This window comes from Arachis stenosperma, chromosome 10 (assembly GCF_014773155.1).
Source record: "Arachis stenosperma cultivar V10309 chromosome 10, arast.V10309.gnm1.PFL2, whole genome shotgun sequence".
Classification (NCBI taxonomy): Eukaryota; Viridiplantae; Streptophyta; class Magnoliopsida; order Fabales; family Fabaceae; genus Arachis; species Arachis stenosperma.
In genome coordinates, this window is record NC_080386.1 from 593,110 (window position 1) to 732,841 (window position 139,732).

At 31.9% G+C, this 139,732-nt stretch overlaps 17 protein-coding genes across 26 annotated transcripts; 8 read left to right on the forward strand and 9 right to left on the reverse strand.

The window, feature by feature from the left end:
* The first annotated feature begins 11,653 nt into the window (after positions 1-11,653).
* LOC130955172 (auxin response factor 6-like) lies at positions 11,654-17,942 on the forward strand. Of its 2 annotated transcripts, XM_057881983.1 has the most exons (15): positions 11,654-11,794; positions 11,928-12,645; positions 13,009-13,121; positions 13,366-13,464; positions 13,546-13,602; positions 13,691-13,846; positions 13,934-14,018; positions 14,105-14,195; positions 14,289-14,453; positions 14,537-14,659; positions 14,853-14,928; positions 15,012-15,159; positions 15,235-16,268; positions 16,549-16,739; positions 17,368-17,942. In XM_057881983.1, exons 2-15 carry the CDS (start codon positions 12,603-12,605, stop codon positions 17,561-17,563), a joined length of 2,577 nt encoding a protein of 858 aa, XP_057737966.1. In that variant the 5' UTR covers positions 11,654-11,794; positions 11,928-12,602; the 3' UTR covers positions 17,564-17,942. The 2 variants fall into 2 exon arrangements, with proteins under 2 accessions (XP_057737966.1, XP_057737967.1); XM_057881984.1 differs by having other exon boundaries at positions 11,654-12,645; positions 15,238-16,268; positions 17,368-17,941.
* A 5,042-nt stretch (positions 17,943-22,984) lies between these two features.
* LOC130954670 (60S ribosomal protein L38-like) lies at positions 22,985-23,778 on the forward strand. The gene is made up of 3 exons (XM_057881427.1): positions 22,985-23,083; positions 23,278-23,461; positions 23,552-23,778. Exons 1-3 carry the CDS (start codon positions 23,081-23,083, stop codon positions 23,572-23,574), a joined length of 210 nt encoding a protein of 69 aa, XP_057737410.1. The 5' UTR covers positions 22,985-23,080; the 3' UTR covers positions 23,575-23,778.
* Positions 23,779-24,081: 303 nt separating this feature from the next.
* LOC130954669 (uncharacterized) lies at positions 24,082-26,293 on the reverse strand. The gene is made up of 5 exons (XM_057881426.1): positions 26,107-26,293; positions 25,316-25,843; positions 24,710-25,121; positions 24,519-24,600; positions 24,082-24,412 (listed from the first exon to the last, which is right to left on the reverse strand). Exons 1-5 carry the CDS (start codon positions 26,285-26,287, stop codon positions 24,209-24,211), a joined length of 1,407 nt encoding a protein of 468 aa, XP_057737409.1. The 5' UTR covers positions 26,288-26,293; the 3' UTR covers positions 24,082-24,208.
* A 3,302-nt stretch (positions 26,294-29,595) lies between these two features.
* On the reverse strand, positions 29,596-32,744 carry LOC130954436 (uncharacterized). 2 transcript variants are annotated; one of them, XM_057881173.1, is made up of 4 exons: positions 32,325-32,563; positions 32,034-32,119; positions 31,360-31,425; positions 29,596-30,355 (listed from the first exon to the last, which is right to left on the reverse strand). In XM_057881173.1, exons 2-4 carry the CDS (start codon positions 32,103-32,105, stop codon positions 29,861-29,863), a joined length of 633 nt encoding a protein of 210 aa, XP_057737156.1. In that variant the 5' UTR covers positions 32,106-32,119; positions 32,325-32,563; the 3' UTR covers positions 29,596-29,860. The 2 variants fall into 2 exon arrangements, with proteins under 2 accessions (XP_057737156.1, XP_057737155.1); XM_057881172.1 differs by lacking the exon at positions 32,034-32,119 and having other exon boundaries at positions 32,325-32,744.
* A 1,257-nt stretch (positions 32,745-34,001) lies between these two features.
* On the reverse strand, positions 34,002-37,529 carry LOC130954674 (putative hydrolase C777.06c). 2 transcript variants are annotated; one of them, XR_009076385.1, is made up of 11 exons: positions 37,223-37,529; positions 36,842-36,977; positions 36,543-36,670; positions 36,223-36,370; positions 36,029-36,134; positions 35,776-35,834; positions 35,505-35,540; positions 35,306-35,415; positions 35,051-35,109; positions 34,694-34,834; positions 34,002-34,426 (listed from the first exon to the last, which is right to left on the reverse strand). XR_009076385.1 is itself a non-coding variant. In XM_057881430.1 (10 exons), exons 1-9 carry the CDS (start codon positions 37,417-37,419, stop codon positions 35,052-35,054), a joined length of 978 nt encoding a protein of 325 aa, XP_057737413.1. In that variant the 5' UTR covers positions 37,420-37,529; the 3' UTR covers positions 34,002-34,426; position 35,051. The 2 variants fall into 2 exon arrangements, 1 of the variants encoding a protein (XP_057737413.1); XM_057881430.1 differs by lacking the exon at positions 34,694-34,834.
* Positions 37,530-37,967: 438 nt separating this feature from the next.
* Positions 37,968-40,670, forward strand: LOC130957990 (auxin response factor 5-like). Its single transcript, XM_057884859.1, has 7 exons — positions 37,968-38,247; positions 38,765-38,946; positions 39,093-39,197; positions 39,554-39,652; positions 39,807-39,859; positions 40,114-40,266; positions 40,369-40,670. The coding sequence occupies exons 4-7, from the start codon at positions 39,571-39,573 to the stop codon at positions 40,495-40,497; spliced, it is 417 nt and encodes a 138-aa protein (XP_057740842.1). The 5' UTR covers positions 37,968-38,247; positions 38,765-38,946; positions 39,093-39,197; positions 39,554-39,570; the 3' UTR covers positions 40,498-40,670.
* Positions 40,671-43,019: 2,349 nt separating this feature from the next.
* LOC130955351 (mitochondrial import inner membrane translocase subunit TIM17-2-like) lies at positions 43,020-43,430 on the forward strand. Its single transcript, XM_057882191.1, has one exon. The coding sequence runs from the start codon at positions 43,020-43,022 to the stop codon at positions 43,428-43,430; it is 411 nt and encodes a 136-aa protein (XP_057738174.1).
* A 5,651-nt stretch (positions 43,431-49,081) lies between these two features.
* LOC130955117 (serine carboxypeptidase-like 13) lies at positions 49,082-52,474 on the reverse strand. The gene is made up of 13 exons (XM_057881908.1): positions 52,274-52,474; positions 52,023-52,168; positions 51,602-51,678; positions 51,364-51,486; positions 51,148-51,250; positions 51,009-51,046; positions 50,834-50,932; positions 50,646-50,732; positions 50,401-50,556; positions 50,143-50,214; positions 49,805-50,037; positions 49,433-49,478; positions 49,082-49,349 (listed from the first exon to the last, which is right to left on the reverse strand). Exons 1-13 carry the CDS (start codon positions 52,456-52,458, stop codon positions 49,266-49,268), a joined length of 1,449 nt encoding a protein of 482 aa, XP_057737891.1. The 5' UTR covers positions 52,459-52,474; the 3' UTR covers positions 49,082-49,265.
* A 4,446-nt stretch (positions 52,475-56,920) lies between these two features.
* On the reverse strand, positions 56,921-60,040 carry LOC130955118 (serine carboxypeptidase-like 13). Of its 2 annotated transcripts, none has more exons than XM_057881910.1 (14): positions 59,875-60,040; positions 59,645-59,790; positions 59,463-59,539; positions 59,191-59,313; positions 59,029-59,092; positions 58,781-58,818; positions 58,548-58,646; positions 58,363-58,449; positions 58,117-58,272; positions 57,811-57,882; positions 57,606-57,724; positions 57,408-57,521; positions 57,261-57,306; positions 56,921-57,179 (listed from the first exon to the last, which is right to left on the reverse strand). In XM_057881910.1, the coding sequence occupies exons 1-14, from the start codon at positions 60,033-60,035 to the stop codon at positions 57,096-57,098; spliced, it is 1,386 nt and encodes a 461-aa protein (XP_057737893.1). In that variant the 5' UTR covers positions 60,036-60,040; the 3' UTR covers positions 56,921-57,095. The 2 variants fall into 2 exon arrangements, with proteins under 2 accessions (XP_057737893.1, XP_057737892.1); XM_057881909.1 differs by having other exon boundaries at positions 58,990-59,092.
* A 9,273-nt stretch (positions 60,041-69,313) lies between these two features.
* On the reverse strand, positions 69,314-72,928 carry LOC130955656 (serine carboxypeptidase-like 2). The gene is made up of 14 exons (XM_057882575.1): positions 72,733-72,928; positions 72,457-72,602; positions 72,295-72,371; positions 71,902-72,024; positions 71,709-71,811; positions 71,454-71,491; positions 71,146-71,244; positions 70,971-71,057; positions 70,714-70,869; positions 70,340-70,411; positions 70,154-70,272; positions 69,948-70,061; positions 69,800-69,845; positions 69,314-69,719 (listed from the first exon to the last, which is right to left on the reverse strand). Exons 1-14 carry the CDS (start codon positions 72,903-72,905, stop codon positions 69,636-69,638), a joined length of 1,437 nt encoding a protein of 478 aa, XP_057738558.1. The 5' UTR covers positions 72,906-72,928; the 3' UTR covers positions 69,314-69,635.
* Positions 72,929-75,458: 2,530 nt separating this feature from the next.
* LOC130955651 (serine carboxypeptidase-like 18) lies at positions 75,459-76,819 on the reverse strand. Its single transcript, XM_057882571.1, has 6 exons — positions 76,622-76,819; positions 76,372-76,530; positions 76,183-76,254; positions 76,040-76,090; positions 75,834-75,882; positions 75,459-75,724 (listed from the first exon to the last, which is right to left on the reverse strand). Exons 1-6 carry the CDS (start codon positions 76,733-76,735, stop codon positions 75,702-75,704), a joined length of 468 nt encoding a protein of 155 aa, XP_057738554.1. The 5' UTR covers positions 76,736-76,819; the 3' UTR covers positions 75,459-75,701.
* A 38-nt stretch (positions 76,820-76,857) lies between these two features.
* Positions 76,858-82,851, reverse strand: LOC130955649 (serine carboxypeptidase-like 13). 5 transcript variants are annotated; one of them, XM_057882566.1, is made up of 19 exons: positions 82,646-82,842; positions 82,399-82,544; positions 81,537-81,613; positions 81,291-81,413; positions 81,047-81,149; positions 80,914-80,951; positions 80,642-80,740; positions 80,457-80,543; positions 80,195-80,356; positions 80,034-80,105; positions 79,828-79,946; positions 79,385-79,498; positions 79,220-79,265; positions 79,076-79,134; positions 77,892-78,037; positions 77,568-77,644; positions 77,311-77,417; positions 77,139-77,176; positions 76,858-76,903 (listed from the first exon to the last, which is right to left on the reverse strand). In XM_057882566.1, exons 1-17 carry the CDS (start codon positions 82,816-82,818, stop codon positions 77,340-77,342), a joined length of 1,719 nt encoding a protein of 572 aa, XP_057738549.1. In that variant the 5' UTR covers positions 82,819-82,842; the 3' UTR covers positions 76,858-76,903; positions 77,139-77,176; positions 77,311-77,339. The 5 variants fall into 5 exon arrangements, with proteins under 5 accessions (XP_057738549.1, XP_057738552.1, XP_057738551.1 ...); XM_057882569.1 differs by lacking the exons at positions 76,858-76,903; positions 77,139-77,176; positions 77,311-77,417; positions 77,568-77,644 and having other exon boundaries at positions 77,962-78,037; positions 79,025-79,134; positions 82,646-82,851; XM_057882568.1 differs by lacking the exons at positions 76,858-76,903; positions 77,139-77,176; positions 77,311-77,417; positions 77,568-77,644; positions 77,892-78,037 and having other exon boundaries at positions 78,743-79,134; positions 82,646-82,851.
* Positions 82,852-92,266: 9,415 nt separating this feature from the next.
* On the forward strand, positions 92,267-98,535 carry LOC130955353 (ABC transporter B family member 9-like). Its single transcript, XM_057882193.1, has 12 exons — positions 92,267-92,533; positions 93,476-93,530; positions 93,637-93,812; positions 94,170-94,391; positions 94,477-94,715; positions 94,903-95,428; positions 95,506-95,779; positions 95,918-96,551; positions 96,687-96,915; positions 97,007-97,273; positions 97,357-97,620; positions 97,809-98,535. Exons 1-12 carry the CDS (start codon positions 92,267-92,269, stop codon positions 98,451-98,453), a joined length of 3,798 nt encoding a protein of 1,265 aa, XP_057738176.1. The 3' UTR covers positions 98,454-98,535.
* Positions 98,536-100,395: 1,860 nt separating this feature from the next.
* On the forward strand, positions 100,396-103,547 carry LOC130954725 (uncharacterized). The gene is made up of 9 exons (XM_057881485.1): positions 100,396-100,609; positions 100,979-101,059; positions 101,252-101,301; positions 101,710-101,787; positions 102,314-102,371; positions 102,460-102,509; positions 102,612-102,720; positions 102,802-102,863; positions 102,990-103,547. The coding sequence occupies exons 1-9, from the start codon at positions 100,526-100,528 to the stop codon at positions 103,030-103,032; spliced, it is 615 nt and encodes a 204-aa protein (XP_057737468.1). The 5' UTR covers positions 100,396-100,525; the 3' UTR covers positions 103,033-103,547.
* Positions 103,548-104,645: 1,098 nt separating this feature from the next.
* Positions 104,646-108,419, forward strand: LOC130956293 (serine hydroxymethyltransferase 3, chloroplastic-like). 2 transcript variants are annotated; one of them, XM_057883335.1, is made up of 11 exons: positions 104,646-104,765; positions 105,438-105,661; positions 105,858-106,053; positions 106,165-106,339; positions 106,425-106,542; positions 106,634-106,746; positions 106,857-106,979; positions 107,160-107,264; positions 107,408-107,680; positions 107,842-107,914; positions 108,020-108,419. In XM_057883335.1, the coding sequence occupies exons 2-11, from the start codon at positions 105,445-105,447 to the stop codon at positions 108,292-108,294; spliced, it is 1,668 nt and encodes a 555-aa protein (XP_057739318.1). In that variant the 5' UTR covers positions 104,646-104,765; positions 105,438-105,444; the 3' UTR covers positions 108,295-108,419. The 2 variants fall into 2 exon arrangements, with proteins under 2 accessions (XP_057739318.1, XP_057739319.1); XM_057883336.1 differs by lacking the exon at positions 104,646-104,765 and having other exon boundaries at positions 107,408-107,494; positions 107,573-107,680.
* A 994-nt stretch (positions 108,420-109,413) lies between these two features.
* Positions 109,414-111,145, forward strand: LOC130954174 (eukaryotic translation initiation factor 4E-1). The gene is made up of 5 exons (XM_057880910.1): positions 109,414-109,812; positions 109,982-110,147; positions 110,249-110,374; positions 110,761-110,826; positions 110,915-111,145. The coding sequence occupies exons 1-5, from the start codon at positions 109,526-109,528 to the stop codon at positions 110,963-110,965; spliced, it is 696 nt and encodes a 231-aa protein (XP_057736893.1). The 5' UTR covers positions 109,414-109,525; the 3' UTR covers positions 110,966-111,145.
* Positions 111,146-111,466: 321 nt separating this feature from the next.
* On the reverse strand, positions 111,467-115,806 carry LOC130954173 (transcription factor GTE12). Its single transcript, XM_057880909.1, has 11 exons — positions 115,573-115,806; positions 114,090-114,944; positions 113,814-113,871; positions 113,621-113,743; positions 113,494-113,537; positions 113,333-113,390; positions 113,167-113,250; positions 112,916-113,037; positions 112,742-112,808; positions 112,044-112,165; positions 111,467-111,956 (listed from the first exon to the last, which is right to left on the reverse strand). Exons 2-11 carry the CDS (start codon positions 114,816-114,818, stop codon positions 111,705-111,707), a joined length of 1,659 nt encoding a protein of 552 aa, XP_057736892.1. The 5' UTR covers positions 114,819-114,944; positions 115,573-115,806; the 3' UTR covers positions 111,467-111,704.
* Positions 115,807-139,732: the final 23,926 nt, after the last annotated feature.

The following is a 139,732-nucleotide window of genomic DNA, read 5'->3' on the forward strand; positions in this document are numbered from 1 at the left end:
AAACTCTCATGGACATTCACTAAAGAACCAGAAGATTCTTAAAACTAGTGAATTTTGTTGTGCTGCATGTTCTCAGGAAAAGCTAATTTTAAAGCCATCACCAGTAAAGATTGGATTTGAGTCCCCTGAATTTCTAGAAAGGATTCAAGGTGATATATGTGGATCTATTCATCCACCATGTGGATCTTTTAGATATTTTATGGTCCTCATAGACGCATCTTCGAGATGGTCACATGTGTGCTTATTATCTTCTCGCAACCTGGCATTTACGAGATTACTGGCTCAAATTATTCGATTAAAAGCACAATTTCCAAAAAATCCAATTAAAGCAATTCGTCTTGATAATGCTGGTGAATTTACTTCCCAAGCTTTTGATGCTTATTGTATGGCTAATGGAATAAGTGTTGAACATCCAGTAGCTTATGTTCACACACAAAATGGGTTAGCAGAATCATTTATTAAGCGCCTCCAATTAATCGCTAGACCCTTGCTTATGAGAACAAATCTCCCAACCTCGGTTTGGGGGCATGCTATTTTACATGCCGCAGCACTTATTCGTTTGAGGCCAACAAGTTATCATCAATTCTCTCCTATGCAATTAGCTTTTGGCCAGCAGCCAAATGTTTCCCATTTAAGAATATTTGGGTGTGCAATATATGTTCCCATTGCACCACCTAATCGCACCAAAATGGGACCCCAAAGAAAATTGGGGATATATGTTGGATATGATTCTCCCTCTATAGTGAGGTATCTTGAGATACAAACTGGTGATGTGTTTAAAGCCCGGTTTGCGGATTGTCATTTTGATGAATCAAAATTTCCAACATTAGGGGGAGAAAATAAGCTTCCTGAAAAGGAACTTAATTGGAATGCATCATCGTTGATGCATTTAGATCCTCGATCAGGGCAATGTGAACTAGAAGTTCAAAAGATTATACATTTGCAAAGAATAGCAAATGAATTGCCTGATGCATTTTCCGATACAAAGAGGATAACCAAATCTTATATACCAGCGGAAAATGCCCCAATTCGAATTGATGTCCCAGTATGACAAATAGCCACGGAAGCAAATACACGCCAGAAGCGTGGCAGGCCTGTCGGTTCCAAAGATAAAAATCCTCGAAAGAGAAAAGAGGTAAATACGATTCCTGTTGAAAAAGACATAGTAAAGACACCGGCAGTTGTCCAAAATTCTGATATAACGCCAGAAGACGTTCAGGTACCTGAAAATTGTGAAAATGACGAGATCTCGATAAATTATGTCTTTACAGGAGGGAAATGAAACCGAAATAAGACAATTGTCAATGAAATATTTGCATATAATGTGGCATTAGATATCATGCATGAAAGTAAGGATCTTGAGCCAAGATCAGTTGAAGAATGTCGACAAAGAAATGATTGGCCAAAATGGAAAGCAGCCATGAAGGCTGAATTAGACTCACTTGCAAAACGTGAAGTCTTTGGACCTGTAGTCCGTACACCTGAAGATGTAAAACCTGTTGGATATAAGTGGGTATTTGTGAGAAAACGAAATGAGAAAAATGAAGTCGTGCGCTACAAAGCCCGACTTGTGGCACAAGGTTTTTCACAAAGGCCCGGTATAGATTATGAAGAAACGTATTCCCCTGTAGTGGATGCGATAACTTTGCGTTATTTGGTCAGCTTATCTGCATATCATAAACTGCATATGCATTTAATGGATGTGGTAACAGCCTATTTATACGGCTCATTAGATCGGGATATCTATATGAAAGTCCCTGAAGGATTAAAGATATCTAAACCATCCAATGAATATTCGCAAGGGTTATACTCAGTCAAATTGCAAAGATCTTTATATGGTCTAAAGCAATCTGGACGAATGTGGTATAATCGTCTTACTGAGTATCTGGCCAAAAACGGATTCAAGAATGATGATATCTGCCCATGTGTTTTCATAAAGAAATCTGCATCTGGATTCGTTATAATTGCTGTGTACGTTGATGATTTAAATATCATTGGGACTCCTGAAGAGATTCCAACAATTATAAAAACTCTAAAAGAAGAGTTTGAGATGAAAGATCTTGGAAAGACTAAATTTTGTCTCGGCCTGCAGATCGAGCATATAAAAGACGGGATCTTTATTCATCAAACAACATACACAGAAAAGATCTTGAAAAGATTTTATATGGATAAGTCACATCCATTAAGTACACCAATGATCGTAAGATCTTTGGATGTGAAAAAGGATCAATTCCGTCCTAAAGAAGAAAATGAAGATATCCTTGGTCCTGAAGTACCATATCTTAGTGCCATTGGAGCACTAATGTATCTTGCTAATAATACGCGACCTGACATATCATTCGCGGTGAATTTACTAGCAAGGTATAGTTCCTCTCCAACCAAAAGACATTGGAGTGGAATCAAACAAATTTTTCGATATCTTCATGGAACGGTTGATATGGGATTGTTTTACCCCTATGGATCCAAGTCACAACTAGTTGGCTATGCAGATGCTGGCTACTTGTCTGATCCACATAAAGGGAGATCTCAAACAGGATATCTGTTTACATATGGTGGTACAGCTATATCTTGGAGGTCCACGAAACAGACGATTGCTGCAACATCCTCTAATCATGCTGAAATACTGGCGATTCATGAAGCTAGTCGCGAGTGTTTTTGGCTGAGGAGTCTGATTCAATATATTCTGTCATCATGTGGACTGATTGATCATAAGATAGCTCCAACCGTCCTGTTTGAAGATAATACAGCATGCATTGCTCAACTTAAGGGTGGATACATCAAAGGTGATAGAACAAAGCATATTTCTCCCAAATTCTTCTTCACTCATGATCTTCAAAATCAAGGGACGATTGATGTCCAACAGATCCGCTCAAGCGACAATCTGGCAGATTTATTTACAAAGTCACTCCCAAAATCCTCCTTTGAAAGATTGGCACATGAGATTGGGATGCGCCGATTTCGAGACATTAAATGATGTCGGCAAGAGGGGGAGACTGTACTCTTTTTTCCTTGGTCAGGTTTTTTCCCATTGGGTTTTTCTTGACAAGGTTTTTAATGAGGCAGTCTCCATCACAAAGGATATTGTACTCTTTTTCCTTCACTAAGGTTTTTCCCACAGGGTTTTCCTTTAGTAAGATTTTAACGAGGCAATAATCCTAAATGGACATTCAAGGGGGAGTGTTACGATAAGGATGAATGTCCATCAAGTTAATGTTGGGCTGTGCAATATTAAATATATGCGGTGCTTTGTTTCCCCATGGTAGACTTTATATTAATGAAGTTTGAAAAGGTGAATGTTGGACAACTATAAATAGGGCATGGGTTTGTGATTATACGTACACACAAAAAACAACAGCAATAAAAGAAAGCTAATATACTCTCTTTCTCTCTCTCTTCTTACGAATACTTCTCTCTTTTATGTTGCAATCAAATACCCTTCTTCTTATATTACTATTACAATTCTTTCTCTTCTTTTATTTTATAAGTATTTTAAATTCTATTTTCTATTACTCTTTACATATAATATTAATAGCAATATTAGCCATCTTTATTATATTGAGATAGTATCAAATGCAAATTTCTCTCTCTTTATTTTTAATACTTTTCCTTATCTTTGTATATATATACACAATACAACATATAATATTATTATATATATATAATAATTATTGAGCTAATTATATTAATAATAAAGTCTTCTATTTATACATCTCTATTTTATATCTTTTATTTATTTTACAACATTGTGTTTGTTAATGATAAAAATATTGTGCGTATATATATAGTTTAAGACTTAAAGAATAAAAAACTTGACTATGTAATTTAATTTAGTTATCAATTTGGCAATTAATCTTTTACTTTTTTATTTTAGCAGTCCAATCTTGTGTGTACCAAAATTCTATTTACTTTTTCTTGGTAATTTACACATAATTTCTTCTAATGTCTAAATCATATCAAATACAAACTTTTTTTTTCAAATTATTTATTTATTTTATATTTTGATTATTAAAAAAATAGATATATTAAACACACTTTATTTAATTTAAATACATAATTAAATTTTCAATAAATAAAAAATGACAAAGACAGTTAAATTTAACTAAGACCGTTATGTCGTTTTATGACATGCTTCCAGATTCGGTGTATAAACACTGCTGAAATTCTCTAAACAGTAATTAAACAGATTAATCTTGTCTTATTAAATCACTTTCCCCAATTTAATGCTTAAATTCTGTATTAGATTCCATAAAGATATTCATTTTAATTGATTTGTCTACTCTTAGTTTTCTATTTAATTAAGATTGGTAGGTATTTAACCTACACTCCTTATCGAATATGAGGCTTTTTGACTATTGGAAAGGAAATTATGATGCTTTTAACCCAAGCCATATCTTTCAGCATAAAAGAGATATAGTTTTCTATTGTTTTAAAAAAGGAAAGTAAATATTCCTTGCTACTATATTATTTCATTCAATCTTGAAGATAAAACATATCATCATATATCATATTCTTTATTCTAAGATGGAGCCTGTTGAGAGAATAATAACGATATATAATCACCTGAACCTGAAGAACTAGCTACTAGTCTATTCTAAGCCTTTTAATATTATACTTTTTAATATTTTACGTTAAAAATATAATTATTCACGTATTTTTTTATCATCTTAAATTTTTGAGAGAAGTTATTTCTTGACATAATATTAAAATTTTTATAATCGAAAAGTTTAAAATTCGATTTTTATTGAGCTCAAAAGAACAAAAGTTAACATAAGATCAAACAAATAAAAAAATCCATACAAAATTTATGCAAATTCAAAAGATACATTAAAAATATTACTATTTATGTGTATTCTTTTGTGAGATAAAATTTTTAGAAAGATTGATTTTACCTCACTTTAATTATATATTGACTTATATGAAGCTAATAATAACTTTAATTTAGAAGCTAGCTTTAATTTTCAGTACAATAGATCATGCTTTAGAAGAATTTGTCAAAGAAGGATATTGATTTTTTTTATGGTATCACTTATCTCAAAAGCTTAAATTGATAAAAAGAGATAACATAAATAATTGTATTTTTAACATTTTTCTTCAAGCAAATTTTTTTTGGGTTTGTTTAATTTTTTGCATAAATTTATTTATTTATTTATTATATACTATTTTTTAATTTTGAGATTTACCAATAATCGAATTCTAGATATATCTTTTAAATATAAAATTTTGATATCATATTACAATATCACTTTTTCAAAAAATTTAAACTGATAAGAAAAGACAACATAAATGAATATATCTCTAACATTTTATTCACTTAAGGATGATGGCTTTGAGCACATAGTTAAGTTAGTTTGGCGCTTCGTTTTGGGTTGCATATGTCGTTTGAAGGCGAATGACATAAAAAGCATACATATCTTTTCTTAGCTTGTGTGTGTCTGAAGAAAATAAAAACCCCTTTGCATGTGACCTATGTTGTGTATGTACTTGTGTTTGTGTGAAGAAAAAAAAAATGACATTGATATTTCAACAAATAATGGTTGTATTATATATATATGAGCGGGGTTTCTAGTGAACGTGGAAACTTGTTCCAATTATTGATGATATCATGATGAAGGTGACTCCACAGGCCACAATGCATGATTTTGTTGCCATCTAATAACTCAGTAAATTTTTGTAATACATGTAAATATATATATGATTGCATGCAATGAGTGAAGTTATATTTAAAATTTTATTTTAATTTATGTTATATATATAATAATGGTTATATAAATTTTAAATTTTAATTTTATTTATTAGATTTTAATAATTATAAGAGTGGATAGAAATATAAAGCAGGTTAAAGTTTAACATTTTACTACCCACAAATAAAAATGGGACGAATTCGATACGAATTATTATAAAGCATAACAAGTTAGATACGACAAAAATTTACCCCCTACCCACTTCATTATAAACATCGCTCTAACCGAACAAAAATAAGATTTGTATATGCTAGAAGTTCCCAACACCAGTTCCTATAGTATCTAATAACCTAATTTGCTGGCCAAGCTACTTAATTAATGTGATTTGAAATAAATGATCATTTGTATCCATAAAAGATAAAAACGCTGATATATGTAACTACATTAAATCAAAACTAAATTTATACTTATGCAAGATATTATTTGTGTGACAAAAGTATCCTGTTTTTAGAGAATTGGAGTGACATGTAGAGTATTTTTGTCACACAGAAGACATCTTATATAAATACAAGTTTAATTTCGATCTAATATAAATATATATATATCAATATTTTTATCTTTTATGGATACAAATGATCATTTATTCATGTGATTTATTAGCTTAATTTGCCAATTAAAATAGTTTATAATTTGTATGTTATTTCGATTTATGTAGTAAATCTCTCACTAGAATCCTACAATACTACTGAAATTTACATGTAAATAATTAACTTAGATTCAATTGCTAAAATTAGAAACATCAATAAAATCAAGATATAAATTTTATTTTTTGAAATTAAGAGACATAAAATATTTAATTTTTATTTCAACTAAGACACCTGGCCTAAATAATTAATATTCATCAAAAACCTAGAGGCTAGAATAGCTAGGTTAGGCAAGGCAACACAATAGAATAGACTTATAGAGTAGTACTAATTAATAAATCAAAGAAATATAGCTAACATACATAAATTAGTATGGAACAATATTGTAGGTACCATTTTTATGTGTATTTTATGCATATATTTTTTATTTTATTATTAAAAGTAAATGATAAAAAATAAAATAAAATAAAATAAAATACAAATAAATCATATCAAATATATTAAAATTAATTACTAATATAAATATAAAATATATATTGAAATTAAGTTAAATTATATATATTTTTCATAAAACATTTTGATTGGGGAGGTTGAATAATAAAAAGCGTGGAGTAATGGTGTGTTAGTACAAAATGGAGAAGAAAAAGAATGGTAGTGTGGGGTGCAAAATTTAGAGAGTGAGTGAATGATGTGATGTCCCATCATCAAATCTTTTTGTGGCGGTGGTCCCATTCATTTCCTCAACCAATGGATGGGATTTATCCTCTTACTCTTTCATTCTCCGTACAACCTTCAATGCCAAACTCCATTTACCATTTTACCCCCTACCTATCTAGTAACAACTACCAACTTTGTTAGGTACCTTATTAGCTCTTTTAGACTAATAGTAGTTCATCTTTAGTTATATTATATTTTTTTAATGTAAAGTACTAAAAAATTAAGAGAATTTATTATTTTTAATATATTATTAAATTATTATACTAAAAAAATTAGATTGATTTCTAAAAGTATTGACTGGAAATAACAAATTTATTAGTTCTTAAATTTTTTTCATTTTTTATTTAATAAAATTTATATTTAGATTAAAAAAATTTATTATAGATGAATTAAAAATATAAGTACCCTTTCTTAGTAGGACTTTTGCATAATATTCAAAAAATAATATCAATTTTCCGAATTTTTGTAAAAATAAACTAAATAAAAAAATGGTCAATTAAAAAAATCAAAATTTGTAGCCCTCAATGTTGACTACCAAATACCAATTGCCAAACATAGCTTCATCCTCTCATCACTAAATGGAATTCAGTGAATAATGTGGACATGGACTTACATGCTGTTTAGTCTCTTGTTTCTTCTACTACTTTCTGCTTTCTGTAGCTGAAGTGGGTCATTATTAATAAATTAATATAATTAAAATGCATGAAAAATATGTTAATATTGTAAGTGTGAGAAGTGTATAAAATTAGTCCCACATAAAAAAAACAAAAAAGAGTGAAGAGTTTATAAAATGAGATATCTATTAATTTAATACTTTAAGTTTTTAGGTTGGATGTGGTGTTTTTTCATTTTATGTTTTTTATTCTTTTTAAATTAATATAATTAAAATGCATGAAAGATGATTTATAGAACAAACTTTTTTTTAGACCCAATAATTAGAAAACTATGAATTTTTTGTCAAGAAGCTTAGCTTGGAATCTGGAAACAGCTCAAAGGTAGGCTTAGCTTGTTCATTAATAATGGATGTGGATCTGTCTGTCTTTTTCGTTTAACATTTAAAGCTTACAATGATATCTTCATAGACATGTCACTCTAACCGGAAATATTGCTGGATGCTTTTTAAGACTAAGAAACCAATTAGCTTAACTTAACACATGCCATGATAAATTTGTGGACCTCTTTTTCAAATTATTATTCATCACTTAACATGTATATATGTTGCTAATTATTGGATAGGATAATTGGCACAATTGGTAAAAAATAAACTCAAATTTTATAAAAAGATAAGTTCGGTTTTTGCTGTTGATATGAAACTAATTTAAGGGGTTTAATTTGTAAATATTATCCCATAAATGCATTGTGGTGTCAGAGCTGGAACTAGATTAAATTTTGCGGGAGGGGTCAATAATTAATTTTATAATGAAAAGATATTAAAATAAAACTTTTAAAAGAGATTAAACTAAAAATTATACCTAATTTATTACAAAAAATAAAAAGTTTGTTACACGAGGTTTCCCCTCCTGATTGTGGTGTATGTTTTGAGGTAAAATGTAGGAGTCATATTAGAAATATAGAATACATAAATAAAAATGTTGGGAATTAACTTTTTTTTCAGATAATATTAGTTAATTTATTGAAAAAATATTTTATTTATTATAATTTATAAATTTTTATTTAAATTATAAATTTAAATTTTAAAATTAATTAATATTAGCTAACTAAAATTTATTCTTTATCATTTTTAGTTTATTAACATTAGTCAACTTTATAATTTAGAGTTTATAATTTATCATACAAGATTAAAACTTTATAACGTAATATTTAGAATTTAAAATAAGTAAAATAATTTTTAAAAAGTTGTCTAATTAATTTTGACTAAAAAAATTAATTTCCTAATATTATTCTAAATATATTAGTTATATATATAATAATTGAAATGTAAAATTATATTCAAGGGACAAATCATTATTCACAATTTAAAAAAGAGAGACATAATTAATTAGGGGTATTGCTATTATTAGGAAAGAGTAATGTCTATCTAGGTCTATGATGTCTAATAATTCGGCTGTTAACCCTACCTAGCTACTCTAAGTTGGGTTGTACGAATTTAATTTTGACCTTAGCTTCTTATATTTTGTCTCCTAGTTGTAGTGTTATATTTGGATTAGTGAGATTCAATTCAAATATTGTTCTCTTTGAAAAGGATAATTATAAAATTGTGTGACCTTAACAGTATATTGTAGTCATGACTTAAAGTAAAATAGGTATAATATTAAGTCCTTTCATTTTAAATTAATTGTGTATTTTTTATAATTTTATATTTTTTTCAAACTAATCATTATATATTTTTAGATTTCAATAACTCATTAATTCATTTATATCTAATATGTTCTTTAAACAATTATTATAGAAAGAAAATACTAGCAAAAATTATAATCATATAAAGAAAAAAGGTGTAATAATTAATAATAAGGATATTTTTATTTTTAAAATTTATATCAATAAAATTTAATATTATCTTAATAATTATACATAATTAAAAGAGATAATTAATTTAAAATGGAGGAGTAATAATTCATGAGAATCCAGGTTTATTTGATACTGTACATACATGTAGATACATAATTAAGAACTTTTTTTTAATATTGTATTAAAATTCTTTGTGATGAACTAAATTGTGTGTTAAATATTACTATAACCATTTACAAAACGTCAATAATGTTTTGTGTTTCTTCAAATAAAATAATATTTTTTAACAAAATATCAATGACGTTTTGTGTTTTAATATTTTATTATAAAATATCAGTAATGTTTTGTTTTTTTATAATTAAAAATTTTTTTATTATTGTAAAATGTCAATAACGTTTTGTACTACTACCACAACTATGTAACACTAAAATAATTAAATATTTTTATATTTTATATTAAAATTATTCATATATAAAAATTTTAGTCACATAATTAATAGTTTTTTTTTCTATTTACATAAACACTGCAAGACTTGTCAGTATTGGGTGAACTGGCCCGGATGGTAGGGCTTTGTTATAAATTTGGATTTAACTTTGCATATTATTTGTATAAACTTGAATTAATACTTTTCTACCCCCTCCCCCTCTTTCTCAAAAGAATACCAGTTATTTTATTATAATTAGTTGTATTAAAATATGTAATAATAGAGTGGCAAACCATTTTGCTAATTAATAAGATATAAATTCCATGATTTCAACTGAAAAATGGAAAATAGTTGATTAAGTATTATATATATGAGACGCTGAATAATCTTCTCTATCCTATTATGGATAGATAGTTGAACTCCAAGTTGGATATTGCATTGTCAAAATCAATGCACCTGCACTTAAGTAGATTTTTCAATTGGTCCAATCTTCCCTACTCTTCTTAAATGGCCCTTCCTACCAAAACCTCCCCATCATATTCTCTTTCACTATACAATTCTATGTAGCCGTATCCGTACAGATACATGCATGCATGTAAATACATATCTATGTATTATACTACTCCCCTCACCTTCCCATGCAAAAAAAAAAGCCGATTATTTTAGTAATGATCAACATTTTTAGACATTATTGATTGTGCACTTGTTGAAGAATATAAATAGAAAATTTTAACTTTTTGATGTATTTAATTTATTCCCAATTTAATATTCTTGATAAGTTAAGCATTTTAAGACAGAAATATAAAAATAAAAATATGTAGATATAAATTTACTTAAATACGGAGAAAAGAAGGTATATATTTGAAGGTGAAAATTCAAGTGCAGTCGACTTTACGTGAAATTGATATTTGAGAGCCGTTAGATAATTTGACTGATTTGACTAAATTTTCATCTAATGACTCTTAACTATCAACTTCACGTGAAGTTGACTGTACTGAGTTTTTACCAACAATTTTTTGGTAATTATTTACTCACTTAATAAAAGTTGGTAATTATATATATATATTTATATATATATATATATATATATATAAAAGTATGTATTTACATAATTCTTTGTCCTATCTATATTTTTTGTCACCTGATTTGTATTTTGTTTAACATAACATGTGCATATATTTTAACCATACTCACATAAAAATACAAAAATGTATGTAATTGTAATGGTGGAAACTTAGTTGCAATTGACTTCACCGAAAATGATAACTGAAAACTGTTAGATAATTTAACTGATTTAACTAAATTTTCATCTAATGGTCCTCAGCTATCAACTTCACGTGAAGTTAACTGCACCTGAATTTTACCAATCGTAATAGGTGAAGGAACGAATGAATTTAGTTTACTATATGATTGAGAGAATAAGAATACTAACACTATCGTCCAAAGTTAGAATGTTGAGGGCGATGTAAAATTTTAAATTTCCGAACTGGGCTATCTGAACAAATGATGATAAACTTAGTAGTAAGTAGTAACAACTAAGAAGACATAAGAGGTTAGTTAATAATAATAAACTGTAAAAAGTAGAAAATATACAAGTAAATGAAAAATAGAATAAATAAGAAAAGAAAAAGGAAAACAGTGAAACGTTCTCTCATACTAGAAAAAATCTGACAGCAGTACATAGTGTGTTTCTCCCTCTTAAAATGACACCAAAAAATAATGACGGTTGTGTTCTCACTTCTCATAGTCATTTGCATTGATTGATTGAAGCTGAGAGAGAGAGAGAGAGAGAGAGAAAAGAGGGGAAAGAAATAGTAGTAGGTATAGTAAGTAGCAACAAGCATGGACACAGCAACAAGGTGCAACTAGTACTATTACTATTACAGTATTACTATTACTACTACTGCCACCATCACCATAAACCATAAACCATCATCACAGCCATGCTTTTTTTCTAACTCATTATTTTGTTTTTCTTCTTTGCCATTACAGGAAAATAAAATGAGCCAAACGCTATAAACCTGACCCCTGGATTCTATTTGGTACTCCTGAATATATAATACACAAACACACACTTGTTTATTTTTTTTCGTGCCATCAAAAACCTCCCCACCGCTATTCACTTTCCAAGTTTATCACTTTATCTCTTTCCTTCTTCTGGGTTTTGCTTCTTTTCTTGAGATCTGTTCTCTTCTGAGATCTGTTTGGTTTTGCAAGTTTGTTCTGTTATTCAGCTTCTTGGGGTATGAGGTATTTGGTTGAAGATTGGAACCTGGGGTGGTGGGGGTTGAGGAGGAGTATTAGCGAATGAGGCATAAAGCTATAGTCTTTTGCAGTGATACTGGTTTTGGTTGAAGGGTGGGAATCTTGTAGGAGGTGTGTACAAGGTTCTGTTTCTAAGAGATTTTGAGATTGGTTTTGGTTTTTGTTGTTGAAGGGGAACAAGAGGATAACAAGAATGATATTCTGTAGGGGGAAAGAAGGGACTAAAAGCTTGGTTTTGTGGTGTGGGTGTCATTTTCCCAAGACTTTGTTGCTCAATTGGTCTACTTAATAAGAAGGTGCTTTTATTTGGAATCATTGATTGTGTGTTGGGACACCTCAATTTTATTTTAAGGTTACAACAACTTGTTGAATTCCCTTTCTTTTTCTGCTGAAAGAGAAAATATGAGACTTTCTTCAGCTGGTTTTAGTCCTCCACCACAAGAAGGTATGTTTAACTCTTTGCTTTTTGCAGGTTATTCTTCACCTCATTCATCTCTTCTTGTTTCCTAGTTGCTTTTCGTGTTAAAAAGTTTTGGAATTTTTTTATGGGCGCTTATTGAAGTTTTTAATGTCCACTGTCCAACATATGGTTTTCTTCTTACAAAATGTATTTGAAATTTTTGAGGTGGGGATTAGGAAAATCAAAGCCTTTTTTTTAGCTGCAGTTTTTTCAAGCTTCATTTTCACCAAAAAAATGTGTAGCAGCCACTTCTTCTGGTGCTTGCTCTAGTGTTTCGAGATCTTGGTTTTCTTTACATCAATTTGTTGTTTGAGCAAGTTATGATGAAATTTTGGTGGTGTTTTGCAGGGGAAAAGCGAGTTCTGGACTCAGAACTTTGGCATGCATGTGCTGGTCCCCTTGTTTCTTTACCTGCAGTTGGGAGCCGTGTGGTGTACTTTCCACAAGGTCACAGTGAACAGGTATGTTGAAAATATGATATTAGATTATTATTATTATTATTATTATTATTAAGCATAATAAAGTGATGATCATTTTCTGGGCTTGAAGATTGTTTCTTGTCTCTTGTCTCTCTATCTCTTATTCTTGTTGCCACTGTTAATTTGGAGGATGGGGTTTAATTAACAACACTTAACCCATGATAGAAACCAACCAGTACATGACCTTCATGTAATTTTTTATCTGATTTTGTTCTTTTGATCTCAGGTGGCAGTGTCAACTAATAAGGAAGTGGATGCTCATATCCCCAACTACCCAAGCTTGCCACCCCAACTCATTTGTCAACTCCATAATCTTACTATGCATGTATGGGATTATTCACCTAACTTTTTATATTTGGGTTTGCTAGCTCTCTTGTTTTGATTTGATTAATTATTTTGGATTCAGGCCGATGCTGAGACTGATGAAGTGTATGCACAGATGACCTTACAACCTTTGAATCCTGTATGGTATCTTGTCTTACCTGATAACTGATTATTACAGTTTGTATAGTTTAGTAATATCTTTGTTTTTACTGTGATGATGTTTGCAGCAAGAGCAAAAGGAGGCGTATCTTCCAGCAGAGTTGGGAAGTCCAAGCAAACAGCCAACAAACTACTTCTGCAAAACTTTGACAGCCAGTGACACAAGCACCCATGGAGGATTCTCTGTTCCTCGCCGAGCAGCAGAGAAAGTGTTTCCTCCATTGGTAAACTTACTCCAGAGACATGCTACAAACCTTGCACTTAGCTCATCAAATCTGTTAACTTTGTGATTTTATGATTTTGATGTACAGGATTTCTCTCAACAGCCTCCTGCTCAAGAGTTGATTGCAAGGGATTTGCATGGCAATGAATGGAAATTCAGACATATCTTTCGAGGTGAGTTGTAAAGTGGACATTGATTCAGTGTTGGGGGATGAAGAATTGAAGATGAGATCAGTTTGAAATTCTTTCAATTTATGCAGGCCAGCCTAAAAGGCATCTACTCACAACCGGATGGAGTGTTTTTGTTAGTGCTAAAAGGCTTGTTGCTGGTGATTCTGTGCTCTTTATCTGGCAAGTAATTTAATTCTTTCTGGCTCCTTAATTATGTTTTTGAGCTTTGAGAATATTCATGTTTTTAACTTGAGAGCCTGTTTTCTTTAATAGGAATGACAAGAACCAGTTGCTTCTTGGCATCCGACGCGCGAATCGACCACAAACTGTGATGCCTTCCTCAGTGTTGTCAAGTGATAGCATGCATTTGGGGCTTCTTGCTGCTGCAGCTCATGCAGCTGCAACCAATAGTCGTTTCACTATTTTCTATAATCCACGGTACAAAAGTAGTGCATGCATACTTCTTAAAATCTCTGTAAAAGTTTAATTGCCTGGGATTGACATGATCTTCTTAAATTCAGTGCTAGTCCATCAGAATTCGTCATACCTCTGGCAAAGTATGTTAAGGCTGTGTATCATACTCGAGTTTCAGTTGGTATGCGCTTCAGGATGTTGTTTGAAACTGAGGAGTCCAGTGTGCGACGGTATGTTTCCAAATCTTTTCTTAATGGTCAAAACTTAGGAGCAGTCGACTTCACCTAAAGTTGATAACTGAATTTTCATCTAACGGCTCTCAACTATCAACTTCACGTGAAGTCAACTGCGCCTGAGTTTCCATCTTTCTTAATACCATGTAAAAGCCTGCATTTGTTGAATCATAACTTGTTGTTTTGGCAGATATATGGGCACAATAACTGGCATTAGTGACTTGGATGCTGCTAGATGGCCAAATTCACATTGGCGCTCAGTGAAGGTTTGTAAGGAGCATTATATTATTGTTATTTGATTAGATTTGTAGCATGTTCAAGTGTTATCATTGATTGAGTTGGATTGCAGGTTGGTTGGGATGAATCCACTGCAGGAGAGAGGCAACCTAGAGTGTCTCTTTGGGAGATTGAGCCATTAACAACATTTCCTATGTATCCATCTCCATTTCCTCTACGCCTTAAACGACCTTGGCCTCCAGGACTACCATCATTCCATGGTAAACCTTGCCTCCTCCTATAAACCATTTCATTTCAACATTGCAAAACAATAAGAAATTCTCATTCTGCTCTAGCAGGATTGAAGGACGAAGATTTTGGTATGAGTTCTCCACTGATGTGGCTGCGAGACGCCGACAGGGGTGGTCTTCAGTCTCTAAATTTTCAGGGGATTGGAGTTAGTCCTTGGATGCAGCCGAGGTTTGATCCATCCATGCTGAATATGCAAACAGACATGTATCAAGCTGTGGCCGCGGCCGCACTTCAGGATCCTTCTAAACAGCATCCTTCTTCCTTACTTCAATTTCAGCAGCCACAGAACTTCCCAAACAGGACTGCTGCTTTAATGCATTCACAGATATTGCAGCAATCACCACCTCAGCAAGCTTTCCAAATTGATCAAGAGAATCAGTCACAAACTCCAACACATGTTCAACTGCGTCCACAGCACCAGAACTCATTCAATAACCAGCTTCACCATCACAACAACCAGCAACAGCAACAGCAACCACAGCAGATTTCCAATGCAGTGTCTACAATGTCTCAGTTTGTTTCAAGTTCAGCAACTCAGCCTCTCTCACCACCTGTGCAAGCTATCTCTTCCTTGTGCCAACAGCAAAGCTTTTCAGATTCAAATGGAAACCCTGTCACCACTGCTAATGTTTCTCCTCTGCATAGTATCTTGGGGTCCTTTCCCCAGGACGAAGCATCTCAGCTTTTGAACCTCCCTAGAAGTAGCTCTTGGATTCCTGTTCAAACATCATCAGCAGCATGGCCGTCGAAGCGAGTTGCAGTGGATCCTCTCCTTTCTTCCGGTGCATCTCAGTGCATTCTGCCTCAGGTGGAGCTGCAGAGTAGTATTTCTCAAAATGCAGTTACATTGCCACCCTTTCCTGGGAGGGAGTGCTCAATAGACCAAGAAGGAAGCACTGATCCACACAACCATCTTTTATTTGGTGTTAACATAGAGCCTTCAACACTTCTTGTGCATAGCCATGGTGACTCTCCCACCATTCCATTTCAAACTTCTAACTACATGAGTACAGCAGGTGCCGATTCTTCAGGCTTCCTGCATCCCTCAGAAAATATGCCCAACAAAACCTTCGTGAAGGTTAGTTTTCCTCTGCTTAATCACTTCATCTCCTTTGATAGAAACATGATAGAAACAAGAGAGTAATCTGAAATAATGTATTATTCAAGTTGTAGAAAGGTACAATTAATGTACAAGGGATATATATAGCTGTTAGTAGAATCAAAATAATAAAAGTATAGAATCCTACAATTAATATACAGATATGCTATATAAATACAAATGATACTAATTGATCTAATTTGATTCTAATGATTCTCTTAACATCCTTAATCAATATCTGATTCATTTTTGTTTACAGGTTTATAAGTCAGGGTCCTTCGGAAGATCACTGGATATCACTAAATTCAGCAGCTACCATGAGCTGCGCAGTGAACTAGCTCGCATGTTCGGCCTAGAAGGCGAGCTGGAGGACCCTTTGAGATCAGGCTGGCAGCTTGTATTTGTAGACCGCGAGAACGACGTTCTTCTCCTTGGCGATGGCCCGTGGCCGTAAGTACTAATTAGTAACGAAAATGTTTGGTAATCAAAGAAAATTAGTTAAAAACAGCCATAACTTACCATATTTAACGTTCATTAAGGTAGTGTTTGTTTTGAAGTATTGAGATAGAGATTGGGAGGCTAATACTCAGTATCATGTTTGTTGGTTTAGAGACTGGTACTAAATTTTCTATTTCTGTCCTCAAAATTTCAGTATTTTAGTACCTCCAAAAAGTAGGGACACAGAGGACTAAAATTTTTAGAGATGGAGACTAAAATTTCAATAACATTTTATACTTAAAATACCCTAATTTGAATTAATTAATTCCAATTTTACATTTTGTGCAAATTAAATTAGAATTTCATTCATGTTTCAATTTCTGTCTCTCACTTTGTACCAAATAGAATTCTGAGATTTATTTCAATTTCTGTCTTTTAGTCTCGGGTCTCTCAGTCTCAGTCTTTCCTTCTCTGTCTCTCTACCAAACGCTATCTTAATTGTTGCGACAACTAATAATGCTAAATATGGCAAGTTGTGACTTTTTTTTTGTGTCCTTAGTATTACCGATTTGTAATTACTAATTACCCCATGCTTCTTTCTCTTGTTTATCACACATGCATGATCATGTTTGTTTCACAGGGAATTCGTAAATAGTGTATGGTGCATCAAGATACTATCACCGCAAGAAGTGCAGCAAATGGGAAACTCCGGCCTCGAGCTCTTGAACTCAGTTCCGGTCCAAAGGCTCTCTAACAGTATCTGCGATGACTATGGGAGCCGAGACTCCAGAAGTTTAAGCACCGGGATAACCACGGTGGGATCATTAGACTACTGAATCAAATTAAAGTTACTAGGCATTTCTTCCATATTTTGTAATATTATATATAGTCTCTACTCTTAAGCCTTCTGTTTTTTTGGTTCTTTTGTTTTCATGTTCTTCAGACAATACTGTAACTATATATGGCATATAGTCATTGTGCTAGCTACAATATTACAACACCTAATTCCTCAAAGATACTTCTCTCCCTAAGTTTCATTTTTAGTTACCCTATATTTTATGATTTTAAGTTACATGAGATAATTTTGGATGTTTAAATAAAGTCAACCTTAGAAAAAGGAGGGTGACTTAGTCTCTTATAATTACAAAGCCATGTGAAGTAGTGTCCCTATGATCGTTCCATTAATGTGAAAGTGGCCTTATTTGTCGTCTTCTTTGGTTCTGGCCATGCACCCTTTTTACCTTGTTATTGCTTTTGTTTCATGAGTCGCAAAGTGAAATTAATAAAGCTGTATGTGCATTATTTTGTCCATTTCGAACTTGTTTAATTCGGAAATGTTTGGTAACCAAAGAAAATCAGTCAAAAACAGCCATAATTTGTTTTATTTAACATTTATTAATTGTTGCGATAATTAATGAATGTTAAATAAGATAAGTTCTGTCTGTTTTTTTTTGTGTTTCCCTGGCATTACCCTGTTTAATTATGCTTTCTCCAATTTTGTGTCACCAAGTAGTTGGAATTATTTTAGCCTCAAAATTCCTTGCTTCCAATGCCTAATCTGCCGTTTATTGAATTGGAAGGGAAATTAAATTATTTAGAAATTAAATTAATGGAATTTATTTATTTTATGGATTTAACTGGACACATATTAAAGTTATTAATTAAACATTTTTTTATAGAAAAGATATAAATTAAAGTTCTTCTACTCATAATAACTTTAACACGTGTCTTTATTACATCACGTATTAACCATGATAACCCCCTTTATTATGAGTTAGGTACGTACGTAGATTGAAGTTGATAGCGACGAGAACTTCATTGATTCTCAACGTGAAGTGTTAGATACATTTAATCATAGCTAGTTCCTAGTTTTTTGTTTTCTTCCCCTTGAAAGGTGTTTCACGTTTCAACGAATGCAAGGAGAGCCTAATTTGAGGTTTACTTTTTTAGTTGGCACCATTAGGTACCTTTAGCCAAATTAGGGCACTAGGAACATGTAGGATAAAGCTAATAAGCTTAGAGTTGGGTGTAGGATTGTGTTGTGTAATTGCATTGTCTTCAATAATAGGTATTTTCATATAAACAAAATAATAAATATTTGAGAAAAGGACAAATAAGTCGTTAACCTTTTGATCTTAGATTCTCGAAAATTTGAAAATACATTTAAATCCTTAACCTTTTTAAAATTTGAACTTATTGATCCCTCATGTTCATTTAAGTTCTTGATCTTTTTAAAATCTAGACTTATCGATCCCTCATGTTTACTTGCATTGGATCTGTCAACTCAACAGAAAAAGTTGACCTAGTTGATATAAATACACACGTAAGAGAATTTTTAAAATTAGACAAATTAAGCTCATGGATCGATATGTCCAAATTTTGAAGAGGTCGGGGACTTAAATATATTTTTAAATTTTCAGAAACTTAAATATATTTTTAAATCTTCAAGGACTTAAATGTCTACAGACCAAAAAATCAGGAATCGATTTGTCCTTTTCTCTAAATATTTAAAATGTCGAACACAAATTTTTAAATAAAAAATAAAAAGTAAGTATATATTATTATGATATATAATGTTGATAGAAAAGTTATATCTAAAATGATAAAAGAATAAATATTTACAGAATACACAAATGTACAAATTAAGTAATTTCTGTATTATTGTTTTGATGGCCAATACCATGTTGTGGGAGCTTTTTTCTTGGTATGGAATGGTGACCAGGTAGGGCACTATCTATACCAATAATATAAATACTAATAAAATATAGGGTTGGCAAACCAACAAACCTTACCCCACCTTATTTTACTTGTATTTATAGTTGGGGATGATATATTCATTCTTAGCTTGTCAATCATATGATATTGTTTTACCACCTTATAATATTAATATTAATAAAGTCGTTTTTACTACTCAAATAAACACGATTGTTATTATTTTTGTTTCTTGGGGACTCAGTCAGTCACAGCATGACTAATAAAAGAAGGTTGTAATAATTATAATAACCTTTGTTTGAACAATTATACATGCAAATTTAATTTACGATGAGAAATTTGGCAATGCACTATTGAAAAGACTTGCATTATGACTATGACTTATTTAGCTTTAACCCTATATATGTATGTACGAGTTGTATTATATTAATTCTCACAAAATTATCATTCTTACGTTAATTGTTGGTTTGCCTATAGTCACAATAACTAGTATTTTTATTCGTAGTAACATTACAAAAATATAATTTTTTTTAAATTATGGTCCATTTTATTTTGTCAGTATAGATTATGCATGACACAAAAAATTTATAAAATCAAATTATTTTTATAACAAAACTCATAGGTTGATAAGAGTCTCTGACTAAGAAGACCAAGATATTTATAGATAAAAAATTAAATAATACGATTTTTAGTTATTATTTTTATATAAAAAGTATAATTTTTTATTAATAATTAATTTAAACATTTGTTATCTAAAATTTAAAATAATTTAACGTGTATAATTTTATATTTAATTATATATTACGTCTGTTGCACAAATAAAAATAATTAATTTTTATACTTGTTATTTAAAAATAATATTTTTTTCTCTATGTATATAAAAATATAATTCGATATTAGCATAAAAAAAGTCTGATAGTTATGTTGCATATTTTGATTATCAAATTAGTAATTAGTCATTGATATTGATAATGATATATAAAATAGATAGAGTGGTTGAAGGATTGAGAGAAATAGAGAAAGGAAAAGGGAAGAGGGGAGAACTTTTTAATTTTGGAGGGAAAGATTTGATTTCAATTGCAATGAGGGAGTGACATGTGACACATTTTGATTGTAAAATTGTGAATTTAACCTCTCGATTAGGTGAAAACTCGTCAATATCATTAGAAAACACCTCCGAAAACTCACAAACAACCGGAATTTGCTCAAGACTCTGGTCATCCCCCGAAACACCCGCCCTTAATAGCATGATACCCTGGCACTAATAACCAGAACAGCTCACTGTCATGGAGTTCAAATAGTAGCTATTCACCACAACCGGCCCTTCCGTGTCCTCCGGCATAAAGTACACTGATTTCTCAGAACAGTCGAGCAAAACATAATTCTTAAATAACCAATTCAGTCCCAAAATGAGATCCAGACTAGTCATCGATAAACATATCAAGTCATGAACGAAATCACGTTATTTACTCGAAACGGAACTTGTAGACATCCTAACCTAGTCACCGTAGCTTAATGGGTAGCATTATACACCTTTAAACCCTAATTCATCAGCCTTCTCAAATGCAATGAATGAATGTGTTGCTCCAGAATCAAACAAAGCACTTAAAACTTTACTGGCTATCTCACAGTTACCTCTAATCAATGTCTCTGATCCCTCAACACCTGTTGCAGAAGTGGTATAAACTCTCCCCGACTGCTGTACTCTACCGGTCTCATACTTCTTCTTCTCTGGATAATTCCTGGCCAAGTGCCCAAGCTGTCAACAAACGTAGCATACCCCGTTCCAAAACTGCATGGGATTCCAGGATGGTACTTCCCACACCTCTGACAGCTTAAATCCTCCTGTGGCTGCTTTCTAAACTTCCTTCCTTGATTGGCATTGTTATTCGGTTTCCTAAAACTGCCTTTACCCTGATTAGGTTGCTGAATAAATCTCCCAACGCTTAAAGTTCCTTCCTCTTAGTTCAAAATTCCTTCCTAAAGTTCACTGAAAAGGCATCCTCATGCTTCCCTTTTTCACTGCGACTTTTCTTACACATTCTTCCGCTACTCAGCTCTTATTTACGAGTTCAAAAAAGACTTTGATTTCCATTGGTGCAACGAAACTCAGAATATCGATTCGAAGGCCTCCCTCATACTTGATATATTTCCATTCAACAAAATTTTCAGGAGCTCCTTGACAAATCAGCGGCACATTTTCTCAAACCTATTCGTATATTCCGCGATGGTCATCTGACCTTGTTTCAATTGTAGCAATTCAAGTTTTTTGGCGTTTCTGACCGAACTGGAAAAATACTTCTTGTAGAACTCTATTCGGAACAATTCCCAAAAAAATCATGACATCACCATCTGGCAGCATGATATGTCGTGTTCCCTACCACTAATACTGAGCCTTGCTTTGCAGCTGATAAGTTCCAAATTCAACCCACTGTTCTTCAAAAACCTGCTGAGCCTGCAGTGCCCTTTCCATAGCCTGAATCCAATTATCTGTTTTAGTGGGGTTTGAGGTTCCCCTAAAAGTCGGAGGATGAACTTTTAAAAATGTGGCAAGTGTCATAGGGCCTTCTTTACCATTATTATTCCCATGATTACCATTGTTTATTTGATTACCAAGTGCCTCGGCTGTCGTCTGCATGGCCACAACCATATTTTCCAGGACAATCATGAAGTCTATAGAGTCATTTTCTAACGGTCCAGGATTAGTATTGTCTATTCTATCTCTGCTTCACCTGCGACCGCATTTGCGAGTCGACATCTGGTTCTATACACACTAAATTCAAGATTAATTTTAATAGATTAATTTTCAGTTTCATTAAATAATAGATTGAAGATTAATTTTAATAATGCAGCATGCACGTGCAATGTAAAGTGTTTTATTCACGGTGTATATTAACTGCCAACAGTTTGTACCGAGAGGTTCTAGTTTGAGGAAAGTCTCATTTCAATTTCAATTTAGGACATGCATATGCATTTGAGTTTATCCTAGCTTTATATTAATAGTGAATAAATAGAAGATTGATTAAAGTAATTTTTGTTGGTAAAATTCACGTGCAGCTATATAAAATTAATATTTAAAAATTGTTAAATAATTTAATAATTTTAACTAAATTATCATTTAATAATTATTAACTATTAACTTTATATAAAATAATTGTCCGTAAAATTTTATTTTTTAATTTTTATTGTAAACCAGCAAAACTTATAAAATAAAAAAATATATCTTATAATTTAAGAAATTCAGAACTAATAACTAATGAATAAAAGAATTTAACTTAACACGTGTTCTAAATCTTCAGAGCACATGTTAAATTTATAAATTAAAAAAATTTATTAAAATATAAAAAATTTAAATTTATTTTTAATATATTTATTTTGTATTTATTAATAAAATATTAAAGTGAGCACTAAGCCAATGTAGTTGGTAAACGCAAGTCTACAATATGGGCTTTGACAATTATTAGGGAAGGTTTATGGGCTGGAATTGGTTTGGGCTTTAGGGTCCAATTTCAGAGGGGTTGGATTAGGGTTTACGAGGGGGAAGACCGAAGACATATACATAATACATTGCATTCATTTTCGTTCCCTTTGCGGCTTCTCCTTTTTCTCACTGCACCCATTGCTGCTTTGAAGTTGGAACCATGGTATGCCAATTTCACTTTCTCGAATTATCCCGTTTAATGAATTGTTAGGTTTTCGCAAATTAGCTACTTGTTTAAACACTATTGCATCGTTGATTGGTTATGGTTTATAATCACTAATCATGTGTATATAAAGTTGTGTTCTTGAATGTTAATTTTGCAATGGTGTGTGATTGAGCTTATTTGTGTGTAAAAAGCCGAAGCAAATACATGAGATAAAGGATTTCCTTCTAACAGCAAGAAGGAAGGACGCAAGGTCAGTGAAGATAAAGAGGAGCAGAGATGTTGTTAAGTTCAAGGTCAGGTGCTCCAAGTACCTCTACACTCTTTGTGTCTTTGATCCTGAAAAAGCTGATAAATTGAAGCAATCTCTCCCTCCTGGTAAGAGAGATGATTATAATATCTTGTTAAAATGATATTTTGTTTGATCTGTAACAACTAACTAACTTGTAAAGTTGTTGGCTTTTTCAGGTTTGAGTGTGCAAGACCTATAAAGGTGTTGACCAAGTATGTGTTTGAGAGGCCTTTGATGTTTGTTTTCATTATATTCTGATGAACATTGGGAATTTTGTGAGTTAGTTGGTCTTCCTATTTAGATAGTCGTCCTATATAAGAACGTGGTTGTTTAGTTATTTTCATTTGTTATGAATGCATATTGTTTTCTGTCTAATGGAAGAAATTCATAGCCTTTTTCTTAATTTTTGGTTGGTGTTCTTGTCTCAGTATAGTTACAAGTTACAACTTACAGGTATCACGTTACTATCCTCAAGAGTGCAAAAATTGAAGTTCACTAATTGTTGATTCTCATTCATTTAACGTTGCTCTCTGCCTCTCTTATTTCTGTGATGTCAACTTCTTTAGTTCTCGGTAGACAAACATATGAACCAATAGATACAAAATTCAAGAAATTTAGAGAGCCCAAATATTAAGTAATTCAAAATATTGCATGGCTTGGTGAAAGCAAATGGTTCATTTTGAAAAGAACAATAAATTTTCTGCTTGTAAACTCGAGAAATGGTGCCCTCTATCAATAGTCTAGCCATTCATGAATGTGGCCGAAAAATACATACAGAAACTGAAGCAATTTTGGCGAGTAAGTGTTGTAATTTCATTTTCATCCTCAGAATGTCACAACAAACCACAACAAATGTAATTGGAGGAGGGTATTCTTCCAGATTGGCGTATGTATTCTGCTTTTGCTGCGATTCTTGCTGCTTCTCGATTCTTTCTAGCTTCAGCTGCTGCGAGTTTTTCCTCTGTTCTTTGTCTCAGCATAGCAATCTTTTTCACCGCCTTTGCCCGAGCTTGAGCTTTCATTTGCTCAACTTTGGCCTATAATATGTTAAGAACACATTCAGTGGTAAATTTGCTACACAAATCAATTGAATGTCAATAGTCTTGGATCAAATCTACGATCTGTGCTAAGTAGTTTTAGTACCTCAATTCTTCTCATTTCTGCTTCTAATTTTGCCTTTTGTTGACTTTCCCATGCTTGAATTTTTATGTCCTCGCGCTTGTATCTGCAAATTGAAACATGTTAACATCAAAAGGAAGAGCATGGTTTAATTTATTTAAAAGAAAAATGTTGTTTTTACTTTAGTCCATAGACAATATGAATAATGAAGAAACCTTGCAGTATATCTAGATTTCTCAGCTTGCTCCCATGAAGCTGCGCGTTTTTGGAATTCGATTCTGCTGTGTTCTTCTTTATTCAAGTCCCAAGAAGATGTTTTCTTCTTAACCTTTTCATCATGGCTTGCCCATGCAGCAATGTTCATCTTACCAAGCTGCACACCAAGGGCTTCAATCTCTTTCCTTGTCTTAAGCTTCAGTTCTTCTTCAGACAGCTTTTTTTCGGTGCTTTCAACTGGAGACAGTGGATTCGCGCCCCTCCTAGGAGTTGAAGGCATTGATGGTGCTGGACTAAGTACTGGAGTTATTGAACCAATTGGAGTAGAAGTTCGCGAAGGTCCCTGACTTGTGGTGGGGGTCATTTCTGTTCCCATGTCTCTCATTGCAACAGATCTTATCCCAGGAACAGCTTCATCATAATTTATAAGGATATAGTTAGTTAATGTTCCTAACTAATCATTGAGCATTGTAGAAAAATGAATCCTATTTATATTCTTCTATGATCAATCATATCCTAATTCCATGAAAATAGTCAAGTATGCTGACAAATTTTGATGTAAAACAATTCACATGACATTGGGTGCAATGAGATCTTCTACATACCTGTCTTATCATCTGCTTCCTTTAAACCTTTGGTTTCTGGAAAAGATTCCACTACTGGAACATGAACTCGTGCTGTTTCTGCCACTTTGGCTTTTGGCAGCTTATTATCAAAGTAATCAGAATCTGGTGCAACCTTGATCATACTAGTTGTGAAGCGATTCACTTGGTTCTGTAAAGCATTCTTTTTTGTGTAACCAGCTTGAATATTTTGCCTATTCATTATCCATTTCTCTGCATCATTCCACTTGGATGGAATAGGCCTTAATAGGAACCTTGTTGCAGGATTGTTCACTGGTCTCTCTTTATGGAACTCGAAACTTGATGAGCTAGCACTACTATCGCACTCAAGATTTTCATCGTCTGTTGTTTTCGCTGGGGGAATTATTGTTCCTGACTTACCATTATCACCATTTTGAGAATGCTGCATTTTTATGAGGTCCATGTTACCATAACAAGTCTGGTTATTCTGGTGCACCATTGCATCACTTGACAGCTTTAACGGTGGAACCTCTAAGCTTGAAGATGTAACTGAGAAACATGATTTAATTAGTTCCAAATATGAAAATCCTAATATTCTAGACATATGACTTATCTTTGTCCCAAAAAACTCATAATTCAAAGCATAAAAATGTAAAAGAACTACTATGCTAGGATAAGCATGAAAAACTCAACTTCTACAATCATAAACTAGAAATGTGGACCAACCATGGGGATAAATTCTGCAAAATTGCATATTTGAAATGAAAATGTAATGTTGAGAGAGTAAGAGAGAGAGAAATGCAAATGTAGACCTTCATCAAGAAGGTTGTTAGTCTCTGAGGCAAGTAAGCTGTTCTTCACAAACTCAGCATCATCATGCTTTGAAGGGGAAGTTCTGGTTGAGTTACAGTTGGATCCATCTTTCTTCTTAAGATGATGAGGCCCTGTAAGCTTCATCCTTAGTTTACTAGGAGAAATCATTCCACTCTGCATTTGTGCAAAGCAATGAACCCTCATTAAACACCTATAACTCCAATGAAAAGTTTTCAAAGCACAATCCAACTTCAACAAAGAAAAAATAATGTCCACCTCCACATATTTCAATTCAGAATTACATTTTCCACAGAAGAAAAAACAAGTGTAATGAGATTGAACTAAGCACTATTCTTTCTGCCCCACACAGCCAACAACTAGTTTGAACAATGCATGGCTTCATGTTACTTTTACTGTTAAAAGTAGAAAAAAAAAAAAAAAACCAAAAGCAGAATTTTCAAACCATGTTAACAACTTTACTTGGAGGGAATCAGTGTAACTATTAACAAAGTCTTGTAAGCAAACAGAAGCAATGACTGTTCTGAAATTCACCCTGATAAAACCATACACACACACGTAGACACACACAAATATAGACAATATCACCACAAAAACAAACAAAAAAAAGTTTCAAATTTTATGAACAAAACCAACAAGCTTGAATAATACCCCACAAGATCAACCACTGCATTAAATACAAAAAGTTCAACAGTTGAAGGGAACATTAACATTGGCTTATTGAACATATCACATCAGAGGTAGCAACAAAATAGCATTTACCTGAACTTTGCCAATCCTCTCATACTCCATTGTATATAGTATTCTTTCAATTTCAAGTCTCAGTCCAACTTGCAAAGCTAGTTCAGCAAGAAAAACAAGTGTGTATCAATGCAGCATGTGAGTGAGTGACAACACAAAAATGTAACAGGATAGCAATGTGTGTGTGAATTTTGAGGTTGCTTGCTGTGGATGTTATGTTTTGTATCTGATCCAAGTATGTTCTTCCACCACGTGGGGGCCCACTTAATGTGTTGAGAGATCTGTCATGTGTGTGGGGACACACACTGTTGTTTTGAATGCTCTTCTTGTTGGGTTGTGTGTCCCTATCTATAGTCCCATTCCAACCCAGAGATTCATTAACATGAAATAAAGTTAATATGATTAACTTGTGGATTTAATAGACAGAAAATGCAATTATGTTCAGTTTTTCTCAGCTATTACTTAGAGTCGTTTACATTCTTTAAGTTTCATTAACTGATTATAGTATTGCACATTATTACATGTTATGTTTCTGACTCCTTTAACATCTCATATTCAATGAAGGGAAAGAAACAAAAATGAGATCATTGAGATTTGAAGCAATAGATAAGGAAATGATTTTGGTCAGAGTGTTTGGAACAGTGTCAGTGGGTAATGGCAATGATGAAAAGTTTGATTTTCAATTTCCTCTGCTAGTAACTGCATGAGCAGGTTGGTCATAATCCTTGATCAAACACAAAAACTTGCTACAAAAAGAAGTGGCAATAAATTTGCAAAGAAAAATACTTTATGAACCGAAACTTCAACTTACAATTTGGAGCAGCAACTCTACTAGCATTAATGTTATTATTATAGCATTTTTAAAGTTCCAATCATAGCAATAATTACTCTAGCAGATGAAACTTTTATGCACTTTAATTAAAAAAATATGGTAAGTTGTTATTGTAATTGATAGTTTAATAGTTATCACCAAAGTTCGTTTTAAACAAAAAAAAAAAAGAAAAAATTTGAGACCCTTTTAGTAAAAGTAATTAAAGATTTTCTTCTACCCTATGATGCACGGACACGGAACACGACACGACATAGGACACGCCGATACGCGTATTTTAAAATCTTACATGACACAGGGACATGTATAAATATAAAATATAAAATATTTTTTATATAAATCGTAATAATATTTTGATATTTTATTGATATTAAAATTTTTAATTTTTTTTAATGTTTTATTTGAGTTATATCAAGTATTTAAAATATTTTTTGTTTTAATAAATAATAATATATACTATATCTAAATTTATTTTAAGAATATATATTAAGAATAAGACTGGACACGCTGATACGTGATGGTATTTAGATGTGTCTAGGTGTGTCTGGAGAATAATTTTTTATTTTGTAGATGAGTGTTGTGTCCGAAACGTGTCCGACACGTCCGTGCTTCATAGCTTCTACCATAAACATGTTAAAAAGCCTCTCTTATTTTCTTGGGATAGTTTAAAACAAACCTTTAAACCTGAAAATATACCGAAAAAGTTGCAACTTTAAAAAGAGATTTGTGTGAGTGTAATGACCTTGATGCAAGAAATTGCACAGGACAGAATAAAAGATCTTTTTTTTTTCAAATTAAAACTACATGTTTGACTGGAAGAACTCGCAGCAGCTGTTGCTTTCTGATATTATCACCCTTTGCATGCTTCTCCTTTTTTCAAATCTTTGAAAAAATTGAGTTGTTTTGGTGTGGAATTTTGTTTCCATGTGTTATTTTTTCCCCTACTCCCCTTTGGTCAGGCAATAAGGTTTATTTAGATTTGTTTTTGAAGTCAATGATGGTTTTGTCACGCTTATACGATACCAATTTTTAAAAGTCACATTATTACAATCACATTCAAGAGATGTCACAACTATTCAATACAAATAATGTAAGTAATAAAGTATGTAACCAATGCTTCAAATTTAAATATGGTTGAGATTCTAGTTGGTTAAGCATTGGCGGGTTTAGAAGCTTCAATTACAATTACAATTACAAACTGAAATAATGCTCCATTTTTATATATTATAATATTATTTATTGCCTTTTTGTTTTGGAAATAAATACAAAATATTGGTTAGTTGACTTAGATTCAATATTTCGAATTTCTTTGGGCCCCGTGTATAGTTGTTGGGTTGTATTTTGATTTTTTGGTCATGAAAGACTAACAATGAAAGTAGTACTAGGCTTCGAAAATCCAGATAAGGACAATTGAAGTTGGCAAAGTACAATTCATAACTCATTATAACTTAGAAAAGTACGCAGAAGACAACACACCCCATTAAGGAAGCAACAAACTTCATTGTTGTGTTGCATATATAATTACAATGAATTTCAAGAGAAAATATGAATATTTTCAAAATGAAAAATGAAGTATCCAGTTGTTCTTCTTACAGGTCAAGGTATTTATTTAGGTTTATCTCAAAATTTATGCAAAAAAATTATAAAATTATTATTTTCTTAAAAAAATTATCATCTGAAATGATGTGATAATATAAGATTTTGTAGCATCGCTAATTTACAAGATATATCTATTAAAATTGCAATTGAAGGTCTTAAATCGCTACTTAGGTAGCACTCCGTTCACATGCATAGTTTATTTATACGGTAATGTTAAAGAGACAAAAAAAAAATAGTAAGAACTTGTCTCATTAGCATTCATTAATTGTTGCAGTAATGAATAAATGTTAAATAAAACAAGTTCGGCTAATTTTGGCTAAATTTTTTGTTATCAAACATGTCCGTTATGAAAAATTGAAAATTGAAAATCATAACTAAATGCTTAATAGTATCATTATTAGTCCACAAAAGACTATATAGTAGCTATCTCTAATCTGAAATTTGATTTTGCTAAATCAATGTACAACATTTACAAAACAATAAATGGAAAAGAAAGAAAAAAAAAAAACAAACAAAATAATGTTGGCAGAGGAGGATGGTTCAAATCTTTTACACCACTCTCAATTCTACAGAACCTGCTTTTGCATGTTTTCTTTACCATTCTGAAACATTTGATGGGGTGAAACATAGGAATGTTTAACCAAGTTGTCAGCATCACTAACATACACTACTCTAAAGATATCATACTTCATCTCTAAAGAGAAACGTTCAAGATATGGCATCATCCACTTTCTATGGTCAGAATTGAGAATATATGAGTAACAAAAATGGAGAGACTTCCACACATGCATGCACACCACTCCTGGCCTGCTCTGTGCTTTCAAGCAAAGGCCTGCTGTCGCGCCTTCTATCTTGTCGAATCGAGACCTGAAAATTGCCAGGACAGCATAGCAAAGATCATTGAGGTCACCACTAGTGGTGGCTGCTGAATGGATGGAAATTATGTCCCCATTGGAGAATTTAGCAGTTGAAGATCCATCTCTTGATTCTCCAGCGTATGCTTCAAGAAAGGTGTGTTCAATTAATGTAGTCATGCTTGATATGTTGTTTATCATTGATTTCTGTTAAACAAAAAGATAATTTGAACTTGAGCGAAGAGGAAAATTTTTGGCCTAAATTCTTTGATGAATGTAATATGATAATAGTAAGGGTAGTGTATTCTTTTCCAAACAAGGGTAAAGTACTAAATTAGTCCCCTACGTTTGGGCGTAATCCTATTTTGATCCTTAAGGTTTAAAGTGTTCTATTTGAATTCAAAAAAGTTTCATTTAGCTTCAATTTAGTCCCACCGTGAGGTTAAAGATAAATAATTAACGAAATGTCCTACATGACAGCAGTATAAAAACAAAGTTGATAATTTGGAGAATGGGTACAAGCTCCAGAAGCACAAAATCAACCGTAGATGCATCAATACATGTTTAACATTTTTTTTAGTTTTATAGAAAATATTTCATTTTAATTATAAGAAAATGATAAAATAAATGTATTGATGCATCCACGGTTGATTTTGTGCCTCTAGAGCTTGTACTTACTCTCTAGATTATCGATCTAGAATATTTTGTTAATTATTTATTTTTGACCTCCGGTGGGACTAAATTGAAGCTAAATGAAACTTTTTTGGATTCAAATAGAACACTTTAAACCTTAAGGACCAAAACAGAATTACGTATAAACGTAAGGGACCAATTTAGTACTTTACCCTCCAAATAATAGATAAAGAAAGAAAAGGAGTATTAAGAAGAAATTTGATTTTCCATAGTTATATTTTCAATAATCCCATGTAACTGACATGATAATAGAGCACAATGAATAACAAGGTTGGATATATTAAAACATTTCAGGGTTCTGTTTAGATGTTTATTTTCTAAGAGTTGGTTGTGTTCATTTTAAATGTTCTGTTTTTAGTCCCTTAAAAGGGTTCTCTGATCTTGATAATTAAAACAAAATAAAATCTTTCCATACACCTCTCACCAAGTAAACTCTTCTCATACAAATTCAGATGTTAACTAATTTTAGTTCACATAAAATTCTTATCCGAATTTAATTATTGAGGGGCTAAACTTACAAGGGTTGTGATAAGCTGTTCTTTTTCCTTGTTGGACCTCTTCTGCCATGCACCATACCATATGATCTGATCATAAGCCACAAAATATTCAGCAAAATTCAGCTTATTGCATACAAAAATAAAATAAGAAAGACATGTGAATGCATCAAATGATCAGTGAAATGAACATCAACATATAAGATATTTGCATTAACACTGCACAGAGAAACTTTTATTGTGGGACTGAAGATATGAAACTGATACATTGATAGAAAACAATGACAGCAGTGTTTCTGCTGAACTTAACTAAATTACAAAATCAAATTGGCTCCAATAAAACTCTTATTCTTAGGGATTAGAATAGGATGAACCAAATTTTCAAAAATCAGAGTTATTATTGGAAAGAAGGGAATAACAAATAAGATAAATCATATTGTTTTAGAAACATTTGTGAAACTCAGGTACAGTCAACTTCACGTGAAGTTGATAACTGAGAGTCATTACATAAAAATTTAGTCAAATCATTCAAATCATTAAACGGCTCTCAGCTATCAACTTCACGTGAAGTTGAATGTACTGAGTTTTCACCTTATTAAAAATGAATGAACTAAACAGATTTGAAGGTTTGAAAAGCCATATGTGTGTGTGTGTGTGTGAATTGTTGGCAGATTCAACCATTACAGATGGTAGAGTACCATGGAGCAATGGAACTTGAAGCTGTCATTCACTGAAAAAAACAAAAAACAGCTCCAAAGTAAAATCTTCATGTTGTGTCCAAAACCTACGTGGAAAACAAAACTGATAATAAGAAAAACACTATAACATCATTTTGAGATATATATGGAGCACAATCCAATAGAAGAATTTAATGGGGTTTCCATAAACTAACTAGTCAGCAGAGTTTTTACTTTTTACACACACAAAATAAAGAAAAATTGAAGATTGATTGATAAAGGAGAGTTACTAGTATGGATGAAGTTAGTTACCATGTTTCCATGGATGCTCCTAAATATAGAGGTTTGAAGACAACCAAGGGTGTGAGTACTCAAGGAGAAGTGTTTGAGGACATGAACAACAGCTTCATCATCAACCACCACAAAGGTTGGCTTGAAAACAAAGAAGCTAACATCCAAGGTGTTCTTGTTGTTGTTCAAAGGCACACAACAACATGCCATGATGCTCTTTACTCTCTTAGTCTCTCTACTTTGTTTTTCTTGTATTCTGATTAATTTTCTTGATCTCCAAGTTCCAAATAAATCCCTTCTTCTCAAGCACACTCGAAGCTTCCATCAACATTGAATGAATAGCAATAAGGTCTAAGGTTGCTTTCTAGAATGGTTCCAAATTTTGACTTTGGTTCTGGAGGAATTCAACTCAGCTGCTTGTTTCCTTCTAATTGGTCTTCTGTTGTTCCTTCTAAATGGACTAACATTAAAGTAATAAAGAGGAATCACAATGCAACTACAAGATTAACTACTTCAACTTGTTCACACCTATTCCACTGTAAAATAATAGTAAGCCTTTACATCAACGAAATTTCTAAGATATTTGTTATATCTAATCTGATTTAATCATGCTGAGTGTGTACCAAAATGAACGGCTAGTATAAAATATATATTGAAATACAAATACACAATATATTAGTAGGACGATTTTAGTCTACAAATAGCACTTTTGAATCTAATTATATATAACGGAGATTTACAAAAGTTTTGGTATACAATTCTTTTTTCTAAAATACTCTTTGTTCTATAATTTTTAAGATTTGAATTTAAAACGAAAAATTTACCATATTGACTAACTTTATATTTATTATTTTGTATATATTTAATAAATAAAAAAGTGAATTACTAAATATTTTGATACGCACGTAGCAGTTTTATAATACGATATATAATATCGATTTTGCTAGGTAAACAATGACTTTTGTAAATAATGTAAACAATGGATTTTAAAATTGACTAAATAAAGTAAAAAAATACTCCACTCCTATATTACTTCATAAATCCTAACATTAGGATAACAATCCGCACAACATAGTGAATTGAACATCTAACCATTGTTAATTGTGTATGAGTAAATTGAACCAAAAGGAATAACCATCCAATTAAAAATAATCAAACATAATCATTTGCATACCTATTGAATTGAACACATTGTTTAATATTCTCATTATTTCCCAATACTTTTCCTAATAATATTTGATGCTTTGACCGATTCAACCGCTGTCGCCTTTATGTAGTGTCCTTGTGAATATATAGACAGAAGAAGTGATGAACCAATTAAATATTAGCAGGTCAAATCAATTTGCATGTTTTAATTGGACTATATGACATAAATTCTAGCCGTGCAAACTACGTCCTTCCTCAATTTATCATTAACTTGGCATTGCTAAGGACAAGATATCTACAGGAATCCCAAAAACAAAGTTCCATTTTATGTCTCATCCCATAGTGGAAAGCTGATTTTGATATTTCAAAGTTTGTGAAAACTGAAAAGCAATTTGGCATCTTTACGCGTATCTACAGTGTGTAACTTTGCAAGACGATTAAATAACAACAAATCGATACACGCGTTAAAAATTTTATTCTTTTCAGAAATGAAGCTTCCTTTTAGTCTTTACTCGTTACTCTCTTTCAACTAAATGTTACTACTAAAGGAAGTAAAAAAATAAATATAATTTAGGTTTTAGAGTCTTTAAAAGAAAACACACAATGTAATACAAGTAATTCCAATAGATAAGACCAAATGCCTCAGCAACAGCCTTCAGATTAGTAGCTTTGTACTAGTAACAGCAAAAAGAATACTACAATACGGATGGTTCCCTATGCACTTAATTCAATTCAAGGAGTTGATTACAAAATTGTTACTAATTCTGCTCAGGATTTTAATTATAATTCGGGACTTCCATCACAATAAGTTATCCTCAGCAAGTCCGGAAATGGCATCTCTAGTAATGATGTCAATTCCTTAGGGACTTGTACAAACTCGGGATACTCTTAAAAAATATTAAGTTGAAATTGAATCTAATTCTGATTTAACAGTATGCTGTATGCCTGTATCTGTATATGTTGTCTCATGCTTTACCCTGCAAGAATATGGTAGCATATAATATTAGAGCACTGCTATTTATTTAAAGTCAATATGGCTACAGCTAAAGGAATTCAAGAGGATAGGGAATTGCATTACATGTTTGTTTGTAGTAATCATACATTATCGGTTCCTAAACGTGTAATAGTCTAATAGAGCTATTGTTCAAATAAGGATTTCCTTGTTTTTCAACGAAAATTACTTTGGAACAACAAAATGTAGGACCAGTGAATGAAATGGAATGCATGCATTTACTACACCTTACCTCATGAATGTATTTGCGTTTAAAGGATGGAAGTGATTCCAAAGTGACTTTTGATTAACCAATCTAAAGAGTTCTTCACATTTTCTACCTACTCCGGTACTCCCTTTCTATCTTGTTCAACAGACACAACCTGGATATCATCTACTCTCCACAATTTATAAGGGGAAGTTTTAGAAACTTAAAAGGCAATTATACCCCCAGGAATGAAATCATTTTGGCAGGCACATACATCCCAAGAAAGGTGACATATCAGAGACAGATGCATGGCACTGATCATAGTGAACATCTCATATCCTAGTTCGACATGTACTGATCTAGATGAGCAAAACGGAGATTCAGATTCACAAGCATTATTACCTCATAAGTTTATGGGGACTTTCAAGCCATCATGAGCAAGCTGCACTGGAATTCCCTCCCTAATCACAAAAATAGAGGATTCAACTATATTAATTGCTAAAATTCACAACATACCTTATAGTACAAAGATATATAGTTGAACTGCATTTACTTGGTCCTGTTACTGTCAGACTGTCCGGTAATATTACTTGTATACATTGCATTTGAAACATTTATGATTTAATATTCAACTTCATAAATGGATAAGACATGTACCTGCTGGACCAATCTTTCAAAAACTCATTGTCCTTGTGGTGATCAAATTCGTGAGTCATTCCAATCAACAGGGTTTGCTTTGGACATAACCTCTTGACAGTTTCAAGAGTCTATAAAATTCCACCAATTAATAAGCATTTCACCACAGGGAGATACAATGCGTAACTGTAAACATCATTTCGTAAAATGCAAAACAAACCTGTGGAAAACAAAGGTGAACATTGTGTGATCCAGTCTGCAAAAAAAGAGATTAACATAAGAAGGGAGATGTCTAGGACCAAGAAAATAATATATACTTAAAATTAAGTGTGGGATTGACAAACATGCATGAAAAAAAATTCTGAATTAGAAAAGTATCAGAGAAGGCATTATTCCAAATAACCAATCATGCAACTCGATGCTAATGATAAAAAAAAAAATCCAATAAGCAGATCTTGCTCGCCTATACAATTGAAAATAGAAGTACTGACCCTATACAAACAATCCAATATAAGAAGATCCAACTGCCCAGCTCCACTTTTTGATATGACTGTAAAAAGAAGATTCATTGCTTGAAGTTAGGTGTCAAAAAGCAGAACATACTACAGGATCTTATTTTGAATTGAAAAACTTTTTCACAATCTAAGTAACAGCATTGATAAAATAGAAACGATCTCTCCGCATACATATATAATCTTATAGTCCAACTTTGTGAGATAGTACAGAAGATAATTCAAAACGCACCATGCTCTGTACTAGCTGGAAACCGTGAAACATCTGATATATAAGCCACCTTGTTTTTCTCACCAAAAAGAAAGCCCAAACAGATGTAATCCTCTCCATGCATAACCTAAACCCACAGACAAAATAGCTAAGTGGTAAAATAAAAGTATTTTTTCTTGTTCTTACCTTTAAAGACAAAGATTGCAGCCACTTACTGGCAAAGGAGTGAATTTCAAGCCTGATACATAAAAGGGTTTATTGATATCATCAGCGATAATGTTCCAGGCAAGCTGGGCTACTCTACGTATTTCTTGTCCTTCCTTTGGTTTCTTCGGAATCAAATATGGAAACTTCTCTGCTATGCTATTGCAAGATGTAAAACAGTGGATAGTTAGCCCCTCAATTTCTAATTTACAAGAATACTGACTTTAGAGGATCTAGAATAGAGGGGAAGTCCTAGTAATTTAAACTAGATCAGGGATGAAGTGCAAATTAATTGCATGACAGCATGATAAGTTATTATAACTGAAGGTACCTATCCATTGAATGCTGACTCAGGTATATGGGGGTGGGATCAATATCATTTGTGGGACTAAAAGGCTGCACAGCACGTATATCATCCAATCCAAGGACTGCATCAGCATGTTCATGAGTCAAAATGATCTGCAGCTCAAGCAAGAACTGAATTTCATTCTGGGACTATGAAATTGAGGCCAATAAAAATTCCAAAGATATAATACAAATTTCACATACTAAGTCTGATTCATATTGATTTCACATAAAAACAATAGTAAATCCATAGGCTTTAAATAAATGACAGGACCATTAACTCACAGAATCTATTCTCGGTATCCGATGGGAAACAAACCATCTAAGTACTGCCTCCCTAAATGTCTTCCCAACATCAATCAATATATATTTGTGATTATCATTGCTTTCACAATAATCAATTAGAAGGGATGTATTGCACCTGTAAGAGCCACAAAATACTAAAATGTTATTATTTCCACAAATGCCATGGCATAAAATCCTAGGAGCAAGAACCCTGATTATCATAGCAATGCGATTCTCAATTTCGGTTTCAATTCTTTCTTTCCCGTTTTCCTATAGTTCAAACACTAATGTTTTAACCGTTAACCCGTTCCTGCTAGCTTTCTAACCGTGGTTGCTTAAAAAGCTCGAAAATGGAGAGAGAGAAATGAGAGGAAAAGTAACCTGTAATTAGGGTTACGCTCGGGAGGGATAGATAATGACTGAACACAGACGGAGCAGGGAGGATCTGAAGGGCGGATCAGGCACATTACGTTGGGAACCATGCTGGAACAGCCGGTTCCCATGAAGATCAATGCAGATTCCGACGGAGCGGCGGTTGCGTGAGTGTTTTCGGAGGCGGAGCAATTGGAAGTAGCCATTGCGTGACGGCAGATCGAGAAGGAAGAGAGAGAGAGTTGGCGCGTGGTTGGTAAGAACAATAGAAAGAGGGAAGATTCCGAAGGCGCATATAATACACCAAGATTCCCAACCCGCCAAATTTAGAATTGGAAAGTGGATCATACGTCAATTAAAATATATGATTAGTCGTAAAGATAAGATATTTTTTATTTAATTTTTTAAAAGACTTAAATATCTTTTTTTGATATTAGACAAAAATTATTTTTTTAAATTAATTAAATTATTTAATTTTACAGTTTTAAAATTTAAAAATTTAAAAAACAAAAATAAAATCACATTTAACAAAAATTAGACATTCACTTGCTTGATAATTGAAAACTATCAAATAAAAATTTAATCAAATCAATCAAATTATTTAAAATTCTCAATTATCAACTTCATGTATTTCACCTTAATAAAATTATTTATTTTTTCATAAACCCTAATTAATCATTTATACCAAAAGGAATAAATAAATCTTAAAAATACTAAAAAAAAAATCACTTTGTTCTTTTATTTTGCTGGGTTTCTGATCCAACATCTTTCCTGTCTTCCTCTGAGTCTCTTCTCTTCAGAAACAGCATTATCTTAACTCTCCTTTCTTTTCTCAGTAGTTTTCTTGTCATTTTTATACATTTATTTGTTAGGGAGTTTCACCAAATTCCAAATCACAAGTGAAAGCTATGTGCAATCAGATTTGTAATGCTCAACAGGCACCAAGTTTGCAACCTTTGCCTTTTGAACATGTTCATTCAAAAGAAGCTAACATATTGGCTATTTCAGAGTTGACTCGTGCTCTTGACAACAAGGTACTGCCTACAGCAATCTCTGTTTCCCATTTTAAGCTCATAATTTGAATATTCAGGAACTTGTGATTAAAGTTAGTTTAGTTTCATTGCCTTAACTTTCGATTAAATCTTGTGTTGCAAACTGATGATGACTTTTAACTCATTCCTACTTTGATCCCACCCCCCTATGCTACTTCTAATACATGCCACCCTTTTCTTCTTTATGAGAAGAGAAAAAACAAAGATCTGCACTTTTTGCAGGTTCTTTGTTCTCTTTTGGATTCTTCTTTGTTTCCTCCGACAACTTATAAGGATCATGAGATTCTCATTCTCATTCTCATGTTAACAACGACATCATTAATACTAATATTATTATATGGTCCCAGCTGAAACACCCCCTATTATGTTTTCTATGCACCACTACTTGTGTTTGTGAAAATAGGGTAGTGAAAATCATCCTCATTTGAAGCTTATATTTTGGGGGTTTGTTTGGTTTGGTGGGGGTGAAGCTTATGTGAAGTTTTTTTTTTTTTTTAAGGTTGTTTATGAAGGAGTAGAAAAACAGGTTCCTTTTTGGCTGGTTTATGTTTAAAAACGTAGAGAGTGGTGCAGCATTAATGGCTTCCTTAGAAGAAAAGGTTAAAACTTGTGGTGTTGGTGTTGTTGGGGGTCAAACTCTATTTGCTGAGAAGCTCCTCAAGAAAATGCAAGAGCACTCTGGTTTGTAATCTTTGTTTTATCTTTTCACTTAATCTTTCCCTATTAATTAATCATGGATGGTTAATTATATGGTTTCATCATTCATCAAGCTCAATATTTCACCCTTAACCTTTTTCGCCTTCTTTTTATGATGATGGTAATTTCAGGGGTGAGAAAGACTTTGAATTCAGAACTGTGGCATGCTTGTGCTGGCCCTCCTGTCTCTTTGCCTCAAGTGGGAAGTCTTGTTTATCAAGGAACATAGTGAGCAGGTACATCTCTTCTTCTGATAAAATTTTCAGTGCTAATTCTAATGCTAAATCTTCATTAGTGCTGCAATCAATCTGAATGAAGCACTAAGGATGCTGGCATAATAGTAGAGACACAATATCTTCATTAGTCTCCTTTTCTCATATTAGGGAGGGGGATTTGCTTTTGGGGTAAAAATATTAATGAGCAGAAGAATTGCTAGTTGTTACTAGTGTCATAAGCTTCTTCTGTGAATTTAACCATTCAAGATTCTTGTTTATCTTAGGAGCTTTTCAATTCTGATTGGTAGAGCATAGTTTTGTTGACTTAAGCCATGTGTGTTTGGTGTGGACCCTTTTGTGTTGTGAATCCAAAACAGGTGGCAGCTTCCACCAGATGAACAGCAACATCTCAGATTCCAAACTATCCAAACGTTCCATCTCAGTTGCTCCGCCAAGTTCAAAATGTCACACTTCATGTGAGTCTGCTTCTTCTGGGGCTTGTTTGATTCTCCAAATTCCTTCTTTATTCTTTGTAATAGTCTTGAGTTCCACATTTTTCAACTTCAAAATCATCACAACTTCCCCAAATGCTTACCTTTTCTTGGTTTTTCTGTGTTATTTTATAAGCAGACAAAGATACAGATGAAATCTATGCTCAAATGAGTCTCCAGCCCTTGAATTCAGTAAGCATGAATATTACTACCTCTATTCAAAAGAAAGATGTGTCACTTTCAATATTTGGTATATTGATAAATCAATATATTTGAATGTATATCATATCTAGATACATTTTGTTATGAATGTACCAAATTTTCAAAGTGACTTGTATTTGGAACAAAGAGAGTACTTCAGAAAGCTTCAGTTCTTACCCGTTCAAATGTTAAAAAGTTTTTTGTGATATTGGTCATTCTCCTTAGCTTATGTTTGTATGTTTCAGGAGAAAGATGTGTTTCCTATATCTGATTTTGGCCTAAAGCACCGCAAGCATCCAACTGAGTTTTTCGGCAAAACTTTGACTGCTAGTGACACCAGCACACATGGCAGTTTCTCAGTTCCACGGAGGGCGGCAGAAAAGCTCTTTCCTCCACTGGTATGGCTATAAACTCAGTTGGAAATCCTCTTTGCCTGTGCTCGAGATGTTGTATCAATCTGATTTTGTTTTATTTTTTCTCAATTTTCACTTTCATTTCAGGACTACACAATTCAGCCTCCAATACAAGAACTAGTTGTCGGTGATTTGCATGACAATACTTGGACATTTCGACATATATACCGGGGTGGGGGTCCTTTCAGTGTTCAACTCTGTCTTTTGCTTTGGTAGAAAAATCACTATTTTCATTTTTCTTTCCCAAAAACCTGAGCATAAAACACCAAAAATTAAAACAGAATTTAATCAGGTATTTTTGTCGAATGCATATTTTTTGTATTATTTTGAGAGTGCTCCTGACTTGCAATTTTAAGCTGATAATTTGAATATTCAGGACCCTTTTTATATGTTAGGAAATCTTAGTTTTTAGTTCAATAACTTAATCCAAAAGAAAATAGACGTAACAGAGTCGTGACTAGTATGAAGAGACTATGCTATTTGAGTTATAATTCATTGGCGATAAACATTAAATAGATTAACTCAGTTATCTTACATAAAATAAATACACCAAACATAAGTATGCAAAAATGGACATCCAACAAATTATAAAAAAAATTAAACAAAGATACTTGATTGGAATAACGGAGAGAAATGCTTGGATTTGTTTCTTTCTTAATATGTCTTCAAGATTTCTATTTTAAAAGTTTCAAATAACCTGTTCTGATAAGAGTTACAAGAGACAAGAATTTATCAAATTATGATTTGAAGCTCTTCTAACAAAGAAAACCAAACATTCCATAAATGGCTCATTCACTTATTAGGATTTATATGTATGAATTACGAATCTAATTTTAGTTCCAACTAATCTCAAAATTTACAACATGAACTAAGGCTTACATTTTCGCTCAGTCCCTTAGCATTTCTTCCCAAAGATTTGGGATCATGCAAGTGTTTTACTTAACGTGGATTACAAAGAAATTGTAGTGTACTATGTAATGTATGAATATAGGGGTCAGCATGGTTCATCCGCTGTGTAGACAAGTCTTTGCCAAACTTTTGTGTTCTTTTTGGGACCATCATTGAAGCTATGATCAGTATCATGTTCTTTGAATGTTCAAATAACAGGTTTCCGCACCCATCATGATAAGCCTCTCCACCATGAATAACTCATAATTGTTCTCAATCAAGGGATCAGGAGATGATTATAGTTTGAATGATATGCCATTTTGTACCTGCAAATTTGAATTTGAATCATCATGAACATCAATAGAACTTAATCTCAGCCGAAAGCTACATCGAGATACAAAACCTTTAAAGAGTCATTGTTCCATGAATTATACGATGAACATGACTGGGTTAAAATATAAGAACCAACCGCAATAGAGTTGTGTTATATGTTCTTATAGGTCATATGAACACAACATTTTCACCGCAATAGAAAGCAGATACAAGATACGATATATAGCCCAAATTAAGAGAAATATTCTCATGTCTCGATGAATGCACACGAAGAAACAAGCACACAAACACCGGCATGCATGCAGATGAAGTCTCAGTTCACAGCCATGGAAGACTAATATATCAGCTGCCTAATTAAATTTCATCAATCAAGCTATGAATTCAAAATCTTAGATAAGTGACTGTATCATAAGTACTGACAATCACTACAAACATACATAGATCACAATAAAACATATCAGGAATTTTACCAACCTGTTTCCGCAAAACATGGAAGAAGTTAGCAGCAGTTGTGACATTTACAATCTACAAATTACACTCCTGAATCTGTTTCCGAAGAGTTGGATCCATATCAAGATATTTTTATAAAAAACTGTCCACATATATTTTTGGAAGAAAGATCGCACTGACAGAAAACACGGTTTATTTCTTAGACAAAAAAACAACTTCAAAAATTACATTTCAGGGCTTTCATGAATTGCCCTTGGATCAATCCAACTGAATTTATTTTAAAAAAAAAAAAACACAAAACCCAGACATATGCCCTTGGTTGATGAGCATTGAAAACTAGACATGGAAACCTAAAGAGGAAGTATCCCAACAAAAGGAAAAGACTGAAAATACATGCATTTCTGAACTTTAATCCATTATGTTGAAGGGCTCTTTTTTCAACGTATTCCTTCTCACGCGAAGCAACATTATCTAGTATTTGTATTTATAAAGTTGTTATGTCTGGGACGATTATAAGTATTTACAATATTGCTTTACAGAGCTTTACCTAGATTTGTTTAGTGAGATTTATGGAGAGATTTTTGCGTCAATTTGGGTTGTCATATAGTTGTTCAATTTTATAGGATAAATCTGTTAAAGAGTACTATTTCAGATACTCTTAATGTATAATTTTATTTGAATCAGAGTTATAGCCAACAGATCAATAATAATAATAATAATAAAATATATAACAAATTTAATATATTATAAATAAAATTTTAAATATAATAATAAAAAATAATATTATATCATGTTCTACGAATTGAATTGAATTGATTTTGAAAAAAAAATTCAAAATTTAATTTACTTTATGTGATTTGTAAAAAATATACAAATTTAAATTAGTATAATTTTAATTGATTTTTAATTTAAATTAAATTTAATGAGCTATCCATTTTGATTTAAACCACCCTACTGCCTAATCACAACAAAAAACCTTCCAGAATAATTTTCCCACCCTTTAAGAATCCTTGTGGTGGAGAAAACATAAAAGAAACACAGTTACACCTTTGAAAACCCTATCTGCAATGTATACTAACTTCAAGTATAGAACTCCGGAAACAAGGGAACAATGCCTTGATTGTGTCCTCAATTCAGGAGGCTCTGGATTCTTGAAGGGCGTAATCGGCGGATCCACCTTTTACTTCTTCAAGTCCCTTTGCAGCTCTCCAACCCATATCGCTCCTGCTTGCCACGCCGTCCTCCTCAATGCACCCCGAGTTGGGGGCAAGGTTGCCGCCTGGTATGCTCTCGACCGTGCCGTCAACTACGCCTTGTATTCTGTTCGTCAGAAGAACGACCCCTGGAACGGCATAGCTGCCCCGGCCATCAGCAGCGGGCTGCTCTCTTTGTGCCGCCGCAGTCTCAGACCCTCCGCATGCTTCACCATGTTTGGTGCTCTCATCGGCACAGTACGAGAGGTCGGCTTGAGTATTTGAGGAAGGCAGTAGCCAAATTTGAGGAAGGTAGGGCTGATAATTTGATGTTTTGACTGATTCAGCATGAATCTTTAGTCTCTAAAGACAAGACAAGTAGGGCTAATAATTTATTTCTTTTATTAGGTATAAATTTTGCTCTTTTAATTCAAGAACGATTAAATTCTCAATTTCTTTGCGAATTTCTTTGCGAATCTTAATCAATTTAGCATGCAGGTTGATTGTTACTAGATAGGTACCATAGTATCAACGCATATCTAGTTCTATAATTTATACTCTTGTTGCGCCTATTAGCCAATTTTTTTTTTATATAAATAGGTATATAAATAGCGAATGTTTTAGATTTGTGTCTTTTGAATTATAAAATTTTATAAAATTTTATAAAACGTCAATTATATTTTGTTTTAAATTAATTTATAAAATTTTTTAGATTTGTGTCTTTTGAAAAGTAAAAAAAAAAAATATAGTAGAGTAAAACTTACTTGAAACCAAATAACATAGTGTAACACACATCTTTAATCAATATTAAAAAAAATTAGCCTAATTATGTACATAAAATCCTAAAAAATACAGTTCTATTTTTTTAATTAAGTTAACTTTAAAATACCAATAATACTTTTTCATGTGCTGCTTTTAATCTAAAATCCTAGAAAAAAATTGATTTAAAATGTTATAATGTTATTATATTAATACAACACTTTATTTTTGTATGATAAATACAAGTATATTTTTATACAAAGTATTTAAAGTATATAAAAATGTACTCCTATTATAAAATCAATATTTAAAAAGTCATTAAATTTTTATATGTTATTAAAATTTAATAAATATAAGTACATTTTTATATGTTATTTTTAATTCAATGTACTAATAGGAGTTAAAATTAATTTATATTTAATAATTTTATACTAAAATTAATTTACTATAATCTTGTTTTATACTTCTTTTAGTATATATTTTTATATTATATAATATTTTTTCTAGTATCTTATTGTACAATATGTAATTAGCCATTTGATTCGAAATGTGAGTAATTCGAATCAATTTGATTCGAACTTCTTCCTACTCATGTGTTCCTACTAATTCGAATTGTCTCAATTCGAATTATGCTTTTATAATTCGTTCCAAGTTGATTCGAATTACTTGTACGCAATGGTTGGGAATAATTCGTTACATATTGATTGGAATTACGTGTTGCCAATTTTTTTTGACTAATTCGAGTTATATCAATTCGAATTACGTTGAAAACTAATTCGAATTGTATTGATTCGAATTACATATATTTGCTTTTTGGTGGATTGATGTATCAGAATTTTCTTTGGCTGATTTGGGTAATTTTAAACCCCCTTGGCACATATTGGTTTTTCACCCTACAATTTGACAATTTTTTGTTAAGTATATTTTGTTTTGTGATTTTTTAAAAGTATTATTGGTTGTTAAAAAAATTATTTAAAAAAATATATACTTAACGAAAAATCACTAATTTTTATGTATAATAATATCTTATTTTTATAATCATGTTTGCAAAAAATTGTATCAAAATTTAATCTTTAAGATGTTTTTAAATTATTTGAAGAAATTTTTATCGATAATAAAATTCGAATATATTTTTGTCAACGTTTAAATAATTTAAGAATATTTTTTGTGGTTAACCCAAAATTTTAATAGCAGAACTGAAATGCTAAAAAATAAAACAAGTAAAAAATAATAAAAATAAACAATCAGATTCAACAAACAAAATTGCTATAAAATGAAAAAATAAAACTAAGTAAAAAATAATAAAAATAAACAATCAGATTCAACAAACAAAATTGCTATAAAATGAAAATGATTAACCTTATTATGTTTATCTACCAAAGAATGTTAAATAAACATGATAAGGTATAGTCACAAATTTTATACTATTTGCATGACTTAGTGGTGCAATCAAGAAAAATTATATATATTGGTATATGTATGTCACTCTGTGCTTATAGATCATGTTTGCTTCTGTTATTTTAACGAAAGATTTTACATGCTTAATGTAATGGTGCAAATAAATGAATTTGTCAAACGTGCTAGATCTGCTAAAATTCATGCATACATAATTAGTCACCTCAAGAAGGAGATGCCTGCAATAATGGGCAAAGCCAAGGCTCAACAAAGGTTCGTTGATAATTGTCGTGATAATTAGTGAATGTTAAATAAGGTAAGTTTTGATTTTTTTTTTTATCTTTTTAGCATTATCTAAGATTAAAAGAGTACATAAAAAATGCATAAAGAGTATATAAATAGTACATGAAGGGCACATAAAAAATACAAAAGATATATTAAAAAAATATTGCATTCTTTTATATATGTACATATTATTTTTTGTCTGTGTCTCGATCTCAAATATTAGAGCTGTTAATTCGTAAAATTAAAAAAATTTAATTAATTTTTTGATTATGGACACTGCACATCCATAGAATTAGCATATTTATCATAAAGTTTTTTGTATGCACTATAATTTAACTTCTGAATCCGATTTTTTTTAAATAAAAAATTTTTTCGTTTATTTATTATTTTTATATATATCACCATTTTACATGGATTCATTCTTTTGTGGCAAATTCATTATTTTTTTGTTTTGCGTATGATTGATTCTTTTGTTGGCACATAAATTTATTGCATCAGTTATGATTATGTTTTTTGGGGGATAGCTAAGCACAACTTGGGACATTCCTCTACATCATCTAATTGCTTAGAGACAAACAAATCACGTGCAAATGACTATGACTTCAATTTTACCTATGTTTAGAGTTTAGACCTCTAAAGAAATATTGTCCTTTTTAAATAGTTATGCAAATCGATTTTTAATTAGGAATAGGAGTGAACACGAGTTGGTTTGATTTGGATTTATGGTAAAATTAGAATCGAATCGATCAAAATGTAATTGGTTCGGTTTGGTTTAGATTTGTGTTTTTTTGTACATGTACTTAAACCAAACCAAATCGATTAAGAACGGATTGGTTCAGTTTTAATTGGGTACCCGATGACTTTGAAATTCATAAAAAAAAAACGATTTTTTATCTTAAAAATTCAACAAGTACAATAAACATGTAATATCAATAGAAATAATTCAAACATCTTAAACACCAAATATATTAAAATCTAAATTCATTAAAATCCAAACATATTAATAGTGAATAATCATTGTCTAATAGAAAAATCATATATATTTTTAATTTTTTTTATTTAATTAATATATGATCGGATTCGCGGGTTAGTTCGAGTTCTGCACCCCAGAACCGATACCCGAACCAATTACTAACAAAAGTCATCGGTTTGGTTCGAATTGGACCCGATTATCCGTTAGTTCCAGAACCAATTTAATTGGTTCGGTTCAAATAATTGGCTCCGTTAGTTCTCTAAAGACAAGACAAGTAAGGCTAATAATTTATTTCTTTTATTAGGTATAAATTTTGCTCTTTTAATTCAAGAACGATTAAATTCTCAATTTCTTTGCGAATCTTAATCAATTTAGTATGCATGTTGATTGCCACTAGATAGGTACCATAATATCAATGCATATCTAGTTCTATAGTTTATACTCTTGCTGCTCCTATTAGCCAATTTTTTTTTATATAAATAGGTATATTTTTTTTTCTTTATTAGTCTTTTGGTGTGTGATTAGTGGATGGTTGTTATTAATAAAATAATAAAAATCTGGACTTGTGTTAGACGACCAATGGAATAGTTGGAGAAATAATTTATGAGATGGGTTATGAAGATGAAGAACCATAATCTAAAATCACCCAAAGTTTCATACTGAGACTAAAACTATTTTTCACATATAAAGATTGAATATGTTTATGCATAAAGGAATCAATTTATTTATCTATTCAATCGATTGTTACGAGTTTTCAATCAGAATTATTTGACCCAAAATAAATATATACTATCTGATTGTTGTTGAACTAAAATGATTGAATAGCAACAAACACAATATTTTTCAATCGTTAACACCATCAAACAAATTAAAACTAACAGATCAAACATAAAAATTCATTGATTTACATTGTTTTTCCTTGTTCTTCAATTCAAAAGAACAATAAATGTTGAATTTTAATTTTATAATATAAAATTTGAGTTTTAAAAATTAAATTAGTTGAAGTTGATTTTACATTGACCTCATGATTGTATTCATAAACTAGAATTAATGTCACCATTAGTGGAGATTCTGTTTCTTTATAATTTTTAATTGTTAATGATATAGTCATATAGTTGTGAAAATAAGATAAATGATAAATAATAAAATAATTTATAAAATAAAGATTAAATTTTAAAATAAAATAATATATGAAGAGCTAATTATAAATAAAATTAAAAAAATGATTATTTGACAATTATTAAAAATTTAAAAAATAAAGTTTGTTACCAAGATCATTTAATAATTTAAATGTTATTTGGACCGTGGGGCACAACAAATTGTAGCCTTATGGTGACTGTGAGAGGAAGTTGCGATAACAATTAGGGGTGTTCAAATCTAAACCGATTCAAATTAAACCGTTTATCCAATTCAATTCAAACCGAAATCGATTAAAACCGCACTAATTTGGATCTGATTGGATTTTATTTTTTACAAACCGCTGGATCGGATCGGATTTTGAATCTACTTTTTAAAACCGATCCAATCCAATCCAAACCGCACAATGTACTATAATATTATTATTTTATTATTATATTTATAATTATACTTATAACATGTTTAATTTATTATATATTTTTATATTATTCATGTATTATTATTATTTAATAAATAGTTTATGTTCAAAATGTTATTTATTATTTATTTTAACTAACCTATAATTTTATTTCTATGTTATGTTATCGTTAGTTTTTTAAGATATTGTTGAGACTTATTATGTCATTGTTAATTATTTAAAATTTGATGTTAAGACTTGTTATATGTATTTAATTTTTTTAATTTACAAAACCGCAAATCCAATCCAATCCAAACCGCTTGAAATTGGATCGGATCGGATCGGATTTTTTTAAAAACATCATCCAATCCAAACCGCACCGCAAGTAAAATTAATGTTCGGATCGGATGAGTTTTTGACTTAAAACCGATCCAAACCGCACCGCGAACACCCCTAATAACAATATGTATTGGCTTTGAAATACTTTGACAAATTGAGTAAATTACACTAACTTCCAATATGGTTAAGTAATGTTAAACATGGAGCTCTTGGTTTCTAATTTCTAAAATGTGACAACTCCGCCTCAACTTTTAAGTGTTTGTTTGGATTACGGTTTGCAAAAGATTGATTTTATAGAATTAATTTTGATCAAAAGTGAAATAGTATTAACGTGGTTTATGTTTGGTAATTCTTATTCAAAATAGATTATAATAAACTAAATATTGTTTGTATTACATTATTTAAAATTATTTTTAGATAAAAAATTATAGAAAATGACATGAATTTAAATAATTATTTTATATTATCTTATAATTTTATTTTAAATATTTAAATAAATTTTAATATTTTTTTTAAGTACTCTCAATATTTTTTAGTATTCTAATAAGATTAATAGAATTATAATACAAAATAAAAAAATATTCCATACAAAAAAGAAATAACAATAACAGTAAAAGAGCTTATATAAAAAAAAGAAGTTTTATAAAAAATAATAATATACATTTGAAGACAGAAATCACTTCTGAGTTTAAAGAATGAGAAATAGACAATGTGCACTACCATTTGCAAGCTTGAGAAAGGTACACAAATGATTCATTATAACTGTGATACAAAATGGACACCATTTTATCCTACCCAGTAACCACCTTTGTAATTGGTCTTATTTGGTTAATTACTACAAAGCCATCCTAGACATCCATCTACTGTACATGTTCAAGCATTCTTCAGGCTTATACTCTGGAGCTGTGTGGCCACCACCCTGCAAGTTAGATGATGATTATTATTATTGTTACAGAGTTACACACTAACACACAAGTGCAGCAAAAGGGAAAGAAGGCTTGCCTTGACAGTTGCAAATGTCATTGCATTGGAGTAAGTCCTTGTATATCTGCATAAGAAAAAACATTCATTAACTACATAACTTACTTTCTATGGACAAGTTTATTAGAATATCATAATTAAAAAACAAAATCAGGAAAATATCAAAGAGGATTAGAAAAAAATTAATGTAATTTATTAGGATATTATTCATAACGAGTATACTCTTAACGTATACTCTTGGTCTATATATTGGTAAGAACCTTGTAATCACATATGAAAAATATAAATAATAAAAATAATACTTTTTTAAATAATTTTTAGTTTCTTTCCTAAACTCTTTGTACCATGGTAACAAAGTTCAACTTAGTTACATAGCTATAATCAGGGGAATACCCTGCAACTTGGCCATTTGTGTGCCATGGCCTCCAATCATCTATGATGGAGTAGTTTAAAGATCTTATCCATGCTTCAGTTGCCAAGAAAGGAATCATCATGTCATGATCGCCACTGTATATCAGTGAACGGTAACCTTTCTTACTGAGCTTCACATGATATGGAAAGCTGCTAGGGATATCCTCCTTGTGAGGTATATCGAAGGTACATCGTTGCCATTTCGCTTTCGTTCCCTGCAATAATTGAAAACATGAAAACATCATTTTCATGTCACTGCTGATGTTGCTATGCATTCCATCCATGCAATAAAACTACTTTTAATGTTGTGTTAGCTTTACCTTATGTATGTTCAGGGCACTGCGAACTTCGCCATCATTAGCCCAATAACTACTGAGGAAGTACCCATAACTCTAATTATGGAGAAGGATAAAGTCAAATTAAAACCAGAAACATTAGAAAAGTCTTAACAGAGAGATGCATGAATAGTTATATATCTAACAGCATATTCATGGAAAAGCTAGGTGATCATATTGCACAATATATAGAAAAGAATCATTGGGGAAACAACTCTTATTTGATAATTTATGGAAGATTACCCGACAGGTTAAAGGTGGCAATGCGAGTCGATTATTGTTAGACCATGAATAATAGTTATCAATCAGAGATCTCTTCCAAGGAAGATCCACTGGCTTTGGTGAACCTAACTCACAGTTTGGCTCCAAAATATGGGCTTTACAAAGTCCTGATATGGTCTACAGAATTGGAAGAATTCTTTCATATTAGAAAGAGGTTTTAAAATAAATAAAGATACAAGGGACACTGGAAATAGTTGGTTACATACATCCTCATAGGACTTCAGATCTTGTGAACATAACACATTTGCAATGTCTATGTTTGCATATTCTCCTCTGCAATTTTTTTGCAATGACTGTTGATTGAGTAAATTATAGAGATCAGCAGCCATCATGGAGATTTTGCTCTTCAATACAACTTTTAAAGAATAAGCCGCGAGTACTTATAAGTAACTACCTTGTAGAGTTCATCAGAAATAAGTCCCATTCCATGAGCAAATGGGATTTCCTGGTTTTTCTCAGTTCGGGTTGTTGCAGCATTCCCCAGCAGGTATCCCTGATGAAAAAAGCATCTCAAGGGCTATTCTTGCTCTTAAAAGAATACATTTTTTTAAAAGAATCATAAATGAAACCTGAAGATTAATCCATGGTTGTATTCCTTCTTCATTTGCTGTAAACATTGGAATTTGTGGAATGATTAATCTGGTAACATACTTCTTCATATGCTATAATAGGTCTAGCTTTCCAGACAAACATAGATGATGCTTGTACCTTGAGAAATTTCATGAGTTATTACAGGAATAGGAATGCCAGAGTATGAATCACCACCAATGTAAACTTCATTGGAGAAAAATTCTGGATGCTCAATTAGCCACTACAAACATTTTAAACATGATCATGAGTTAATATTCTAGTAAAATGGTTGATATAATAATTGCAAAGGAAACTATAAAGAAAAAACTAAAAGCACAACAGTTTTGGGGATACCTTTCTAAGAAATTGATGGGTTTGGTGAACTAATGACCAATCGGTCCGGTGAGAAGCAGATTCTGTTGTGGCATATGAGAAGCCTGTATTTACAGGCAAGTCTACAAATATAATGCTACTTACCTATCACAAGTGGAAGAGATGTCATGATTATTAGCCATAAATAACTAGGAAAGCTTTTAAAGGATTTGGTGAAATGGAAAAAGAATATGCCAAGATATTTAGGTATGATCTGCACTTTTGTCCATGAGTGTGGCCTCAAGACCAAATTAGGCAGGCTTCCATTGTATTCCTCAATTTTAAATGTAATTGGACCTGAAACACTCAAAATATAATTGACATTTAAATCACAGGACAAAGAATGAGTATGGATTTGACTTCTCAAAAGTGGCTAAATTGGTAAAGCCATAAAGTAAGAGATTAATTAATAACTATTGTGTATATATATGACTTGCTAAATGATTTATGGATGGTGGAAACTCATGTTGATAACTGAGAGCCGTTAGATAATTTGATTGATTTGACTGAAATTTTCATCTAACGACTCTCGGTTATCACTTCTCGTGAAGTCGACTGCACCTGAGTTTTCACCTTTATGGATAGTTAACTATTTACTTTCTCATTTTACCAACTTGTGTTATCTTATATGAGGCAAATACCAATTTCAAAGACAAGGCCAGAGAAAGCAGAGCAGCCAGGACCACCGGTGAGCCACAGCATGAGAGGATCCACCTTAGGATTGTTCTCTGACTCAATGAAATAGTAGAAAGCCTGCACATCTTCATTTTCACCCACACCTATGTACCTGATAAAATCATACATGTATGCATGCAAAGTTTAATTAAGTACATGATCCAAATCCCATAAATTAAGAAAGCTTAGGCCACAGGCCATAGAAAATGTTACTGACCCAGTTTCAAGCACAAAAGGAAGAGGTCCCTCAAACCCAGGGAGGTACTTCACTATGTTACCACACTTGGCATGTTGAGCTGAAAACTTTAGTAATAGTAAAAGAATGGGAAGTAGCAATCCATGGCAAATGAAATTAGATAAACTTGCCATTTTCAAAGGCTTCATTACTTTCTCTGCTAGCATTTGCTATGGCCTTTGATTGGAGCTTCTTATTGTAGTAAGCAAAGACTTACATTCACAATATATATGTAACGTAACTGCTGTGCATTTCTTTGTTGTGCCAATTTTTCATACTATTAAAAGTGACACATGACACAGAATAATAATAAAATAATGGAATATGAAATTATTTGAGCTTAATGATCTCTCTTTCTATTTGAGCAGTTAGTCAAAAGAGGTTGTGTGCACCGAATGGGAAGTGGAATTTTGTGTTTGCTTAGTTGAGACGTTGAATATTATATTTAATTAACAATTAAATATAATATTCAAGCATATTAACAAACTCCTATTATTAAATTAAAAGGCTGATCACATGCTGTATATTATATAATATTCAAATAAAACGTGAAGTCAATAGCCAATATAATACAATACAATATATATGTAACCTAACTGCTGTGCATTTCTTTGTTGTGCCAATTTTTCATACTATTAAAAGTAACACATGACACTTCCAATAAATTTAAGTCCTCTTGTTTTTTTTGGTCGATGATGCCACATCAGCAATTCTAATAAGTTGGCAAAAAATTAAAATCAATCAATCACTATTTAATAAAATATTTTTAAAAAATTAAAACAAAAAACTTTTATCTATTGTTATTCAATTGAAACATCAAGTATTAATTAAATGTAATAAATATACATTAAAAGTGTCATAATAATGATAATTATAAAAAATTTCAGTTACAAATATTCAAATTCTACAACTTATACATATTAAGATTCTTACTACTCTTTATTTCTTAATCTCTTATATTAATTGTCAAAAATTTTTTAAATTTAATATAACATTTTTATATGTTTTTCATTCTCATTCATTCATTTTTTTAATTATTTACAAAAAAAATGCAAGAGGTAGAAAATTAGAATTCCAAGGGTTAATGAATGCAAAACACATTACTATAAAGAATGGTAAAAAATTAAAAAAATATTTTTAAATAAAGATTAAAAAATATCAATTTATGTCCCAAACATCTAAAGAATGAAAATAACATTAATATATGTAAACATATAAAATAGAATGAAAACAAATAAAAAATAAAAATATTTTTTTATAAACAAATTGATTATATAAAATAGAATATAATTGATGATAAGACATAGTATTTATATGACATGGTTATTGAAATAATAAATAAAAATGATATTATTTTATTGTAAAAATATGATTTTTTAAAACTAATATATATATGGTACATAACAATATGTGTATTTGTAAATATAAAAATATAATTTTTAAAAATAATAAAAAATATTAATAATTTAAATCAAAATCAAACTCTTAAAAATAAAATATTTTAAATAATAAAAAAAATGAATAATTTTAAATAATAAAAAACATCGACAATTTTAAAATAATAAAAAAAATAAATAATTTTAACTAACTAATTAATATATGACTGGACGTATTAAGAATTTAAAATTAGCCTATTTTTATTATTTTTAAAATAAAACAAAACACTTCACGCAGTCATGCGATAATGTATATTTTAACGCAACTACTTCACCACTTCAAAATAAAACTCCCTCATGCTTATTTTAACTCAACCACTTTAAAATAAAATTCCAGTGATTTTAAATTATATATATTAAAGAATACATACTTCAGGGGGTATATGATTTTTTAATACTTATATATGTTCATGTTTTTGTGCAAGGGTCAACACGGATAGCGGGTATCCAATTACTTGTCCAAACTCGAACCGAACTAATTAAATTAGTTCTAAAATCAACGGGTAATCGGATCCAATTCGAACCAAACTAATCGTCTTTGTTAGTGATTGGTTTGGGTATCAGTTCTGGAGTGCAGAATCCGAACCAACCCATAAACCCGATCATATATTAATTAAATAAAAAAATATATATGGCTTTTAGTGAGATTATTCACTATTTAGGGCTTGTTTGGGTAAGCTTTTAAGAAAAAATCTTTTTTCGAGTTATCTTTTTTTAAAAGATCTTATAGAAAAGTAAAAGTAATTTTATGTTTGGATATCTCATGTAAAAAGGTCTTTTTATCTATCAATTATGTTTGGATATAACAATATAAAAGTACTTTTTTGTTTATTTATTACATGAAAAACATCTTTTTTTTTTAAGAAAAAAGATCTTTTAAAAAAAGATGTAAATTACAGCTTTTTAAAAAAGATCTTTTTTTTTATTTTACTAGTGCTTTTACTTTTACTACTAGAAATTTGCCAAACACATTAAAAAATAAAAAAAGATCTTTTTTCATTGAAAAAGATCTCTTTTTAACTAAATAATGGCGCCCAAACATGCACTTAATATGTTTGAATTTTAATGAGTTTAGTTTTTAATGTATTTGGTGTTTAACATGTTTAGATTATTTATATTACTGTTATATGTTTATTGTATTTGTTGAATTTTTAAGATAAAAATTTGATTTTTTATGAATTTTAAAGTCATTGGATCCCAATTATCCGAACCAAATCAATCCGTTCTTAATCGGTTTGGTTTGATTCGGATATATACACAAAAAAATACAAATTCAAACCAAATCAAACTAATTACATTTTGATCGGTTCGGTTCTAATTTCACCTTTCACTCAAACTAAATTGACCCATGCTCGCCCCTGACAATATACAAGGTTGACAAAAGCTAAGTACCAGTTAGCAGATTTCACTCAAACTAAATTTCACCTTTCTTGTTGGTGGCTCTACTAGAATTCCGAAAGAAAATTAAGGAGGCAATAGAATGGTTAGAGAGGAACCAGTTAGCAGAAGCAGAGGAATTTAAGTACAAAATGTTTATGAATTATTTGCATGCATGGAAAAGTGCAAAGTTACTCCATGGCAAAGCAACGAAGAGATCATATCTTAATACATCTTATTCTTAATACTATTTCTGCATTTGTGATAAAAATTTTATAATTGGGCAAACAAAATAAGCACCCTTTGATGTAGGTTTAATGCAAGTAGAATCTGCCCATTTCAATCTCTTCCCTATAAAGTTGGGGAGTTGGGGAGGTCTTATGTAAATGATTATGTCTGTTGGTTCTGACCTGAACCGATGATTACATCTGACAAATACTGAGTCACCATAGTATCTTGTCTGTAGAAATGTTCCATAAAATGTCTTATCTGATCCTTATTTAAATGTATAGAACATCACACCATGATCTCTTTGGTGTATTTTTGATTTCTGAAAATCTAACATTAAATAAAAAAAATTTGTCAGATTATTTTTTCAATAATCATCTATTTATAATATATAAAAACTGATACCAAGTCTCTCCACAATAAGTTTAAATCATCTCCTCTTTGCTAATGATGCCATATTAGCAATTCTAATGACTTGGCAAAAGATGAAAAATCAACCAATCATTATTTAGTAAAATATTTTAAAAAAATTAAAACAAAAAACTCTTATTTATTATTATTCAATTAAAATATAAAATACTAATTAAATGCAATAAACATACATTAAAAATGTCATAATAATAATAATTATAAAAAATTTTAATTACAAATATTCAAATTTTGCAACTTATACATATTAATTTCAAATCGAAAATGAAAAAAAAATGAAAATGCAGTATTATGATCAAAGTGTTCGAAGGAGAAGAACCAAAAACAAAGGATAATGTCTTTCTCGGGAAGCTTGAGCTCCAAGCACCAAGAGGAACCTCACAGATCAATGTTTGCTTCGATATAAACATAGATGGCATTCTTGAGGTCACGGCTGAAGACAAAAGTTCGAGGGTGAAGAAAGCGATCAAGATCAACCACAGGAATGGGAAGGTTGAGACCAGAAGTGTTGAAGAGAATGGTGAGAGATGCAGAGAAGTTTAAGGAAGATGATGAGGAAGTAAAGAAGAAGGAGAAGGCAAAGAACTCGCTTGAAAACTATGCATATGAAATGAAGCATAAATTGAAGAATCCAAAGAAGAAAATTGAGGAGGCAATAGAATAGTTAGAGAGGAACCAGTTAGCAGAAGCAGAGGAATTTGAGTTCAGGAAGCAAGAACTGGAAAATGATCTGAAATCAGATTTTGTATCTAATGTTGTTCCAAACTCTGATGAGTCCAAGGTTCCAATATGGTGTACTTGGAGGGTTCCACCAAGTGGTTGGGTTTGTCTCAACACCGATGGTTCAGTGTTCCAGAACAGAAACAATAACAACAAAGCAGCATGTGGGGGTCTAGTATGAAATTACTTGAGCTTAATGATCTCTCTTTCTATTTGAGCAGCTTAGTCAAAAGAGGTTGTGTGCACCCAATGGGAAGTGAAATTTTGTGTTTGCTTAGTTGGGACGTTGAATATTATATTTAGTTAACAATTAAATATAATATTCAAGCATATTAACAAACTCCTATGATTAAAGCATATTGTTGTAAATAAATTTAAAAGGCTGATTACATGCTATATATTATATAATATTCAAATGAAACGTGAAGTCAATAGCCAATATAATACAATACAATATACAGAAAGTGTTTTATATATTCTTCAATTGTTATCTTGAGAAATATACACTGCACTAACAGATGATTGAATAATGCATATAAGTGAATGAAATCTGCTCCTTGATATAACTTCTTATTCCTAGACACCTTTGTAGTTTGATCTTCTTTGGTTTGTTCCTAAAAGGGTCTCTCTGAGATCCACCTACTATACATGTGAAGGCATTCCTGAGGCTTGTATTCTGGTGCTGTGTGTCCTCCACCCTGCAACCATATCCATCATTATAAAACAAGTAACTCATCTTATCACCATTTGTGCCCCAAAAAGAGAGATCTAGATCTTGCCTTGACAGTTGCAAATGTCATTGCATTGGAGTAAGTCCTTGTGTATCTGCTTAAGTGGGAAAAGATTTAAATAAACAATAAATGTAAAAGAGAAAAGAAAAGCATCAACTGCATAATAGAGCTTTCTAGAGTTAAAGGAATGAATACCCTGCAACTTGTCCATTAGCATACCATGGCCTCCAATCGTCGACAATGGAGTAGTTTAAAGATCTTATCCATGCTTGAGTTGCCAAGAAAGGAACAACCATGTCATGATCCCCACTGTTATGAATACAACAAATTTATTTTCCATTGAAATGTCTCAAGCTCCACAAGATTCAAGCATGCAGATCAGAGGAAATTGACCTGTAAATCAGTGAACGATAGCCTTCTTTGCTGAGATTTACTTGATATGGAAAGCTGCTAGAGATATCAAACTTGTAAGGCATATGGGAGGTGCATCGTTGCCATTTCTTTTTAGTTCCCTGCAACATAATACAGCCAAGATCTTCTCCTAATAACTATGCAAATGATCATTTGGAAATCAACTTCAAATGAGTCACTGCTATACCTTCCGCACTTTAAGCGCATTGCGCACTTTGTCATTGTTGGCCCAATAGCCACTAAGGAGATATCCATAATCCTGGTCATAGAACCAGAATTCAAATTATAACAAAAAGCATTAGAGGTTTTTAGCTTCAGACTTTACTGAGAGCAACCAGTGCATTGTAAGCTAGAAGATCAACAGACACTAAGAGATATAAACATGCTTGGAGAAGAATATAGGGACACAACTTTTTTGTCTTGTCCTATTTCCTGTCTTAAGAGTTAAGACACCTACCAAGCACAATAGTATTCAACAATATAGGAAGATTACCCTACAATTCCCGGATGGTAATCTGAGATGAATATCATTTAACTTCCAAGGATAGTTCTCTGTTAGTGATCTCTTCCAAGAAGATTTCAGTGGGTTCTGTGAGTCCAACTCACACAATGGCTCCAAAATGTGGGCCATATTGATATCTGATGTGATCTGCAGATATGGTTTTCTGGCCATAAATCAAGCTAATGAAAAATTAAAAGAAGATAATAGGGGCAATAAAACGAAAATTGATTTGCATACCTCATAATAGGACTCGAGATAGCTTGAACATAAAATATTTCTGATGTCTACATTTACATATTCTCCTTTACAATGTTTCTGCAGTGACTGTTTCATTGAGTGAATTAACTCAATTAGCATTTTTTTTAAATTAGTTTTCAATGCCATTTTAAAGAGAAAATGCTAAGAACTTATAAGTGAACTACCTGATGTAGTTCATCAGAAATGAGTCCCATCCCATGAGCAAATGGGATTCGATAGTTTTTTTCTTCTTCATCTATTTTAGGATTCCCCATCAGGTATCCCTAAAGAAAAGAACATTAGTTACTTGTTTGCATTCAGCTTCTTTATATTTAAGTGAACAAATGCAACTATTTGATCATCAAAGCAAAAACGTTGAAGATAATACAATTTATATGGAGTTACTTTTTCATCAAACCTGGAGATTTATCCATGGTTGGAGGCCTTGTTCATTTCCTGAAAACAAGGAAATTGGAAATTTATGGAATTATTAAACTGTCAACACAGGCAAACAATCAATCAAGTGGGTATTAACTTCTATATAAATTAGTAGTTGAATTGAAAGTGCTAAAACTCATGCATAGACACTCTTACAACACCAGAGTATGAATCTTTGCTATCCAATACCTTTTAAAATTTCATGAGCAATTATAGGAATAAGAATACCAGAGTATGAATCACCACCAATGTAAACTTTGTTTTTGAGAAATGTTGGATGATCCATTAACCACTACAAAGATATTTATACATAATATTAACATTTTAACAGACTGATTAAAATAACTGCAAACAAAGGAGCCAATTCATGAATGTAAAGTTTGAGTATACCTTCCTAAAAAATTCATAGGCTTGATTGACTGACAAGGAATCGCTCCGTTGTGAAGCATATTCTGTTCTAGCATATGAAAAGCCAGTATTAACTGGCAAATCTACAAATATAATGCTACTAGCCTGCCACAAAAATTGCAACAAATAACCTTTAGAAACACAAGAAACTAACTATTAACATTAAAGGAATCTAAAAGGATCTGATGAAATGAATAAAATCAAAGCTATAATTATATATTTCAACCAACAAAAATGTAGATAATTGTCTCCACCTTAGTCCATGAGTATGGCCTATACACCAAATTAGGGAGGCCCCCATCATATTCATCAACTTGAAATGCAAGTGGTCCTGCATTGCATCATAAGATAGACTATCTTAAGGACTAAAAGAATGATTTTTCTTTGTACTTTCTGATATTGAGCAATGATGCTAAATTAGTAAATTGCTACTAACCTATTTCATAGACAAGGCCAGAGAAAGCAGAGCAGCCAGGACCACCAGTGAGCCATAGCATGAGAGGATCCTCTCTTGGATTGTTCTCTGACTCAATGAAATAGTAGAAACTCTGTACATCATCATTTTCCCCTACTCCTATGTACCTATCAAAACATATGATAATGATAATGCAAAATGGCACAAAAGTAAGAAAGCATAGGCCATAGGCCTTAGAATATGTTACTAACCCAGTTTCAAGCATAAAAGGAAGGGGTCCCTCAAACCCAGGAAGGTACTTCACTATGTTGCCACAGTTTGCATGTTGAGCTGAAAACTGTACCGACAATAAAAGAATGTGAAGTAGCATTCCATGGCAAATGTGACAACTTGAATAAGTAAACCTTGCCATTTTCAATGGCCTCTCCACTGTATCTGCTATGCCTTTTGGTTGATTCTTTTTATATACCGGTTTATTTGGGTGAGTTTCTAAAAAAATATCTTTTTTGAGTTATATTTTTTTAAAAGATCTTATAAAAAAAAGTAAAAATAATTTTATGTTTGAATATCTCATGTAAAAAGATTTTTTTATCTATCAATTATGTTTAGATATTATAATATAAAAATATTTTTTTGTTTATTTATTATATAAAAAAAACCTTTTTTAAAGAAAAAAAGTCTTTTAAAAAAAATATAAATGACAGCTTTTCAAAAAATATGTTTTTTTAATTTTTCTAGTATTTTTACTTTTATTATTAAAATTTTATTAAATACATTAAAAAATAAAAAAAATATTTTTTTATTAAGATAATAGTGCTCAAACAATCACATAACTTAACATATATGCATTTCTTTCTTAGGTGACATAATTAACCGACACTAATATAGTTCCTTATGATTTCTTTAACCACTGAGCTAATAACAGTAATAGAAGAATGGAATCATATGAAGTCACTTGGCTTAATGGTCTCTCTTTGCTGTTTGAGTACGTCAGTGTCACTCTTATTGGAGCTTCCAAATCCAAGTACTCGTGATACCCGTCCGGAACGGTATTGAATAATTATACTAGACTAATGGTTGCAATTAAAATACTAGTAATTAATTAATATAATAAGCACGTTTTATAGATGTGATTTGCCTAATCGAAAAATGGTGTGCTCTGTATATCATATCATATTAGTCTTGGTTTGCAACTTGCATCTTGCATGTGGAAGGTCACATAATTTGAATGATTCACAACCTTTATCTTTTTCCTTTTTTCTTAATCCATTAAATCACCGAAAAGCATGATATGATATATCATATATGACACGGTCACACATAGCATGAGATTTCATCAAACTTTGTACTTCTGTAAAGGAAGAAATTCTAGCGCTATACTTTTTAGTAATTTTAGCTATTATTTTACTATTACAAATACTGAATTATTATTTATATATGTAAATTCTAAAAAATATGAGTATCAATTATATTAATTTACGTGTATAAACTCTGATAAATATAGTCATAAATTATATGGTGTTGTGTCGCTTGTAGAAGCTCTGTTCGGTGTTTTGGCTCTCCTCGATTCGTTCCCCATGTCGTTGTCGTCGTAGGAAACTCTCCTCTCCTCTCATTCGAGCGCTCTCTCTCTCTCTCTCTATTTGCCGTAGTTCTCATTCCTCCGTCACCATCACGAAGGTCGAGTTTGTGGCGTCGCCGAGCTAAACGAGTCTCTCTCTCTCTCTTTCCTTCCTTCCCCCCTCCCAAGCTCACTTCCTTTCCTCTGTCATAATGTGACAAAAAAGTGCATTTAAAACTTAAAGACAAATTCTATCGTACTTCTATCAGGTCGGTTATGCTTTATGGTACGAAGTGTTAGGTGGACAAAGAGGAGTACAAGCATAAATTAAGTGTGACAGAGATAAAAATGTTAAAGATTGAAGGTTGTAGAAGGCTTAGAGAAGAGGGGTTGAATCTATGACCTTCTTTTACTTTAATGAAATAACCCTTTTAAAATAATCTTTCAATCTGAATCTGTTTGAACTCAGCAGCGAAAAATTCATGAGACGATTTCATTTTCTCTCATGAATATCAGAAAACTGAACAGAGCAGGGAAGAGAGAAGCTAACACCATTATATATCCTGGTTCAGTTGCCTTGTGCAATGCAACCTGTTGTGGTAGAATTTCCACTAAAGTTAAATTATTACATACATCTATTTCACATAATTGACACAATCCTTTCACACTCAAGTTCTAACCTAACTTGACTTGGTTATGCTAATACCTAACTCTTTACTCTTAGTGCTAACCCAACTAAGTAAGGGATACCTCATTGGTACAAGATATAAGATATACAACCAACCTAAAAAAATCTGAAATCACTATAGGCTTTTCTCTCATGTGTATCTCCCTGCCTCTTTTCACTCTTAGACTTTTTTAATGACTCTCTTATTCAGTCTTTTACCTCAAGAAATTATAGAAAGATAAATATTAAAAAGAAAATTACAATATATAAAATATGAAGGAGATTGATGCTTCAACAGCCTTTTTGTTATGTGATCAACCAGATTTGCGTACCTCTGATTTAGTTCCTCACTGCCGGAATGCTCCTTCGATTAGGAAGCACTGTCCAAGTTGATGAACCTCTTTAGAGAACTCTTCTCAGAACACAAAATCTCAAAACACTGGTTATTTCTCCTTGGCTTCAGAATAATGAAAATCTTCTTTTGTATCTCCTTGCATGTTGCTAAGTTGCTCTTTCCTAGGTCAACCCTCGAGATGTGTGCTTCACCAACACACCACATCACTTCTTTTCGGTAAATCCTCAAATTAGGAATTTTGATTCTGACCTTATTTGTTGACCAAAAGCCACAGGGCAGCAATAACAAATATTTTCAATCGTAAACCCAGATCTTAACCATTGAAACACTACTTCGTCCCCAAGACACACTTTTGACCATAGATTCACAGCAGTGTTGAATAGAGATAATATTTCCCATGTATCCCAATTTGGAGTGGCAGAGAGTTGAAGATGAAGAGAAGAAAATGAGATGCATGTAGAACAGCTTCTCTTGATACAGTTTGATGTGGGTGATTAGACTTCAACTTTTTTGCTAAACCTTCTCTTTCTTGCTTCTTTGGTGAACAACTTAGGAGCTAAACTTTCTCTCTCTCTTTCTCTGAATTCTGACCAGATAGGAAAAAGTGAACGTTGTTATGGAAGAAGCAACATGAAGGGATTTGCTTGAGTGATATCAAATCGGGCTTGGGTTGGTTTTATTCAAGTTCAGCCCGTTTGCTTTCTATTCATCACCTTTGGTCTTCTATTGTTTTGTGATCCACTAGAATATATTCAGCTTGCTTTGTATTAGGCTGCTGCAACAATGAATTTTAGCTTGCAACACTTAATCACAAATAATTAATATTAATTAGATAATTGCATAATAAAATAATATTTGTCATCATTAATTAATTTAGTTGATTTATTAACTCAACAAAGATGGATGAGTGGTCATATGCGTTTGGATAGAATAAGAAACGAATATTTAAGAGAGTTGGAGTAGCACCTATTGTGAAAAAGATGGTAGAATTGCGTCTCAAGTGGTTTGGACATGTGAGAAGAAGACCGAGCACCCAATCAGAAGGGTAGATGAGATGAAAGATAAATAAGAGGTAAAAGGCAGAAGAAGACCTAGAAAGATCATCTATGAGGTGGTGAGATCTATATGTAAACGGTATCTCTGTAGACATAATACATGATAGAGCTCAACGACATCGTTTAATTTATGTAGTTGACCCCACCTAGTGGAACAAAACTTTGTTGTTGTTGTTTTTTAAAATTATAAATTTGATTAAAAATATATAATATACGATTATTCAAAAATAAGTACAAATATTTCATAATTTATTTAACATTTAAATGTATAAAATTAATAAATTTGAATAAAATAAAATATGATAAAAAAAATTCTATGTAACAAAATTGATCGGTTAAAGTTGAATCGAGTTGGTGTGTATTTTTGTGATTAGACCCGAAATAATTAGAATCTATTTACATCTGAGTTTGATCAATTCGGATAATCGAATACCTTATTAGAATTAACATTAGAAGAAAAATATATAAAAAAAAAGAAAAATGTACATAACTGAAAAGTGAAAATAAAAAGAAAATTTTGAAGTAAGTACGAATTGAATGGTGGTTGAAGTGATATTAGGATTAGTAAAAATTAAATAAATGACATAATTTTTATTTTTTAATATAATATATTAGGAAACAAGTGATTGGGTTAGATAATTTTTTCTTTGTTGCCCTCCTCCTATTTATATATACACATCAAATAAAAAATAATTTCAAAAAACATTGACTAAAAAAAAAAAACAAAAAACAAACCGTAAAAGTGAAATAAGGTCGTATAATATGGAATATAGAGGCAACTTCAATATTTTGCTTCTATTGCTTAGAGTGTAACTTGACGGGGATAATTAATATTAGGGTTTAGTTGTTAGTAAAACGTTTTAAATAGTTTTATTTAATAAATGTATTAGAAATTTTAATTTTTTATACTTTTAATGAAAATTTTTTAATTTCATATTTATTTTAAGTTATTTTAAATATTTTAATTTTTTATTATTTTTAATATTTTTTAATATTTTTATTTTTTATTAATTTTTTATTATTATTTTATTATAATATAAATTATTAATCTTATTAAAAAAAAGATAAAGTAACTAAAAAATTGATCATACATAACAATAAAGTCATAAATAAAAAAAATTTATCGTCTAAAATAATATTAAAAAAAAAATATTGAGAGTACTAAAAAAATTATAAAATATTTTTTTGTTTAACATGTTAAAATTTATTATTGTAATTCTTGTATACTGTTTATTATTTTTTAAAATATGTATTATTGTTCTTATTAGAAATAATAAATTAAATAAAAATTAACCATAAATAATAATAAAAATATAATTAGTAAAAAATTAGAACTTAAAATAATAATAAAAATAAAATTATTGAGAATATTTAAAAAAACTGAAATATATTATTTTATATGTTATTTTTAATTTAATAAATAAATATTAAATTTTATTATAAAAAATATTTAAAAATTATCAATTTTTTATATATTATTTTTAATTTAATAAATAAATATTAATTTTTATTATAATAGTAAAAAATTATTAATATGCTAAAATAGATTACTATTAAAAGTACTGTATAAAAATATACTAAAAGAAATATAGAAAAGATTAAATATACTTTAAGAAATAATATTATAATTTAATATTATTTTTTTAGTAATTAATTAATTATTTATCTAAGAATGATTTAACTAATATTATCTAAATAATATTTATTTATTTTAACTAATAATATTTATTTTATCACATGAGTTATTGGGGTCATCATCCTTTGTCTACTCCACCAGAGTATACATAGGACCTGCTCAATAAGTTCAAGATGGTTCAATAAGATACTTTTACTGCTTATGTGGAAAAAAAATGATTCCAAACAGTCTATTATTGATGGAAGAGCCACAGCAAAACAGAACATTATTGATAAGGTAGGTGCTTCCTCTTCTTAATGTAACGCTAAGGAAAGAATGTGATATTTTCATTGTTGAGGATTGTTGTACTTTGATAACATTATTTAGTTTTCATGAAGTCAAGACTTCACCACAAAGATCATAGATTCTTAGTCTGCAAATGCGAGTCAAATCCTAGATATAAAAATCATAGATATTATTCAATTTCAATCACAAAAACAGTATATCTTTCTTTATACATCACCAACCTCAAAAGCACAAGCCAGGAAAATTTTAAAGTTGACTTTAAGGGCATGTGTAATAGTACTGTTGGAGTATTATTAAATCAACCATAAGTTAACCATATAACTTGGTGAAAATCACATGTCCATCTAAATAGTATCTATGCCGTGTCCATATTTGATACTTTAGCAATAAATCAATGCCTCCTCAAAGCTTCCATAGCCGCATACAAAACAAATATTTTCCTGAACTATCGAGAGTATGATTAATTTGGTGGTTACTTTCATATTTTCTTTGGCTATGGAATTTTCATTTGAAATTTCAGTATTGGTACTATAATCTGGAAGAGCATCAAATTCCATTGAGATTGATGATGGAAGATAAAGTTTTGTTTCATGCTTAGGAGTTTGACTCTCATAATGTCCATTGTCTTTAGATATTTGTCTGTTCCAATTTAATTTGTACAAAAGATTGATTAGTAGTTCAGACTTTAATCCCTCTATAGGTAATGGTGAGAGTTCCAGCAATTATGTAGGCTTCTGTGATGGTATTGATGAAGGTATTTGAACTGTAGACTCCACATAAATTGACAGAGGAATGATGTCAAGTACTTCCATCTTTTCTTCAACTTTGCAACTTCCATCTAAATATAGGCTTCTGTGGTGGTACTGATGAAGGTATTTGAACTTTAGACTCCACATAAATTGACGGAAGAATGATGTCAAGTACTTTCATCTTTTCTTCAACTTTGCAATTTCTATCTAAAATTTCATTGTTGATGATAGAATTCAGGAACATTGAACTCCATTGACATTGATTATGGCATTTGAACATTTGTTGCATCAGTAGGAACTTGCTTCTGACTTAACTAGTACAAGAGGTTGACTTTGTGGTTCAGAATTTGATCCCTTTGCTGGTACTGATAAGAGTACCTGCAGTGGCATAGGCTGCTCTTGTGGTGCTCTGTAGGTACTTGAGGGGTAGATTCTGCATTTGCACAATTTGATGGAGCATCGGTGTCAGATTTTGATGATTTGATGACTCTTCGTTCCTCCAATTTTCAGCTTGGAATCATGACCCTTGTTTGATGATGCTAACTGCTTAGTGTTGTCCTTGTTATTACAGCCACCATTTCCTTTAAATTTTCGCTTTGAATCACAGCCTTCTGCAACAGAGTTATTCCTCAATTCCCCTTCACGTTTTGATGATTCTATAGTCCTTCTTATCCTCTTAATCTTGTTCTCATCATTGTTTACATTAGCTCCTCCGATTTTTCTCTTGGAGTCATAACCCTGGTTACAGAGTTATCCCTACATTCCTCTTCAGCATTTTCAGTTGGAACAGTAGAAGTCTCCCCAATGAATTCTCTCTGATATCTGAACTGTTTTAGACTGATCTACTGTACTCCCAAGTGCATTTGACATCTGTTCCTCTCTCGTCTTCTTATAGTTCTAAGTTCCTCGGACTTCTCATGTGTTTTCAATGTATGCTCATGTCCTTTCAACATATTCTGATGGTTCCTTCCTTTATTATGTTCTTCTATGATTTTGGAACTACTCAACCAAACCCCACAAATTTCACACCAGAATGGTCTTACTCGTGGAACTATAATGGGATTTGTTGGCCGTGCTGGTGGGCTTGCAACACGACTAGTTAGTCGTACTGGTGAGGTTGCAAAGTGATTAATCGGTCTACCAGTTTGGTGCTGTAAGAGGCTAGCAGCTCTGACATCATCATCTTGAAAGCTTGGGGCCACAAAAGGATTACTTTGTCTAGCAGTTTGGTGCAATAAGAAGTTAGCAACAGGAGCACCATCATTTGGAAAACCCCAACCATACGGAGGGGTTGGATCACCGTAATTAGAGTGGCTGTGATTTAAACCTCCATGAAGCATATTTTGCCGGCCATAGTTAATTTGATTTAGATGAATGTTCCATGCATAGTTGTTCAGAGGAGAATAAGGATATTGAGGAGTAAAATCAGAATAGAAGGGATTCATTCTAAAAAAAGAGCTTCAGCACTGAAGTGGCCAAAAAGGTTTTTGACACTTTTTCAGTCACCCACTGCAACGGCCAAAAAGATAGTTTAAAATTTAAAATTTTATTAGTTTGTTAGTATAATTTAAAATTAAAATTTTATTAATTTATTTTGTATTTGTGTATATATATAATTAGTCTTTTTTTATTTTTAATTGAATAAAAAATATACAAAACTTTTTAAAGTATTTTCTTAATTTTATTATGTATTTTTTATTATGTACTCTCTCGTATAACAATATTTTTTAATTTTATTATGTACTTTTTATTATGTACTCTTTCATATAATAATATTTTTTATTTAAATTATATTATATTATTAATTATACTTTTTTGTAGAATAAAAAAATAGGAAGAAATAGAGAACAAAAGAAAAGAAAAAAAAAATTATATAGAGTATAAATTATATATAAAATAAAAAGAAATAAACATTTGTTCTATTTTTTTATTAAATAGAATTGACCAATATAACTAGTACAATAAAAAAAAATTATCCAATATGACCATGCTATTTTTTTGTTTCCATCTTATTGATAGCATGTTACTTAACGGCATGTTTCCATCTTATTGATAACTAATAACAATAGGAAAATTATTCAAGGTGATTGTCTTTTAAAAAAACAATTTAAGTGATTATTAATTACAATAAGACGGATTGGCATGAACTTTTAAATTCATTATATAATAATATATTGGCATGTCTTTGAACTTGTCTGTTAGTATTTTTTTGTACAGCTTGTATTCTATGTTGAGTTTACCTAAACAATTCCTTTACATCTTCATCCACAAAATAGCATTTTCTTTCTTAGTACTTGTTGATTCATTTCTAACTATACATGCATTAAATTTAAAATCATATTTATTAGTTCTCGTAAGATAAAATATATATAATCTATCTAAATTTAGATTTGCACCGTACACAAAAAGTTAATGATGTAAAATTTTTGCATATATAGTTTTATAGATAAATAAAATAATAACCAAGCTATATAACTCTTAAAACAAAAAAATTATTATAATAAATTTTATAGTATAATACAATAAGAATAATATATTGAAAATTAATTCTATCGATCTATATATTATATGAATATATATATTAATTTATTTACTTAAGTAAAAGCTTTTGATAAAATATAAAACAAAGAATTAATTTTTTTTTATTTAATTTTGATAAATGAGTTAAATTTAAGAAAACTGATAAATAAATACAAAAATAATTTATTTATTGACACATCTGTCAATAATTCATTATATTAGATGATAAAATACATAAAAAAAATTCTATTATAACAAGGAAATTAGAAAACATCCACAACATAATATTTGGAAAAAAAAAGGCCAAAACTTCACAATATTTTTATTAGTTTATCTACAACAATGTAGAACAAGTGTATAACTAATACATAGACACAAAGTTTGGGAGTGAAATCAGAGGCCTAAAATTCAAAGAGCCAGATATAGCTAAGGTGTTTTAGAAGGGAATGCAGATTCTGATAGGGAGTGTAATATAAGACAAGTGATTGTGGATTTTGGAATGGATGTTCTTGGATGTGGAGTGTATTGGAGGTGGAAGAACTTGAACACTTGATGAGGGTGCTCTCAAGGGTGGGTATGAATCAAAAAGAGGTAGATAGAAATATTAGAATGATATGAAGCATGACAACAAGGGATCCTATTCAGTAAAGTCCTTCCTTCAAGTGGTTTATAAGTATGATATGATATATGACACCGTGGCAGATAGTATGACATCGATGAACTTTGTACTATTATAAAATTTAGTATGGATTTTAGTATTAGTTAAAAGAAATTATTCAATGTTCCACTTAAAAATACGAAATCTGCTTTGTTGAATATTCAAATGAAATGTAAACTCAATAGCCAATATAATATAAAATATATAAGGAAAAGTATGAGGAGCCAATGTAATATTTGTACAATGAAATGGAGATTTAGGAAGTATTAGAGATATAACCATTAGTGTTACATTTTTTCATCAGCTGAAGTTTTTGGGATGAGTGGTATCATAACATGGTATTAGAACTCTAGATTTAAAAGGTTATAAGTTCGATTTTTGGTGAACCCCAAAATCAGTTTAAGCTTATGGGGAATGTTCATTTTGTCAATGTCCTATTGGACAAATAGTTATCTTAAAATCTGCTCCTTGATATAACTTTTTTATTCCCTGTCACCTTTATAATTTGATCTTGTTTTGTTTATTCCTAGAAAGGTCTCTCAGAGATCCACCTACTATACATGTGAAAGCATTCTTGAGGCTTGTACTCTGGTGCTGTGTGCCCTCCACCCTGCAATCATATCCATCATTATAAAACAAATAAGTTATCTTATCACCATTTGTGTCCAAAAAGAGAGATCTAGGTCTTGCCTTGACAGTTGCAAATGTCATTGCATTGGAGTAAGTCCTTGTGTATCTGCTTAAGTGGGGAAAAAATAAAAACAAACAGTAAATGTAAAAGAGAAAAGAAAAGCATCAACTGCATAATAGAGCTTTCTAGAGTTAAAGGAATGAATACCCTGCAACTTGGCCATTAGTATACCATGGCCTCCAATCGTCTACAATGGAGTAGTTTAACGATCTTATCCATGCTTGAGTTGCCAAGAAAGGAACAACCATGTCATGATCCCCACTGTTATCAATACATCAAATTTATTTTCCATTGAAATCATAATAAAAGTTAATGATCAAGTCTCAAGTATGAAGCAAACAGAGAAAACTGACCTGTAAATCAAGGAACGATAGCCTTTTCTGCTGAGATTTACTTGATATGGAAAGTTGCTAGAGATATCATACTTGTAAGGCATATTTCTGGTGCAGCGTTTCCATTTCTTTTTAGTTCCCTGCAAGCTTTACTCTTAAGAACCATGCAAATGATCATTGGGAAATCAACTTCACATGAGTTTATACCTTCCGCACGTTAAGGGCATTGCGGACTTTGTCATCATTGGCCCAATAGGCACTAACGAGATATCCATAACTCTGGTGATAGAAACAGCACTCAAATTAAAACAAAAATAATCCCGCTACATTACCAAAAGCATTTCTGTCAACTTATGCCAACTCTTATTTATGACTGTGTTTAATGGGAGTGTCTTTGTGAATGTGTCTAATAAAAATACATTTATTATGACTGTGTCTAATGGAAGTGTCTTTATATATGTATTTTCTGAATGTGTCTCCTTATACATGTGTTTAAAATATAATAATTAATTATTGTTGGCAATAATTGGCGGATAGTATATTGGTACCTTATACTTTTCCAAACAAAAAAGGAAGGTTACCCGGCAATTCCTGGATGGTAATCTGAGATGAGTATCTTTGAACTTCCCATGATAGTTATCTGTTAGTGATCTCCTCCAAGAAGATTCCAATGGCTTCTGTGTGGCGAACTCGCACTTGGGCTCCAAAATGTTGGCTGTTGCAATACCTGATGTGATCTGCAGAATTGCTCTTCACTTTTCAGGCTATAAATCAAGATAATGAAATTTTGATAACAAAGATTATGGGGGCAATAAAATGAAAATTGATGGTTTCATACCTCATCAAAGGAGTTGAGATCTCTTGAACACAAAACATTTCTCATGTCTACATTTACATATTCTCCTTTACAATGTTTTTGCAGTGACTGTTTTCATTGAGTGAATTATAGAATCAGTTAGCATTTTTGAAACTAATTTTCAATGCCATTTTAAAAATAAAGTATTAAGAACTACCTTGTATAGTTCATCAGAAATGAGTCCCATCCCATGAGCAAATGGGATTACATAATTTTTTTGATTTCGATCTATTATAGGATTCCCCATCAGGTATCCCTAAAGAAAAGAACATTCATTACTTCTTGTTTGCATTAATCTTCTGTTCAAATTCTTTTCATGAATTTCTGCTTTACCTGTTTGATCATCAAAGCAAAAAAGTTGAAGATAATACATTTTAAATGGAGTTACTTGTTCATTTATATATCTTTTAAGTTGCATCTTAGGCTGTTTATTTCTAGAGACATAAGGGAATATGAAAATCAAACCTGCAGATTTATCCATGGTTGGAGGCCTCGTTCATTTGCTGCAAACAAGGAAATAGGAAATTTGTGGGATAGTTAAGCTGTCAACAACACATTGTATGTGAATTGGTGAAAACTCAGGTGCAAGTCGACTTCACATGAAGTTGATATCTGAGAGCAGATATCAACTTCATGTGAAGTCGACTTTACCTGAGTTTTCACCATCAAAACTCTTTAAAGTGAAACAACATTACCATACAATCTTTGTTGATCCAATACCTTTTGAAATTTCGTCAGCAATTATAGGAACATGCATACCAGAATATGAATCACCAGCAATGTAAACTTTGTTGTTGAGAAATTCTGGATGATCCATTATCCACTACAAAGATTTATACATGACATTATACTCATTAATATAACTGCAAACAAGGGAAACAATTCATGAAGCAATATAAAGTTGTGAGCATACCTTCCTCAAAAATTGATAGGCTTGATTGACTGACAAGGAATCGCTGCGTTGTGAAGCGAATTCCGTTGTAGCATATGAAAAGCCAGTATTAACAGGCAAATCTACAAATACAATGCTACTTACCTGCCACAAAAATTGCAATAACTTTCTTGAATAACATGAACAACCACCAATTAAATCAAAACACATTATACCTCCAAATTACCCACTTAAATCTTAATATTAGAATAACCATCTGCACACCTAGTAAAATGAACATCCGATATATCCATTGTTCACATTGTTTAGTATTTTCATTGTCTACCTATACTTTTTCTAAAACTATTAACTGTAAAACAAATAAATGCCAAAATTATATATTTCAGCCAATAGAATGTAGATAATTGTCTCTACCTTAGTCCATGAGTTTGGCTTATACACCAAACTAGGGAGGCCGCCATCATATTCATCAACTTGAAATGCAAGTGGTCCTGCAATGCATCATAAGAGAGACTATCTTAAGGACTAAAAGAATGAAAGATTAAGGTAGCAGTAATTGTGAATGATGCTTTCAACCTATTTCATAGACAAGGCCAGAAAAAGCAGAGCAGCCAGGACCACCAGTGAGCCAGAGCATGAGAGGATCCTCTCTTGGATTGTTCTCTGACTCAATGAAATAGTAGAAACTCTGAACATCATCATTTTCTCCTACTCCTATATACCTGATCAACACATATATATATTATTTAAATTATTCTCTATTCTCTTAACTTGATTTGCTCCCAATATTATGCATGCAAAGTTTTAGAATATTATTGAAATCTCAAAAGATAGCACATGAGTGTAACTGACCCAGTTTCAAGCAGAAAAGGAAGTGGTCCCTGGAATCCTGGAAGGTACTTAACAATGGTACCACAGTCTCCAAGTTGAGATGAAATCTGCAGTAGCAATAGAAGAATGGGAAGAAGGAATCCATGGCAAATGAAACGTGGATCAGTTAAACACGTTGAGGAAAATATTGACATGTTTAGTTGGCTCTCTTTTTTCTTTGAGGATGTGCATAATGTTACGTGGTCCCAATAAATAATAATGAAGTTGTGATACTCAGAACTCAAAGGGGTATCAAAGTAAATGCAACTTGAGCTTTCAAGGAGAAAAGAGTTATGTTATCCGTACTTTGGTGGTAGTTGGAATTTGTCGTATGACTCTATGACACGCAACATTAAAATATGATTATAAATTAAATGCTTTTTTTTTTGTCGATGTATTGGACAACCCTCAATACTAGGTTACACACTCACATACATCACACCCACACACACATGATATCCCCTTCTTTTGGTCAAGTTTGCACTTGATGAGATTTGAACTTGAGAGTTGAGACCTCTTAGTAAGAGGGGAAAATTTGTGCCACTTGAGCTAAAGCTTATTGGCAAATTTAATGCTTGTATAGTTAAAATTCAAAAATAAATCACTAAGGCCAGTTTGGATAACCAATTTAATTAAGCTCTTTTTGATAAAATAATTTAAATAATAAATGATTCTGTTAAAAGTAACTTATAAATAAGTTATTTTGTGTGTGTTTAGATTACAGTTTGCAAACAGAAGTTTGCATAAAATTGATTTTGCAAACTTGATTTTGGTCAAAAGTAGGTTTATGTTAAAGTGATTTATGTTTGGTAATTTTTGTATCAAAATGGATTATAGTAAAATAAATGTTGTTTGACTTATACCATTCTAAATCACTTTTAGATAAAAAATTACTAAAATGACATCAACTTAGATTTTTTTATATTATCCTATTGTTTTAATTTAGATATTTAAATAGATTTTATTAGTTAATTTTATAATAAAATTAATATTTAATTACTAAAATAAAAATAAACAAAATATATTTTTAAATAAAAATAAAAATTATATATTTTAGATATATATATTTAATTAAATATGTTACATTTTTTAAGTATTAAATGTTATTTTAGTATTTTTTTACATCGTACTCTTATTCTAATATTCTCAATAATCTTATTCTTAATATTAATTTGAAATCCAACGTTTATGATTTTATTATTATATATGATTAATTTTTTATTTAATTTATCTTTTTTAATGGAATCATAATCTATATTATAAAAAATTACACTAAAACATAGTATAGGAGAATTACAATTATAAAAGATAGTACTAAAAATAATAAAAAAAATTAAATATTTACTTTATAATGATCGAAACAAATCTAAAAGTTCTTAATGATCTTTTTATATAATATATTTTTAGTATTTTTAGTACTCTTTTTTCAGTATGTTATAATTTTTGTACTATTATTATTATTTACAGTTAATTTTTTTATTTAATTTACTTTACCTAATAGAATTAATAAATCATATTATAAAAAGATAATAACAAACATAATACACAAAAATCACGATTATAAAAGTATATAATGTCAAACAAATAGTTAAAAAAATAAAAAAAATAAATAATAAAAAAATAGAGCTCATATAAATAGAAATAACAATAATTTTATAAATAATACAATAACATATACAAAGGATAAAGTTGGTAAAAAGTAAATAAAAGGTTAGTATCTATGGCTAGAAGCCCGTTAAGAAAACGCAGAAGCTAAAAATAGTTGCTTCTTGTAAACGCTGGTTTTGGCAGCAGAATCACTTCTGCGTTCATGAGAAAAAAATTTGCCAAACCAAAAGTTAAAACTTTCAAGAAATTTAAACGTGCTTCTTCCCTTCAAATGGGTTTCCCAAACACACCCTTTGTGTTTGGATTTTTAACTTTAAAAGTGCTTATTTTATAGAAATATGATGAAAAGTAGAAGTATTATGAAAAAAGTTATTTTTTTAAACTTCTCTATAAGCTCCTAAATAACTTCTTAAAAAGTTGCAATTTGGTTTTGAAAATTGCGTCAGACATTAATACTACTACTTTTCATAAGTCAAAAGTTAAAAAAATTATTTCTAAAGTTTTCCAAATGGGCCCTAAATGTTTTCAGTTGAGTTGTCGTACACAACACTCAATGATACTCGTCCAACATGCGTGTCTGTTGTGTTTAATAATAAAATATAATTTTTTTGACATATTTAGACGCACTTAAATGTGTTTAATAATAAAATATAATTTTTTTGACATATTTAGACGCACTTAAATATGTTCACGTATCAGCGTGTCTAGTCTTATTCTTAACATATATTATTGAAATAAATTTAGATATAGTATATATTATTATTTATTAAAACAAAAAATATTTTAAATACTTGATATAATTAAATAAGACATTAAAAATAATTAAAAAAATTAATTTATATTTTAATTTCAATAAAATATCATTACAATTTATCTAAAAAATACTTTATATTTTATATGTATGTGTGTCCCGTGTCTTATCAGATTTTAAAATTTGCGTGTCGGCCTGTCCCTCGTCGTGTCCATGCATTATAACTAAGTATTAAAAATGTTATTTTTGATTGCAAAGGAATTCTTTACGTAGTTGTACAAGAAAAAAACTAGCACACTAGTTCAAAGACATGGCAATATGCCAATATGTTATATAGATGAATGTAGCATTCAATGAGATCTCAAGTCTCTTTTATTTACTCTTTTAGTCCACACCAAATATTAAGATCAGATGTGCATCTACAATACATATATTGAGAATACAGAGATGATTCAACTGTTTTATGGTATAGCTATGGAAAATGGATATACTATTTATTCCTATGCATGTGTTGTCAATTATTCTTTCTTCCTACAATGCCCTGTTAGAGATCCACCTACTGTACATGTCCAAGCATTCTTCAGGCTTGTATTCAGGAGCTGTGTGCCCTCCATCCTGCAATCCAAGGGGAAATATTAAAGATAAGTGTAAGGCCCCATACTTCACATCTTTGATAGATTCATTAAAATGAAGTGTGTGTGAGTGAGTGATAAGATAGACTTGCCTTGACAGTTGCAAATGTCATCATATTGGAGTAGGTTCTTGTGTATCTGCTTGAGAGTAAAAAAAAGAAGCATGATTTAAGTACATATATAGTTTAGCTAAATTTGAATAAGTTTGAATTAACTTTTCGGGAAGTTAAAAGTTCTTTTTAAAATAGTGCCAAATACGCTTACTGTGACTTTTCATAATTCAAAGACAAGCCCTTACTTTTTTGTTAAGTATATTGTAGGTGCAGCGTTGCCATTTCTTTTTTGTTCCCTGAAACACAAATGGAGACAAGTCCTTTCAAGTTATAGTTGTTATATTAACCATGAATTTCAGAAAAACTGTTTGATGTGTTTCAGTTATACCTTTTGTATGTTTAGAGCATTCTGTACTTTGTCATCATTGGCCCAATAACTACTAAGGAAGTATCCATAAGTCTGATTTTGGAAATGATGAGAACAAAAGTTAAGACAAAAAGAATTTGATAATAGCACAAATATATGGAAAAGAAGCATTAAGGAAACATTTCTTGTTCAACAAGGCATGTGGATTACCCGGCAGTTCAAGGGTGGTAATCCGAGACGAGTGTTGCTGACAAACTTCAAAGGATAGATTTCGGTTATAGATCGCCTCCAAGAAGCCTTCAATGGTTTAGGTGAACCAAACTCACATGAAGGTTCCAAAATATGTGCTGTATTGAGTCCTGATGTCATCTGCAGAAAAGCACAATGGTTTGTAACTAGAAATTGAATATAAAAAATTTTTAAAACATAGAAGAGACGATAACAATTGATGATTGAATACCTCATTAAAGGACTTGAGATCTCTTGAACATAATGCACTTCTAGTGTCTACTTTTATATATTCTCTTTCACAATTTGTTTGCAGTGACGGTTTCATTGAGTAAATTGCAGACATCACTTAGTGTTTGCATTTTATTTTTGCAATACCAATTTAAAGAAAAACTTTACAAGTGAACTTAACTACCTGGTATAGTTCATCAGAAATTAGTCCCATTCCATGAGCAAATGGGATTTGATAGTTTTTCTCAACTCGAGTTGTTGCAGCATTCCCCAGAAGGTACCCCTGAAGAAAAGGATTTCTCATGGTAAACTTAATTAATCACATAGAAGAATCATTTTATATATATATATATAGGAAATACATATTTTTTTTTTTAAGTTAGCCAACTCTAGAGATATCAAAATTCCACATGGAAGAAGCTCTTAAAGAAGTTCAAAAGCATTATTAAGATTGCTTTAGATTGTGGTGTATTTAAGACAACCTTTTAAAAAGTTTAAAAAATGATTAAAAATGAAACCTGAAGATTTATCCAAGGTTGGACTCCTTCTTCATTTTCTGTAAACAAGGCAATATGGAGTAGAATTAAACTGTGTCTAAGTTACTTTAGATCTAATTTATCACACACATGCATTACTCAAATAGTTGTCTATACTAGGCATTATGTTAACCATAAAGTTGTGGGGATATACCTTCCTAAGAAATTGATGAGTTTGGTTAACTAGCAATGAATCGCTTCGCGCTGTGACAGATTCTGATCTAGCATATGTGTTAAATCTACAAATATAATGCTACTTGTCTACAACAAAACAAAATTGCAATAATTAGCAGTGAATGACCATCAAAGATGTACAAAATTACTGAAAGAAAAATCTAAAAGGATTTGATAAAATAAACAAAATGAATGCCAAACTATATATTCAGCAAATAAAATGCAGATAATCCACACCTTTGTCCATGAGTATGGCCTATAGATCAAATTAGGCAAGCTCCCATTATATTCCTCATTTCGAAATCCAAGTGGTCCTAAAATGCAACACCTCAAATACATTATTGATCATTAAACACATAAACTCAGCTATGTCTTTATATGCAATCCTTGTCATAGTCTCATAGATATTACAATCTTCTCAGAAGATACTAAAGACTCGGATAGAAACAAATTTTCTTTTTGCCTCTTTCCTTCTTACACACCTAAACTTTGACTGAGACTATCCAAAAGAATAAAAGCATGAAAATTTCAGATAGGAGTGACGGTGTTAGTTAGTGTTACCAATTTCAAAGACAAGGCCAGAGAAAGCAGAGCATCCAGGACCACCGGTGAGCCACAACATGAGAGGATCCACCTTAGGATTGTTCTCTGACTCGATGAAATAGTAGAAAGCTTGCACATCTTCATTTTCACCCACTCCTATATACCTGATTAGAAATTACGAATTCTTTATGGGAAATGGATGCTCTCCATTTTTGTAACACTTACAGAGAATAAAGTGTGATCTCTCATCTTTAATTCTATAAGTAAGACTAAAATTAAATAAGAGAGAACAATGAAAGGTGAGATTAAATACTGGACACCATACAGTTTTTTTCACTGGAAAGGATCCATTCTCGTGTACCATTAAAAAAATAAAGGTGACAAATGTCAGTGGCCTATTGGTGGTGGGATCTTTGTGGTGGGATTTTTGGATAGATGCTGAAGTTGCTAGACGATCATGAAAACGGCTTTCTATTTCTTCTGTTTGTTGCATCATAGGGCAGAATTTATCAAAATAGACCAAAGAGATGACGTGATTGATGACTTTATGTTATGCCTATGATATATATATATATATATATATATATATATATATCAACTATATTACATATACAACAATTCTTCTCTCAATTAGGTTTTGATTTGATATAATTTCATAAATTTATTATGTTAATAGTTAATTAAGATTCCTAAGTACGTGTTAGAGTGTTACTTAACGTATCATATTAGTAAATTTTGACACTATCAATAAATAAAATGACGAAAAGACTAACATATTAAAATCTTTAAATAATGAATTTGATTAAAAAAGAATTCGGAGACCAATTTAAAGAACGAGTAATCTTTAAAGGACTAATTTGATCATCTAATCTGTGGAAAATAACAAAAAAAATAGTGTTTCATTTACGATTAAAAGACAAGTAGGAAGATGTACATTATTCTTCCATCAAAGTCAAGAGGGAGAATCCCACAAGGCATGCCATCCAGATTGCATGTCAAATTGTCAATGGCAACAGCATGTGATTACATAGTATAAAATTCTTTCCTTCTTTCTTTTATTTTTTGAAAATGATTAGAGTACCACAAAGAAGAACATGTATTAAATGAAATGAAATCTGCTCATTATTCAGCAGATTTTTATTTTCACATACACTTATAATACGTTTTTGGTGAAATCCTACAAAGGCCTCTTAGAGATCCACCTGCTATACATGGCAAAGCATTCTTCAGGCTTGAACTCTGGTGCTGTGTGGCCACCACCCTGCAAAGTTGTTAATGAATTCATACAATATACCAATAAAGGAGAATCTATATGACAACTTTGAATCACAATTCACAAGGCTTGCCTTCACAGTTGCAAATGTCATCATATTAGAGTAAGTCCTTGTGTATCTATACTTGGATAGAAAACCAAAAAGTACAAAACTTAATTAGCTTGTTTCATATGTAAATAAATACATACACCTTGGTAACTATATAGCAACATGATTAGGACTTAGTTGGGTGAATACCCTGCTACTTGTCCATTTGTTTGCCATTGTCTCCAGTCTTCTACAATGGAGTAGTTTAAGGATCTTATCCATGCTTGAGTTGACAAGAAAGGAACTGTCATGTCATGATCGCCACTGCACACAATATATTAGAATTGCAAGGGGTCTAATTCGACCTCCGAAGCTAGCTCAAGGAGCAAGGATTATCAGGCACTTTAAAGGCTATCTAGGGGTTATTTCTGTTAGAAACAAGAGACTGAGAGAATAATCTGAAAAGTGTATTATTGAATTGTGTTCTCAAGCTACAATATACAAGGGGTATTTATAGGTGTTAAATGAATCAAAGTAATAAAGACATGGAATCCTACAATTAATGTACAGATATACTATATAAATATAGACGATACTAATTGATCTAAATTGATTCTAATGATTCTCTAACAATTTCTAGGAAAAACACTGACCTGTATATCAGTGAACGATAGCCTTTTCGACTGAGATTCACATGATACTCAAAGCTGTTATAGATTTCCAGCTTGTGAGGTATGTTCCATGTACAGCGATGCCATTCGCCGATGCTTCCCTGCAGCTCATACAACCAGAAGCTTTAAATTATGGTTGGATTGATAACTATGTGACAAGAATTTGCTTCCAAATGTATCAGTTATACCTTTCTTATGTGGAGAGCATTGCGAACACTATCATCATTAGCCCAATAAGTGCAAAGGAAGTATGCATAACTCTATAATGATGAGGAAAGTTGATTAGTTAGTGTACAAAAAGTGTATGATGCATCAAATTATCATTTCACAAGTACATGGAAAAGGTTACACGGCAGCTTAATGGTGGCAATGTCAGGGGAGGAGCAAGGAAACTCCTGGAATACTTGTTCTCAGTTAGAGCTCTCCTCCCAGAAAATTTCTCCGGCTTAGGCGAAGTGATGTACTCGCATAACGGATCCAAAATTTGTGCTGAATTAAGTCCTTCAATAGCCTGTGAAAATGGAAGAGTGGTTTAACTTTGTAGAAGTGTTTAGGACTAAACTCTGCTGACAAAACTTGGATAGCAAGAAAACAATGGATGCAATGTGTACCTTGTTGAAGGAAGCAATGTCTCTTGAACATAACACATTTTCTGTGTCTATATTTATGTAGTCTCCTTTACAATTTGTTTGCAGTGACTGCTCATTAGACAAGTAATAGAGATATGTTAGCATCTACATTTTTTTTACTATAATGTTAAGGGAATAGCTGATGAGAAATTATATTTTTAAACTACATTGTATAGTTCATCAGAAATAAGTGCCATTCCATGAGCAAATGGGATTTTATAATTCTTTTCCGTTCGAGTTGTTACAGGATTTCCCAGCAGGTATCCCTGAAGGAAAGAACATACCACAATTAATCTTGAGTTTTGGTATTGAATAAACAATGTAGAATGTACAACCTCTTACCAATGTCCATTTTTATGAATCTAAAATTCCTTGGGATCATTGTAAAAAACAAAAGAAAGTTTACATTATTAAGATTGAATTTATTTAAAATACAAACCTGGAGATTAATCCATGGTTGGACCCCTTCTTCATTTCCTGAAAACATGAGAATTTGTGGGATAATACTACTTCTGCATATGCATGTTAATGGTTCTAATTTTGACTGCATAAACCATATACAAGTTTTTTACCTTGTGAAATTTCTTGAACAACTGCTGGGATAGGAATACCAGAATATGAATCACCACCAATGTAAATTTCATGTGATAGAAATTTTGGATGTTCAATCAGCCACTACAAACATTTAGCAACATTAAAGCTTAATAGACTAATTGATATAACTGCAAACAAAACTGAAGAAACAAAAAAAAAAGAAGGTAATGAGTGTGAAGTAAACTGTGAAAAGCTAAAACCAATAAAATCATTGGTAAATACCTTCCTAAGAAATTGATGAGTTTGATTAACCAGTAAGCAATCGCTTCGTTGAGCAGCAGAATCTGTTCTGGCATAAGAAAAGCCTGTAAAAACAGGCAAATCTACAAATATAATGTTGCTTACCTACCAAGAAAAATTGTTATAAATATTAGTGAAATAATGCAGATTGTAGAACTGCAGAGAATATTTGATGAAAACAGATTATTTCAAAAACTTTAGATTATATATGTTGATGCATGTTCACACCTTTGTCCAAGAGTGTGGCTTCAAATACAAATTAGGCAGACTCCCATTATATTCTTCATTTTTAAATGTAAGAGGACCTGCAATAATGGAAGGAAATATGGTTTATTAGCATATAGAATGACCAAGAAATTAAACTAGTCTATCAAACATTCAAGAATATGAATGATAAATTGAACTTATATTAATATGAATTAGAGTGAGACCCACGCGAAAAGGTAGATTATTTATATTATATAGTATATTTTAATAAATGTTATATTAAAAATATTTTAGAGAACATATTATAAATAAATTTTGAATTTATTTATTTTTAAAGAAGACATAGGTTATTATATTAGAGTTATACAAAACTGTATTTTCTTTTTTTTTTTCATTTTTCGATTTGTATTAATGGCTACACTTTGTCTTTTTTTTTGCGATTTTTTTGTTTGTAAATAATTAAAAAAATAAATAAATGAGAATGAAAAACATATAAAAATGTTATATTAAATTTAAGAAATTTTTGACAATTAGTATGAGAGATTAAGAAATGAAGAGTAGTAAGAGTCTTAATATATATAAGTTATAGAATTTGAATATTTGTAACTGAAATTTTTTATAATTATTATTATTATGACACTTTTAATGTATGTTTATTACATTTAATTAGTACTTGATGTTTCAATTGAATAATAATAGATAAGAGTTTTTTGTTTTAATTTTTTAAAACATTTTACTAAACAAGGATCGGTGGATTTTCATCTTTTGCTAAGTCATTAGAATTGCTGATAGTGACATCATTAACAAAGAAAAGATGACTTAAACTCATTGTGGAAAGAGTTGGTATCAGTTTTTATATATTAAGAATAGATGAGTTTATTACCAATTTCAAAGACAAGGCCAGAGAAAGCAGAGCAGCCAGGACCACCAGTGAGCCATAGCATGAGAGGATCCACCTTAGGATTGTTCTCTGACTCAATGAAATAGTAGAAACTCTGCACATCATCATTTTCACCCACCCCAATATATCTGATATCAAGTTTAATCATTTGTACATATGAAGATTCAAATTAATGCATCAAATAGAAAACCATAAAACAAGTTAGATGATCTAATAGTATAAAACTGACCCAGTTTCAAGCAGAAAAGGAAGGGGTCCTTGGAACCCTGGAAGATACTTAACTATGGTGCCACAGTTTGCAAGCTGAGATGAAAACTGAAGTACTAATAAAAGAAGGGGAAGTAGGAAGACACCATGAAATGTGAAATCAAATATCATATAACTAGTAAACGACCTTGCCATTTTTGATGGCCTCTCTCTTTTCTCTATGACCATTTCTATGGTTGTAACTTTATTATCTTATATTATATATTTTATATATTAAGGTTTTCTTGTTATGATCAAATGTATGTTCGGCCATAAATGTTTTTTGATACACAATCGACATGCACATAAAATAAACTACGTTCCTGTAACTTTTGTTTTACCTAGCCAAAATGTTATATATGTAATAGATTGCCATTGATGTTGATTTTTTGTTGTTAATAAGGTTATTAGTTAAGAAACTGAATAAGACATTTAGAATAAATTTTCTTACTAACTTTTAACTCTAATCATTTTTTATTCTTTGCTACTTAATCAGTGGTCTTCATCATATCGGATTATAATATATAAATATTTCAATTTGATCATAAATTATATGAAAATAATTGTTCTATTTTAAAGACAAATAAGATAATTACTCGCTGTTTTTAATATTTTTAATATTAAAAATAGTTAAACTTTAGATTTAATTGACTTTGTAATTTTTTTATAAACAATAATTCTTATGTATGTTTTTGTTTGAAAAATTCAAAAAAATATTTTATATATTTTCATATAATATTTTATACAGGACACGAATAAATATATTAATATATAAATAATAAGGGTTATACTAGATAATTAATGATTTTCTTGAACAAGATGAACAACTATCAATCAAATAAAAACACATTATACTTTCAAATTACTCACCTAAATCTTAATATTAGAATAATCATCCGTACACCTAATGAAATGAACATCCGATATATCTATTACTCACATTGTTTAGTATTTTTATTGTTTACCTATACTTTTCTAAATAATAATACACTATACATGCACATGTGCATTAATTATGAAAAAACAATAAATAGAAGATAGTCTTGTTCATAAAGTTCAAATCTTCAAATATGAAATTCCCGTAAACAATAATATTATTATCATAAATCTAAAATATAAAGTTGGAGATCAAATTAATTATTGAATGAAAATTAAAGAATCAATTTTAAAGTTGGTTGAAAAATTTTTTTGGTCCAGTGAATAGGATTAACCAACATAACTAATACAATAATAAAGTAAGCCTAGCTAACTTTTTGTACGTATATATATGCATGATTTCAATAACTACATTAAGAAAGTGCTGTCTTCTGTCTAAACTAGATTTCAAAAGTAAACTGCCATTTATTTCGAATGCATATGACAATAGTTTAAAGCAATTAGATTAAAAAATAACTCTATACTGCCATGAGAACAAGCAAAAATAATTCGTTAACGAACTCTAATTTAAATAATACTCTAGTGTATATAAATAGTTAGATTTTTTAAGTACTTCTGAAGTATTCTGATGTATATAAATTAGAGTGAAATCCGCATAATGTGCAAAGAGATATATTATTTATACTATATAATGTATTTTAATAAATGTTATATTAAAAATATTTTATAAAATATATTATTTTAAAATTTTAAATTTATTTATTTTTTAAAAAATACATAAATTATTTATATTAGAATTATATAAAATTAAATCTTTATTTTTTTTTGATTTACATTAATTACTACACTTTTGTCTTTTCATGCATTTTTTTTATGCATGAAAAAGAGATTGTCTCCAGTGCTAGGGTAATCTATGCAACTATAGATGCTGAGAACACCGATAGAAGTAAGAAACCAAGAGTTTTTTTTTTTAAATAATATAGAATAAACAAACAACCAAATATATATAACAAATATATTATCAAAAAACTAAGAACAACACATTTTTTTACTGTGCCTAATAATGGGAAAATGAGAAATGGGATAAAAAGGTGCTTGTTTGGACTTAGGTACTCCTGAGGTATTTGGTGTATATAAATGATTAGATTTTTTAAGTATTTCTAAGGTACTCTGGTGTATATATACTAGAATGAGATCCACACAATGTACAGAAGAGATATATTATTTATACTATATAGTGTATTTTAATAAATGTTATATTAAATATTTTACAAAACATAATATTTTAAGATTTTGAATTTATTTATTTTAAAAAAATACATCAGTTATTTATAGTAGAGTTATACAAAATTGCATCTTTGTTTTTTTTTCATTTTTCGATTTACATTAATTGCTACACTTTGTCATTTCATGCATTTTTTATTTGTAAATAATTAAAAAAATGAATGAATGAGAATGAAAAATATATAAAAATATCTTAAATTTAAGAAATTTTTGACAATTGGTATGAGAGATTAAGAAATAAAGAATAGTAGGCAAGGTAGTGAATTCGTAGTTTTTACCTCGGCTCGTTAAGCTAACTCAAAATCGTAATTCGTTGAATCGTGAGACGAAACATAAATATGACTCGTAAATTATAAAAATTTAGAAAAATTTAATAGCAACAACTAATTTTATATAGAATAAAATAAATCTCAAATAAACTAAATTATCCATAGAATTATAACTAATATATATACCATAACAAGTTAAAAGTCAGAATTCAACACAAATTCACAAATCAAAACACAAATTCAAGTAGCAAATAAACCAACCAAACTACTAGAATGAACAACTAATTAACTAAAATCTAAACAAGTTATTTAATAATCATTATATTCTTCATCAGTTATAAAATCTTCACGAGTTTCACAAACTTCTGCATTACCATCTTCATCATTATCAGGAGCAGGAGAAGAGGTCCTTGGAGAAGTTCTTCAACTCATCATCATCAAGATAAGGAATTGCCAAAGGATCCTTAGAGGCACCAACAACTCTATTACCACTTGCTCCATCATTTAAATCAGGATCTGAGATTAGAGCATCTAAATCTTCTTCTTCTCCATCTTCGTCAGCAACAATCCACTCTTCATCAGTCCAACTCATCAAGACTATAGTCATAATCAAGACTTCTTCTAGTTTGTTTTTTCTTTGCTAATCTTGAATTTGTCATCACAAACACAACATCATTCATGGTTTTTAGCTTTCAAACGGTTTCTCCTTTTGTGTGAACCTTTCAAAAGTAGATAAAAATATTAGACATTAATCAAACAATAAGATAGAATTGAAGAATTAACAACCAAATTTATAAAAGTAAAATGTAATTTATATTAATTACTAACCATCTCAAAGCACTCCAATTACGTTCACATCCAGATGAACTACATGTCAAATTCAAGACACGAATTACAAATTGTTGGAGCTCTGGATGCTGATCTCCATAAGAATCCCACCATTGAGCTGGAGTTTAGTATAAATTGCATTTTTAGCTACTTTACTACCAAAAAACTCTTTTCGAGTTTTTAAAATCTTTAAGTTGAACATCCATCTTAGTGATTAAATCTGGATTTCCTGTCATCCTTTCCATACAAGCATAAAACTGCTTCTTAAGCTCATAAGCAATTTTAAAACCAAAGCTATAATGAATCTGAGGATTCAAAAATAGCCTGCAGCATGCAATGGCCTATGAAGTTGGTTGCCCCCATCTTGCATCAATAATATCCCAAATAGGTATATAACTAAAACATAAAAAAGTTAATAAATTAGTTACAAAATAAACAATATTTTCAGAATTTAAATTTTTTAACTCTCTCTGGCTTTTACTTTTCTACCTCTGCCGTTATTACATTTTACAATTACACTTTACACGTATCATTCAACATTATGTACAACTCTTATGCATTAATTAAAAAATAAAATAATTAGACATTTTACCTTGTCTCAACTCCTTAAAATGCATCTCGTATTTTTTCCTTTGCACTTGTCATTTCTTCATAAATAAACCCCATTGCCGGCTTTTCTTCTGAATCCACCATACGAAGCACATGAAGAAGAGGGTAGGCAGCCCTCAAGCAAATTACGACTTCCTTCCAAAACACCTTATCTAACACCACACTTGCAATTATCTTTCCATATTTTGTCTTTGCAAAATTACTAGAAGTCCATTGATTAGAAAGAAATATTTTTATTAAGGAACCTTTGTTGTCATTGAGACATCCCAAAGTAAAGTAAGAAGTTGCAAAACAGGTCATACCCGGCCTCACCAAATCTTTCCCCTTAGTGTGGATGTGTAGTAGTGCAATAAGAGCAGTTCTAGCATATATGTAAGTAGTAATCTTTCTACCTTTATAAATTGTATCCTTGTGAAGTGTTACTTTTTTTTCCAAGTCTTCTAACATTAAATTAATGCAATGTGTTGCACAAGGCGTCCAAAACAACTTTTTTCTCTTTTTCATTAGCATTTCTCCTGCAGCTTTGTAGTTAGCCGCATTATCGGTGACAACTTAGATGACATTTTCTTCACCAACCTCTTCAACCACATCATCTATCATTTTAAAGATTTTATCAGCTGTCTTAGTAATGTGAGAGGCATCAATGGATTTCAAAAAAACAGTCCCTTTAGGACTATTAACCAAAAAATTTAGGATGGTCCGTCTTCTCTTATCTGTCCAACCATCAGTCATTATTGTGCAGATTGTTGAACAAGCTCCACGTGTTTCTTCAAAAGGCACCCTTAATTCATGGTAGGATGGTGGCTTGAATCCTTGTCCGTATCTTATAGCTTTTTCAAACATTCTACTGTATTTCTCGCTCCTTGAAACATTAAAGGGGATGCCATTGTTGTAGAAAAAAGTACTAATCTCTAAACATACTTTCTCTCTCAAATTCTTCTTAAATATATTGTTGATTATTGTTTGAGTACTAATGCGTGTTTTCTTGAATATGTTGCCATCTAGTTCTTTTTCCTTTCTTTTTTCACCGGTAGTGTCAACTTCTTTAGTAGCTTCTCCTGGGCTTGCCCCCCCATGTTTGTTTTCTTCATCAAATTTACTTGTAACCCACTCACAACATCCCACATTGCTTCTTAACTTCATCACTAACAGTTGTACAAGCCCCAACATCTTTTGAGTTCCTGCTAAGTGGTGTTTCAATCTATAAACTCCTCCTGAAAAAATTTTATGACAGTATTTACATTGTATCTTCTTTCCATCTTCTCCAACAGATATCCCGTGCTCCCATCCTACATCAGTTCTACTTCCAAGAGCATTCTTAGCAACTTTTTTTTACAAGTGATTCCAGCTGTACTTCCTGACTGAGAAGCTGGAATGTTAGTCAGATTTTCACTTGCATTAGCTTGAGTCGATGCCATTCCTGTTTAGAAAAAAATAAAAACAGTAAATATTTAATGAATCAATTCAATATCATAGCAAAAATTTAACAATTTAACAAAAATTACAAAATTGTGTTCAATTTCAAGTACAACCATCCAAGTTCAACAACAAAAATTTAACAATCCAATTTGAACAAAAAATACCAGCATAACAAAAATTCAAGAATTATATTCAATGTCACAACAACAATTCAGAGAAATAGATAGTTATAAAATTATTGGGATATAGGTGACAAAGAGAAGTTTCAATCAGGTAGCTCAGATGAAGGATCAACCAGTAAAAATGATAGCAATGAACAAACTGCTAAAACAAACGGTGATTCATTGTCTTCACTAACTGAATATTTCACTTTTTCATACAATGTCCTCATTTGGATACACTGGAACAGACAAAAGCAGACACTTATTATTAGTATCTGACTGTATAATGCAAGAAGCTTTGAATGCCATGATGATGAAATCGAAATAGTTGAATCTCCCAAAGTAATATATATTAAATTGATGATACTAATTTACACATTTTGACTTGATCATTTGCTAGTTGACAAAATACTTGGCCAAGAAAATAAACGGTAGAATCTATTCAACTAGAATGTGTATAATCCAATTGCAATAACTAAAAATGAGGATATGTTAATAGAAATGAGTTGTTGCAAGTTGCAACATGCATTGATCAAAATTGGTAAAGTCCTGTTTCATTATTAGTCCTGTTTTCATTAACATGAATTAACATGTCTTATATTAGTCCTATTTTCATTGATCAAAATCAAAGCTAAAGTCAAAAGCTTGTTGTCAAGTAATTTGAATTGTTCAACAGTGCAACTTCAATATATATAGCATCTTTATATACAGTGCTTCACCTTTTCATTGATCAAATCAAAGCTAAAGTCAAAAGCTTCTTATCAAGTAATTTGAATTGTTCAATAGTGCAACTTCAACATATATAGCATCTTCATATACAATGCCTCACCTTTATCATTCAACAAGTAATATGTGAATTATTGGTAATTAACAATAACAAAGGTTTTACTATACTAGCTAAGTCCCACTTCACATGATGCCATGTTACTTGTTTAATTTAATTTCTGAATCTAAGGATTAATTTAATTTAATTTTAAAAAAGTGGATTCTAGTTCTAGGTTATTGAATTGGAAGTAAAGGACATTGTATTTAGAGACATTTCCAATAAAGCCTGTTGCTAGTACTAATGATGGAATAGAAGTTCTTGGAGAGTTGAGAGAATCGAGTAATTCACCAGAGAACAATATAGAAGTGTTGGAATTGGAAGGACACCAGGAGGGGTCTGAATTAAATGGTATAGAGACCCCAAAGACTACTAGTTTAGTGGATGAAAAATTTGAGGATGGTGTTAAAAATCATTTATTAAACAACACTGCTCAAGATGAAGTGAAAAGTTTAGGAGGGACATTGGTGGAAAGCACAGAGCAGTCAACCCACCAAGAAACATTTAGTTTGAATCAGATGTCAATCAAAGTTAACATTATATATAAACAATTTCATTAATTTTTATCTTAGAAATTAGGAGGATTAAACTGTGTCAAATATTTATAATTTTTAAATGAAACATTAATTAATAAGAAAGAGCTAAAAGCAAAACCATGATATAAGAATGGATAAAAGCAAATCACTTTTTGTTTCACGTTTCGATCGCCATTATTAATCCATGTTTTCCATTACATTATTGTTTTAATACATCAAAAGATGGTGATAGTAAAATAGCCTATTGATTTGCATTGAACCTCAAGTTCAAGTATCGCACCATAATACTACCTCTGAAGCCATTAACCAAACCAGCTGGTGGATGGAGCTAAGGTAAGTTTATTCATTGATATTTTGTACATTAAGTTTGACAGGACATATTTGTGGAAAAGAGTCGAGGTGCAATATCCTCTCTCAAAATTTGGCATATACTCGTAACATACAAGTTATTTTCAGGTCTGAGATCACGGTTTTTCAGGTCTCAAAACTTACTATAATTCGTATAAAATCATAATCTAAATTGAACAATATAATTAATCTGCAATATACATAACCAATAAAGATAGACAATAGCAATTCACCTACAATATAATCCATAATAAACAAGTACAACAACAGATTGAACTGACTTTGAAGAGGATCAAAATTAAAAAAGTTTTAACATACCTGAACTACCAGTGAAGGGGAGAAAGAGCAGCAGCAATCCAGATTCCAGAAATAGAGAGCGAGAGCCAGAGAACTAGAGACAGAGCAGAGTCAGAGAGTTTCGCAAAAATTGCAATTGATGCTCACACAATTCAACCACCACCAGTCTAATTCCACAACAACGGCAGCAGGCTGTGACACACCAATTGGGGATTTTGGTCGCGTGAAATTTAAACTTCAGAGGGATAGAGAGATAGAGTCAGAGAGTCAGAGATTGAAAGACTTGAAAAAGGTGAAATTTTGAAATTTTGGCCATGGAGATAACTGTAAAGTGAGGAAGGTAAAGAGATTAAGGAGTTTACTGCTAATCTGCTAGGGCTCCTCCATCTTCCATGGTCTTCTATTCAGATTGGGCCATTGGGTTGGACTGGGCTGCACTCAAGATCAAGAAAAGAGCATCTTCAATCTTGAACGCAACATCGGGGCAGAAACGCGATTCCAGCGGCTCTGCGTTTTTGCGCGGCGATTCCACACGAAGAAGCTTGGTCCTGGACGAGAAGCAAAACCGAGACTGAAAGAGGATGCAGAAACGTGAAATCGTGCGTTTCCACGAGTTGAAACGCGTTTTTGACTACCTTGATAGTAGGAGTCTTAATATGTATAAATTGTAGAATTTGAATATATTGTAGAATTTAAATATTTGTAACTAAATTTTTTATAATTATTATTTTTATTATGACACTTTTAATGTATATATATTGCATTTAATTAGCATTTGATGTTTTAATTGAATAATAACATATAAGAATTTTTTGTTTTATTTTTTTTAAAAGATTTTACTAAATGGTGATCGGTTGATTTTCATCTTTTGCCAAATTATTAAAATTGTTGATGTGGCATCATTAGTAAAGAAAAGATGGCTTAAATCCATTGTGAAAAAAGTTAATACTAGCTTTTATATATTATAAATAGATAGATTAGATTAAAAAGTAACTCTACACTGCCATGAGAACTAGCAAAAATAATCCCTTACTGAATTATAATTTAAATGGCATAATTTATCTATTTTTATTTAAAAATTACAAATTCAAATTTTATTCTTAACTTAATATATATATATATATATATATATATATATATATATATATATATATATATTTGAACAAAAATATAAAATATAAACCGATCAAATTAATTTACAACCATTTGAATTGAATAAAATTAAAAAATAAATTTAATTTGATAACATGTAAATAACAATAATTTAAATAAAATTAAAATTAAGTTAAAAAATAAATTCAAATTTCAAATCATAATAAAAATATATCTATTTTATTTTTCGAATCCATCTTAATCATTTGTTTTATCCAAAACACTTGCCATAAAGTAACATTCTAGAACCCGACAAAAAAAAGATAATAAGTTCTAGAAGCTTAATCACAAAGTAAAGAAATCAGAAACGTATATGGCAGCATGCACTAACAAAATCCAACTCTTGAAGATACGGCATCTTACCTATAAGCTAGGAAAATAATGATATAATGATGATTCAAATTTTAATTTTAATATATTTCTATTTTTTAAAGCATCTAATATACGAATTTAATTAAACTTAGACAAAAAAGAAATGACTAATTCAAATAATCTCAAACTTGTTTGTTCCCCACACTACTCTCTATAAAACAGCGTTAAACAAAAGCAAGGATTATGTGCCTTGCAACATTCCCATCCATTTGACTCCTTTAATTACGATCATCAATTCATCATGTTTGGGAGCTATTAAAGTTAGGGAAAAAATAATAATTTTTTTAAATTTTTAGTATGTTTAATAAAATTTTAATTATAAAAATAAAAAGTTAAAAATTCAAAAAAAAATATTTTTAAGAATTATAATTATATTTTTTATTTTTTAAATAAAATATTCAAATATAAAATTATTTTTATTTTTAAAATTTAAAAAAAAAATCACTATCATCATTAAAATCTTTCGAATATTTAAAATTTAAAGGTTAAACCCTAATTAACTAGTACCCATCACTTGTCATCATTAATTATCTTTTTCTCTACGTGACTAATATATATTTTTTTGTTACTACTTTACGTCCCTCATATTATTCTCCCATAATTTGTTGTTTTTTGTTTGGCATAGCAACCATGAAAACTGAAGAAGCATCGTCTTCTTCTGCAACACCGAACGGCGATGGAGGACGAAGACGGAAGAAGAACAAAGCGAACCAGAAGGTTCCATTCTACAAGCTTTTCTCTTTCGCGGATCGCCTCGACGTTATATTGATGATCGTTGGAACACTCTCTGCAATCGGCAATGGCATGTCTCAGCCTCTAATGACTCTTATCTTCGGCAAGCTTATCAACACTTTCGGTTCCGGTGATCCATCTCATATCGTCAAGGAAGTTTCAAAGGTACGCTTTCTCTCTCTTCATATATGCTTCGTGTTCCTTCCTCAGCTCGTTATTAGGTATCTTCATTTTTTTTTTGTTCTCCTTCTTCTGCTGCTTCTGTTTTTGCTTCCGATTAGGATCAACATCCACGACCGTGTCTCTTCCATTTTGAGATGATCGGCGAGATCCAATGCATTAACCTCCACAATCTCCTTTGAAACCAGTGGAATCGCGCCTGAGTTGTGCTTCACTTGGATTTTCCCCTTCTTCGAGCTTCTGCTGCTACGCCGAAAGCACACATAAATCACGATTAACAATGCTACCACGATCGCCAAAAAAAACCAGCACTAACACGTACAGCTTCAGACCTAGAAATGTAGTTCGGTTGGTTAGTTCCGGCAGAGCACCGGCGGTGGATTCCGTGGAGGTTGCTGCCATTGCTGCGAGTGAGGAGGTGTGATGAATTCTCTCGGGAATCGGGAGTGTGTGTGGTCGTTAACTAAGAGCGTTTGGCTTCTGAAAAAACTATAATGAGATGGGATGTTTGGAATTTGGAAAAGGAAAAGTGAAAGGAAAAGACAAAAAAAAAAGAAGAGTGGGGTTTCAACTTTGAAGTTTCATCATTCATAAACGATTTTTTTGTTGGTCTTTTGCATTACTTCAAGTTTTGGTGCGATAGGGTTCCTGTGTTCCTTGCGTTAGTTTTGATTCTTGCGCGTAGTTAATAGAAACAAAATCAGCAAACATATCACCTGTTCTTAATTAATATGAAAACATCAAGAGAAGCCTTATCTGTACTGATGAATTAAGTTTTGTAGAGTAAGAAGAAAATCTGAAGGGTTTAGAATGGAGGAGAATATCGTATAAGCATTTTCATGTTGCATTGATTGGTGTATTAATTAATAACGTTCCATGCATTGCATTTATTTATGTAATATAATATCATTGAATGTGTTGTTGCAGGTTGCATTACTGTTTGTTTACCTGGCTATTTGGTCTGGAATTACATCGTTTCTTCGTAAGATAACAATAATCTTCTCTTCCATGCTTCTTTAATTTGAATACGATTATGTAAGCATTCTGATATATGAGATTAACTTTGTGAGAGAACAAAAATGTTGCAGAGGTATCTTGTTGGATGGTGACAGGAGAAAGACAAGCAGCTAGGATCCGTGGTTTGTACTTGAAAACTATATTGAAGCAAGACATTGCCTTCTTTGACACTGAAACAACAACCGGAGAGGTCATTGGTAGAATGTCTGGCGACACTATTCTCATTCAAGATGCCATGGGAGAAAAGGTAATAATGAACACACCAACATGATTCCCTTCTTTGTTGTACCTTCATAAATACTCTAAGATACGTTGGTTGTATCTAAATAAGTAAAAAAGCTTTAACAGTTAATCAGCCAAATAAGTATATTTTATTGTGTTTATACCTTAACTGATATTTATCTTTAATAATGAGGGTATTATTCTTTCTTTCACTCAAGAATTTGTATTTTATGTCATTTATTTTACTAATGGTGTATCATATCTTATCATCTCTATATTTGTTATATCACAGCTTCGGTATTTGTATCGTATCTGCATCTCGTATCATTATTTGTTCTTTATAGGCTATCATGATCTTAGAAATTGAACTTGATGATGACAGGTTGGGAAGTTTATTCAACTTGGTTCAACCTTTGTTGGTGGCTTTGTGATTGCCTTCATAAAAGGATGGAGGCTCGCTGTAGTTCTTCTTGCATGTATACCATGTGTGGTGGTTGCTGGTGGAACTATGGCCATGATGATGGCTAAAATGGCTAGCCGAGGACAGATTGCGTATGCAGAAGCAGGGAATGTTGTTGAACAAACAGTTGGAGCCATTAGAACCGTAAGACACTGAAAAACATGGAACGCCCTATATAGGAACCCTAAATTAGTTTCTTTTAGATTTTAATTGACTTATATCTGAGCAGGTTGCATCTTTTACTGGGGAGAAGAAAGCAATAGAAAAGTACAATATTAAGTTAAAAGTCGCATATACTACAACGGTTCAACAAGGAATGGCATCAGGTATAGGACTTGGAGCACTTCTGTTCATTATCTTCAGCACCTATGGGCTTGCCATGTGGTATGGTTCCAAGCTCATCATCGAGAGGGGATACAATGGTGGAACAGTAATCAATGTAATCATTGCTCTTATGACCGGTGGGATGTAAGTTGATAACTGCAATTGAATTAAATTACTAGCACTGGCATAAGATTGTTTGGGCATTAATTTTATTTGTTACTCCGATTCTTCTGTCTAACAATAATTGTTAGATTGAAAAAAAAAAGAAGATATTTTAGCAAATTAATGTGTCTCATGTGTGCGGGTAGATTAACTTCTATTACATTTACAGGTCACTTGGTCAGACATCTCCTTGCGTAAATGCATTTGCAGCAGGCAGAGCAGCAGCATTTAAGATGTTTGAGACAATAGAAAGGAAACCAAAAATTGATGCATATGACACAAACGGTGTTGTCTTGGAAGACATTAAGGGAGATATTGAACTCAAAGATGTTTACTTCAGATATCCTGCTAGGCCAGATGTGCAGATCTTTGCTGGATTCTCATTATGTGTTCCAAATGGCACAACTGCTGCTTTGGTTGGTCAAAGTGGCAGTGGCAAATCAACTGTGATAAGCTTATTGGAGAGATTCTATGATCCTGATGCTGGAGAAGTACTCATAGATGGGGTCAACTTAAAGGATTTCCAACTTAGATGGATAAGAGAACAAATTGGTTTGGTTAGTCAAGAACCTACTCTTTTTACAGCTAGTATCAAAGACAACATTGCTTATGGAAAAGAAGGTGCAACTGACGAGGAAATAATGACAGCAATAACACTTGCCAATGCCAAAAAATTCATTGACAAGTTGCCACAGGTATGTCAGTATTCAAATTTCATTGCCTTTTTTTTATGTTTGGTCAAGGTAAATGAAAGTTTATTGTTATGTTTTAGGGAATTGACACAATGGCAGGGGAGCATGGCACGCAACTTTCTGGTGGCCAAAAGCAAAGAATTGCCATAGCAAGGGCAATTTTGAAGAATCCTAAAATTCTGCTTTTGGATGAAGCCACAAGTGCATTGGATGCTGAATCTGAACGTGTTGTTCAAGAAGCCTTAGAGAAAGCCATGTCAAATAGGACTACTGTAGTTGTTGCACATCGTTTAACAACTATTAGGAATGCTGACACTATTGCAGTGGTTCAACAGGGGAAAATCGTAGAACAAGGTAATACACATGGTTTCTTTTTCCTCAGACAAAACTAGTTTGAAACGTGTTATGTTGTATCATTATCATGTTAAATTTTCATTCTTGCAGCATGTTCAAGCTATGTTTATCATTTTTTGCTTGTTTCCTTTTTTGTAGGGTCTCATGATGAGTTAATCAAGGACCCTGAGGGTCCTTATTCTCAGCTTATTCGCTTACAAGAAGGACAAAAAAATGAGGATGAAGATAGCAGAATTTTTGAAGCAGATTTAGATAGAGCTTCCTTCCACAAACCATCGAATTTGAGATCATTAAGCCAAGGTTCATCAGGGAGCAGGCGTTCTCATTCAAATAACATTGTTGCCCCTTTAACTTCACAAAGTTCAGTACAAGAAATAGGTGATGGCGACGTTGAAACTGGTGAACGAAGTGATAAGAAGCGCAAAAGCGTTTCAATGAAACGTTTGGCCTATTTGAACAAGCCTGAACTTCCTGTGTTACTGCTTGGAGGCATCGCTGCAGCAGTGCATGGAGTTATATTCCCCATATTTGGCCTATTGCTTTCATCAGCCATCAAAATGTTCTTTGAGCCTCCACATCAGCTAAGGAAGGATTCTAGGTTCTGGTCACTTTTGTATGTTGGTCTGGGTTTGCTCACTCTCATGGCTATACCAGTGCAGAATTACTTCTTTGGGATTGCTGGTGGAAAACTCATTGAAAGGATTCGCTCGTTGACATTCCAGAAGGTTGTGCACCAAGAAATCAGTTGGTTTGATCATCCTGAAAACGCAAGGTATGGCAGCAGCATACCAATATTTCACTTACAAGAAGGAAATATGAAAACATGGAAATATTAATCATCATGTGTTAATTTAATTCATTTTTATTGATTTAATCATTTAACAAAAAGAAATGAATCAACTTTCAGTGGTGCAATCGGCGCAAGGCTATCTACTGATGCTTCAACAGTGAGGAGTCTTGTCGGTGACACATTGGCCCTCATTGTGCAAAACATATCCACAATCATAGCAGGCCTAATTATAGCTTTCACTGCTAATTGGATTCTAGCTTTTGTAGTCCTGGCTGTGTCACCATGTGTTCTCATCCAAGGATTCCTTCAGATGAAATTTCTAAGAGGGTTCAGTGCTGATGCCAAGGTTAGCCTACTTTCCAGATTTTATTAATTTTCCACTAATGTCACCATGTTTCGTACACAACATGATAAGATTCTGTTATTGCGTGGTACAGTTGATGTATGAAGAGGCAAGTCAAGTGGCAAATGATGCTGTTGGTAGCATTAGAACCGTTGCATCGTTTTGTGCAGAACCAAAGGTGATGGATATGTATAGGAAGAAGTGTGTAGGACCAGAAAAACAAGGTGTAAGGTTGGGGCTTGTTAGCGGAGCAGGATTTGGTTTCTCATTTGTTGCTCTATACTGCACAAATGCCTTTTGTTTCTACATAGGATCTGTTCTTGTGCAGCATGGGGAAGCAACATTTTCAGAGGTTTTCAGGGTACCTACCATCACTCAAAACACCTTATGAATGATTCACTTTCTTCTTTTGATGTGGTTCTTATTTTAAGATTCCATGTGCAGGTTTTCTTTTGCCTCACAATGACAGCAATCGGCGTTTCCCAGACTAGTGCCTTGGCACCAGACACAAATAAGGCCAAGGATTCCGCAGCTTCAATATTTGAAATCCTTGATAGCAAACCAATGATTGACTCCAGCAGCAATGAGGGAATGACACTAGACAATGTTGTTGGTGCCATTGAACTTCAAAATGTCAGCTTTAGTTACCCAACAAGGCCTGACATCCAAATTTTCAAAGATTTATGTCTAAGCATCCCTGCTGGGAAGGTAATCATCATCATTACTTTACTATTCTACTAACTAGCCCTTTTGGCTGTACTACATTTATAAAAGGCCTCTTGAAAATTGTTATTTTAATATAGTAATGATCGTACTTTGTGTTCATAGATGATGGGAATTATCAATTATGTTAGCCCCAAAAATCAACAGATCTTACTATATGTCTTTTCTTGTAGACTGTTGCATTGGTTGGAGAAAGTGGAAGTGGAAAATCAACAGTGATCAGCCTCTTAGAAAGATTCTACAACCCTGATTCCGGACAGATACTCCTTGATGAAGTGGACATCACTAAGTTCAGAATAAGCTGGTTGAGGCAACAAATGGGTTTGGTTGGTCAAGAGCCAATTCTCTTCAATGAAAGCATCCGTGACAACATAGCATATGGCAAAGAAGGAGGTGCCACTGAGGAAGAGATCATTGCAGCAGCAGAAGCAGCCAATGCACACAGGTTTATAAGCTCTCTTCCGAAAGGATATGACACTACTGTTGGTGAAAGAGGGACACAACTCTCTGGTGGACAGAAGCAGCGTATTGCCATTGCAAGAGCCATGCTTAAACAGCCTAAGATACTATTGCTCGATGAAGCAACAAGTGCACTTGATGCTGAATCAGAGCGTGTGGTTCAAGAGGCTCTAGATAGAGTGAGTGTGGACAGAACTACTGTGGTGGTAGCTCATAGGCTTTCAACAATCAAAGGTGCTGATATCATTGCTGTAGTGAAGAATGGAGTGATTGCTGAGAAGGGAAGACATGATTCTTTGATGAAGATTGAGGGTGGCACTTATGCTTCCTTGGTAGCTCTACATATGAGTGCATCCTAAGATAATATTTCCTCTGAGAAAAAAATAGAGAGTAGAACACGCCAAATCCAGGGAACACTTTTTTAAAAAAATTAAAAAGATATTTGGAGAACCATTTTCTTTTAGTAGAATACATTAGAGTTCATCTTTGAATTCCTCTACTGTTGTAGATTTTTCCAGGATTGATTGATTGGAGTTTACTGTTATTTTTATCTTTTGTAACTTGTAATTTGATGATATATTTTTTTAATCAAATTTTGAGGAATATAGTAAAATCACAAATTTTTTCACTCTCAAGCGAGAATCTTTTTCCAATGCATTGTTGCTGTCTCAAAATTTATTAAAAATTAAATTTAGACCAGTTAGATCGTAGTTGTTGATGGAATCCTCCTTGTTGTTCTTGATACAATCTTCTTTATTGTTCTTGATGGAAATGAGATCTTCTTCATTGTTCATCTTGATCGTGAGTGTTGAAGGTGTAGTAACTAGAGAGTATGCAAAACCAATGATGATTGAGAGAATGTTGTCATTACTATATTAATACTGTTGCTTAATCAATAATTAGGTTGTATTCGTTGCAATTTTACAAATTGCATTTACAGTTACTACTCTCCCTACTCTTAATTAAATCTTACTATTAGTTGAAGACAAGTTTACATTTACACATACACGTGCTTTAATAATTTGTCATGCATAATTGATGCTTAAGCTGGTGGAAGAATAATGCAATGCAATCTCATGCATAACTAAAAGGATCACAAGTCAATATATCATTTAACTAATATACTTATTAATTCATTTTCAGCTAATTGTGTCAATTACCAAAAAATGATATATAACTAGCTTAGCTAGGTGTGCTTTTAATTATTATGCATGCTAGCTAATAAGTATTGAATTTTGAATTCATTTTTGAAGGTTTATTCTAAGCCATCTCCACAACCACTACTATTAATCTAAATATAATAATGGGTAAAGCAACACATACATACATTTGTAGTAATATAATTTATCTGTGATCTTCTAATATAAAAGTTCTTCAACTTCCAAAAATGCATTTGGCACGTGGTTTTAAACTTTTAATCAATTATAATTTAGACTTTTCTTTATCATTAAAGAGGAACAATGTTAGTATAAATTCACCATTCTTCATTATACGATTATTACTGGAGTTAGGGAGTTTTTCATATTGATTTCTATTTTCTATTGTAAACTACATTTAGATATGGTTGCTATTAGGAATAATTTCAAAGTCTTAAATTAGTAAAAACTATATGTACTATTTAGATTATGCTATTGAAATTATCAGAGTTTTCAAGAAATATTTTATTACACTTTTTTGTTATTTATTATATTTTCAACAACATTTCTCATTCTCTTAGGCCATGAATAAAATTTATAAAATTACAATCTTAACTAAATTAAATATTATTAATGTCACTTAAACGCGAGGCACGCAGTGTTTGTGACCAAAATAAAATACCGTTATATTTTATTAGCGATTTAACAGGTAATATCGTATCTACTTAGTCGCTTTTTTATTAAGTTTAAAAAATTATTTTTATTTTTAAAATTAGAAATTTAATACAATAATTTAAAAATAAGTTATAAAAAATTAAAATATCTTAAGTTATTTAACATGTAAAATATATAAAATAAATCAAATTGAATTAACAAATATTATTTAAAAAATTAGGTTATTATTATGTATAACAAAATCAATGTAAAAATTTATTTACATTATTTAGATATTAATTATTTATAAATGTTATTAAATTTATTCATCCTATTAACATTTTATAGTTAAATAATTTATTTTCTTAGTCCTGTTAGACATTTTCACCTCAGAATTGTACCAAAAATAAAAAAGAAAAAATATAAAAAATAATTAAAATCTTGTGATTTGGTTTTCATTTGTTGTTAGGACTTAAGAGGGAAAAAGGAAGAAAGAAACAATACGGCGTCGTTTAGATTGATATGGCTCTTTGTGTTGCATGGGTTCGCGAATTTAGCTGAACTAAACTCAAATCGAAAAGAAAAGAATCAAAATTTGCTGCGTTCATTTCTTTATTTGAACTCGAATAGGAAGAACAACGATGGCGTGCTTACATGATCACAGTTGCGAAGACCACGATTGTTCCACCGATTGGTCTCTATACAAGCACATCGACCTCTCCAAGGTTTGTCCTTTCTCTCTACAAACCCCCCATTTCTCCCAACAACCTATTCTTAATCAAATTGGGTCAGTTGGGGTAATCTAGTTTGTTGATGATATTGGATTTTGGTTTACTGAACCCATGGTTTGGATTTGGAGCATATGTATGCACTATAACTTAGTGAATCACATTGAAAGTGTAATGCACAGTTAGTGTTTGACAAAATGCCTAGCTGGGTTTTGCTCTTCATTTTGATCATGCTTAGGTGTGTTTATGTGTGCTTATATGGTTTCATGGTTTCTGTGTCTTTCAAAGCAATTATTAATAGGAAGTCGTAAAAAATTCCTCTGATTCTTCCAATGATTCTGTTAAAAACATAAAATCATTTTTCAGGTATCTGCTTTGAATGAGGCAAGACCAGGAAGTGTTAAGTCAGTTTTTAAAGCTTGGGAGGAGCGTCTGAATTCTTCTGGGGTAATACATTCAACAATCCACTTTAGCTCCTTTTTTATTTTCACATTGAATGAAATGAGCATCTCGCTTCCATTTTGTCGTGTTAATTTTATTTCTGTTGATAGATATGAGAGTTTCGAGGTTCACTGTTTCTGCATTCTGGTCTTTTAACTTATAATGATATATCCCTTTTGGCCCTCTTGTTTTCAACAGGAACACTTGGAAAGCAACGAGGGTGATCCTGAGTTACTTGTTTTCATTCCGTAAGTGTCTATTGTCTGAACAGTGAGTGTTTTGTGAATGCTGAACTGACAGTTCTCATGTTTTAATATGCTATATTGACTATATTTTTTATTCTACTGTTATTATATATATATACTGCAGATTCATGAAGTTTATTGCATATAGATTTTCATTTCTATTTTATTATTTTGATAAATGTACTGTTTGGCAGTTTATGACTGCTAGAAGGCCAAAGGCCAAGATTATTTATTTAATTTTTTGGGGAGAGACTTCCTTTCATCCTTATGGTTTTCCATTGCATTCCAGCCATGAAATTCTGCATGTTTCCGTGTTCAACTTTCTGCTAAAAGCATTAATGGTACTTACTTTTCTTTTCTATCCTATCAGTTCTTATGGAACCTTTTCTTTTTTGATTCTTTGTGAAATAGATTTACTTCAGATGTCAAAATTAAAAGCATATCCATAGTAGGCGGAGCTGATGGGACAAGTCCTGCTAAAATGAGAGCGTAAGTTGTTTGGTTTTGGAGCAGCTTTTCCATTTAGGTGCCTTCCCTTTGCAAGTGGAATTTGGTAGTAATTCCTGAAAATAATATTTTAAGTTTATATATATGTATTAGCCACCACAACTTTAGTTTTACAACAACCGACTTTGATTGTCATGAGTCTTTTGCCTGCTTAAAGCTGTCATCTGTTGCTACTTGTATGATTGCTTGCTTATATTCTCTGTTGGATGTTAAGAAAACAATTCAAATATGTTAGAAAATACTTTTAAGATCCTTTAGTTGTACTGTTATAAATGACTAGTGTACTGAAGCTGACATCTATCTTGTGGAGGAAAGGTTGTAAAATGAAAGACGAAAATGTAGATAGATGGCTATATGCATTTTGGCATTTTCCTTATTACTTGCTTTTACATAGGTGTAGTGCAGTCTAGTTTTGGACCTAATTCAATAGACTTAGTGTCATCTCTATGTAATACCTGCTCTTTGTAAAGTACTTGATTAAGCGACTGAAAACTTTGAATTCAATTAGGTTTATCAATCGGGATGGAATTGACTTTTCAGATGCACAAAGCATGCAAGCCATTCAGGTAATAGGTTCTTTAAAAGGATTTCAAGGAATTCATTGATTGATCCAACTCCACAACATGTATGAAACTGCTGTTTTATTTCGTGAAGGAATGGGATTTGGCTGAGAATATGCAAGGAGTATTGGAATACCAGACAAGGTAATCATGTTGCACTTGTCACTTTAGTACTTCCGTTACATTAGCTTGTCAGCACGTGTCCTTGCTTTCTTGGTATTTTAATATATCAATCCTTTTCATTAGATATTCAAAATTTCAAAGTGTGGGAAATATTACGCTGCACTTTCCTGACAATTTTGGAGCCGATACAAGCAAAATCCACTATATTGGCCTTAAAGGCGAAGCCACTCAGGTACTTTAACTTCTAAATTCAGGGCTATTAGCCGAATTGTTTGCATTCATTACCCTGAATAATTACTTTCTTATTGTACAGTTAAAAAGGGATGTGGTTGCAACTATTGTTTATGAGGTTATGCCAAATCCTTCTGATCACAAGTAAGTATTGAACTCTTAGCATCATTTTACTACCAATCCATTTTTTGTAATGCTTCCAAGTTCCAATGTATAGCTTTGTTTAAAAGATTGGTCTCCTGAGCCTTCACTTCCCAATTTCTTTTGTAGGACGCGTGCTGAAAGTGGTGGTGGTTTTTCGCATGTCGAATAAACACGGCTAATTGGCTATGGTGTTATTTACTCACAGGATAACCATCTGAAATCAACTAGCTTACCCCCATCATATTTTCTCATTCCTTGGGACAAAAGAGTACAGTTGGATAATTACAATCTAAGTTGAAGAAATAACTTTGATATATACATTTCATATGAGATTCTGTGACACAGACTTGTTGATCTGGATGATGGAATGTAGGATAGTACAAATCCTACACATCATGAAGAATATGGCCTTTCGGCAAAAAGCTAAGGAAAAAGGTTGGAATATGAATTTCAATTTTATGTAATTGATGCAGATTGCTAATGGTTGAGACGCAATGTTTTTTTTTTTTTTTGAAAGAAGCGAATCTAATTCGTTCTAGCTTAGGAAACTAGGAAGGTCGTGTGACACTAACCAGTGTCGAGGGAAGAAGAATTCTGAGATATCTTGACTATGAAAAAAAATTGTGTGGATAAAATTGTAAACGAAAAGGTTAAAATATATTATCAAATATCAATGTGCCTTTTTGAATGGTGTAGTTAACAACTTAACAATAGCTAGGCACCTAAATAGTGACAGTGATAAATTTGAAGTGATCATTTATTTACATTTGTCTTGCACAATAAAAATATACAAGCATGAGAAATAGAATCCGAATATTCCAGTCATTATGCCTTTCTCATTAAGATCAAAGTGAAAAATAAGAATTTTTATGAGTGCCTTCCATCTAAAATAAATTTATATTAACAAAAGTAACTATTTATATATATTTTATTTTATATTAACAATGAGTGCGAATCACAGAAATAATTTTATAAATTAAAAAAAAGGACAAATCACAAATGTCAACTTTTTTTTGCTAATGACCAAATAGTAACTCTAAATGTGATTTAAAAGTCATTGGCAGTATCTACCAAAAAGAAGTTATGTACAGAAAATATTCTACTTAATCGAAGCAGTAATATCATGATTATTTTCTAAATTCATCCTACGGTATATCCAACATTGAGGTTTTTTTATAAATAAATTAAAAATATTTTCTTTTTGGTAAAAAAAAATTTTATTTCCAAAAAAGATCTAACAACTTTGTTACTCAAAATTCACTTTTTTTTTTTAAAATGGAAAAATGTGATGGATCCAACCCCATTTTGGACCCAAATCAAGTGGACTCCATCCGATTATGATTTTTTTTTATTTTACATTATATACATATACATTATTTTTAGTCGTAAAAATTTTATAGCTAGGAAAAAACTTGTTTTATAGTTTAATTTAATTTATTTATATCTAAGATTAATAAATAAAATTAATACAAATTAACAAATTTAAATTATAATATTTTAAATTTTAAATAAAAATATTATTTAATTCAAAATTAAATAATTTAGAATTTAAAGAGTATTATGATTTATTTTTTTTTGGTGACTAAAGAGTATTATGATTTGAACTAAATATAAGGATCCTAATCGAATAAAGTTGTTGTCTTTGTTTTTGAAAAATAATATTTATTTTTTATTTATTTATGAAAAAAAAAACTGCAACATTGATCCTTATCCCCATTTATGTGGAAAATGAATAAAATAATTTCTTAATTCTTATATTTATTTATTATGTTATTATGAGCTCTTGGTAGTAGACCGAACCACACTGCTTCGTTTCGCGCCGTTACTTTTGTCTGTCTTTCCCTTCGTCCCTCATACTCCACATACCACACTTACTCTTCTCTCTGTTCCTCTGCTTCTCAGGTAAACTCAACCCACCTTATTTTCATCATTTTCTGTTTCTTTCGTGTTATACTTTTGATGGGGTATTTCAAAATTCCCTTTTTCCTTTATTTCTGTGGTATGTTATGTACCCTTTGTTGGCTATGAGTCATGAGTGTATCATGGTTTTCATTGTTTTTCCAGTATATTCGTTCTTTTCTTAATGGGTATGTGATGAAATTTGCCTGTTCAAATGATTGCTGTTGAAAAAGTCAGAGTAAAGCTTCAAGCTTTATGATGTCCCAGCGACAAAAAGAAAGCTTGCCGATTCTTTGATTTTTAAGGGTTTTTCAATTTTGAACTGTGTGGCCCAAGTATAAAGTAGTTCATAGAATCTGGTAATACTAAAAAAAAGCCTGTTTTGCAATTCATGATGTGTTTGTTTAAGAATAATCTGAGATTCCCCTATCGAAAAGTCTAATCAAATCTGTATTTATAGGGGGAAATTATATCAGTTTGATTTGTACTCCATCATTTATTTATCGGCTTAAATGTATTTCTTTTTTTTGTTCAAACCTATCTTTTCCCCTGCAAGAGAGCTAACTTATTTCTGTAGCATGCTATGTAGCAATCTTTCTTATTGTTGTTGTACAATGAATTATGAACCATGTATTAGAGCTGTAGAGTTATAACTCTTGACTCATTGAACCGCAGGACAAGGATGCAAGCCACTACTGGAGTTGCAATGATGGGTTCTTTGCAACAACAGCCTGTTTGGACCAAGGGGATGACTTTTCCTAATAAAGGGCTCGGCAATAATGGATGTTTAGCTCAGACGAAGTTCTATAGTTTGAAGCCATGCAAAGCATCTCATGTTGAAGGAACTGTACTTACTGGGACTCCATCATCTTTGTCCGTCTCTGTACCTGAAATTGGAGGTAATTATAGTTTTACCATCTGACTGAAAAATTGGTGGTATGTGCAAGTGACTTGTATTTATCTATTTATTTATTTTACCCCTTTGTAAACTAGAGGATGATAAACACTATTGAAAGTTTTAGATAGATGCATGTAGAACAAGTGTAAATCATCCCAGACAATAGGCTTGAGGTTTTCAGTTTTGTATTGTATCAGGTGATGGAAGCAAGTTTGTGGACTATGGCTTGGGTGAAGCCGATCATGAGGTTCGTGCAATTATTGATAAGGAAAAGGACCGACAATTTAAAAGTTTAGAGCTTATTGCCTCCGAGAATTTTACTTCTAGAGCAGTAATGGAAGCAGTTGGTTCATGTCTCACTAACAAGTACTCCGAAGGACTACCGGGTAAAAGGTAAATTCTTCTATCCATTTTGTTTCGTTAGAATATAAGAATTTTACCGAATGCTGTCTTCTTTTTCTGTTTAAGTAATTTCATTGACTGGAATCTTGTTATACATGTAAGGTATTATGGTGGTAACGAGTACATTGATGAGCTTGAAATCCTATGTCAAGAAAGGGCTCTGACAGCATTTCATGTAGATAGAGAGAAATGGGGTGTAAATGTTCAACCGTTGTCTGGTTCCCCTGCTAATTTTGCAGTATATACTGCAATTCTTAAACCACATGATAGAATAATGGTAAACTATTCTCCATTCAATTTAACTATGCCAGAACGGTGTTCACGTTATGTAATTGTCCTAATGCACAATGGTAATTTACCAGGGTTTGGACTTGCCTCATGGGGGGCATTTATCACATGGATTTATGACACCCAAGAGACGTGTATCAGGAACATCCATTTATTTTGAATCTATGCCTTATCGACTTGATGAATCAACAGGTTCCTTTTTTTCTTGTCATTAAATTATTGCAGATTTATTTTCTAATTTGTTTGATAACTTAAATTTTTAGCCTGTTTTGGGTTCTATCAGGTCTTATTGATTATGATATGTTGGAGAAAACTGCAAACCTCTTCCGGCCAAAACTCATAATTGCTGGTGCCAGTGCTTACCCTCGAGACATTGACTATCCTCGCTTCAGAAAAGTATGTTCTCTACTTAATTGTTTTCTGGAGTATATCATTGATTCATACCCTTGAAAATTTTATGTGATTATGTTTGCAAAGAACTAATGATGGCCTATATACTTGTGAAGATTGCAGATGAAGTAGGTGCTTTTCTCATGATGGATATGGCTCACATAAGTGGGCTTGTTGCTGCATCCGTGCTTGCTAGTCCCTTCGAGTTTTGTGATATTGTGACTACCACAACCCACAAGGTTTGCCTTGAGATTTTTCTACTTCGTGCTTTCTACGTTATGGGTTTTGAATGAATTAGTTTTGTGAAAGTATATTAATCTATTATACTTGAATCCATCTGTAATCCCTGTTATATATAACTTGTGTGTTGTATTAAGACACAGTCGCAAATGACTTTATCCATTATATATTTAATCCAGTCCTTGAGAGGTCCAAGAGGTGGTATGATATTCTTCAAGAAAGATCCTGTGCATGGAGTCGATCTGGAGTCTGCCATAAACAATGCTGTTTTTCCCGGTCTTCAGGTAAATTAGAGTTGCCATCTTGCTAGTTCTCTTAAGCATTCTGATTGATAAGATGCAAGTATGCTTTGCACCTCTGCTGTCAGATACATCAACTTCTTTTCCTTTGTAGTTTGTGATCCTAATAATGTCAGTCAATTATTCAGGGTGGTCCTCATAACCACACAATTGGAGGACTAGCAGTTTGCTTGAAGCATGCTCAATCTCAGGAATTCAAAAATTACCAAAACCAGGTACAATACTTTTCATCATTAATTAGAATCGATGCAAGGCGCTTCCTAATGATTGCACATGTCTGCACCATTGTGCAGGTGGTCTCTAACTGTAGAGCTCTTGCAAACCGGTTAATTGAGCACGGATATAAACTGGTCTCTGGTGGTAGTGATAATCACCTGGTTCTTGTTGATCTGAGACCATCTGTAAGACTCTTACCCATGCCTTTGTTTCTATTGTCAGAACAAATATAATGTAGTCCATGAAATTTTTCATAAGTAAACTGCAATGAAAATTCCTAACCATGCTTTTCAATGTAAAAGACATGACATGATCATATCATATTAACTGGCATCAATTTCTTCAGGGTATCGATGGCGCACGAGTTGAGAAAATTCTTGATATGGCTTCCATAACCCTCAACAAGAATTCAGTGCCCGGTGAGACTATTACCACTTAACAAGCATAATTTTTTTCGTGTACTTCTGCTAATTGTGATGTTTATGCTGCATTAATTTTTACTGACATTTGGCTAATTATAAAAGGCGATAAGAGCGCTCTAGTTCCCGGAGGCATTCGCATTGGATCGCCGGCAATGACAACAAGAGGACTCAGCGAGAAAGAGTTCACATTGATAGCTGACTTAATTCATGAGGGTGTCCAGATAAGTCTTGAAGCCAAGAAGTTGGTGTCAGGGACAAAGCTGCAAGATTTTATGAAGTTTGTAACATCTGCTGAGTTTCCCTTGGAAGAAAAGGTTGCAGAGTTGCGTGGTAGAGTTGAAGCTCTTACTACTAAGTATCCAATCCCAGGGGTCTAAGCCTGTGTACTTCATTTTAGAAGCTGTTCAACAATTTTTTATATAATAATTACATGCTTCGTCTGTATGTTACTGATTTTATTAAATTACTTCTTTAAATAAAATACCTACCTACCTTGCAAAAATGTTTATCTATAAAAAAGTTGGCTTTTAAGGTTTAACACTTTACACTATAATAGAAACCTTGGTTCCTAAGAAGGGTTTAGTTTGGTGACTTAATCTTATCCTCTGAGCATGAAAAATTGAGATTAAATATGAAGTTTGATAAGAGTAAAACTGTAAAAGTAATTTTTATGAACTCACTCTGCATCTCTCAAACTACAAGTGACCATTTTCAAGTATCTTATTATATCATTTGGGTCAACTATTAAAATTTCATAAACTAAATCAAGGATTGGTAAATTATTTTACCTCAAAAAGTTATTCATTCTTTTAAGGCTGCATTTGTTTACAGAGACAGAACATTGAGATATGGACACTGAGACATAAAATCATGTTTAGTAGAGGAGACATAGATAGAGGCAGTGTGTCCAGAGACACTGAATTAGTGTATTTTGTGTCTTTCCTATACAGGAATGACACAGAAACACTAACAGGGGACACAACTTATTTTTCATTCTTTTTTTCATTATTTTTGTTAATTTTTCATAATTATACTTTTTTATTATTATATTTTTCATCTCAAATTTTTTGAATGAAAAAAAATGAGAATGAATTAGATTTTCATAATTTGTTCTAATTTATCACCAAACAGAATACAAGAATACAAAATTTTGTATTTTTGTCCATCAATGTCTTGTCCTATCCTGTTCTCAGTGTCTTGTTCTGTCCTATTCTCAAAAACAAACGCAGAATAGACTTCTAAGACAAATGCATGTGTTTCAAAAAAAAATAAGAAATGTAACTATTCTTAAAAGTTAATTTACGATTAAAATTTAAAGAAACAAAATATAAAACACCTTGAACCCTAAATTTTTAATCTAAATTATAAATTCTAAATCTGAAATATTCTGTAAAAAAAAAAAGAAAAATGTGAAAATTTGATTAACTGGGCCTTGTAAGCCATAACATAGAAGAAGCCCACAAGTGCCTCTGTGTGAATAAAACCTGGGTCTCGCACACAACTCAAACACAAAACGGAACGAAGAGCAATTTCAATTGAGAGATACAGTATAGAGAGAGAAGAGAGAATCCAAGAGCAAGTTTGTATCAGCTTCAGCTGAAGAACAAGATGGTGGTTGAAGATACCCAGAAATCAAGCATCACTGACGACCAAATCACCGCAAACCCTAACAACGAAAACGAAGACCTTGAGGAGGGAGAGATCCTCGACGACGACGACTCCTCCGCCACCTCCAGGCCACCCTCCTCCTCCGGCGCCCTCGCCCGTAACCCCCACCCTCTTGAGAACTCTTGGACCTTCTGGTTCGATAACCCCTCCGCTAAGTCCAAGCAAGCAGCTTGGGGCAGCTCCATCAGACCCATTTACACCTTCGCCACCGTTGAAGAATTCTGGAGGTCAATCTTCTATCTTTTCCCATTTTCCGATTTTTGGGCACCGTCAAAAATTGTCCTTTCATTAGTTCTTGATGAGATCTTTGTTGAATATATTTTGTTTATTTGTTTGTTTTGTATTATTTTTTAAAAAACAAGCCTTTTGGTTTCTTGCTTCTGATGGTGGTTACAGCATTTACAATAACATACATCACCCTAGCAAGTTGGCTGTTGGAGCAGACTTTCACTGTTTCAAGCACAAGATTGAGCCTAAATGGGAGGACCCTATCTGCGCTAATGGGGGAAAATGGACTATGACATTTCCTAGGGGGAAATCTGATACCAGTTGGTTATACACGGTATTGTGATGTGAAAACCGTTGATGCATTGCATTGATGATTTGAATTTATCTGTATGATTTGTGATATGTGCTAATATGTTCTCTTTTTTGTTTCTAAAGTTGTTGGGAATGATTGGAGAACAATTTGATCATGGTGATGAGATTTGCGGAGCTGTTGTAAATGTCAGGAATAGGCAGGAGAAAATTGCTCTTTGGACTAAGAATGCTGCAAATGAAGCTGCCCAGGTTTTGAATTAGTTCTTTCTATCTTCTAAAAATTGAGTATATTACTAGCTGTTAATTGTAACTTACCAAAGAAAAAGTTCAGATCTGTTTATATGTGGACTTTCTAAGCTGTTTGATATAGAGTGCAAATAAATAACATAACTCAATTATTTACAGTGACTGGTTGGAATTGTTAGAGATATGAAATTTTAACCAATAGCTGGAAAGTTCTATGTAATTTACTCTTGAACATGCGAAGGTGGTAGATATGTATTGTTACAATGAACAATAGCAATGAACATTCCGAGTCCTTTGCTTGTGCTGGTGAATTGTATGCATCTATTGTCAAATTCTTTGGACAACTTGTGGAATACCAAATCCAAAACTGTGTTTCTTGTTGCATGTAGGTGAGCATTGGAAAACAGTGGAAGGAGTTTCTTGATTATAATGATACCATCGGCTTTATATTCCACGTGAGTATATAACAACTATATGAGCTTTTGAATTTGTTGCTACAAGTCATATAAGTTCGTGATTTATGTTTGTTGGCTATTTGTGCAGGAGGATGCAAAGAAGCATGACAGAGCCGCTAAAAACAAATACGTCATATGAAGTGTATAGCGTTCATTCTATGTGGTAGCAAAGTGTAGGCTGTGTTACATTTTTCATGTATGTAGCCGAGAGTTATTTGAAAACCTTTTTTGCATCTCTTATCTTCAACAGTGTGTTAAGAACCGTGTACCGTGAATAGGTGACTCTGTTATTTCATTAATAATAGTTTTGTTTTACTAATTGCATCTTATATTGATATCTTACACATGCTTGGCAGACTCGTGTGCGATAAAATGAATGATGTTATGTTATTATTTTTTTAGGTCATGATGTTATGTTCTTATTTCAAAACTGGTTCAACTATAGTACTTTTTGGGCCGAGTTATACTTCACACTACCGTTTAGGATATGCGTATGATAACAGGTAGCAAGATCAAATTAGAGTCAAACTCAAATTTAGGTAGTCCTTGTATGTCACAAGTTAACTCTTTTAAGCAGAAAGTTTACCCACATATATTTGCAATTCTTGTATGTAAATTTAATATTGCACAATCCAACACATTATTAGCATGAGAAGAGGGAGCAAAAACATTGCATATCAAGCCAATGTACACATCAAGTTGTATTTAGAACGACTTCCACTACTAAGCAGATAGGAAAGAATGGGGGCAACAGCAAAGGCATAATAGGGGATCTTGTTGGACAGCAATGTGCAGCATTTACAATCAATCTGTTTCAAAATCAGATAGATGCACAATTAGGAACTGGTGCCTGGGAGTACTATATTAAAAGTTAATCACTACAATATTTCCCCTTCTTCGCAGCCTCCGTTCGGTAACACCTCGTCTTCATCCGCGGCATACTCGTCTTTGATAAATAAACCAAGCCGCTCCAACGGGTTTTCAAGCTGAGGTTTCTCCAATGTCTCCTCCATTGCAACTTTATAGCCATGTCTACCAGCCACTGCCTTATAAGATAATGTACACCCACTCAAAATTTCAAGTTCTCTCACTATCTCCAGATTGTGCTCTATATCAACAGTCCTTTTCATCTATTAAAAAAACAGAAGATATCAGAGTCGAACTTCATTTTGTTAATCATATCATTTGAGTACCAAAATTTATTTGAGGAACAAAACCTTTTCTATTGCAAGTCGTGCAGCTTCTCTTTCCTTTTCTCTTCGTTGCCTTGACTCTTCCTCGAGCTTCAATCTTGCAGCTGCTTCAGCATGTTTGATTTGGGCTTCAATTCTAGCTCTCTCTGTCATACAGCACATAATGAACAAGGATCGGATATATCATAAATAAATAAATCTCGATTCTCAACAGCCCAATATCCACTTTGAAGAATATTCTACAACAATTAATGCATCATGAAAAAGTATGTAAGTCCATGACATGCACCCCATAAAACTCGATAATGAAGAGACAAGATGAGCAAGCAGTTACTCTTTAAACAAAATATACAAAATACAAGGGGAATTGCTGGATATTGGTACCACTCAAATTCATATAGCATCAGAGTATGACAATTTACTAGATAGCTAGTAGAGAAAAACTGAATGTGATGGTTAACTTTCTTTTGTTGATCTTATTCCCTCCATTAGCCCACAGGCATAAAATATCACATATATCCGTACAAAAGCATCTGTATTATCAGGATTCCAATTCAGTATTCTTACTTTGTGCATGACACATGTCAACAAACACAGAAGACAAGGGAGGGACACACTGGGAAAATGGAAACAATGTCCCTCGTGAACATTCAAAGTTCAAACAAGCATAGAGATTTGTTCTGTCAAATTAGATTGTTTCAAAAGCAAGCAACTATATTCACCTTCTCGCTGCATCCTTTCCAATCTCTCCTTTTCTAATTGCATTTTCAGAGGATCACCTTTATCACCCTAAATGGAGCAGTAAAAAATAAATTAGGAAACCACACTACATTTAAATGTCAATATCCTTTAGTAATGCAAAGAGAAGAAATACTGCAATGAAGGCAAATCCCTACATGTTCAAGAAGTGTTTTTTGTTGTGCTTTCAAGATTGTATCTGCAAAGCGACTTTTAAGCATAGCAGCCCGGAGAGCCTTTTTAGGTGACAACTGTACAGAAAAAACAGGGGTGCTCCATACTGAAATTTAAAATAATAAAAAAAAGGAAGACAACAAGATTAGCATCATAACAATTCACAGAACAACACATTTAGATATTATTAGAAAAAAAAAGGAGAGAGCAACAAAAGCAGATCAAATAAGCTGACCTTCCCCAGAAGTGGCGTCACCAGCAGAAGTTGCAAGCTGTGAACTAGAACATACGTGTTCACTGTCCAGAGAACTTACAGGCCCTTAACATATCAACATCAAGCATTCCAAATCAGCACAGAAGTAAGAGAACATAACATATGATGAATGATAAGTTCTTCTCACCATCAGAATCTGGGTCAGATTTTTTCTCCAAAGGTGATGTACATTTAGTCTGGCAATCCTGGAATTAGATATACAGTTTTTTTAAGGTTTGCAGTTAAAAAAGAAACTGATAAAAGACATATAATTTCATTAATGGTATAGAAAAAGATTGCTGTAAATACCTGCCCCAAAGCATCCTTCCCTTCAGATCCTTCAGAAGATATTTCTAAATCAATGCAGAAATGTAGGTCAACTAGGCAAAAAATTACACGTCAAATATAGACACAGGAAGAACTTTGTTTCAACTACCTGAAGCGTGACTCGAATTGCTACGAATTCCACAACTGCAAGTAATGTCACCACAAACACTACATCGGCTTGTGATAAGTCGCAATGAAGGACAAGACTCCCCTTCGTGGTTACTTATATTGCCTACAGATTACAGAGTTATTAGCTCCCTTACAGAGCCCTAAACACATGCTGTATTCTAAACAATTCATACCTTCGTTCAAGTCTTTCTTCACTTTGCAAGAAAGCGATGGAAATTTTGGAAACTCCACCTATGACCAAATCATTGCCAATACAATAATGTCTTCAAAAATACATAAAAAGGGAAACAAAAGACATATGTGACCTAATGAGGTTGACCTCGTGAAGTGACCTCAGAGAACAAAGTTAACAGAAGTATCAATTTTATTTCATGATTTCCAGAAACTATCTTCAAACCTTGCATATTACAATAAGTCTTTACTCTCCTCTCACAGAAATCAACACTTACATTAGCATCTTTTGCTGCCATTGAACTACCCTTCTGAATTCCTCCTTTGTGCTCAGATACTCGTGACTTTTTGGGCACCGTGTCTTTTTCTTGAGACCGCATCCCATTACAACTCTTTACTCCCGTTTCCTTGATGAACCCCGTCCTATTTTTTTCAAGGTCGTCTTCACACTTCAATTTTTTATCCAAATCTTTCCATTTTTTCTCAAATACTTTGCTGAGCTCCTTGGCCATTAAATGAACATCATTATTGGGAGGATTATATGTCATAGCATTCGAAAAGGTTAACCTGACATCAGTGGCAAATTCCTCAATGCTGGAATAAATATTTTTCTCCAGCTTGGATTTAATTGTGCCTAAATCCATGGGTTCAGATATGATTGTGAAATAATCTGGAATGTTTAATGCCACAGGGTCCACTGGCTTACTAAAAACCCAGCTATATCGATGAGATGTTAAACTCTTCAGGACTGTAGAGCAGTGTGAAGATCCCTTTCGATCAATCTTCTGCCTTTTCTCTTTTTGGCACTCAATGCTCCCTGTCCCTGGCAGTCCCCTTTTGTTGGAATCTGCCTTAAGGGACTTCTTTGAACTAGAGAGCTCACTTTGATCAACTAGGGAAACTTTCTGTGCAGCCTCACATTTTGTTCCAGAATCAACTTCTATCCTTTTGGTTGAGAATTTGATCCTCAACTTTGTACTAGGTACGATAGTTTCAGTGGCAATCATGTTGTGATAAAATAAGACTAAACTGTGAGCTCACTCCCTAACTTTTCAAAAAACAAGTAGAGTCCAAATACTTCACAGAGGGCAAGGGCATTAAGCGTGCAATGCTTCCATGTGAAGACAGAACACCTACATGACAAAAAATAAATACATTCAAAACAGGATACTAAGATAGTAACAATCACAGAACAAATATCCTAAAACTGCAAGGCCCTACTTAACCCTTTAAAACTTGATTTAAAAACTAGAGCCAAATAGGTTAGTTTAATGTAGATACCGAAATTAGAAGTCTAGTCTCCAAATCTTGGACAGTAGTTGCATAGATTTGACAGAGTAATTTAAAGGTATCGAATACAGACTGCTATAATTAGAGAGAGGGGGGGATTAAGAGGTCGAATTATACTGTGAATAAGCTAAGCACTAAATCATAGCAACTAAACGAAAGGTCGAACAAAAACCATAATCAAATTAAATTCAATCATATGCTGATATTCTTAGATCTGAGCAAAAACTCAAGTATCACAAAATCAGCATAGATCCTACACCTGCCTCTAACAAAGCAACCCACTTTCGACATCAATTGAACTCAAAGTAAAGTAAGAAATCACCAATTACATCGAATTCCCATTCAAATCAAGTTCCGAAATCGAAACCCTCTTAGGTTACCATGTTTCGATAGCAACCAGGAAAATTAAGATGAAGAGTGAATAATAGATGAGCGCGAAGAAAGTAAAAAAGGATTCGGAGGTAAAAGTACCTGAATTGAAGCAGAGAGAGAGGGCTGGAAAGCCCCCCTCGGAGATCGACGCAGCAGGGCGAAGGGAAGGAAGAGAAGCGCAGAGGAGTGGGAGTGTGAACTTTCTAGCTACCAGTGTTTCTTTTTTCTCTATCTCTTCTTTTTTAGGGTTTTTCCTTATCTACGCGTGTTTCAGTTGACTACTTCTACAGTTATACTCTTATTACTTGCGCTTTACTCTATTTTTTTTTAAAGTTTTTTGTTGATATTTATTTTCAATGACAAAAAAGATAACAATTATATAAACACAGAATATCAAAACCATCGACATCATGTGTATGGTTTTGTTTCTTATCTTATGGAGTTGAGAGAAATTTCTTGGTAAATTTAAAGGGATTTAGATTTTTTAAATTTTAAATTTTATTTTAAAGAGTAAAATGTGATTTTTTATTATTTATTTTTATAAGTGGAGTCAAGAATAAATATGAGAGAATGACCATTCAAAGGTAAAAAATTATACTTTAGTCTCTAAAGTACAAATTCAAAATTTAGAAGATTTAAATTCAATTTGAAGAGAAATAAAATTATAATAAAAATCAAATGGATGTGGTTATAATAAACTTGGTACTTACCCAGTGTTTTTTTTTTTTTTTTTGGTATTAGGTTGAGGATTATTTCCAAAACAAAATAAATATATTGGATATAATGGACCAATTATTTTTTACAACAGTATAAAGTTGGGCGTGTCTGAGATTCCAAAAATGTTAGATGCTATTACTCAAGCCCAACTATTATTTTGCGACCCACCTTCACTTTACGTTTTAATTAGAGATAGGTCATTGGGCTTTTCTGCTTGTAGGACTTCGCCCATGACCAAACATATATTAATAGGAATTTAACTTGATGAATGAATGTCAATGAGCCTTGGCTCTAGTGGCATCTCTCCCTCTCCCCACATCAAAGGTCTAGGGTTCAAACCCTAGAGAAAATAATTAAGGAAAAATGTATGATAAAATATGTGAAGAGTGTGTGAGTGTGTTGTGTACTTAGGATTTAACTTCTTTTTCTAGTATTGATAATATTTTAATCATTATTCTGATACTATAAAAAATTAGACAGTAACTTATCCCTTCTTTTATTATTATTTCATGAGAAAATGTTTATATATACATTTAACATATGAAATAAATTTCTTTATCTATTTTATATGAATATAGAGTATCATGTTTAAATTAAATACTAGATAATTAATTTATCTCATCATTTTTATCTTCTCAAAACTATAAAACATGAGAAATATTTGTATATATAATTTTATTGTGCATTTAATATATCTTCTAAAAACATTTTTTTTTCAAACTTAAATTTGATTATGAGTTGGATTAATTAAATGTAATTATTCTGTGTTATAATAGAATAAAATAGTCCTATTGTATAATAATTTATAAAAGGACAAATTATCTTCCAATTTTTGAAAGACATTGAAAAAATTGCATGATTTTTTTTTGTCTTAATAATGAATATAGGCAATGACAAACTAAGACAAAAATGCAAACAAGTGGCTTCAATGGAGTTTATAAATATCATATCTATGTGGAATTAGAATACAATAAACTGATTAAAATAAAAGTAGATGCAATAAATTTAGAGAAGGTGTAATGTATTTAGATGGTTGTAGCATGAGCTTTATTAAACTTATTACTTAGATTATTCTTTTTATCAATAATAGATTTATTATTATAATTATTTTTTAGTGAGAGTATATAAAAAATACATAGTATATAAGGTATAATAATTCAACAAATATTTGTTAATAAAAAATTCCTTTAGAAAATATTTGTTGAGTTATTACATCTTATATACTATGTATTTTTCATGTACTCTCACTAAAAAATAATTACAATAATAAACCTATTATTGATAAAAGAATAATCTAAGTAACAGTTGAGTTATTACTCCTTATATATTATGTATTCTTTATGTACTCTCGCTAAAAAATAATTACAATGATAAACTTATTATTGATAAAAAAATAATTTAAGTAACAAAACTAGGGATATATATAGGTGCTTAATTATTTTAAAGGCATTAGTATGAATTCATATAGCTGCTTAATTATTATCATGACACTTTTAATGTATGTTTATTGCATTTAATTAGTATTTTATGTTTTAATTGAATAATAATAAATAAGAGTTTTTTGTTTTAATTTTTTTAAAATATTTTACTAAATAGTGATTGGTTGATTTTTCATCTTTTGCCAAGTCATTAGAATTGTTGATATGAGAAGATGACTTAAACTTACTGCGGAGAGAGCTGGTATCGGTTTTTATATATTATAAATAGATGGTTATTGAAAAAATAATCTGACAATTTTTTTTTATTTAATATTAGATTTTCGGAAATCAACAATACACCAAAGAGATCATGGTGTGATGTTCTATACGTTCAAGTAAGGATCAGACCCAGTATTTATCAGATGTAATCATCAGTTCAAGTCAGAACCAACAGAGATCATCATTTACAGAAATTCTCCCCAACTTTATATGAAAGAGGAGTACAAGAGAAAATCTGAAATAAAGCAGTGGTTGAAATGGATAAATTCTGCTTGCACTAAACTTATATCAACGGGTGCTTATTTTGTTTACCCAATTATAAAAATTTTATCACAAATGTAGAAATAGTATTAAGAATAAGATGTATTAAGATAGGATTACTCAATAAATATTTTTTAAAGAGATTTTTCATTAGCGAATATTTATTGAGTTATTACACCTTATATATTATGTATTTTTTATGTACTCTTCTTAAAAAATAATTACAATAATAAATCTATTATTAATAAAAAAAATAATCCAAATAACAAATTTTATAAGGCTCGTCCTACAACCATCTAAATACATATTTATTTTAATCAGTTTGTTCCAATCCCACATAAATATAATATTTATAAACTCCATTGAACCCACTTGTTTGCATTTATGTTTGTCTTAATTTGTCATTGCCCATATTCATTATTAAGACAAATATATATATATATATATATATATATATAAATTATTATACAGTAGGATTATTTTATTCTATTATAACACATAATAGTTACATTTAATTAATCCAACCCATATTTAAATTTAAGTTTGAAAAAAAATATTTTTAGAAGATATATTGAATGCACAATAAAATTATATATACAAATATTTCTCATGTTTTATAGTTTTGAGAAGATAAAAATGATGAGATAAATTAATTATCTAGTGTTTAATTTAAACATAATACTCTATATTCATATAAAATAGATAAAAAAATTTATTTCATATGTTAAATGTATATATAAACATTTTTTCATGAAATAATAATAAAAGAAGGGATAAGTTACTCTTTAATTTTTGATAGTATCAGAATAATGATTAAAATATTATCAAAACTAGAAAAAGAGGTTAAAAACTAATGTTTAGAAAAAGAATAATAATTATTCATTCAGCAAGTTATATTCCTGTTAATATATTTTTTGTGATGGCTTACATTTTAATTTGACATGATAAATTAAAAATAATATTTTATAATTATAATTTTTTTAAGTTTGGTATAATATTATCATCGTCATTATATAATAAATGTACTTAATATGTTATTTTATCTTTATTCAAAATAAAATATAAATAGAACCATTTGAAGTGTATAATATTCTTGAGTCATAAGAAAAGAGACCTGAAAAAATAAAAATATATATAATTGTAATAGTAGTATGTCAATTTTATACTAAACTTTATATTATAAGGCTAATGAAAATTTATCGACAACCTAGTATTTTACTAACCTCATTAGAAAAGCAATTAGCATATGATGTTGTGCTCCATGTTACACATTTTATTTCAAGTGTGAAAGTATAGTTAATAAATTAGTTATATCTATGACAAATATTTGTACAAAAGTGTAAATCATAACATGTTACTAAAATGAAAATGCTATTTTCTTATCTAAATATTATTAAAAACTTCGTTGAATACGACATTTGTTGTTGATGAGTTTGGATTGTTGTCTTCATCTAGAATTAGAATGTTCACACCATTGCAACTCTTAACTTTTGACAAAACAGCGTAAAGTTGTCCATTGTTGAATACTGATTTTGGCAAGTAAAGTCCTATATATAATAATGATTTACCACATAGTGAAATACCTTAGTTTTTCAATGTTTTTCTCTTCATATATAGTATCCCGTCAGCCAATAATATTTAACTTGCATTCCAAATACGATTTAGTCTGTTAACACTATTAGATATCAATAGCATCACAAACAGTTTTCTCAATTGATGACCAGACCTCATTAATAGCTGCAATAAATTTTCTATCGTCACACAATAGTTCCACAAAATAGAAAGCATCTTGGAAACTAGGATATGTTAACTGTCCTAATAGACTCATATGTTGTGCAACCTTTTTAAATAATTAACAAAATTCTTATATAGTAGATATCACATGTACCCAGTGGAACATAGTTTAACCTCCCGATAGAATACTCTCTCTTGCGTGGATATCATTCCCTTTTCTTCTCTTTCATAAACAAATTAATTTGGAAACTCATCATATGTTAAAATTTGACCTGCTTCAAATTTTTTGTTGGCCTCCATTCATACTATATCGTACCTTTCCCTTTCTCTTGATCCATGATTTTTTCAAGATTGTCATCGTCTTTAAAGATGATATTTTACTTTTCAGGTAAATAAAAGGTTAATCTCATCACTGAAGGCCATCTCCGATAAATATCATAAGTCAAAGTTCTCCACACACCATTCCGTATAGATAAATACCCACAATCATAAAATTATTTGATCTCATAAATATATTTTTTTAAGTATGCTTTATCTTTTATATTTTTAATACTAATATACCAATAATAATATTTTAAATAAAAGGATAGAAAAATATTTATTTGCCGAAAATAATTTTTTCCTCAACAAATTAAAATCCTTCAAACACAAAAAAGTTTGTTGAGTTTGAAAAATTTCAAAATTAGTATGATGATCAAACATTGATTAAAAAGGATAAATTACAAAATTATTAACTTAATTGTATTATAATTATAATTTGGTTGTTTAACAATTTTATTTTGTGCAGATTTTGTTACTGGGCCGAAAATTACACAAGCCCAATGTGATGTCAATATTCAGCCTTGTGCAAATTTTTATATGATACGTGGCTGATATGTTTAATTGGTTAACAAAATAATTGGGCCAAGAAATGTTTCAAGCAAAGCCCAAAACCAAAACTTCCATTTGACCCAACACCATGCTGGTCCGAAATTAAAAGAAGAAAGAAAGCAAGAGTTGCATGCCTTCCACGGATACCCACTCCCCTCTTTAATGGAATTCAAATTTAATTGACTTGGATTTAATGCATGCATTAATAACAGGAAAGAGAAAATATCAAATTGATTTGATGACAATTACTTCTCACACGTTACAAGGCATGGGGAATGGAAGTAGAAAATTAATTCATACTCAATCCATTCATTATTTTCATTGATAGTTTTTTTTCTCTCTTCTCTCTCTTCTCTCTCTTTGGTTTCGGTCACTTCACTGACAGGAAAGAAGAAAATAGAAGCTATCAGAGGCAGAAGCAGAGAAGCTATGAAGAAGCAAGCGGCCAAGGTGATGATGGTCCTTGCAAAAAGAAGATCTACAGTATGGCGTGTCTGAGATCTTTTCCACTAAAGGCAAGAAGTGGTGAAGAAGCTTTAAGATCTCCATACCTAAAGTAGTAGCAATCCGATTCGGTCAGAAAAGAAGATCTCTGAGGTGAAGTTCGTTTCCACTTTTCTTCATCCATCACAGAAGGTAGCTACTGTAGCTACGTGGAGGTAAAAGCAAAAATAGAACAAATGGAGCTATCAAAGATCAAGAGTTCATCAAGGGTCAGAAATCCTTCTTGGGGACCAAGTCAAGATGGAAGGCTCAGATTAATGAAGTTTGATGAGAAGGGATGAGAGAGAGTTAATTGTATGTTAGTTTTGCTTTCGGTTCCCTCTCTCTTCTCTCTGTCCGAACCGGTTTTGATGATTGAAGAAGAAGAAGGTGGCTTGGTTCAACCGGTTTCAACTTTGGAAGCTTCCCCTTCTATAATAAGGGTGAACGACCAAGGCTTAAGGCAAGGAGAGTAAGCACAGAATTCTCATAGCTACCCAAGCTAACAGAAATTCTTCTCCTTTAATGTGTTTTATTTTGTATTCTATTCTTTAGTTTTGTCTGTCTGAGTCTCACGGTGAAAAAGGCAAACAGTGTGAGGTTTGTAAGAAAAAGCCAGTGAGAGAAAAAAGACAGAGGGTACAAAATTAAAGAAAAAACCATAGGTGTCTTAGAGGTCCTTTGTACATCTATGTGTTGTGTATCATGATTCAGTGGGAATATCCTTGCAAGTTGGGTTAGCACTTAACAGTTGAAAGCTTGGTAGGTGACCAAGTCAAGTTCAGGATTGGGGATAGATTCTAGTCTTGTTCCGGATAGGAATGGTAGTTCCTAGGGAAGAATTGGAGTCTGTAATCTATTTGATTATAGTGAAATCCTATCATTGTTGTGATAGAGACTGGACGTAGACTGCATTGCACTTAGCAGCTGAACCAAGATACTTCTTGGTGTGATTCTCTCTTTCTATTCTACTCCCCTTCTGTTTCTGTTACTAAGGAGACAAAATTGAAAAAGATCTCCTGACTGGGTACGAGACAAAAATAAAATGTCTCGTGTCTGGTTATGAGACAAAACGCAGAAAAATCTCCTGGAGCATTCTATAAGGCAGCAAGTATTCCTCAGCGAAAAAGGGGCTAAGATTCAACCCCCCTTTCTCTTAGTCACTGATTACCATCAATTGGCATCAGAGCTTGGTCTCAAAGAGATCAAGCTTTGTATCTTGGAGAAAAGATTCTGATGGTGGATAACAGTGGCTCAAATTTGGTTGCCTACACTCTGACAGAATGGTAGTCAAGCAACAGACCACCATTCTATAATGGAAAGAACTATAGTTACTGGAAAGAGAGGATGAAGATATTTGTTCAGTCTGTAGACTACAGACTATGGAAGATAATCATGAAAGGACCACAGTTTCCAACAGTTACAAGTGCAGAGGGTGTGGTTTCACTCAAACGCGAAGTGGAATGGAATGAAGAAGACAGAAAGAAAGTAGAGTTCAATGCCAAAGCTGTCAACTTGCTCAACTGTGCGGTCAGCTTCGAGGAATACCACTTATATTTGAGATGCACAACAACAAAGAAAATCTGGGACAAATTACAAATCACTCATGAAGGCACAACCCTAGTGAAGAAGACCAGAATTGACATGCTAAATAGAGAGTACGAAATGTTCTCAATGAAGGAAGGAGAAACCATAGATGAGTTGTTTAAAAGATTCAATGTCATCATCACTGGCTTGGATGCTATGGGAATCACGTATCCTGAATCTGTGCTTGTGAGGAGAATTTTGAGATGTCTCACGAAAGAGTGGGAAACAAAAGCAATAGTGATAGCTGAAAGTAGCAATATTGATAATATTATATATGATGATTTGAGAGGAATCTGCTTGCTTTTGAAAATACTTATTTGAAAAAAGACACAAAAAAAGAAAGGAATAGCTCTCAAATTTATTACTGACCATCTGGATAATGAATCCAGTGATAACTCATTTGAAAATGATTTTGTTTTGTTTGCAAAAAAATTTAGGAAAATGGTGAAGCTGAAGGAGCGAAACAAAGGAAGCAGTTTGAGGAAGACAAAGAAGGATCTCAGCAAAGTGATCTGCTACAACTGCAAAGAGGCTGGACACTTCAAATTCGATTGCCCTAAACTAAAGAATGAGGATAAGCCAAAAGAAGGGAAAGAAGAAAAGACTGATGGCATCTTGGGAAGACTTGGAGAACGACTCGGATGAAGATAAAGAATCAAAAACCAAGTCCCAAACTTGCCTCATGGCAGATCACGTAGAGCAAGTAGTATTTTATAACCCTGACACTGAAGATCTTCATCTCATGATTGATCACCTTTATGAAAAAATCAAATGCTTCCTAAGTGAAAACCAAGATATTGAGTCTCAAATTGCTATTCCAAAAGCTAAAAATGGTTTTCTCAAAGATAAATTAAGAGAGGCCGAAATTGCTGTTGAACTTGTTGAAGAAAACAAGCAGTTAAAAGCTCAAATTAAAAGCTGTGAATACCACCATTCTGTAACTGCAAATCTGAATTATTTTGAAGAAAATGAGTGGCTGCATAAAGAGATAAAAAGGCTTAAAGAAGAGTTAGCCAACTTTACTCAAAGTCCTGAAAATCTAAATCAACTCTTGACTTGTCAAAAACCTCTTTATGATAAAGCTGGTTTGGGTTTTCATAAAAAATTTATTGACAAACCTTCCTTTACAAATGTGGCATCATCTTCAAATGATGTAAGGTTTCAAAACCCAACAGGCTTTGTGAAAATAGCAACTCATAGATTTTGCAGATTTTGCAATCGGAATGGTCATTTTCCTATCTAGTATTTCTTTAGTGAAAGAATGATTGAAAATAAAGTTTGTAAAATTGTTTGTGATTATAATGGTTTGGGACAAAGAAGATGGTTTGACGTCAAAAGATCTAAAAAGATTTGGATACCTAAGGTCACTTGAGCTTATTTTGTAGGTTTGCCTAGCATCCAAGCAAAAAAACAACATGTGGTATATGGATAGTGGGTGCTCTAGGCATATGACCAGAAAGACAATGTTCTTCATCAAGCCTGATGAGTATGATGGAGAATTTGTCACTTTCGGTGATAATGGAAAAGGAAAAATAGTGGCCATTGGAAAAGTTGGTAAAAACTTATCTTCTTTCATAAATGATGTTTTACTTGTTGATAGTTTGAAACACAACCTACTAAGCATTAGCCAATTGTGTAATTTTGGTTATGAGGTTATTTTTAGAAAATTAGATTGCTTAGTTATTTGTGAAAAATATGGTGATATCTTGTTTGAAGCAAAAAGATGTAATAATGTGTATGGATTGACTCTTGAGGATCTAAAAGATCAAAAAGTAACATGTTTCACTTCTCTTGAATCTGAAAAATGGCTATGGCATAAGAAATTGGGTTATGCAAGCATGTACCAAATTTTTAAGCTTGTAAAGAAAAACTTGGTTAGAGGAATTTCCAATATTAAATTTGATAAAGATATTACTTGTGATGCTTGTCAACTAGGTAAACAAGTAAAATCTTCTTTTAAACTAAAAGATGGAAATTTCACTAAGAGACCATTAGAAATGTTGCATATTGATCTTTTTGGTCCAACAAGAACTCAAAGTTTAGGAGGTAAACACTGGTTTGGTGGTGGTGGATGATTACTCTAGATTCGGTTGGGTTCTCTTCCTAGCTCATAAGAATGATACTTTTCATGCTTTTTCCACTCTTTGCAAAAAGTTTCAAAATGAAAAGGATTTGAAAATAACTCATTTGAGAAGTGATCACGGAAAAGAATTTGAAAATCAAGATTTTGAAAAATTCTGTAATGATTTTGGTATTGCACATAACTTCTCATGTCATAAAACTCCCCAACAAAATAGGGTAGTTGAAAGAAGGAATAGAAACCTTCAAGAAATGACTAGGGCAAAGCTTTGTGAAAATAATGTACCAAAATTTTTGTGGGCTGAAGCTGTAAATACAGCTTGTTATATTTTGAATAGAACCATCATTCGAAAAGGTTTGAAAAAAACTCCATATGAGCTATGGAAAGGAACCCCACCTAATGTTAAGTATTTCCATGTTTTGGGTGTAAATGTTTTGTGCTTAACAATAAAGAAAATTTTGGAAAATTTGATCCAAAGTCATATGAAGGACTGTTTGTTGGATACTCCACCACTAGCAAAGCCTATAGGATTTATCTCAAGGAACATAGGACAATAGAGGAATCCATAAATATATCCTTTTGTGATTCTAACTCCATTCCTAGTACTGTGATAGAAGATGATGCAGGTTGTGATGTTGATGTAAACCAAGAAGCCAGTCAAGTTTATCCCAAGACCGTTCCAGTTGTTGAACCAGAATGTCCAGAAACGTCTCGTCAGAATGAAGGAGACATTTCTGTTTTGTCTCCTGAACAAGCCAGAGAACCCATAACAGAGCAATCAACAGAAACTCATCAAGGCAGAAACATTCCTCAAAAGTCACAAGAATGGAAATTTTTGAAGAGCTACCCTCACGATTTTATCATTGGTGATCCTTTCCAAGGCGTGACCACTAGATCCTCAAACAAGAAGCAAGTTGATCAAAGCAATGTTGCTTTCTTGTCCCAATTAGAACCTCTCAATGTAAAGCAAGCCCTTGAAGACCCCTCATGGGTTAAGACCATGGAATAGGAGCTTGCTCAATTTGAAAAGAATGAGGTTTGGACACTTGTACCCAATCCCAATGGTAAGAAGGTAACCGGTACTAAGTGGATTTTCAAAAATAAATTGGGTGAGGATGGTAGGGTTGTTCGTAACAAGGCTAGATTAGTGGCCCAAGGTTACGAACAAGAGGAAGGGATTGATTTTGATGAGTCATTTGCTCCGGTAGCAAGAATGGAAGCAATTAGATTGCTTCTTGCCTATGCTGCCCATAAGGGTTTTAGAATGTTCCAAATGGATGTTAAATGTGCTTTCTTTAATGGCTTTATAGATAGATAAGTATTTATGGCTCAACCACCCAGTTTTGAAAGAAAAGAATTTTCAAATCATGTTTTTAAACTCTCAAAGGCTCTTTATGACCTTAGGCAAGCTCCAAGAGCTTGGTATGAAAGGCTTAGTGCCTTCTTGTTGGAAAATCAGTTTCAAAGGGAAATCACCGATACAACTTTATTTATAAAAACATCTAATGATGATATTTTACTTGTTCAAGTTTATGTGGATGATATAATGTTTGGTTCGGCCAATGAAACATTGTGTGAAGGGTTTGGAAAACTTATGACTAGTGAGTTTAAAATGAGTTTGATGGGTGAATTAACCTTTTTTCTTGGTTTTCAAATCAAACAAACTCCTAGTGGTATTTTCATTCACCAAGGTAAATATGCAAAAGAATTAATCAAGAAATTTGGCCTTGAAAATTCCAAACCTATAGGAACACCTATGCATCTAAACACTAAACTTGATAAGGATGAAAGTGGGAAAGATGTGGATGAAATACGGTATAGAGGAATGATTGGCTCACTTATGTATCTTACATCCTCTAGACCGGATATTGTTCAAAGTGTGGGTGTATGTTCAAGATTTTAGTCTCACCTAAAAGAATTCCATCTTTCGGCTGTTAAAAGAATCATTAGATACATTAAGGGAACTTGTGATTTTGGCTTATGGCATCCTCAATCTGATGAGTTTTGTGCAGTAGGGTTTTATGATGAAGATTATACGGGTGATCGAGTGGATAGAAGAAGCACATCCGGAATGTTTTGCTTCCTTGGCAGCTCACTCAACATGTGGTCAAGCAAGAAGCAAGCCACTGTTGCACTATCCACGGCTGAAGCTGAATACATATCTGCCGCTACTTGTTGTTCTCAATTAATTTGGTTAAAAACTCAATTAGAGGATTATAAATTGAAGATCAATAGTATACCTTTGTTTTGTGATAATATGAGTGCAATAAACATTTCTAAAAATCCAGTTCTGCACTCTAGAACTAAGCACATAGAAGTTAGATATCATTTTATTAGAGACATATGCAAAAAGGTACTATTGATATTCAATTTGTGAAATCCAAAGAACAACTGGCTGACATATTCACTAAACCTTTTCTGTTTGCTAAGGAACGGTTTGGGAATGTTAGAGTTAAGTTCTATTGAAAAATTGTGATTTTAATGCTTCTTTTTTTTTGTCTTGTAGGTAACAGGGAGACAAAACTGGGACGTGATGAACCAGCCATGAAGAAGGGGGAGACTGAACAGTGATGTCATTGAACTAAAGCCCAACCTAACTCTCTTGGACCCACTCCATGACTCTGGCCCGTTTTCAGTTCTCATTTAAATAATTTTTGGGGAGCTATCACATCAAATCTTTGTAGAGGGAGTTCTTGTCAAATCAAAATCTTCTCCCTTATTCTCTCCCATGTTTCAAGGAAGAGATATTTCAGTTACTTTTTTTATTTTAAATTTTTCTTGATTGATAACCGATCCATTAATGCTCATTATTTTAAATGATCCTCTCTCCACTCTGCATTTAATGCGGTTATAACCTCTCCACCTTCCAATCATTTCGGCCATCTCTTTATCTTCTCTTCTTCATATTCTTTCATCATGAAAAAGAAGTTGGCACCTAGAAGAAGCAACCGAACCCCTTCTTCCAAAAATTCTCCATCCTTTTCTGCTCCCCAAACTCACACCCATATTCATATACACTCTGCTTCATCCTCCTCCCCATCTTCTCACTCAACCGGCTCAATGAGAAGGAAGGTAATTGCTCAGAGAACCTCTTCGCGCAAGAAGACTGGAAAGGAAAAAGAACCTATGCCCGAAGAAGAAGACGTGTCTCTGTCCTCTCCTCCACCCTCACCTCCACGGCGCTCAACTCCCCATCCGTCTGGCAAAACTACCTCTTCTCAGCGACTAAAGTGCTACATCCTCCACAACACCCAAGAGCCACCAAACTTGAACTCACTAGACTTTAAAAATAAGTTCAGTAAGAATCATTCTCACTTTGATCCTGCTAGGTTCACTTCCTGTGCTGCATATGAGTTCCATTCTCAAGTTCTAGTAAACCGTCATATGTGTGCCTCATATATTGTTAATCTGGAGAAACTGTCTGACAAGGGTATTGATTTTTCTACACTCCTTGATAAACTCAAATGGACTCCTCTGTTTAAGATTCACAAGCCAGTCTACCCAAATTTGGTTCGCGAGTTTTATGCGAACATGATGTACATTGATGGAGCCTTACATTCTTATATCAAAAAGGTGCATCTGACCTTGAACAGAGAGACTATAAGTGCTGCCTTAGGGTATGAAGATAAAGGTGCAAGAGCATATATGTCCAACAAATGGGACTCACAGGTTGGGATCTCTCTTCAGACTGCTTTGTCTCAGGTTTGTGAGAATTTTTTAGCTCTTGATGGAACTACTCTAACACACAAGGCTCTCGGCCCTGTGAGAGTGCTACTTTACCACATCATCAACCACATTCTGATGCCCCAGAGCGGTTCCTATCAAAGAGTAACTGTCTGTCATACTTTGGTTTTATTTGCTATTCTTAATTTTGCTTCTATCTCTTTTGCTTATCTCATAGTGCGACACATGTGGGACTGTGTTCGCAGTGATAAAAAGGGAGGAGGAGTTCCTGATTCCATGAAAAATAAAAAGGGAAAAGGCTCAATGGAATATGAGAGTGAAAGTGAATATCATCTCTCTAAATCCTCCAAAATATTTGAATTTGTCAAAGATGTGTTGAATGAGTTCTCTCATATGTCCAAACTGATGATCAAATCTTCCAAGGAGGCCAGGAAATAAGCATATGAAAACAAGAAGGCCTGTACTAAGTGCAATGAGAGAATCAATCTGCTGCTCAAAAGTCTGGAAAAAGACATGGCTGATTCGGATGAAGAAAATGATTCCCTTGGCTCTGATATCAATCTTCCTGATGCTTGATGTGCTCTTATCGACAACCTAGTATTTTACTAACCTCATTTGAAAAGCAATTAGCATATGATGTTGTGCTCCATGTTACACATTTTATTTCAAGTGTGAAAGTATAGTTAATAAATTAGTTATATCTACGATAAATATTTGTACAAAAGTGTAAATCATAACATGTTACTAAAATGAAAATGCTATTTTCTTATCTAAATATTATTAAAAATTTCGTTGAATATGACATTTGTTATTGATGAGTTTGGATTGCTGTCTTCATCTAGAATTAAAATGTTCACGCCATTGAGACTCTTAACTCTTGATAAAGCAACATGAAGTTGCCCATTGTTGAATACTGATTTTGGCAAGTAAAGTCCTATATATGATAATGATTTACCACATAGTGAAATACCTTAGTTTTTCAATGTTTTTCTCTTCATATATAGTATCCCGTCAGCCAATAATGTCTAAGTTGCATTCCAAATACGATTTGGTTTGTTAACACTATTAGATATCAATAGCATCACAAACAATTTTCTCAATTGATGACCAGACCTCATTAATAGCTGCAATAAATTTTCTATTGTCACACAATAGTTCCATAAAATAGAAAGTATCTTGGAAACTAGGATATGTTAACTGTCCTAATAGACTCATATATTGTGCAACCTTTTTAAATAATTAACAAAATTCTCATATAGTAGATATCACATGTATCCGGTGGAACATAGTTTAACCTCCCGATAGAATACTCTCTTGCATGGATATCATTCCCTTTCTTCTTTATCATAAACAAATTAATTTAGAAACTCAGCATACGTTAAAATTTGACCTGCTTCTGTACATCTATGTGTTGTGTATCATGATTCTGTGGAAATCTCCTTGCAAGTTGGGTTAGCACTTAGCAGTTGAAAGCTTGGTAGGTGACCAAGTCAAGTTCAGGATTGGGGATATATTCTGGACTAGGGATGTCAATGGGGCGGGGCGGGGGCGGGGGATGCCTCCTTGCTCCCCGTCCCCGCCCCCAGAATTAATCTCCATCCCCGTCCCGATCCCCGCCATAGGGGGTAATTGTCCCTATCCCCATTCCCCGCATTCTCCGTATTCCCCGCGGGCCCCATTCCCCATCCTCTTATGTTTAACAGGTGGAAGTAAACATGCAGACGCAGGAGTAGAGTTGGGGCTGTGGGAGAGAACGACGCGGTGAGACAAAGTGGAGACTGGAGAGAGTTGGGGCTGTGGGAGAGAACGGCGTATGGTGCTATGGGAGTTTTGTAGTTTGAACAAAGTGGAGATGGAAGAGAGTTGGGGTTGGGAATAGAGAATAGATGGCGCAGCAAACAACACAGTGAGTAGGGAAGACTGAATAATAGGGTTAGGGTTTTTTAATTGGTGAAATTACTAAAAAATCTCCCTATGTTAGAAATAAAGTAAGGTTATTTAAGAAATTTCAAACATTCGGGGAATTATCAGGGATGGGGCGGGGATCCCCGCTCGGGTCCCCGCGCCTGTCTCGGGGGAATTTCGCTCCCTATCCCCATCCCCACGGGAAAAATTCCCCACCATCGGGGCCCCATTCGGGGCGGTCCCCGCGGGGATCCCCGCTTCCTGGGGATTTTTGACACCCCTATTCTGGACTTGTCCCGGATAGGAAGGGTAGTTCCTAGGGAAGAATTAGAGTCTATAATCTGTTTGATTATAGTGAAATTCCATCATTGTTGTGATGGAGACTGGACGTAAGCTGCATTGCACTTAGCAGCTGAACCAAGATACTTTTTGGTGTGATTCTCTCTTTCTCTTCTACTCTACTTCTGTTTCTGTTACTAAGGAGACAAAATTTAAAAATATCTCCTGATTGGGTACAAGACAAAAAGAAAATGTCTCGAGTTTGGTTATGAGACAAAACACAGAAAAATCTCCTAGAGCATTCTATAAGGTAGCAAGTATTACTCAGCAAAAAAAGGGGCTAAGATTCAACCCCCTTTCTCTTAGCCACTGATTACCATCAAAGTTTAATATTACAAAAATATTTATAACAAAATAAAGTTAAAATAACAATCTAAATAGAAAATACTAAAATAAAAAAATTTAAATTTATTGAATAAAATCTTAAAACAAATTTAAATAAATAAATTTGCATTGAAGTCAATATTAAAATTCCTAGATTTCGTTTTACTCATCTAATATGTGTAAGTGTTTATATTAAAAAAATTAATTATAACTTAAAAAATAACAACAAAAAAATTGTACCAAACTATATACATATATATTTTATATTTTAAAATTTAAAAATTAATAAATTCATAAAATTTTAAACACAATTTATAAATTATTTTTTATTAAAAAAATAGTTACATTTTAAAAATTAATAATTAATTAATTATTTTAATTTTATAAAGATCAAACGACGAAAAGTATTTTTTTAAAGTATGTTTATTTTTTATATTTTTAATATTAACATATCAATAATAATATTTTAAATGAAAAGATAGAAAAATATTTATTTTAGCAAAAATAAATTTTTTTAACAAATTGAAATCTTTCCAATACAAAAAAAAATAATATTATAAAATTTTTTATAACAAAATAAAGTTAAAATAACAATTTAAATACAAAATACTAAAACAAATAAATTCGAATATAGATAAGAAAATCTTGAAATAAATCCAAATAAATGACATTGAAATTAATATTAAAATTCTTAGATTTCGTTTTACTCATCTATTATGTGTAAGTGTTTATATTTAAAAAATAATAATTGATTATCCATCATCGACTTCTCTTAGCAAATTCATGAATCGAGACATAAGAGCCCTCTTAACTGAGGTATGTATTTTTTCAAAATTTTTATTTATGTGCAAATAACTTAAAATTAAAAAGTAACAACTTAAACAAATAATAATAATTTATGATTTAAAAGAGTAATTTGTAAATAACTTAAAATTTTAAAAATAACAAACTAAGCAAATAACTTAAAATTTAAAAAATAACCATCTAAGCAAAATAACTTAAAATTTGAAAAATAACAACTGAAGCAAATTAAAACAACTTAAATTTAAAAAGCAACAACCTCTTTTAAATTCGATTTTTTATTGTTTTGTTTTAAAAGGACGTTTTGTTTCCGTTTTCAAATTTAAACTCTTATTATTTTGTTTTTGAACTTGTTTCTTACTACTACTTGCTTCTTATTATTTTGTTATTACTTTTAAATTGTTGATTTCATTATTAAACAACCATCCTAATTTTGAAATAATTTATAAAGAACTTTGTTTAAATTAGTTTAATAATATTAAGATTTAAATATCTAATACCTTGCTAATAAACTCGAAAACTAAATCCTTATTATTATCTAACAATCTAACCGAATAATCTATTAATTTACAAATAAAATTACAAAAATTTCTAATAACGACATTTAAGCAAATAATCTCAAAACTCAACATATGAGCGCCACGTCAGTAAAAAGTCTCCCCATTTGTATTTGGTCTAGAGGGCGGAAAGATTGTTTCAAATTTAAAAAGTAACAACTTAAACAAATAATAAATTATAATTTATAAATAATATTTAAAAATTATTAGTGATGACACCTAAGCAAATTATTAGTTCAACAATATTAAAAATTAAATACCCAACAACCTAAGAAAGCGTATTTTAAAATTCAAAATGTAACAATCTAACCAAATAATAAGTTATAATTTATAAATAAAATTTTAAAAATTTCTAGTGATGACACCTAACTAAATAAGTTCCAAACTTAATGTATGGGCGTCACGTTAGCATAAGAGCTCCCCATTTATATTACTATAAAGATTACAGTATTAATGTTATTATTTCTAGCATTAGCTCAAGGAGCAGCAAAACACAGAAATATTAAATCAAAATCAGTATCTCATAATATTAACTGATTTGTGCTGTACCTGATAAAAGAACTTACAATCACTGAACCAGCAATAAAACAACAACCAGTAACAATGAAATCAATGATCAATGACAAGTGTAAAACAATAAAACAAATAAAACAATAACAAGTTAACAACAACCAGCAACAATGAATCAATGATTATTGAACAAAAATTAGTCAAATTACTTAGTTACATACCTTACTCAAAGGCTCGGGCTCTATATCTCACTTGAATTGGAGGCTGGGTGGCTCGGTGGTTGGTGTTGTGCTGTGCTGTGTTGTGGGTGGCCAGAAACGCTGTTGGAAAGAAGGCTTCGGCGCGGCTAGGCTGTGTTGTGTTGTGCTATGCTGTGCTGGATGGCTTAGTGGGAACTGGGAAGAAGGCTTCGGCACTGCTGGGTCCGTGCTCGTTGTCACTGGGAAGAAGGCTTCGGCGCTGCTGAGTTGGTGCTCACTGGGAAGAAGGCTTCGCTGGGTTGGCACTGCTGGGTTGGTGCTCGCTGGGAAGAAGGTTTTGGCGGCGCTGCCAGGTGGTGGAAGGAAGGGCTTCGAGCTCGAGACTCCAGTGCAGAGAGCAAGAGTGCGAGACAGAGAGAAGAGAGCAGCTAGAGGCATAGATCTAGGTTTACGTTTTGGAGGGGGTGGGGGGGGGGGTTGGGTCACTAGTGAGTCTGGAGAGGAGAGTCACGTTTGGGGGTGGGGTGGGGTTGGTTTTTTAGAGTTTTTAATATACCGGTTCGGTTCGGTTTGGTTAGAATTTTTATTGTCAAAATCGAAAACCAAACCAAACCGCAATAAAAATAGCAAAATATTTTTTAATTTTTCTGATTTTCGGTTTATTTAATTTTCAATTTTTTCGATTCGGTTAGTCGGTTCGGATCGATTTTGAACACCTCTAGAGAGAGCCTCGCAGCATAAGCGCTTTCACAACATATCTTTGACAAGTCTAATTTAACAATAGTGTATCGGAGATAATAAATATCTAGTTCAAATAGTTTAAAATTATTTTATTTAATATTAATTAATTATTATTAAAATAATTTTATAATTTTAAATGTAATAAATATATAATTAATCAATGTATATTTATATTAATATTATTTTAATTAACTTGGATTGGTTGAATTGTCAATTTATTCGTTTGCTTAAATAAATATTGAGAGTCAGGATTTTATTTATATATGCAGCAATTCATTGGTCAGCGACATATTTTTAAATGGAGTTTAAATCTATGATAAATTAATTTTTAATTTGTCAAATTAGGAGATACTGTGAAAAAAATTGTTAACATTATTTTTGCCAATTAAAAATATTAAGCATTGAGAAAATATTCAGTTTGGTCTCTGAAATTATACTCGAGTCTTAATTTAATCCTTAAAATTTAAATTATCTCAATTTAGTTTCTAAATTTTTCAATTGATTTTGTAACAGAAACTACCACAAAGACTAATGTAATTAAAAATGAAAAAATTTAAAAACCGGACTTAACATTGCAGCAACACGGCGCCGTTTTGTGCTGCTGAGGGAACCCTAATTCCCTTTCTCCTTCGCGAGAGGGCACTTCGCACTTCGCAGCCTCCACAGCTCCACTTCCTCCTCCTCGTTCCTCCAGCCTCCCAAAGAACAGAACACCACCCAGTCACCGCACTCACCGCAGTCACCGCACTCACCGCACTCACCGCACTCACCACCCAGTTGTCAACTCCAGACTCCAGGAGGCCCTCAACGCAGTTACCGCCATCGCACTCACGCCCTCACCGCCGTCGCACTCACGCCCTCACCGCCGTCGCACTCACGCCCTCAGCCACTTCGCATGTCACCTCCGTCGAGCTCTGCCTCTGAGAAAACAGTAGAGAAGCGTTGAAGCGTTGAAGCGTTGTCCTTCAAGCTCTGAGAGAAAGCAACAGATTTCCTCATTTCCAGGTAATTTTTAATTAGGTTATGAACATGATTTTGTGATGCAATCCGATTCTGATGAAACTGTGCTCTGATGAACTGAAGTCTGAGTCTCTACTCTCTGAAAACTGAAACTGTTATGAGTTCATTTTGTGATTACATTGATTCTGATGAACTGAACTGATGAACTGAACTGATGAACTGAACTCTGGGTCTCTACTCTCTGAAACTATTTTGAATTTATTTTTTGATTTATTTGATTCTGATGAACTGTGTTCTGATGAACTGAACTCTGAGTAAACTGTTATGAATTTATTTTTTGATTTCATTGATTCTGATGAACTGTGCTACGATGAACTGAACTCTGAGTAAACTGTTATGAATTTATTTTTTGATTTCATTGATTCTGATCAACTGTGCTCTGATGAACTGAACTCTGAGTCTCTACTCTCTGAAACTGTTATGAATTTATTTTTTGATTTCATTGATTCTGATGAACTGTGCTATGATGAACTGAACTCTGAGTCTCTACTCTCTGAAACTGTTATGAAATAATTTTGGGATTTTATTGATTCTGATGAACTGAACTCTGATGAACTGAATTATGATTTTGTGAACAAAGAATTTTATTGAACCTGAGATATTGTACTTGTACTTGTTTGTATACTCTGATTTTGGATTTTGGATGTTGTTTGTCATTTATTGTGAAATTGAGAGTTGAAATTATTGGGTTGTGAACTTGTACTTGGTTTCATCCTTTCATTTCATATCATTAAATTTTGTATAGCTAATATACTAGGCTTATCATCTATTGTATTTAATTTGTTAGGAATGAAAGAAAAAAAAGAAAGCAAAAGTCGCAATACGATCCAATCGATGTTGAAACTATTGATAAGGTTGATTTTTGGGTGACGGAAGAGGTTGTTGAAAAAGAGCCTGATCTTCCAAATAATATTGAAGACTTGCTTCGTGAGTATTATAGTTTATTGATCAGACAATAAATTACAATAGCTTTTATCTTTGAGTTATTGATAATGTGTTATATTTTCTTAGATGAGATTGATGCTGATTTAGATCAAGGTGGTGGTGGTGGTAGTACTAGTACATTTTATGCTGCACCACTTGCTTTTTCTGGTCCAAGTAGTGGAAATGAAGGTGATGAAATCAATGAGGCAAATCTGCAGCAAATTATGGAGGATTTTGATGATCGATGACAAACTTGGATCATTTTGATGATGCTATGTTGGGTTTGATTGGTTGTTTGAGGACTTTTGAACTTTGAATTTGTATTTGAATGAGATTATAACATTTGGTTTATGTAGTACTTTTAATTTGAATGATATTTTAAAGTTTAAATTAGACTATAATTATATTTTCATGTGCTTATTTACATTTTAATTATTATTTTATTATAAAACGGTTTTTACGGTTCAACCACAATCAAACCGGTTAAACCTATAAACCAGTGAACCAGTTCCTAGAGCGGTTCGATGATCGGTTCGGTTTTCAGAACCTTGCGTAAATTTAGAAAAAGAGTACCTAGTTGTGTAGCACAAATCAACATTGTACATGTACAACAGACAAATTAAAAGAGATAAATTGTTGTCAGCTACAAGTAATCATCCTAAGTTGGTGGCTGTTATTATTCTTCTATATACAATTAATAATAATGATCTAGCACATTTTATAAAGTCATAAGAGTATTTTTAATGAGATATTTTTAAAATATTATTTTTAATATTTTTAAAAAATAATTTAATTTAAAATTAAAATTTATATTTGAGTTGATTTAAAAATAAAATTTGGATTCGAGTTGAATATATAATGAAATAAAATTCATATTACTTCAGTGATCTAATACTATCTTAATAAAAAAGTTAATAAATTTTATTATTTGTTTAATTATATTAATAAAATAATTAAAATATAAAATTTTAATTAAATTAAAATTTAGTATTAAAAAGATAAATTTTATTTTTAATTTTAAATTATTATTTATGACAAATAATTTTATAAATATTTAAAATAAAATAAAAATTAAAAATAACATTGGAAATGTTTAAGTTTCTAGCTAGTATTACAATTTAAAAAAGGTTGATTCCACAATGCTTTTTTAACTCCAAATTAAATGATTGAACATCAGCGTCAAAAAGGATGACTCATGCTTCGCAAGAGTGTACGTGTCCAAATGCAAGGGCAATAATACTGAGTTCCCAAAAGGCCAAATCTAGTTACACCAATATGTATATATATATACACGGTTAAAACATATAATAATATTCCTGGATTTACAAATGACAAGATGATACTAAAGAAGAATGTGGTAGAACTATGACAAAACCAAAAAAACCATATCATCGTCACACTAGCTAGCTAGTGATAGTGAAATAATCCCTTTTAATTTCTGATCTGTTTATATTATTTCAATTTAACTAGGTATCTTTTAAAAATGGTACAATATTTAATTTTTTATTATAATAATTAAAAAAATAAAATAAATATATCTAAAAATTATAAATAAATTTAGTATCTTTTTAAAATTAAATACATATTTAAAATATAAATTAAATAAAATTAAAATTTAAAATTTTAATTTTAATTTTAAATTTTTGTTTCAGATTTAATATATTTAATTATTAATATATTACAATTAAATATACATCTAAAAATTAAATTAGTTAAAATTTAAAATTTTAATTTTAAAATTTTAAAATAAATCTTAAACCATCTAATTATTAACTAATACCATACAAAATCTTAAAGGAAGCTGACCAGTCACATTCACCGCACATCATAAACCCAGAAGCGCATGCTGTCTGTGGTTTGTCATCCTCCACCACCGTTCATCCGTGTCACCATCCTCCTCGGAGCTCATCCTCGACGCCGCCTTCCTCCTCCTCGACGCTCATCCACAACGCTGGCTTCCTCTGTCTCGACGCTCGTTACCGCCTTCCTCCTCCTCGTCGTTGTTCGTCCGCATCAACGTCAAACAAAAACACACGGTTTGATCCATTCTGTGTGGTTTGATCCTTTTTGGATTAAGGTGTTGCAATTGCAGTTCGTTTTAGCATTAGGTTTTTCTCAAACGGTTTTTCTTCAATCCAAGACTGAATGATCTAATGGAGTCAAAAGGTGGGAAGAAGAAGTCTAGTAGTAGTAGTAAATCATTATTCTACAAAATTTTCCTCGATTACAGCATTGAAGACGTTTGTCCAAACGGTGGAATCAAGAAGTTCAGATCAGCTGCTTACTCAAATTGCGCTAGCAAGTCGCCGTTCGTCTGCGTTGAAAACGTACATAAGGTTTGGATGAGTCTCTCTGTTTATAGAATTTTTTTTGCGCATTCTCTTACACCATTGCTTTTTTTATTATTCTGTATATATATAAGTTTTTTTACATAAAGTTTGGATGTGTTGATAAAATATTTAGAGTGCATTCTTATAATTTTAGATATGTTTATGTTGTTTATTATGTTCTTATGCACACATGTAAATTTATACTTAATTTTGGATATGTTTATGTTGTTCATTGATGGTTATCAGTGGCTAAGAGAAGGGGGGGTTGAATCTTAGCCCCCTTTTTTGCTTGATAATACTTGCTGACCTTTGAAACTACTTCTGGAAACTTTTTGTCTTTTTATCTCGTGACTAGCCACGAGACTTTTTCTTTTGTCTCATCCCCAGCCACGAGACTTTTCTTTTTGTCTCGTCACTTGGCACGAGATATTTTTTCAGACTTAGCTCCTGTGCAGTAGAAACAGAAATGGAGTAGGGAAGAGAGAAAATTACACCCAGATATATCTTGGTTCAGCTGCTAAGTGCAGTGCAGCCTACATCCAGTCTCCATCACAACCATGATGGAATTTCACTATAATCTTCTTGATTACAGACTGTAAAGTGCTAACCCAACTTACAAGGGGATTCCCACAGAATCATGAAACACAACATAGATGAGCAAAGGAACTCTAAGGATATCTATGGCTTTTTTCTTTTAATTTTGCACTCTCTGCCTTTTTCCGCTCTATGGCTTTTTCATACAAACCTCACTGTTTGCCTTTTTCCATGAGACTTAAGACATGGCAAAACTAAACAGAAAAATACAAAACAGAATACATTGAAGGAGAAGAAAATCTGTAAACTTAGGTAGCTCTGAGAATCCTGTGCCTTGCACTCTCATTGCTTACTTCTAACTCCTTTCTCCAAACCGTGGTTGTTCTCTCTTTTTATAGAAGAGAGAAGCCTCCACATTTGAAACCAGAAACCAAGCTTAACTCCTTCTTCCTTCATGAACAAAACCGGTTCGGCCAGAGAGAGAAGAGATAACCGATGCAAAACCCAACATGCAATTACCTCTAGCCCTTCCTTGGTCATCACTCTTCATCAATCTGAGCGCTCCATCCTTAGCTTGCTCTCCAAGATGGATTTCTGGCCCTTGATGCTTCATGATGATGATGGCTTCTTCTGCTCCACTTTTGCTTCCTCCCTCACGTAACCACCCTAGCTACCTTCTGTGATGAGTGAACACAAAAGCAGAGACAAGCCATCTTTTCCAAGATCTTCTCCTTGCAGGCCGAATCTCCTTCAACCATTTTTGGTATGGAGAAGCTAAGATCTCATCACAAAATCTTACTACAAGTGATAAGAATCTCAGCCACTACATTTTTATGTTTTCTTGCCATCATTGAGATGGTCTTGTAGCTTGCCTTACCTTCTTTTTGATAGCTCAAAGTCTCCATAGTTTGCTGTGTAAGGACCGAAGAGAAGGAAAGTGATGAGAGAAAAGAAAGACATT

Coding starts and splice junctions, on each gene's coding strand:
- LOC130955118 (XM_057881909.1), bottom strand. CDS start 60,035: ATGGCAAGGTTTACTTATTCAAGTTGTCACATTTGCCATGGAATGCTA. Junction 59,314..59,462: donor GGCCATACTCATGGACTAAG/GTGGAGACAATT, acceptor TTTTTGTGGCAG/GCTAGTAGCATTATATTTGT. Junction 57,307..57,407: donor GCTAATGGACAAGTTGCAGG/GTATTCATTCCT, acceptor CCACTTAAGCAG/ATACACAAGGACTTACTCCA.
- LOC130954436 (XM_057881172.1), bottom strand. CDS start 32,513: ATGGCATGTTGTTGTGTGCCTTTGAACAACAACAAGAACACCTTGGAT. Junction 31,426..32,324: donor GGAGCATCCATGGAAACATG/GTAACTAACTTC, acceptor GCTTATGATCAG/ATCATATGGTATGGTGCATG. Junction 30,356..31,359: donor AACAGCTTATCACAACCCTT/GTAAGTTTAGCC, acceptor TTTGTTTAACAG/AAATCAATGATAAACAACAT.
- LOC130954725 (XM_057881485.1), top strand. CDS start 100,526: ATGGCGTGCTTACATGATCACAGTTGCGAAGACCACGATTGTTCCACC. Junction 102,510..102,611: donor GTATTGGAATACCAGACAAG/GTAATCATGTTG, acceptor CCTTTTCATTAG/ATATTCAAAATTTCAAAGTG. Junction 102,864..102,989: donor CCAAATCCTTCTGATCACAA/GTAAGTATTGAA, acceptor TTTCTTTTGTAG/GACGCGTGCTGAAAGTGGTG.
- LOC130955656 (XM_057882575.1), bottom strand. CDS start 72,905: ATGTCAATATTTTCCTCAACGTGTTTAACTGATCCACGTTTCATTTGC. Junction 72,025..72,294: donor AGCCAAACTCATGGACTAAG/GTAGAGACAATT, acceptor TTTTTGTGGCAG/GTAAGTAGCATTGTATTTGT. Junction 70,870..70,970: donor ATCTCAACTCCTTTGATGAG/GTATGAAACCAT, acceptor GCAATTCTGCAG/ATCACATCAGGTATTGCAAC.
- LOC130955649 (XM_057882566.1), bottom strand. CDS start 82,818: ATGGCAAGGTCGTTTACTAGTTATATGATATTTGATTTCACATTTCAT. Junction 81,614..82,398: donor TGGCCTTGTCTTTGAAATTG/GTAATAAACTCA, acceptor CCATTATTGCAG/GTCCTCTTACATTTAAAAAT. Junction 77,645..77,891: donor TGGCCTTGTCTTTGAAATTG/GTAACACTAACT, acceptor GTTGCATTTTAG/GACCACTTGGATTTCGAAAT.
- LOC130954174 (XM_057880910.1), top strand. CDS start 109,526: ATGGTGGTTGAAGATACCCAGAAATCAAGCATCACTGACGACCAAATC. Junction 109,813..109,981: donor ACCGTTGAAGAATTCTGGAG/GTCAATCTTCTA, acceptor TGGTGGTTACAG/CATTTACAATAACATACATC. Junction 110,827..110,914: donor CCATCGGCTTTATATTCCAC/GTGAGTATATAA, acceptor CTATTTGTGCAG/GAGGATGCAAAGAAGCATGA.
- LOC130955351 (XM_057882191.1), top strand. CDS start 43,020: ATGTATACTAACTTCAAGTATAGAACTCCGGAAACAAGGGAACAATGC.
- LOC130954669 (XM_057881426.1), bottom strand. CDS start 26,287: ATGCAGAGTGGAATGATTTCTCCTAGTAAACTAAGGATGAAGCTTACA. Junction 25,122..25,315: donor GGAAGCAGATGATAAGACAG/GTATGTAGAAGA, acceptor ATTATGATGAAG/CTGTTCCTGGGATAAGATCT. Junction 24,601..24,709: donor AAATCTAGATATACTGCAAG/GTTTCTTCATTA, acceptor TTCAATTTGCAG/ATACAAGCGCGAGGACATAA.
- LOC130955353 (XM_057882193.1), top strand. CDS start 92,267: ATGAAAACTGAAGAAGCATCGTCTTCTTCTGCAACACCGAACGGCGAT. Junction 93,531..93,636: donor TGGAATTACATCGTTTCTTC/GTAAGATAACAA, acceptor AAAATGTTGCAG/AGGTATCTTGTTGGATGGTG. Junction 94,392..94,476: donor CAGTTGGAGCCATTAGAACC/GTAAGACACTGA, acceptor ATATCTGAGCAG/GTTGCATCTTTTACTGGGGA.
- LOC130955172 (XM_057881983.1), top strand. CDS start 12,603: ATGAGACTTTCTTCAGCTGGTTTTAGTCCTCCACCACAAGAAG. Junction 13,847..13,933: donor AGAAAGTGTTTCCTCCATTG/GTAAACTTACTC, acceptor TTTGATGTACAG/GATTTCTCTCAACAGCCTCC. Junction 14,196..14,288: donor GATTCTGTGCTCTTTATCTG/GCAAGTAATTTA, acceptor TTTCTTTAATAG/GAATGACAAGAACCAGTTGC.
- LOC130955651 (XM_057882571.1), bottom strand. CDS start 76,735: ATGTCTGCAATTTACTCAATGAAACCGTCACTGCAAACAAATTGTGAA. Junction 76,091..76,182: donor ATGCTCTAAACATACAAAAG/GTATAACTGAAA, acceptor TTTGTGTTTCAG/GGAACAAAAAAGAAATGGCA. Junction 75,883..76,039: donor ACAATATACTTAACAAAAAA/GTAAGGGCTTGT, acceptor TTTACTCTCAAG/CAGATACACAAGAACCTACT.
- LOC130957990 (XM_057884859.1), top strand. CDS start 39,571: ATGAACAGCAACATCTCAGATTCCAAACTATCCAAACGTTCCATCTCA. Junction 39,860..40,113: donor GTCTCCAGCCCTTGAATTCA/GTAAGCATGAAT, acceptor TGTATGTTTCAG/GAGAAAGATGTGTTTCCTAT. Junction 40,267..40,368: donor AAAAGCTCTTTCCTCCACTG/GTATGGCTATAA, acceptor CTTTCATTTCAG/GACTACACAATTCAGCCTCC.
- LOC130955117 (XM_057881908.1), bottom strand. CDS start 52,458: ATGCTAGCAGAGAAAGTAATGAAGCCTTTGAAAATGGCAAGTTTATCT. Junction 51,251..51,363: donor CCCATCAATTTCTTAGAAAG/GTATCCCCAAAA, acceptor AAATGTTTGTAG/TGGCTAATTGAGCATCCAGA. Junction 49,479..49,804: donor ACAAATGGCCAAGTTGCAGG/GTATTCCCCTGA, acceptor TTTCTTATGCAG/ATATACAAGGACTTACTCCA.
- LOC130954670 (XM_057881427.1), top strand. Junction 23,462..23,551: donor GAAGCAATCTCTCCCTCCTG/GTAAGAGAGATG, acceptor TGGCTTTTTCAG/GTTTGAGTGTGCAAGACCTA.
- LOC130956293 (XM_057883335.1), top strand. CDS start 105,445: ATGCAAGCCACTACTGGAGTTGCAATGATGGGTTCTTTGCAACAACAG. Junction 105,662..105,857: donor CTCTGTACCTGAAATTGGAG/GTAATTATAGTT, acceptor GTATTGTATCAG/GTGATGGAAGCAAGTTTGTG. Junction 107,265..107,407: donor CTGTTTTTCCCGGTCTTCAG/GTAAATTAGAGT, acceptor TCAATTATTCAG/GGTGGTCCTCATAACCACAC.
- LOC130954674 (XM_057881430.1), bottom strand. CDS start 37,419: ATGGCTACTTCCAATTGCTCCGCCTCCGAAAACACTCACGCAACCGCC. Junction 36,978..37,222: donor GAGCGTAACCCTAATTACAG/GTTACTTTTCCT, acceptor TGGCTCTTACAG/GTGCAATACATCCCTTCTAA. Junction 36,671..36,841: donor GGATACCGAGAATAGATTCT/GTGAGTTAATGG, acceptor CTTGAGCTGCAG/ATCATTTTGACTCATGAACA.
- LOC130954173 (XM_057880909.1), bottom strand. CDS start 114,818: ATGATTGCCACTGAAACTATCGTACCTAGTACAAAGTTGAGGATCAAA. Junction 113,391..113,493: donor GGAAGGATGCTTTGGGGCAG/GTATTTACAGCA, acceptor ATCTAATTCCAG/GATTGCCAGACTAAATGTAC. Junction 112,809..112,915: donor AAAAAACACTTCTTGAACAT/GTAGGGATTTGC, acceptor TGCTCCATTTAG/GGTGATAAAGGTGATCCTCT.